Source organism: Amblyomma americanum, chromosome 4 (genome assembly GCF_052857255.1).
Source record: "Amblyomma americanum isolate KBUSLIRL-KWMA chromosome 4, ASM5285725v1, whole genome shotgun sequence".
Taxonomy (NCBI): domain Eukaryota; kingdom Metazoa; phylum Arthropoda; class Arachnida; order Ixodida; family Ixodidae; genus Amblyomma; species Amblyomma americanum.
Window position 1 is genome coordinate 146,159,511 of NC_135500.1, and position 144,179 is coordinate 146,303,689.

At 44.3% G+C, this 144,179-nt stretch overlaps 1 protein-coding gene across 1 annotated transcript; it reads right to left on the bottom strand.

The window, feature by feature from the left end:
• Positions 1-1,519: 1,519 nt before the first annotated feature.
• On the bottom strand, positions 1,520-97,648 carry LOC144130397 (guanylate cyclase soluble subunit beta-1-like). The gene is made up of 12 exons (XM_077664321.1): positions 96,667-97,648; positions 37,942-38,015; positions 37,027-37,130; positions 34,136-34,375; positions 30,025-30,190; positions 24,092-24,347; positions 19,287-19,691; positions 12,587-12,775; positions 10,788-10,934; positions 6,567-6,721; positions 4,411-4,630; positions 1,520-2,685 (listed from the first exon to the last, which is right to left on the bottom strand). The coding sequence occupies exons 1-12, from the start codon at positions 96,667-96,669 to the stop codon at positions 1,978-1,980; spliced, it is 2,667 nt and encodes an 888-aa protein (XP_077520447.1). The 5' UTR covers positions 96,670-97,648; the 3' UTR covers positions 1,520-1,977.
• Between the last annotated feature and the right edge of the window lie 46,531 nt (positions 97,649-144,179).

The following is a 144,179-nucleotide window of genomic DNA, read 5'->3' on the forward strand; positions in this document are numbered from 1 at the left end:
TGCTTGCTTATGGGAGACAGGGAAGAAATTGATGCTTCATAACTGTCTGCAGCTCCAGATGTTCGGCTTTGGTTTTACTCCTTGCCCGTACAGCACAAATATGAAAGAAGACAACTGCCACCACCACCTTGGTTTCAGTGGCTGTTGACTTCTATCATATGTATGTCAAATGATCCTCTCGTTTCCCTTCCCTTCTCTGCTGGTGAAGCACAAAGCACACTTAAAACTCAGTAATCACAAAGTTTACAAGTGTCTAGTAAAAAAAGTAATTTGAATCCTCATGTTTTGCGTCATCGGAAATGTATCGGTTACTTAAGTATTAAAAACGCCTTATATCAATACTAGATCAAATGAGGTTTGAGAATACGGAGCCTCGGGCGGCTTAAGCCGGTTTGTTTGTTAAGACTTTTTAAAGCAAAAGTATTTCCTCGTCGGAGGCAAAAAACTTGATACTTCAATGCGACAAAATAGAACCAATTTTACATGCGCAATATTCGGCTTCTCATTTTCTCCTGACCGTACATTATTATTCAAAATAATTATTATTCAGAGCCGTTGCATTGGGCATATTCAGTGGGTAGACAGTGTTTAGCGGCTTATGGCCAGTACGGAGATTTTTTGATATTTGGCCAAGGAAACGATTTCGATGAATCCGAAGTAGATTAACAGCAGCGTTCTTAGTCGCTAGATAAAAGTCATTTTATCGCGTTCTTTCAGGTCATTTTCTTTGTTGCGTTTGGCAACTATCTTGTAAGTAAAAAAAAGTCTGATTACTACACTAAAATTTATGCACACATGGAAAAAATTGGTGTGGAGACCACTGCCATTGACATTTAAGGAGTTCGATGCGGCAACAGGATGCTGACGTAGTCATGCTGCACATGAATTGGTTTTCTCCGTGCGTTACATTAGGACGCCATGAATACAAAAACATCATCTTCGGTTAAGGTAGCTTTTAGCATTATTCACTAAATAAACCACGTCTTCTGCGGCGTTACACTGATTCAAGCAAACATAAAATTGCGCATGTCTCTGACCATGCTATTAATTAAGAACAAAGTAATGTTATTACAGTTGTTACTATTTATGTTTTCCTAAAACCGACGACTATATTGAGAATAAACCGTCGACTTGGGCTAGTTGGTTATAGCATTTTTCTGGTATAGGGTTCATTCTGTTCTGTTCTCTGTCCCTGTTGCAAGTCGTTTCGTCAAGCTTAGCGTTACGCCATGCAAAAATAAACTGACAGCCTGCGTTTCCTATTTCATTAGTGATATCAAAGGCGTTATATTCATCTAATACAAAGACATGACCTTATCGTAGCGTACTGCCAAGGTAATCAACGTGTGCACTTGTTAACCCATTAGGACAGTGTTGGGCCAAATGCATACATGGCGTCTGACAGGTTCAAAACCATGCCTGTCACCTTCTTTTAGTCAGAGGCAGCGCTATATTGAGGGTCCCACAAAGTAACACTCATTCTTCCCATCACAGGTCTGAAAAAGAGGGCGTTCCACGTAATCTCCACAATCTCTTTGGATTTATTTCGGCGTAAGCTGAGGAAAACGAAAATGGCGAGGGCTGTGGAAGCCACTTCTCCGGCAGGCTTCGAGGTGGCAGGTGGCTTCGAAGCGGAACCTGTGAAAGTAACAGAAATGCGAGGAACGAAGGAGGCAGGGACGACGCCTTCGTCGCCTGCCGCGTCTTTTTTGAAACCGTCGGTGCTCATGCGTGGTGGGCCCTTATCGCAAGGAACTGGGGCCCCGGATTCGGTCCTGCTACAGTGTCGACTATAGAAAACCCAAAATAGTGCGTTCCCTTTTCGTGTGTCTGTGTGTATCTTGCAGAGAGGCCGGTGCTCGATGGGGCTGGCTGAGGCTAGGGTTTCACGAGCGCAGGGGACGCCATGTGGTCTTGCTGTTTTTTTTTCTCTCCGAAGGACAGAGGACTCTAGCCGTTCCGAGGCTCGACAGGCCTTCAGGAAGGAAAGATGACCCGCGACCAGAACTTGTCCTTCTTGCGTGCATCTGTTCTCCGAGCTGGTGTCGCCTCCTGCTGGCCCGCACCAATCCCTGCTCCGGCTCCAGTTGGAGCCAGCGCTACTGGAACAGCCTTACCGCTGCTGGCCTGCGAAAAAGTTTCGTCGATTCCGACATTCTTAGCCCGGAACCGGAAGAATGGGCATTGCAGACGGCCTGCTTTCGGCTCAGGGCTTTCCAAGAAGCGTACAGCTCCAGTGCTTTCGCCACTGCAATTGTCGTTGTCATCTTGCTGTGGTGAAGGCTGAGCTGGGTCGTTCTTGTGTTTCTTCCCCTTGTGTGGCTGCGACAGCTTCCATCTAAGGCCAAGGAACGAAGTCTTTCCTCCCGTTGCCGCCTTGCTCATGTCCTGCTCGCCTTTGTATGCGGATGGCTCATTGCCATCAGTGCTGTTGCCCAAGAAATCTGTAGACGTGTCCTCTTTGGGGTCTTCGATGGCAATCCTTGCCGCTGGTGGGGCAGCAGCCGAGCCATGTGCGATTACAGCAGATGTTTTGTCTGCACTGTCTGGACGAAATGGACAGGACATGACGTTGTTGCGAACCTTAAAGACTGGTTCTCCGCCCTTCTTTTTCATGTCTTCAGGCGTCGTTGCATCACCCTCGACGTTTTTGTTAGGCATTCTGCTGTTGATGAACATGCCGATCTGCGAAAGAAAGCATGAAAGAATATGATTTCTTCCACAAGTGAATACTTCGGATGTCGCTTTCCTAAAATTCTGCGGTAACTGACGAGGTACTAAGATATCTACGGTCTAGGCTTATTAATGAGCGAAGTTGCTTCCGCTTTGCACGCTGCTACAGAATGCAGATGGAAAGTGACACCACCCATCCAGACATGAAAGTATATCTCACCGCAAGGCCAAGCACTTACTGTCGCCTGAATTCGGTTGGTTCTCTTTTAGGTACGCATCCTATGCTTCCTGCCGAGAGAATAAATTATTTCGTCTTCTGTGCGACGCTTTCGGACATTTTTCATTCGGGAAGTATTGATACATGATCTATGCTGCCCTCATAAAGCAATGCAAATCACTGAGGTCAGATGAGAGCCACTCGCTCTGGTGAGCTGAAGACGAATGGAAAAATCACTCTTGTATAAGTTTCCGAACACACCTTTTAACGGCCGATCTATCCTCTCTCATTCTGACATCCTTGAAACAAAATTGGTCTTTCTATGCGAGTCACATTATTTGACACTCCAGGGTGGATTTTTTATATCTGCCTAGTCATCTTCATAACTGCTAACCTAAAGTGTACATCTCAGCTACGCAAAGAAAAACGGCAATAGGTAGAAGCAACCTGGTAGTGCACTACAGACTGTAAACCGCAATTACTGATGCTTCTAAGCACATTACAAAGTTGCACTGCTGCATGCTTTTGGGTCTTATATGTGAATCATGCAAATTTTTGTCAACGCCACCTTATTCAAAATAAAACGCAAAAAAAATTTGAAGGCACTTTTATAAAGCTAGGTAACTGCCTCAACGATATTTTTTTTTTGTCATACATGGTCACCCTGCTGGTGTCGCATTTAAGTAGACATTTAAGAAGTGAAATTCATTGCCCGTATGCCTTCTTTGCAGCGTGACCTAGAAAAAGTATCTACCTTGCGCGACCGCTGGTAGATTTTTCTTAATTCGGAAACAATACCATGTGCTATTCACGTAGACAAAGAAATAGTTTCAACGTTCATATAACGTAAATATGAATAATTCAGAGGAGCACTTAAGTCTTACGTGCATCAAGACGAAAGACTTTCTGTGATCCTGTAGAACTCTCTAGCTCAACACGATCGCCTCACGCTTCTCGAAATTGTTTTTTTCAAGTTACGGCATTCTATACTTTCGTTATATCCGATGCGTTCGTTATATTCGGTTTCATGCTACGACACACTACACCTTCATTATATCTAATGTGTTCGCTTTAAGTGCTTTCAGTGCAAGACATACTACACTATGTAATTATCATCACCATTTATTATCACTTCCTAAAATATAATGATATCATAGTGATTACCTGATCATTTGATTATGTCAAATATTGATGATTATTGGTTACCGTGTATGATATTTCGCTTGATTGGCAGGTGGAGCAGTCGCTTTATGTATACGTTTCCTGCAGACAGGTCTTGCACACACTGATGAGGCAAGAATGGCTTTCGCCTTAATATTACGCTCCAAACCAGACAAAAAGCTAAGTGCGTCCGGCTGACGCTTGCTCATGCGATTGACTGACCCAGTCATGTAGACTAATTACCAGGAGCGCTTCTCGTCTGTTTCACATTTTCGAACGAAATTTAAACATTCATCGGCATCACTAAAAGTAAACTTTCATTTGTCTGGCATTGGGCCTATTTTAGAATGTTCGCGTACCTCGTCCGTCTCGAAGGAAGGCGATGGGACGGCCGATGCGCGGCGCACGGGCGAGGAGGAAGGCGAGAGAAGCATGCTGTCGTCGGCCGGCTGCTGGCCTGCCGCGGCTGGCTGCTCTTCGCCGCTGTTCCTCGACGCGATGTCGACCAGGTAGCACCGAAGCGGGAAGTCGCCCACGTCCAGGTTGTCCTCAAACACGTAGTCCTGCTTCGTCAGGTGTCTGCGGGAGAGAGGCACAGCGGGAGGGTTGTCAAAAATCTTGCTAATGCCATCCAGAGGAAATTAAAACACTACATTCCTGACAAAACTGACCCCGGCAGTATGCTGATTTTGTGCCTGATGTACAACTGAGGAAGCCTCTTCTCAAAATGTATAGAGCTACGTGATCTAGAAGTAGTAGTATACCACACGAGTTGCCCGTGAATTAAGACAACTTGGTGAATGGACAAATAACCTAATCCACTAGCTGAACGCTCATTAAGACCTTCAAGCGGCCTTTTAGAAGAAGAAATCTCGCTAGCTAAAACAAAAGGACGACCAATGGAGTCATAAAGAAAAAAATTATCATTTTCTCCAACCAGAAAATCGCAATATTTGTCGCTAGCCATTATTTCTATTCTCGGCCATACTTATCCGCGCCCGGATATTAAAGGCCGTAGTCGGTCAAGTACCCATTCTGATCTTTTGACGTGTGCGACGCACTAAGCATAAATCATTATTCTTTGTCTTCAAGGTACAGTAACTGAGAATAAAGCGCCACCATTTCATAACTAGGATTTCAGAAGAAAGGAGACATATCCGCGCGAGACATTGTTCCCTACTTCCGTGCCCCTGAGCGTATTCCTTCAAAAGACAGTACTGCACGATTCCGTGCTTTCGTCGATGCTTCGTTGTATTTTTACTCCTCTGCAGACAAGGATCTCTTGTTTTCTGCTCGGGGAAGTAAAGCTCTTCAGTTGCTTCTTACTTTTGCGGGGACAACGCGCTGCGAGATTCGACTGTTTGCTCTGGCGATAGGACCCGCGGGAAAGTAAAAACGAGTGGTTATATACCAAGCGCCGCAAGCATAACAAACCACGTCGAGGCCCCTTCCTTTGGAGTACGGAGGCAGTGTTTGTTCGCAGCCTGACGTGCACGGCAGTGAAATCTCGGAGCAGGTTGCCGCCAGCGTCTGTTGACACTGCTAGTGGACGCAAGAGGGTGCGCTGGAGTATGAACAAGTGTGGAGCAGGACTGAGACATCTGGAGCCCTCTCTCTTCTTTCTTGTAGCCAAGGAACACATGTCCTATGTGCTTTGCACGTCAAGGCGCGGTGAGTCTTTTCGGAGTTGCACTTACATAGTACGGTCTGCGACTAGCTTCAGAGGTCACTCTCCCAGTAGGAATGTATGCGCACAAGTGCAGGTGTGGGCCCATGCAACAGTGCGTATGGTTGTGTGCGCTCGCGTAAGTGAACGCTTGTGTGCAGGCGGGCGCACGAAATGTAGTGTTGCTTCTAGGAGCTTTACTTCTTGATGGTTGAAGGGAGGAACAGATTCTGACTACTTTGCTTGCGAGCAGAAATTTATTGCTCATTAAGTTCGTTTTACGAATGATTTCGTTCTTTCTGTCACATACTGCAGCACCGCACTGAATTGTTACAATCCGCCGCAAAATTAAAGCCAGTTACTAAATCCACATCACACCTATCACGGGCAACTGCAGACAAAAAATACTCCAGAGACCTGTAGCTCTTCTGTGAAATCGCAAAACTATCATAGTCTTTGAAAATTACAGAGGCTATTCCTGTAGTAATGGAGCGCTCAATAGAAACGGCTAGTGTGAAAAGACATTGGTCTGCTCAACATTTCCTCGCTGATTCATGCCATCTGTGCACTCTTTTCCTTCTTTCTTTTAGGTCCATCATCCCTGAGCATAAACAAGTACCGTTCCCGGCTCAGAATGCGGACTTCAAAACCCAGCTAACATGTCTTCAAACGAGCTTTCAAGTTAAAGGTAAATTATGAAACAGCCCTCTGTAAGGGCTTTAACTTCGTGTTTCTTTGTAAAAATTGTCAAGATTAGTTTATTTGCCATCGCCCATGCCTAAAGGTTTGTATCAGCGTGGGCTCCTTGAGTAAGAGACAACGGAAGAAAATCACGCCGCCTCTCCTCACCTTCTGGCCACCTCGGTGAGGTTCACCCTGGACGGCTTGGACAGACTCTCAGTCTTGTTTGCGAGGGTGACCGTGTTGCCGAAGAGGCAGTACCGGGGCATTGTCATGCCCACCACGCCGGCCGTCGCGTAGCCCGTATGTACGCCGATGCGCATCTGTAATAAATGAAGTGTAGCGGTTGCATATACACTTCAACTTTATATCATGCGAGTTTCTTAAAGGTCATGAACTATTACGAAACGTAACAAATCTTTGAGCTTGTAGCGATCGAGATAAACTAGAACAGAAAGTCAGGAGTTAAAGAGGCACCTCATCTCAAGAAATAAAGTTCAAAATAAGGAATGAGGCACATTTTAGTTATATGTGTTGAAGCGACACAGGCAAAAAAAAATTAAATCGCACAACTACGCATTCAGAGGCACCGGGGATCGGAAAATTAGTTTCGGTCATTACTTTCAAAGCATGCAGGCGAATATGTAAACCAGAAAAGAGCTCGAACTCTTTTCTCATTTTCGACACATTACTTCTTTTCTGACAGTTGTTACCATTGCGGGCTGGAAAAATATATTGCGCCCTTATCGACTATTTCATTCGGCCACTAGTGGGAAAACCTAAGGAACCACGAAGCTCAGCTAAGTGTACAGATATCCCTTCGGGAACACAACTAGCTTTTTGATGCGAAAAGCTTCGCTACGCTAGGTAAAGCAGTCGTCGCGTAGGCCGGACAATGACCTTGAACGACCTTCAGCCTAACCACGTTAGCCGTTTATGACGATACGTGGTCCAGTTATGGTGTCCAACCCTTCACCCCTGACCTTGGCCCATGAACTTTAGTTGATCTTTGACATTCGGTGATCGTTGGGTTGACCTTTGACATTAAAACATCCGAAGGGGTGATGTGAAACCACTTGATGGCATCCGATGGGGGTGTTATAAGACCATATGATACCACGTCTTAGTCACGTGGTCTTGTGGCTGCATATAAAACGGCGGTCGCGAGCGTGTAGCGGAGCTGCCATGGACGAGCCTCAGACGAGCCTCAGACGGGAAGAGAATTTTCCCCTTTCCTTTCAAGAATGACGCACTGAGTTTGAACTGCGTTTCAGATTGATTGTATTTATTTTCATTGGATCCTTCTTGAAATATATATAGTAGCTGGACGGCGGCCCCGTCCAGACAGATCTACAGGAGGACGCAAGGGACGCAGGAGAAACACGACCGGCCGGCGGTGATTCTTTATCGCTCTCTCGCGCGCTCGCTCCCCGCTCTCCCTCCGCACCTCCTCCTCTTCGTCCATGCAGGGCAAACGCTCTATCCCGTTACAATATATATATATATATATATATATATATATATATATATATATATATATATATATATATATATATATATATATATATATATATATATATATATTATCAGACAAGGCAAAGGAAATGAGGGGCTCGTTTGACAAACACATGAAGGAAGCCAACAGACACCGAAACCAAGCTGCACAAGAAATGTATTTTTTTTTAATTTGTAGCGCTCAGATTAAAACTGATCTTTCTTTGCAATCCTTACGCATACGCTGCGACATCGCTTTACTAACATCGCTTTATTCCCACAACCAGCGCAAACTGGAACGACCTTTTTCCCTCCATCGCTGCCATTTATGACATTAAGAACTTCAAGACCACTGTATTTTCTGCCGCTTTGTAAAATAATATTGTATAATATGCACTGTTTATGTTAAGTACCAATACCACTCCTTTCTGTAATGCCTTCAGGCCTGGAAAGTATTCGAAATTAATAAATAAATAAATAAATTAATAAATAAATTTCACAAGTACGTGCACTCCAATAGATTATGCTCATTTCACCTAGATGTCCCGTCTCGCACATCCAAAAGATTGCATAATCATCTGATTTTTACACGCATCTATGGTGACACATTAGCTTTCATTTCATGAGCACTTCCGAGAGCCATCGGATTATGGAATAACCTCCCAGACAACATCTACCCACTGTAAAATCCTGATACCTTCCATCACCTACTCATTGCACGTTTCACTGATGCCATCTTAACATGTTGATGCAATCTCTTTTACGTTTTCTGTTACGCTTTTCGTTTGTTTTCTCTCTTTTTGCTTGCATTTCTGTTTCCAAATATTGGTAACAGTAGAAAACGCGCCATGTGCTTTTTAATTTTATTTTTTGTGTGGCATACCCTGTGTTCCTCATATTTGGATTTATTTCGGTGTTACTATGTAAACTTTACCTGTATTTATCATGCGTTCCGATTTTTGTGTTCCTATGCCAACTGTTCGGTATTATATTGAGGTGTTTCAAATTTTTACTGATCCTGTATAGCGCCTTGTTTACCTGTTTTTGCTTGTCCTCTTTTAAATTTGATCTTGATGTAATTCCGCCCCCCTTACACAATGCCCTGCGGGCCTGTAAGGTAGTTCAAATAAATAAATTAATCAGTGGGAGAATAACACTTCAATTATTATTTCGCTTAAAGAATATTACTTATGAAGCAGCAGAAAAAACAACGATATCGTCGGTGGCATCTGAACCCACGACCTCCAAATATCGCGTTCGGTGCTCTATTAACTGAGCTACCGCGACGGCTGTCCGATGTGAGCTCTCGTGGGTATTTATGTTTATTGTGGGTAAGCGAACCCTGAGAGTGTTCACCAGTGCCACCCTCGTCCATAGCGGCGAACGTAGCACGTCTTGTAATACCGCGAGTGTGATGTGGAACGTCATCTAACGGCGAGGGCGGAAACTGTGCGAGAGCCCTCTTATGCTACCTATGACATCAAGACTGCCAGAACGGAACCAGCGATGGTGAACACTCTCAAGTTTCACTTACACCCAATAAACATAAATACCCACGAGAGCAGCAGATTGGACAGCCGTCGCCGTAGCTCAGTTTGTAGAGTACCAGACGCGATATTCAAAGGTCGTGAGTTTGGATCCCACCGACGGCATGGTTGTATTTTCTGCTGCTTCATAAGTAATTTTCTTTAAGCGAAAGATTAATTGAAGTATTATTCTCCCATTGATCAGCACTACAAACTAAAAAGAAAGAAACATTCCCCCGTGTAACTTGTTTTCGGTGACTGTTGGCTTCCTTCAAATTATATATATATATATATATATATATATATATATATATATATATATATATATATATATATATATATATATATATATATATATATATGCACACAGAGTTGAGGGTTAAGAGAAGTGGGCACTTCTACAGACACACATTTATTTGTCAACGTTTGGGTCTTCACAACTGCAGTGGTATCGCTGCAGCTGCAGGACACGTCATAATATATATATATATATATATATATATATATATATATATATATATATATATATATATATATATATATATATATATATATATATATATATATATATATATATATATACTAAGGAAGCCAACAGTCACCGAAAACCAGGTGCATAGGGGAATGTTTCTGGTTTTTTTTAATTTGTAGCGCCAATCAATTGGTTTAAAGAAAATTACTTTTAAAGCAGCAGAAAAAACAACCGGAGGTCATGGGTGCGGATCCCACCGGCGGCGTGGTTGTTTTTTCTGCTGCTTTATTAGTAATTTTCTTTAAACCAATTGATTGGCGCTACAAATTAAAAAAAAATTCGGAACGTTCCCCTATGCACCTTATTTTCGGTGACTGTTGGCTTCCTTAGTATGTTTGTCAAACGAGCCAATCATTTCATTTGCGCTGTCTACTATATATATATATATATATATATATATATATATATATATATATATATATATATATATATATATATATATATATATTATGACATGTCCTTGATTAAGGGTTTTTGGCAATCTTCCGCAAGAGCAGCTGTTCGTATTTCAACTCCTCATTACAGGTGTTTTACATGGGACAGATGCAGAACAGCTCAGCTGCTTGCAAAATCCCTCGTAATATTAGCGCATGGACCTCAATATCAGAATTGTGCTCTTTACCACTTCTTTCTTGCATTCAGATCATGCATTCACACAGACCAGTAAATTGTGAAATCTTCAGCAGAATTGAGAAATATTAGGACATTTCGACAAAAACTGAAGTTCTGAATGTTCGCTTGCTTATTTAACACGTTGTTGACTGCAGCCAGATACACCACTTGTCTCCGCTATCGCAGCGCTCTACTCGGCAGCGTGAAAGTGGCAGTAAAACTTGCCTGGATGGGGTCTCCACTGACAGGGTTCACCACGGTCTTTGTGGCAGTGATCATGTCGAGTCCCATAGCAACCAGCCGGTCAGCGTGGTCTTCCACGAAGTCCGGAACACCGGCCACCACAACGTACGCGTCACCGATGGTCTCCACCTGCGCAGGCAGTGTGGTAAACAACTCAGCAGCCCTCATTTCTCTTACCGCCTTAGGTATTGTGTGGCACACAGGCTAGAGGCCGCAATGTCAGTGTCGTCATACTGAACCGTTAAACGTTTCTGCGCTACAAAAAAATGACTAAGAAATAAGAATATGTTGATAATGGTAAGCGATAAAAATGCCTAAAGATTAACTCTGCCCAAGCATTTAAAAAAAGTATTAACGCATATCAGCGCTTTGAAACTTTCAAATAGCCGCACCAGACGTCAGCCAAGAGTTAAGTAGCACAAAATATTCAGTGTTTCTGCCTTCCACTGCGCGTATGCCCCGTATATTCTGTAAAAAACAAAATTGAAACGCTTTAAGAATCCCGCCTTGGTGTTCTCTGTTCGGAGGTTTCGGCGTTTATGAACACAGAGGACACCAATGAATTTTTTTCCTGTCCGCCAACTTATCACGTTCACATTTATTCATAAGCACTAAAGCCTACTAATATTCTGAAGGCATAATCGGTGTTCACATTCAAATCCACTAAAATCTACATTTGGTCGCCGACGTTGATAGCGGCTCACATGCAATCAAATGTTGGAGAAAGTTTTCAGAACTATCGACAAGATAGTCGAACCCTGAGACCGCTGACTCATTGATACAGACTACGGACGAAATATAGCACACGAAATCAATATACTCATTAAGAGTCTCTGAAGGGGCTCGGAAGCTGCAAATGGCTGGTAGGGTCGGTTGTGTTCAGTTGTATTGCATGTGCGGCGTCATAGCGCTCTTTACGATTGCTTTTGTAAGCTCCTTACAACTACAGTTTGTTGTCGAGATCTACGCCAGAGTGGGGAATCTGATAGGAGTCGGAATTCACGGCCACGTACCCTTACAGTCACTGAAGGTCACGTCTTCAGTTTATTCGCCCTCAAGAGGGCCCAGCCCAATTCCATTTCCGCATACTCACAGGGCCTCGCATTCACCCCCCTCACACAGACTTTGACGTCCGCTCAAACACACATGCCCACAACCCGACTCATATCTACTTAGAAACAGTCGCGCCGCGCCACTACGCAGCCTGCGGCTGGTGCTTGAGGTTTACACACTCTGATGCTCATTAACACTAGCGCACATATACGAATGTAAATGAGGTGGAATGAGCCCACTAATGTGCATGCCGACAAACCTCCGGTTACATCTAGCTGGTGCTTGTCTTTTCTTTTTTTCTTCGGGTGTGATTTTGCCAGAAGGCTTCATTACTTGTAGACCGCTTCTATAGGTAGCACGTTTTTGTTTTTCTCTGGCTTTGTCCCCGCACCCTGGCCACCTTCTTGCATAAACAACACTCGCTACTTCAGCCTTCTCCATCCAGAACTCGTTTGTCATTTTATGCTCATGTTTAACGTCTTTTAGGGCACGATGTTGATGCCGTCTAAAAAACATTTCACTCCATTTGTTCTCGAACGCACCTTGCGAAATCTTTAAACACGCGATGTCAGCTCGATGTAGATGAAATATCCTCAAAACCGACAGAGGGTGAACGCATATGCAATGAATTGTTTGTTTTACACTTCTATCCCGCTCATGTTCACTAACGAGGGCCACGGTGTCGTAGTGGAGCCGAAATGTCCTGGCGTTACGCTGGGGATTCTTACCTTGTAGACGCCGTGGATGTTAGAGAGGTTGTCGAATTGAAGGTACAGCTTGTTGAGCAGGCGCACGATGTCCATGGGCGCGCAGCTTCCGCACATGTTCGTGAAGCCCACGATGTCTGAGAAGAGGCAGGAGACCGTCTCGAACTTCTCAGCCTCGACGGGAAGGTTCTGGCACAGGAGCTTGGCCACCTGTTGTCATAGTGAATCTACGTCTGATCATATTTGTTTCGAAGAAAAAACAATGGTTCGTTGATGGAGGGTAAAAGGTAATGCCTATGTATTTTTCTGAACAGCAACCGTTTGTGTCTGGTGTGCTTAACTGCTTATTGTATTCGAATGAGGTATTAGCTTAGAAATATTAGTAAATAAATGCAGGAGCCGTTGGGCGGCTTTCACAAAATAAAAATTATCATTCCCTTAATGTGTTTCAGGGAATTCCTCAGGGAATTTTCGTATATAGGCTGTTTGAGGTAAATAATAATCTATTAGGCTGGCTAACTAGTTTCTCATAACATCCATTAGAGTGATTCGCCTGGTTGGAAATAGAAATTTGCAGCCGGTCGGCAATAACAGGAATATGAGTTTTCATTATTTCAAAAAGCGCGATTACACTCTTCGCTGTGCAGACATGCTTTCAAAAAGAATGCAGGATAAACAACCCTTCCGGTGCATGGAACTTTCCAAAATACCAAACCTTGTCGATTGGCAGCACCGAGGGTAATCAAGTTTCGAAAGTTTAAGAAGTAATATGGACGTCACTAACGGCCAGCTACAAAACTAAATATGCAATCAGGCGCCTTACTCCAATCGTCGAAAACTTATTTCGTAGAAAATAGTTAACCGCTTACTAGTTAAAACGATTTACCGGTTTTCTGGTGGCCGCAACTGCCTTATTTTTTATTCAAAAGCCCTATTTTCTAAAATTACTTAATTCTTCTCTGCAATACCTGGTATTTCTCACCTGCTTCATGCCAGTCAAGTTAAGCAACTACAGAATTGCGGAGAATGATGCGGACTCTGTGTGGGTTTTTAAGCAGCCAGTTGTCTTCCTTGCTGCAAGGAAGCTTTGAAGCGTGATTGTATGCGAAGCACTGGTCACTTTGACGCCTAACAGCAGGCCCTACTTATTTGCTATATCTCAACAGGGTGTGTAGAGGGAAGGGTAACTGCTCACAAGGAAGTACTTCTACAAGCAGCTGCTGCAGTACGGCGTTTTAATATTCGTTGGGAATTGAGGTTTACGAAAGGATCGGGCCACAAGGACCGTCTTCTCATAATGTGTGTTAATGGGTCATGATCAGGATGATCATTATCGTTGGTTACATTCACTCCAAGAGAGGCCTTTACGACCGAACTCCTGTTTACCCAGCCCTATTACATCTGCGGCTACGTTGTCCCAGCGAAAAGTATAGACGCACACTGAACAATATATATGAACACAGAGATTACAGTGAAAAATCAATTTAATCTCACTGAAAGAGTATCAGAACACCTTTACAGCTACCTAATGGACGAGACTTGATGCCAGGCGATATTTACTAGCAATGGAAAAAAAACGATTACTGCTACTCCAACAAGTAGCATTAATATTGAAGTAGAAGCTGAGCTACCCGTGCAGTAGACCAACGTTTTTCTTTTTGTTTCGAAATATGCCTGCAATGTCTCGAGCAGCTATACAAGCGATATGCATTCCACAAAAATGGCGCTTCGCTTCGCAAACAGCATAGAGACTTTCCGGTTTGAGAACCACCGCCATTGGCTTCGTACTGCGAGATCCCTCAACACCACAAAGAAGGCATTTAGAATCCGAAATGCTGAGCTGTGTGCACTGAGCTCTCCCGCGTTTTCCATTCGATTTGTTCACGCATTCAGTCGCAGAAAAACAAACGTGTGCACGCATCGCGTATGCATTGCGGCGCGCAAGATCCATCAGGGATAGATGGCGGTAGGGTAGCATGTGGCGTTTGTTTACGGCCGCGCCTCAAACGAGGCGCGGTTGCGGGAGCAGTCGCGTCGTTCTTTTTAAAGGAGAAGCAACAGTCCAGGGAGAAACCACGCCCGAGCAAATAACACGCTTTAGGTCCGGATACGGAAGCCACCACCCTCTCGAATGCAGCAACAGGTACTCTTTGCGTCGTGGTGTTCTTCTACCTCTGTTGCAAAATGCAGCAAAGATCGGCCTCCCTCAGCGTACACTGGAGTCGTTAGACTCGTGGAGCGCCAATGTGTGCATTCCACTTTCACCTCTCTCTTTCTATCTCTATCTCTTCGCGTAGAGCACACGCCAGAGGGACAGTCTGAGGGAGGCGTCTGTGTGCCGTACTGGAACGGGAGCACTCTATCCAGACGGAATGACGGTCGCATTAGCTCCCTTTGGTACATGTGCTGAGGGCGCTACGAAAACACCGTGCATTATTCCGCGGTCTCCTAAAAAAATGGCTTTCTCGAGAGAGGCATGACATCATGACTTGATACCGAGGCTCAACACGGCAAAACTTACAGGACGTGCCGGGAGTATAGCACTCAAAGTTGCACTCTCCAACACAGGTTATTTTGTTGTGCATCTCCTAGAATGTAATATTTTTAATGTCTTGTCGTTTGCTAGTTGCAGTCAGGCATTAAGCTATAGTGATGAAGGTAATCAAGAGACGTGACTGTAGCAACAATATTTTGTGCACACATTACAGCCGGCCAACGCATGTTGCGGTGTAATTTCTTTATTAACTTACTAATTTACCTAACTCGACTACAGGCCTGAGATTATAGCTTCATGAAGATGTTTTCATAATTTAACCTTTTAATAACGCTAACTTTGATAATATAACCAAACTCTGCCGCTCTGATTTGCAAATAAGGAAGACATATCGTCAGAGATGTAAAAAGGAGCGCGCATTTACCTTGTTGCTTTAAATATAAATAGCGAAAGGTGTTTTGGCAGCAGTAGAATTCCTTTTATAACGGATTATAGCTGAAGTAGTTTTGGGCATAATTTTTGGGCACTTTCTCGCGGACTAGAATTACAGCGTAAATAGGGTAGCATAATTTAATTCTACTCAAGTAGGAAAGAATACCATGTTTGTTGTTAAATTAAAAATACAAGGACTCTATGATTCAATTGTAAAGAAGAATCAGTAAAAACTCGACGCCACTCCACTAGTACACATAGTCATCCAACCATGGCTCACCACTGGCTTCGGTGCAGCCACCCGCCTACCGAAAGGCATTGCCTTAAAGACTGAATTCGCCAGAAGCATTCAGCAAGCAAGTGACCAGAGATCACAGACGTTCAATGTGCGCCCACTCACTATAGGAAATTCATGCTTATTCTGTTATTTTGACAGCCCGGGAGGTTGAAATCTCTTCGGGGCTTCCACGGACGTTAACTGCATTTACCTAGAACGTTTTGATTTTTTTTGCAAGCTGAATGACACCAATGTTTGAACAGTTGCACTGATTGAACACTGATTGTAATATTTCAACAGATATGAAAGATAACTGATTGTGCCAGACACAAACCTCAGTCTTCAACATTCCAAGACTACTGGCAACCTGTGTTTTCGAAGCCTCATCTATGCACTCGTCCCTTGATAATAAGTTATTGCAACTGAACGAAAATTAATTAGGTTTAGGCAGAGTTCGAAATAACGACAACCTTTCTTTTCCTCTTGACGTTGACGACGCTAATTCCAGTGGGAATGAGTAGCTGTTGAAATTAAACGAGTTCAAAAACGCGAGAGCCATCTATAAGCTTTCAGGTTAGTGGAGGGTTCTTAGCGGTAGCCAGGTAGCAATTAATGACAGAGTAGGGCCAGCACGGCTAGCAGAGAACCGCACAGATCTAAGCAGCCCTGAAGTGCACTTAGGCTGGATAGTTCTGACGACTGGCAACGAGTAAAGCAGATTAGCTAAGTGTAATATCAATACTCGCACATTTCGGGAGGTTTACGGGGTACAGGTGATTGTAATAGCTCTACCTGTAATTGCTACAATAGCGTGCATGTTGTCGATGCTAACTTCCTTTGCAGTGCTCGTCGATTCACGTCTGGTAAATGATTGCAATAAGTCTTGATTCTCGCCTGGCAATTTTCTGCTCGTGCATCCTGTATGTGACTAGTGCCCTTTAGTTGGTGCAGCGTCAAACTTTCTCTGTATCTTTAAAGCCGACCACGCCTCAGATTTGTATTGCCAGACTATATTAGTTATGTGTTGCAAATTCAACACTGTCTGTAGCCTGTATTTGCTTCTTGCCAGTGCCTACCAAGCTTATAATTAATATGTTATTGTCAGTTCGGGCAAGACTTTTTGAGCGCATACTAAAAAATTAGCCCGAGTGCTCTGAATGCTTTTTAGGGGCAAGCCGTCAAAAACAATAGAAATATTTTCTATGCTTGGCTGAGGACATAAATAGCACCGATTAGAGTATTACATTTATTACACTCGCAGTGGCTTCCCTGCAATCCCTGAAATCATCGGCATTTTCATACGTGCGTTGTCAGCTCTCAGATTTTAGTCATTCGCCTTAATCCTTATCTTTCAACTGAATAAAATACTTTGTCGCCATACGCAGCGCCGATAATGGATCGTTATTTTGCACAGGTATCCTCTCGCTAATGTTAACCATGGTATGAAAGTTACTTATTGTTTATTAGCCTTGTAGAGAAGGACCTTCCGCAAGTGCACAAGAGAAAAGATGCGCTTTCGTAAATATGAGGGAGTCCATAAGCGCAAAATACATGACTGATCACATGCAGTCACGAATCAATAACGGACAGGTTTTGTAAATCAACCGGCGCCTTCCTCGCACGGATTCTGATTACACCTCTGTAAATATCCTCCAGGCTAGATACTGCCGATTTGCTCTACGCGATATTGTATATATTTAAGCCCTCGGCTGCACATTTTAATACCGGCCACTGCTCGATAGCATATGAACCGCGGGCAGCGCAACCTCCTGCATATAAACCTTATTCTTCGAGATTGCTTTCGGGAGACGCCAGACAGGGCTAAAGAACCGGGAGATTACTGAAAACAATTTAGTAAGCAAAGTTTCATAAAATATTTTACTGTATTTTCCGCCATCGACTTCTCAGTTGGCAAATAACAGATATCGTTTATTTCGTTTGCGAATCAGCGCAGCCTCATGCGTGGGCACCCACCGTGAGTCTATCGGGCGTGTCGCAAAGACTTTGCGCAGACTATGTGGAGGTTAATAAATGCCAGCCCCAATTTGTTTCCCAGGGCTTCTTAAGGTACTAAGCACTAACAAAGATGATACCACAAGTAGGAGAGAAACTAAATATAGCGGAAAGCAATATGGCTTTCCGCAGCAAGTTCTGAAGGCGGCGTCTACTGTTCCTCATAATTCATACCATTCCTCCTTTTCTTCGTTTTCCTGGACTTGACAGAGAGACAGGAAAGTTTATTGCATAGTTAGCCCTGCTGAGGCCTCCATCCAAATATCGGGTCAGTGATTCTGGAGTCAGAGATAGGAATAACTACGTTATCTGCCTGTCCGCAATATGCATCGGTGAAAATACGCGGGTGATTCTTTTGGGTTGATCCCATCACTGGAGCATTGAATGTTCTATATTCATTCTGAATCCATCACTTAGAATAGAAGTTATCTTCGTGCGCTTTTTTACATTTTCGGTAGGCTAAAACAGGCAGTTCAGGACCAAACTGGTTATAACACTTTCTAGTCGCCGAACGATAAGCGTTCAGTGATTCGTTTATCAATATGACATTTGTAACGTATGCTACGTGATCGACGCGTCAGCGAAAAGAAACTCGAGTCCTAAAGGTTCGTTCTGGTCTCCAGCTTGACAGCTTATTGTTAACATTTTTTTTAGGTTGGTCTTTGCGGCGTGACTATTTGGTCCTTTCCTTGGGTATTTGTAAAAGAACTCATGTTTTAACTCAGTTAGCTTATGGGTTGTATCCCTTCGTTTATTTTGTATGCACAAGAATTTAGCGCTTTGGCTTACGCGGACAAATTGTCGACAGTGAGCGCGCAACAGAAAAACAAAGAAATTTAATTTAATGCGTACATTGCTTTGTGCCCGTTCAAACTCTGAGGCCAACGATCTATATCTCGCCGGTCGCAAACATATATAGAGAAATAAGTATTGTGAATTAGGCCTCCACGGCCTCAGAAATATCCGTAGATGGCGTACAACGTCAATGACTACGGCATTGGTATTTTTCTCCTATTGGAGAAGGACGCCAGTGCACTGCAACTTTTGCCCAGCCTATAAATAGAAATCACAATGGAAGCGTAGAGAATAGTCACGGCTCAGCTTCAGTTGCACTATAGCTATGGCATGACACGGCATAGAAATAGCACAACAGCCCTCGCCAAACAGGTAGCTAGAGTATACTAGATACTTTCAGATAGGAGTATGCAGCAGTGACCTTGCCTAGCCATTCACTCTGCGGGTAACGAGTGCGCATGCGCAGAATGCGGACGCTCAACTAAAGGTGTGCGCTGATCTAGAACTAGAAGCAGCAAGTTAGAAAGTAATAAAAAAGGTGATTAGTTACTTGGGCGTAGTGAAAAGGGAGTTATTCTTTTATGGCTTTAACAACCGAGAATAGATTAAGTGAACAGCCACGCTGGCAACTGAATTGAATTTAGTTAGAATTGTAACCATGCTCGGAAAGAAAACGACGGTTCATTAAAACCAAAGAGGTATCAGCTTGCCTTAGCGGGCAGGATGCCGTGGAGCAGCTCCTCGGTGCGTTTCTTGTCTTCGTCCAGCTTGGACTGGAGCATGCGCAGTCGGTTGGTGGCCTCGTCCAGCTTCTCAATGAGCTCTCGTTCGCCGCGGTGGTGGTGCGAGCGGAGGATGAGCTCCCTCGCCGGGTCGTGGATGGCCAGGTCGCTGAAGTAGAGCCCCATGCGCTGCATGTCGTCGATGTCCTTGACGCGTGGCGAGCACAGGAACATGATGCTCTGCGTCTCCTCCACCGACACCATCTGCCCCTTGAGCCGAAGCACAGGCGGAGCAGGAGCGTCTGGACTGTTCTTGTCGCCCACATCCTCGGGATTGGAGGGGGCTGTGGCTGCGGGTTTGAGCACGCCTTCCTTGGTCTGCACCACGAACACCTGCAGAACAATTGTGGTTTGGTTCGCTGCCATTAAATACGTGCTGTCGGTGGGAAAATTACACTTCAGGTGCCGGTCAAGGCTTAAGAGAGCTTAAGCGCTGGAATGATGAACGACGTCGTGGAATGCAGTTGAGAGAAAGGGAAGCTAGATGAAGACGCTTTCACACTAAGTATGGCATCAAGATTGCCTCGACAGCGATTGTCGTTATACTTTGGGAAGAGAGGAGTATCCTTACTGTAGCACCTAGGTTCTAAATGGCCGTATCCTGTCCAAACCTAACTCTTGTATGCGGCGCTGCTCAACACTGGAGGTTAGACTGCAATTATCTGCTATCAGTACTTTCACGATAGATGGAGGCGCGACGGGCACCATAGATGAGATGATAGAGCACTGCAAGTGGCACGAATGAGTAATGGCTCCAGGTTCCACCGGTGGCATGTACTATTTTGTTGCATTTCTTCTGCTGGTATCCGCTCTTGAGGACCATAATGACAGCCTTACTAGCGGCATTGAAAGTGGTAACAAAAACTGATGCGTGAAATCAGGCACCGTAGTCGGTGCCTCATATCCCCTTAGAGGCACCGTAGTCGGTGCCTCTGGTTGTGGTATGAGAATTCGTCGTCATCTATGAACGTTAAGTAGAGGATTATCAATTTCTGCATTCATGGGCACTAACTCACTAAAGCTAGAGCATCATACCCTTAAACCGGTTAAGAATCACTAATCGGTATCAATGTCAAGCCCCGCCGCGGTGGCTCAGTGGTTAGGGCGCTCGACTACTGATCCGGAGTTCCCGGGTTCGAACCCGACCGCGGCGGCTGCGTTTTTATGGAGGAAAAACGCTAAGGCGCCCGTGTGCTGTGCGATGTCAGTGCACGTTAAAGATCCCCAGGTGGTCGAAATTATTCCAGAGCCCTCGACTACGGCACCTCTTCTTCCTTTCTTTGTTCACTCCCTCCTTTATCCCTTCCCTTACGGCGCGGTTCAGGTGTCCAACGATATATGAGACAGATACTGCGCCATTTCCTTTCCCCCAAAAACCAATTATTATTATTATATCAATGTCAACAGTCTCGCGAATTCATTTTAAACAGAAGATAAACACTAGTTAAACAATGCCCTAAACCAGTGCTCTCGCTTGGTGTAACCTGTATAAAAATTTAAACATGACTTCTCTTTGGCCGTTGTTACCAGTTTTCTGCATTCTACTGACTTCATTCGTGAAGCATTTGATGTGAAAAGGTATTGTGCTTTTTCAAAGAGCGGTGCAATGATAACTTTCCATGTAGAGCTACTGTACACATCTGCAGGTTAGAACACTTTAGGGTATGTAGCAAGTACACTGAAAAAAAGAAGGGCGAGCGGATTTTAAGTGCCAAAGAGCACCGGCAGCTCTATTTTATGGCAGTTCTCTTTGATGTCCAGGACCTCCAGCAAGCTGTTTATTTGGGCGCCCTCAAAGTTAACGAGCATCATGGGCTTAAGCAAGAGGACTTATCTTGTTTGCCTTTTTTTGCGAACTAAAATCCGAATCCGTGCCTCGGAGAGACAGAAATAGAGCAATGCGGATCAAAGTTCCTTAAGACAGTGTCTTCCAGAAAGAGACACGGCACCATGCGCAAGCCAATGAACCCCGGGTAATTCTAGTGGAAGGAGAGAACAGTGCCGACAGGAGGGAAACAAAACAATACTGTGGTGACATGAAGGAAACAAAGAAAAGGTAGTGGAAACTCTTGCGAGGGAACTAATGAGAGTTGTCGCTAGGAGGCGCAAGTCAAGGATTGCGCCGTGAAGCCCTTAAGGCTGGTGTAAACGAAAGATTCGCCAGAAACAGATAAACAAGTGCAATACCTTGCTTGGTATCTTGAATTCGGTGGTGCGAATGAGTGCTGAGACAACTATAGGGAGGCGGAATGCCCAATTAGCAGCCCCTGCATCTCGAGAGAGGCATGCAAACGGCACTGCATAGTATTAGCATCCCAAGCACAGGTTTTTCGCACTTCCCGGTAGGCGGTCGCGAGTAATCTTGCTGCATACGTAATCTCTGACTTTGCCGTTGTGTCAGCGTCTTGTGCCATGGTTCCGTATCGGTTAATTAAGGCTGTGATTTAGGCCAGCGCTTGTATTGCGTGTTCTTTCATTCATCGTTCCTGCCTTCCGCGCTATTTAACAGTTAATCTGCATCTGTAACAGATATTTTGTAAAATTGGCTCCGGCTTCTGTTTTTCTAGAGTTTTTTTGAAATTAGACGGGCAAACTTGTGCCTTTTGTTCAGAGTTCTACGAAGCAGCTGCAAAACTTGAAGACGAGGAATGTACTCTTTTTTAGCCTTACGATGGCACAAAGACTTCATTGCGCTGTAGTTAGTACTAGAGTTATAAATAAAATATTGTTACGTGACGGCAAGCCGAAGAACAAGACATGACGACAGATCGCGATGGTATGGTTTATAGGCTGGAGGCCTTTCACGAGCGCTCATGCCCGAGTCACTGCCCGCTTCATCGTCTTCTAGTCCCTCACATGACTCGGGGCCACCAGGTGATCGTCTCGATCGCGCGAGCTAGAAGAATAATAGAACGCAGAATAATAGAATAAAAGAAGAATAGCCGAATAATAGAAGAATAAAAGAACTAGAAGAACTGTAAGAGGTAATCTGCTAGAAAGAGGATAGACGGCTTGGGACCGACGAACAGTACTCAAGCGCGCGCCACAGCTTCGTCACCGTTCAAAAGGACTTCGTCACCCTCTCTGTGCCCGTAGCACAGTCTCCCCACCTCCCCTCGCGGCAAAAGCGGAGCCTCGGTGCGCTACACAGGCACGGGAGAATGCGAGTAGTAAGGCTTGTGGCGTGACACATGTACAATGTCGTGCAGTGGGCGGGGACGAAGCGGATTCGGTAGACATAGTGGCGAGGTGGGGGCCACTGCGGAGATCCAACTTGGGTGAGGGATTGAATTTGGCAACCTCCACCAAATTTTACGTGACGGCAAGCCGAAGAATTACACGTGATGACAGATGGCGAAGACAAGTTTTAATTGCTGTGGGCCTAGCAGGAGCGCTCATGCGCGTGCCACTGCCACTTCATCGTTTTCTAGTTCGTCACAATATATTTATTACTTAGAAAGTAGACACCAAAGATGCATTTTTCAGAGAAACAAAGTAAAATAACATGAAATAATATACTGAACCATGCATATCAAGTTGGTTCACGTAATAAACAGGTGAAAGTGAAGCGCCGATATCTAAATATTTAAACTGGAGGCAGCGAGTAAGAGAAATGAGGGGAGATCTTCATGAGGAGGCTAAATGCGTTAGTACAAATAAGAAATGTCGGAGAAATATGTCCCTACCCTGTTGAAAATTAAGTGACTTACCATGTCTTTGCTTCACTTTGACTGCCGACGGAGACCTTTGCACACAAGTTTCCTTGTCTATACGTGACAACAGAATGTCCTGTACTTATCTTTGTGTCTTTTTTAGATTTCTGTTAACCAAAATGCTAGCATCACTTCTAGGCGCTACTACCATCAACATAACATGCGATAGCATAACAGCCCCATGACCCCACACCGACCGACGGCGACACATTTTTCACCTTCAGGGTGGCAAATGGTACCTTAGCAGGTGGCCAGAGCTGCTTGCCAAGATTGGTGCACGACGAACCAGCTGCGACCAGTCTGCCAGATTGGCAGGCCGCGAAGTGGAGAGAGGAAAATCTCCTCTCTATTTTGTATGGCATGCGTGGTCGTGCTTGAATGCTCACCACGATGTTCTTACGTTATCCCATTGTCACAGTTTATGGTAATTTGGCGCCGTACAATTTATTCATTCAAATATTGAGGCGCCCTTTAAATGTCAGCGTGATGACCTAACTCTAATGCTGCTATGAATATGACAAGAAAGAAAGGAAACTCAATCATTCCAAACGTAAACACACAAATAAACTTATATAATTTTCATAAATGCAAATAAAAACGCAAATTTTCAAGTTTTCTGCCCATAGCGAGATTTGGGCTTGTGGGAAGCCGTAGTAGAGGAACTTGGAATAATGTGTGCCACATGTTTATTATATCTAAATGAAACACAGTGAGAATGGCTCGTTGGCGCAGAGAAGTCTTAACAGCGCCTTTGTCTTAAGTAACGTTGAGGAAAGCTACACAAGGGTTCAAGCGCATTATTCAGATTGAAGGTAGAGTACTAATATGGCACCAAAAAAGATTTAAAAGTTGTACGTAGTAAAACTTAAATGACGGCAGCTGCAGATAAAAAATTGAGTTTTCTTCTACACCACATGCGGAAGACATTGGATTGCCGGATTGTCGGAAATTCAGCACTGTCTCAACAATGCATGCCTCGGGATGTAAAACAAGGAAGGAGTTGTTCGGGAAAGCACATACCTGGTTGCAATAGCTGCGTATAGATTCGAATGTGCACTCAATGACAGGCCGGGTGATCTCGAAGATGTCGTCGAACTTCAGATGGTGTCCTCGGTTTTCTTTCCAGCGATGTCCGGTGAGACGCAGCAAGCCTTTGCCCGCCTGCACAATGCCGAAGTCGCGGCCAAACAACACGTGGAACGGGAACGCCGCACACATGGTCCGCACGCCTATGGGAAGGTCTTCGGGGCGATTGCTTAGATTCTCTGCCGCGTTTCTGCGGAGAAAAGTGAGAAAAAACAAAGGTCAATCACAATAGTTATGAAAGAGTGAGAATTAATTAGATGCAAGTAGCCGGCAGTAAAACCCAAATATCTTTTTTTTTGCCTACGGTGTATGGATTTTCAAGCAACGGAAATTTCTAGCAAGTGTTTATTGACCGAAGTAATTATTTCAATGTCCGGTTTTGTGGTGGAAGACGGTAGCTAAATTCCAGGGCGCTGTTTTTATGGCTGGAAAAGCGAGCTGCTTCAAGTTGTTTTCGTTGTTGCACAAAAATATATTTCAGCTAACATAAATAGTGTGATAAATGTAATCTGCTTGTGGTCTAAGGCGCAATCAAAACTACGAGAGAAAATTCTCATTTATGTTTAGACATAACTGACCAGAAAAGGCTTAGCAATAAAAGTCGAATAAGTTTGAGCTTGCTTTTAATCCGTAAAAAAAAACAAAATTCTTTCTACCATTTAAACAGGTTGTTTGAAACAGTGGCTTTATGAGACAGAACTTCGCTAACTGACCGTTGTGATTAACAGCTAACACGCCTTAGTGCTCTGAAAGAAATACTGTCCTGTGCTCCCAGGCGTCGTAATCGGAAAGTGAGTCTTTACGCGGAACACTGGTCGGCTAACGTTATCAGTGTTTACACAAACATACAGCGTAGGCCGCAGCCAAAGCTTCTTTTACACCCTCTGGAACATCGTACTCTGAACCAAATAAGCTGAGTCGCTTTAGGACGCTAAACACAATAAAAGAAAACCAAACGAGCTAACTGTTAGGTGATGTGATGGCCCGTTAATAGTTGAAAAGCTGAAATACTGTTGAAGCTACTATCCCGCTGCATGCGCCCTAAGGTTTATGCGGTCGGCTGAGACGGAGGGTAATGGGAGAAATAGAGAGATGGCTCAGCAGTAAGCACCAAGATTGACAACATAAAAGAAATCTAAGCAACTCCACGCTGAACCCGCACGTATAGTAACGAAGTCGCAGATCCGTGAGGTTTGCAGAAGGCTTTCGTGCTTTTTTTTATTTGCGGTAGCAGTCAGCTAGCCCCCATGCAATTAGCTTTTTGCATATAGTTTTGGGGGTCAAGTTAAAAGCTGCACACCACACTTCAATCAAGGAAATTGTCGCGGTTGTTTCTGTGGCTCTCCCCAATGAACGCAAAAAGTTTTGGTGGAGAAAGTTCCTGCGCTGATGGGCCTTTGGCCGTTCCGCCACATGCTGCGGCGACGAAATGAGAGAGGATGAATGGAAGAAAAGAACTAGCAAAGGAATCACTCGGGTTGCCGCAGCGCTACTGCAGGCATTAGTTCTCGCGCGCTTTAATTATTCCGTTGGGCACCTACATGAACGGAAACTACATAGTGATTTCGCACTGATCAATGCTTAATATTTCAAGACAAAATGGGCGTTCCCTTTGACCTGCTTGGAACTGGGAAGCTTGTGTCACTAGTTTTGGTGCCTGGGTTCTCCGAACGTTTTGCATGGTTTTCTTTTGGGTGCCGCGAAAACGCGAAGGGGCTTGCCGATTATTTATGGAGTTCTCCACGAAGTGTTCTGAAATTGTGGATGTTGTTACTGCTATTAAGATAGGTTTTCCTTTTTTTTTTCGTGAGATGCATACAAGTATTTCTTAAAATCCCGAAAAGAACTTGTTCCGTAGTAGAGATCTTTTTTTTTTCGTAGAACTGGTGAGAATTGCGAAGAAAAACGGGCAAAATGCCTCCAGAGATGCCACCCTCCAGTCCCTCGTTTAGCTTCAGTATGAGATTAAACACCAATTTTTCTTTCCTCAAGAAATTTTGTACTTATTTTCGTGCCGAAGTATAAAATATGGTTGGGTGTTATTTGCTCAGAATAAAACCATTGAGAAAAAAGTTTAATGCGTAATTTAGCGTAATTAAGTTTTAGGCTATATCATATAGACTAATAATTTTCTGAATGCACACTGCATGTTCTCTTTGATACTTCTGCTACATGTATGTGAGAGCCTTCGTAAGCACAACGATCTTTCAGGAGGTCATCGATCGTGCTTGAGAGAGATTCGTGATTTCTTTACGGACGAAATCCTGTCTGACAACTAAGCGTACAATTTAGTTTCTTGAAGTGTTCCGGTGTCTTGTTTCACTACACTCGCCCGCCTTTTTGGAAGTTTTGTAGTGCTTGGAGGAAAATCAGTGATTTATCAAATAAAACAGTCGTTAAATGTGCTTGGTTGTTGCTTTACACGTTCACACTCATACCGATTAACTAAGTTCCCGTGACAACCGAAGCTCTGAAATATGATTCACTGCATTAACAAGGCAGGTATCCAAAGTATTTATTTTTTTGGTCTTGTGTGCGTCCTTTTTTAAAGCTTAATTTGAGCGCTGAATTAGCTCTAAGAACATAGTTGTGCATTGAACGAATATTTATTTAAACAAATATGTTGCTCGTTGATGGTAACAGAGCGTTCAGACTTACTAGAGGAAGAACATGCCAAAATGAAATGATTAGTTTGGGCGAGCTTTTCCCCGGCCATGGTGCGGCCATAAAATCCTGAGCATCGAAGGTGCCAGGACAGCGCAGAGTCATCGAATTTAACAGGCTATGGCGTAACAGTAGTTGCGAATTTATGCACGCGATCGAACAGCGTTTTGTCGGGCTACCATCGCGACAGTTGCACAAAATAATGAATAGAAACATCGAAGCCATGAGCAGCATGAAACCTCGAGCGCACCTTACTCAGGAAGGCAAAGATTATGCTAACATGTGCCTGAGCAATACCTTACAGAAAGAAGCACCTGGAGTGTGCAAATACGCTGCAAGGACATTACTTTCAAGGGTGGCCGACCGGGCTAGTTGGTAGTTCATATTTGATAAAAAAACTGCGCAAATTAAGACAAGGACTGAGGAAGATATAACCGCAAAGCGCTGACTTCAACTTCAGCGCTGTGTCGTAATATCTTTTTCAGTCCTTGTATTAAGGTGCGATGCTTTTTTCCAAATCGAAATTACACTTTCTTAATTTATCGCCTAACGGTGCATCTCGCAATCTGCAGCTTGCGTCGGCGTCCGCACCCGCCGCGGTGGCTCAGTGGGTAGAGTGCTCGGCTACTGATCCGGAGCACCCGGGTTCGAATCCGGCCGCGGCGGCTGCGTTTCTATGGAGGCGAAACGCAAAGGCGCCCATGTTTTGTGCGATGTTAGCGCACGTTAAAGATCCCCAGGTGGTCGAGATTATTCCGGAGCCCTCTACTATAGCACCTCTTTCTTCCTTCCTTCTCTCAGTCCCTCTTTTATCCCTTCCCTTACGGCGCGGTTCAGGCGTCCGCCGATATGTGAGGCAGATACTGCGCCATTTAATTGGTTTGATCATAGAATTGGTTTGATCATAAATAAGCGCAAGGTAGCCGACATAAGGAAGTTTAATATGGAGAGAATTGAGCATGCTCTAAAGAACGAAGGTAGCCTAAAAACAGTGAAGAGGAAACTAGGCATAGGTAAAAACCAGATGTATGCATTAAGAGACAAGCAGGGCAATGTCATTAGCAATACGGATAAGATAGTTAACGTAGCCGAAGAGTTCTACACAGACCTGTACAGTAGCCAATGTAATCAGAACGCTAATGAGAAAGACCGCAGTGCACAGCAATGCGTCATCCCGCCAGTAACGAAAGATGAAGTAAAGAAAGCCTTAGAAGCAATGAAAAGGGGAAAAGCAGCTGGGGAGGATCAGGTAACAGCAGATCTGTTGAAGGATGGAGGGGACATCGTGCTAGAAAAACTAGCCACCCTGTATACGCAATGCCTTGGGACCTCGACTGTACCAGAAGCTTGGAAGAATGCAAACATTATCTTAATTCATAAGAAGGGAGACGCCAAGGACTTGAAAAATTACAGGCCGATCAGCTTACTATCCGTTGCCTACAAAGCATTTACTAAGGTAATCGCTAATAGAGTCAGGGCAACGTTAGACTTTAATCAACCAAATGATCAGGCAGGCTTTCGTAAAGGATATTCTACAATAGATCATATTCACACCATCAATCAGGTGATAGAGAAATGCGCAGAATATAACCAACCTCTATATATAGCTTTCATTGATTACGAGAAAGCATTCGACTCAGTGGAAACCTCAGCAGTCATACAGGCATTGCGTAATCAGGGGGTAGAAGAGCCTTATGTCAAAATACTGGAAGATATATATAGCAACTGCACAGCTACTATAGTCCTCCATAAAGTCAGCAATAAAATTCCAATAAGGAAGGGCGTCAGGCAAGGAGACACGATCTCGCCAATGCTGTTCACCGCATGTTTGCAGGAGGTATTTCGAGGCCTGAATTGGGAACAGTTGGGAATAAGAATAAATGGAGAATACCTAAATAATCTGAGATTTGCTGATGACATTGCCTTGCTGAGTCACTCAGGAGGTGAACTGCAAATCATGATCAACGAGTTAGACAGGCAGAGCAGATCGATGGGTCTAAAAATTAACATGCAGAAAACCAAGGTAATGTGCAACAGCCTAGCAAGGGAACAACAGTTCACAATTGGCAGCGAGAGCCTAGAAATTGTGCCGGAATACGTCTACTTAGGGCAGGTAGTGACAGCTGATCCGGATCATGAGAGGGAGATAACTAGAAGGATAAGAATGGGGTGGAGCGCATATGGCAATTTCTCGCAGATCATTAGTGGCAGTTTACCAATTTCCCTCAAGAGGAAAGTGTACAACAGCATAATCTTACCGGTACTCACCTACGGGGCAGAAACGTGGAGGCTAACGAAAAGAGTTCAGCTTAAGTTAAGGACAACGCAGCGAGCCATGGAAAGAAAAATGATAGGTGTAACGTTAAGAGATCGGAAGCGGGCAGAGTGGGTGAGGGAACAAACACGGGTGAATGACATCCTAGTCGAAATCAAGAGAAAGAAATGGGCTTGGGCAGGGCATGTAATGCGAAGGCAAGATAACCGCTGGTCTTTAAGGGTAACGGAGTGGGTTCCAAGAGAAAGTAAGCGTAGCAGGGGGCGGCAGAAGGTTAGATGGGCGGATGAGATTAAGAAGTTTGCAGGCAAAGGGTGGATGCAGCTGGCAAAGGATAGGGTTAATTGGAGAGACATGGGAGAGGCCTTTGCCCTGCAGTGGGTGTAGTAGGGCTGATGATGATGATGATGACTGCGCCATTTTCTTTCCCCAAGAAAACAATCGTCGTTTAGGCGTCCGCATAACTAGCTGACTGACGCACGTTGAATGCGTGGGCATGTATTGAATGTGCCACGGTAGGTACCAGTTGTGAGAATGTGGTATGATATTTCCAAATAATTCACTAGACGCGGTTGGTCACGGTAGGAGTTTTCCGATTACTCATTGTGAGTGTAAATGTGGTGTGATATTTTCTACGAATTCACTAGATGCTGCTGACATGAAAGGCGCAGGTTCGATCCTGGCCGCTGCGATAGTATTTCGATGAAGGCACAGTTGTAGAGGCTCGCGTACTGTGCGGTGTTAGCGCATGTTAAAGAAACCCATGTGGTCGAACTTTCTGGAGCTCTTCACAACGGCGTCTCTGATATCATGAGTTGCTTTGGGACGTTCAACACCCACAAACCAAACCAGCAAGCCGTGTAAGCACGTATAGTTTGAATTAAGCATTGCATGGGAACGGGTTCGTAGCTGCGTATGCGTTGCTTACCTGGGCAGCAGACAGCTTTTGCCTTCCGTGTTCTGCTCTGTAACTTCGAGGGTCACATGAGCTCTGTCTCCAAACTCCGACACGACGGAGATGTCTGCGCGGACTTCGGTGTTGAAGAACTCTTTGCCGACCACCTTCACGATGCCCAGCACGATTGGATGGAGCCCTGCGTATTGGTAGCCAGGGAACACGTGACCAAAGATTTTGTGGTGATCAGTGTAAGCCGAAGCTGCGATATGTCGTGATGAATTAACAACTTTCGAAACTAACCTTTCAGCACATGATTCCCCTCAGCCTGATTCATGTTCGCAAGAAAAATACTATTCCAAAATCTCTGCTATGCAATAAGCCGCAAGGATATTTGGCGGAGAATATGAAGCGAAACTTCCATCTATTCTGAAGATAGTTGTAGGTGGTTTACTAAATATTGAATAGCCTGGCCACAAGTCTTTGTGATGTGCACAGAAGGAAACAACAAATTCATGCTCAGTGAACCGCTGAAGACATGCGTGCGGCGATCATCTCTGGCTGTCTGCAAACACGCTTTCCAATGTGCCTTCACTGCAAAACAGAAATTTATAAGAGGGGGGGGGGGGGTGTCTATAAAATGGTCTCCCCGTACTCATATAAATTCATTTAAGTAAAAATGCGCTGGACCTCTTACGAATTTTTTCATCGAAATCTTTGCCAGAAAAAAAAGAACCACCTTGTATAACGAAGCCTGTGGGATTGTAACCTTTGAAGATATATTTATAAGCTTAAGAAGACCATTTTGAACTAGAATTCAAGTTTATACTTCCTTTGAATCGCAGCTTTTGAAACAAAATTTAGAAATTTTAAGACTTCCAATTCGTTTTCATGAATCGCGGGTTTGCACTAAGCCGACCAAGTTCATATTATTCCGCTGCAAGATAGCCATCACTATATTCCAGAGCGCTCCTTTGCAAAAACTGCGTGAGAAATTCAACTGTTGGTCTGTATGATGTTATTTGGATGATAGTTTGATAACATCTTGGCGCTGAAAAAAACGTTTTCAAAACATCCCGAAATATATTCCGCGGCCTTTCATTCAGGGCAGGGCATCAGCAGCTTGCAAGGAGCACAAGCCCCCTCTGTTTCGAGTGCGCGTCCAATATAACTATTGACGAAGAGCTTTTTAGGCGTACCTTCAACACGAAGACACATCAAAAATACTGCTCTTGCAGTCAATCAATGCTCACGGGTCAAAATTTAGGAATTGCGGTCCGCATGCAACAATTTGGCACTGAATAGTAGCTAATTAAGTCCAATACGCTGTCAGCGCTGGCCGCAGTAAGTAGTCACTAGCCTTTTTCTACCTGAGGCATATGATGCGCGAAAACCTAAACTTAAATGCGACACATGAGGGCACAACCACTAATAATCAGTGCGGCTATTTGTGTAAATAACAAGGTTTCTAAAACTCATGTAGCATTTAAAATTAGGGACAAAACTTGTGCTATAATTTCTGTACATTATGTGTGCCAGATACATTGAACCTGAGGCGAGAGTAATGATTCATCAAGCTTTCTATGCACTGCGTCTAACCTTAGGTGTTCTTTGCCTTCACAGAGGAAGTAAAGCAACCTACAGGTGACAGGAATAGGACGGTGTAGCTTCTTTGTGGACAGAAGACCTGACCAGAATCAGCAATATCGATAAACGAGGTCGATTTGTTATAAAGGCGAAGGAGTGTGATGAACCAGCGAGATCGAAGCGCTTATATAAGGATGGCTATGATTAAGAGTAGAAGAAATGGGAAAGAAAAAATAAAAAAACAGCAGAAATGAGACCACGTGCTGCTTGCTTAATCACATTTCCTTCCTTTCATCGCCCTGTCGTCGGCCCTAAGGTTGTTATTGTGCCGTTAGATGCTGTAATGGTAGCGTCTGGGTCGAAGACTTGATTCGGTCTGCAGGGGAATCACCATAGTAGCAGAGAATCCTCATCCAGACTGGCAGGCTCTTTCATAACGTAGCGAAGGTGATATATTCGCGAGGCAGAACATTTATGAGGAAAGAGGATAGCGGTACACCGTCTTTACTCTATTGCTTCCAGGAGAGCCATCGTCACTCGGGGACTGCAGAAACGCGTCTTTGGACTTAAGAAGGACATTTTTTTAGATTAAAGAAGAGGCTCACAGACCATTATATTTGAAAGATAAAAGCATAAAGAAGAAAGTACATATGTTACCATCTTCGAGCTGTTGTAGCACCTGATGTTGAGAATAGTTTTATGTTTTATACAAAGATTCACTTCCGAAAAGCGCGCGAAAGTTAGTGTACTGAACTAACTGGGTGAAGAAAAGCAATATCACATACCACACGCTCATATTTTGGCAGACACCATACGTTACTTTTAGTCGTATTGAGTTCAGATTTGTGCAGTGTGACTTCCTTCTAATGCATCATGTTACATTGTACGCATATGTTCACAACCCAACGCTACTGCTTCAAGACTTATGTACTGTTCTGAGGCATAAATGCGAAAGAAATATATATCTATATATTTATATATTAAATTCACAGTGCTGGAAAACTGCAGCGGTGACAATATCGTTGATATTTATACTGTTGCTGAGCAAAAACTTAGTTAATTTCGTTGATTTGCTCAACAAAGTCGGAATTTTTCGCTGAACTTCTCAAAGAAAATAACACATTTTGTTCTTTTACACTCCACATAGGCTGCGAAGAATTAACGGTCCTCTCCTTTTATCAAACCACTCGTCACCGAATTTACTCTTTCGTCCTTCTTGGTAAGCTGCTTCAAGAATCTTATGTTGGTTTATATTTTCTGCTGCATACAAGGCGCACAGTACACATGAAAGAAATTAATTTCATAGAATATGTTCGGAAATTCATAATTTTCGTACATATTTTCTTGGTCGTGTGAACAAGGCCACTAGGCACCGAGCCTGACTGACGTGGTAATGGCCCTATAGCCTCACAACTCGAGTTGAAAATCCACAATGCCCCTTTTGAAAATATGTTCGTCCATATCATGTCTGTTTTTGCCCATGAGGCCTTGACGAATGCCGCGTTAGTGCTTGCAAGCGAAACGTAAATAGCGGTTAGTATGCGTTTCTAGCTGTGGCCATTTTCCCCAATCGCTGATGAGTGCCATTTTTATTGCCGTATTGGTGCATAATAACCAGTGAATGCGCCTAAGCGTTATTCTCGTTAAGTGCGTCCGACTAAAACCAAGCAGCGCAGCTTTCAAACAGTACTTTCCAAAGGCGTTGCCAGGGTGAAATTTTTTTCCAGCGGAATGAACGAGGGACCGTATAAAAATAAGCCCGATGACACAATTAGGCTCACTTTAAGGCTATAACGCGATTGCGTTAATGCGTTAACGGCCATGTATGCGGTCGTTCTTTACATTCATAGATCACTGGCAGTCCTCAAACCACTCTTGGCGCAGTGATGGAGCGATTAAGCAATGCGCCAGTTCGCCGGCAGGTGGCAGTTTCAAACACAGCCACTGGTGGGGCTTGTGAGACCCGGGTTGCTCTTCGTGAGCAACATTTCGCGAACAATGACTAATTAAGTTAACTGCCTCCTGCAACGGTGTCCATTCTGCTGACAATCCTTTTGGCAGGTAGTGATGACGTCACAGGGTCACGCGACCTGGGCGGGCTACTTAGTTGGCCCGCCTAGGTTGCTTCTCTGGGGATATTTCGCTCACGGCTCCACCTCTACCGACGAAGACAACGATGATGCCGGGTTTTCCGCTTTAGGGAACCCTTGCGATATCGCATTGAAAGGTTTCACGGGTTTACGTGCTGATTACGAAATTACGAAAATAAGAAAAAAAAATTTGTTAGACCATACTTTTCAAATTTCTCAATTCGTTAACAGCGGCCAGCTAACTTCCTCAGAGCCAACACATCTGTCTCCTGTGGTTATTGGTAGAGAAAAATTCTGCTCGGAAAGTTATCACGGCTTTGTATGTGCACAGCAAATAGGACGAGTGCAAATAGGACCTTAAACACGTACTTCGTTAGAGCATAACTTCGCGACTCTGCAGTTACTTTCTATATCTTCGAATGCTTCACGCATAAACACACATCGCAACGCTACAAAACCAGCGGTACCTTTCCTGTCGCTGTAGTAGTGCAGCAGGATCTGTCCACTGGGTCCCGGCGTGACGCGGAAGGAGGGCGCCCGCATTCCGGGATAGGTGGAGGCCAGGTGGTCGTGCAGGTTGTCCAGGTTGGTCAGGAAGTCGGCCATGTTGGAGCCCAGCACGCGCAGGATGTGGTCGTAGCCGTGCTGCTGGCAGAAGTACAGGAAGTGCTCGCCGAACGCCTCCAGGCAGGTGTCCAAGTCCAGACCTGAGAGCACGTGGGGCCGTTTCTGTCAGGTTTTCTCCCAATTAGAGCTGCTGTAACTCAGACGCAAAGCCTAGACTGAATGTTTACACATGTGTATTAACGCGAAATTGTACGTGTGCGGCTATAATATACAGAAACGCTACATTACCGCGAAGCGGCCACTCGGGGAAGCGATGTGCGCAGGCGCAAAATCCTGGCGATGAATGATTGAAAAAAAATCTAGATCGGGTTAGCTCCTGAGCTCCTAAAGCAAACGATCAAAAAAAGCACCACCACAGAAAAACCTTCGAGCTCAATTAAAATAAACATATATAGTAGTGACAAGTGGGCTTGAAAAAGAGTTAACGTGTCACCGAATCAATCGCGTTCATTGGGCAACGCCGCGAGTGACGGCGGCTGTATAGCAGACTTCGCGAAATGGAAGTTATTGTGTGGGCTGCAACATTATTACGCCTACCAGTTGTACCGATCATTAGTCATCGCTGTCTGCGCACCGCTACGCCGACAGCGGAGCTGCCAAAACTGTTTCATCTTCTGTACACGCCGCAGGTGCCAATTTTTGCGTCGGCTGATTGCTTTCTTTCATGGTTCATTTCACAAGTACCCCATGTATTAGCGGAAGAAATGTTTAAATGCATCATTTAAGGTTTGAACATCGAACAAGTCAGCGCAAAATTTCCTTTAAAAAGTGGCAGCGATTGTCACAGTATGACTGAACGACTGCTTATTGTTATAACTATCTAGAACAAGTCGGCAATCGTTCTTTATTTTACCCAAGACGCAAGCGGTGCTTTCCTGAGATAAACAATGTCCTGACATAAAAAGCAGCACTTTGGTTTTTGATGTACCGTAACACTGCTAGAACCGCCGATGATTGCGATCTATTCTGCGAAACGTTTGCCAGAGAGCCGGTGCGGTTAGCGGAAGCAGCTTTAGTCCTTTCACTTGTATTTGCCTGTGAGAGCTGTGGTTGTGAGGAGACCATCGCTCAACTTCTCTGTGAGTGCCCTGCATTTGCGAGTGCGAGACATACACTGTGTTGTGCCCTGGACCGCCTCGATCCTCGTCCATTAACAGAGCAAAAGATCCCCGGTCCGTGGCCACAGCAGTCGACTGCCCTCAAGGCATACAAGGCACTCTTTGCCTTCTAGACAGCGACCGGATTGAGTGACAAATTGTGACAGCATTGTGCGTGGGTGTGTTATGCCTTTTTTTCCTTCTCTCTTCCTCCTTTTAGTCCCCTAATCCCTCTTCCCCAGTGCAGGGTAGTCAACCAGAACCCCTTTCTGGTTAACATCCCTGCCTTTCCCTCCTCCTCTTTATTTATCTATGCTCCCTGAAACGCGACCAGTACTTCATTTTCACTGTTTTTACCTAAAGTAATAATCAATGACTGCTTGCCTTGAATGAAAAGATCGAGGTTGCTTTCTACTTCAGATGTTACTTGACGGTTGTTGTCGGCCACTTAAAAAAAAAAAAAAACTGACAGCCGCGAAGTTGACCTCGCATAACATCGGCGCTTCCTGCTCATAGGACGCGGTTATTGCTATGTATAAAACTCTTGATTGTCGCTTACTGTGGCGAAAACTCCGGCCGAGCGCACTTTCCAATTATAAGAATTACTGATTTCGCGCTGCGCAATCACTACATAGGACTCCACAGACTCTTTATGCTCCCTCTTCACGGCACTGGACCGCATTTAAATTAAATATAATGGTTAGGCAAGTGTTTACTGCTGGTCGATATTAAAATGTGAATACATAAATTTTATGTGTTTGTTTCTATAAAAATGAAAGGAGAGTTACACAAAAGTCCTAATATCAACTCTAACTTCGTGTTATGCAGATATTTCGCCGAAAATTGTTCCTGCGACTCTTAAGAACCTTGTTTTCCTGAGTCGGTGGCGTCAACTGTAGTCGCGGTGAAGTGAAATACGGTGTTGAGTTGTTCTGGCATCGGCGCTGGTCTAGTGAGGAAAACCGCTGCGTGAAGAAGTTTGCCGACATTCGCACCGATCGATGATGTTGGTTTGCCGTGGGTGTAATTTCTAAAGAAGAGTTGTGATTCGATCCGTCTTTCTGCAATTCTGTCTTCGAGAATGCAGGAGAAGCAGATACTCACCCGCAACTCTCAGTCGACACGCATATTATTTAGCACCCTGCTCGCTCTACTCCCGCGATCTGGGCATTTATCTGCTTGTTTCTATTTTTTTTCGGGCTGTTAACATTGGGTCTAGTGAAAAAAGATGCTTTAGATAGTAAGCGCTTTTTTGATACACTTGCTCTACACTAGTACGCTAGCAGCGCTAACATGACCTGTCTAGAGGAATGCATGGTCAGTGACCTCTGCTGCGCTGCCGTGTTGTTTTTTGCCTTGCGTCTCTCACTTGGTTGCGCTGCATCTGCGCGAAACGAGTAGATTTTTAAAATATTCTGGTTACCTTTGAATGCTGGGATTCACCGGATGGAGTACACTGATAGAATATGGTGCTGTGAGTTTCAACAGTCGTGCCGTCGCAGGTATAGAGAGCTTTAACGCTTTTCAGGAATAGCATTTTTAAACGGTATGTTTGTCGAGGAAAGAAATCAAGAAAAAAGGAGTTATTTGCTCAACGTTTCGTTTCTAGAGCGAGAAGAAGGCACCTCACTCACCGAGCACCTCACAGGCAGCGGCCACCAGCTTCAGTGTCATGTCGTCTGTGTACACCTTGTGCATCAGGAAAGAGGCCCCATGCATCGCGATGCCAGACTTCTCTCTGTGATGTAGCAGTCGTGCAATAAAAAGTGCGTCTGACAACTGTTGTGTACGTTAAGCAGTGCCTATGTTTGACTGAAACAAATAAAAAAATGTGAATAACATGAACATTTATTCGCAGTTTTCAACACATTCAGCTGCATTCCTGCAATGCAGCGAGAGCCTGATAAATAAACACCTGTGCAACATCGCCCATACCATCCTCTTTATTTTCATTCTGCTTTGAAACTTACTGTGGAGTCTCCCCGGAGGTTAGAAGACAGTTGATGTGTTAATGAATGAATTATGATTGCCAGTTTTTCGCCATTGTTGAGATTAAAGCATACATGAGCTTATGCATGGGAGCGGTTGTTCTGATTTATTTTAATAGATTGTATGTATAGCGCATGCCACCATTGAGAACTCATCAATGCTTCGGGAAATGATTTCGTCATAACAAATCGTCCTCTGTATTTGTCGCAATAATTTTGCCTATGAAATCAGTCTGACGGAAGAAAAGCAAGTATCTGATTCGGCTTATGTCGTTTTCAGAAAAAGCAATCAAGAAAAAATGACGATGAAACGAATAAAGAGAGTTTGGCAATAAATGTTTTTTCAGACTCTAAAAAACAACTAGAAAGCACAGAACGCAAGCCAAATTGACAGCAGGAGCACATCATGCATCGACAAACATTCTTTGCTTTGCATTTTTGGCGACAAAAGATAACGGTAGTCAATAGGCACGCGTGTTTTTTTTATATTAAGCAAATATATTGCCAATAAGAATAGCGGAAAAGAGAGCACGCAACAATAACCATAAGAAAAAAACTTACAGAAGCATCTTCCACGTGTCGGCTCCAAACTTTTTCGTCACGAGGTCCTCCAATGCACAGTGGATAAATCCGTACTGGGAGCACGAGAAATAAGCAGCATTTAGGTTAGTGTATGAGCCCATTTATTTTCCACGCCGCAAATATTAGCGACATAAAAGTCGAATGATCTAGTTTACTGCATATACTCCAACACGAAAGGCAGAAGTTTTAGATCCTTCAGGTTTTAGCTTGTGGTTCTGAAGGAATTTCTTCTCGTGAAGAAAGGCTAGTGCAACAAATGATACTATTAGAAAACTAAGCACACCATGAGTTACACATTCTTTACAATGCGATCATGACGCTGCTTATCAATTTACGAAAAATAATGCGTGATGAAAGCTGTCCAATGCAATGTTAAACTGAGTTTTTGGCCAGTCCATTAATGACGCCAGAATTCAAAAACGTTCGAGAAAGGGAACACATGCATTTATCTATTTCCATCCTCGTGCTGTGCGCATTGAAACGCAGTTGTGAAATATGTACCTGATAGCATAGCAAAGAGTAGAAAATATATTTAAGGCGTTTTGAATAAAGGCCATATAATTATGAGCACCGGAAGAAGCGATGACGGTCATTCTATTAATTTTTATTTATTTATTAGGATACCGCACGGGATCTGACAGGAGTATTATGTGAGGGGGGTTACATAACTGGGGTGCGAAACAGAAGCAAAAAGAAGATGGCTATTTTAACATCGTTATACAATAGTAATCAACCAAGCAGAAAATAGAACTAAATTTAAAAACACACTTCAGAACACACTTCAGAACAAAATTTCACTCGAAATATTAATTCTATTCAATGTTCAATTCAAAGTGATTAGAATCAGTCCTTGTAATTGCAGAGCCTGATGCGCGCTAAGAGCAGTATCTTTATTGTGAGGTGGACATCAAAAAATGCAGAGGAGTGATTTCAAGGCTTCAAAAACAAATTTTAAAGTAATTCAAGGCTCAGATGAGCAGTGACGCATACAGCAAAAATCGAGGGTCGTGCCCGCAGAGATTGTACAAGTTACAATCTTATCGAACAGTAGCGCAGACGATGCTGTAGTCGCATAGTAGTCAACGTGCTTTTCGCATGTTTGTGACAAAATCTTGGTGCTAGTGCGGTGACCACTTGTCACTAGCGTAAAAACAGATCATTTTAGCTTAACTAGAAGTTACGACACAAGAACGCAGCCACAAATCGTTGTGCTAAGTAATCTGTTCCGTTCTCTATAAGCCACGCTTGAGCCGATTTTCAACCACTTCCTGCTTTCTTCATTCTGCATTCCTAACTACAGCGCGAAGAACGAGACGTACAAGAAAAGAACACGCAGAGACACAACACAGCAAAGTTCCTTGCGATTCGTCGCTTTTACAAATTCGGATGAAACACAGAAAAGACGTTGCGTTTTGTCTAATATTTGCGTCGGAGAAAAGGTTGCAGTATACTGCTACAAGAGCACTGTGTAGGCATGCATAAGGAAATGAATTTAACGGCGTCTGATTGCATTGCAAGCATTGCTTTTATGGAATAGTTACTCCTAAGCTTCCACTGAAAAAAGCGCAGTTAATATGAACATTGATATTGTTGTCAATGTTGTTGTTAGATCAAAAGAACTATTGACTTTCTTAAGCTAAAAAAACGCAAAGAAAAACACTAGATTAACTGCTTTGAGGAATCCGGCATCCATAGTTGCTCATACACGATACATACTTTTAGAAACCAAAACGTTAATACTACATATTTTCAGTTCTTTTCAATTTCATCATGACGCACATAATAAATACAAAAGCAAACAAATTTTTATAAATAATAACGTGTCAGCGATTGCATTTGAGGGCGCATTCATCGCATGAAGACTGAAGTAATGCTATGTACTAAGCACATTATTATTATGGGAGCAATACAGTTAAAACGTTCAAAGAGTGACATTTTGAGCACAGAGACGAATACTCCATTAGGAAGTGAGCAGCTTCAACTTATCTCACGAGACGATATGGTCCACAAACATGATGTAAAATAGGTAACAGATACAAATCTCCAGAAAATTCCGGTCGTAACTAGATACCTTGAATGTAGGGCTTTTATTTTTCACGTTGTCTGCTTTCGAACTTTGATATAAGGATGTTCATATGAGGCTTATTAGTATGCTGGCTTCAGTGAATTTCTTGGAATTCACAAGCGATAATGTTAAAGAAAACAAGCAATCGTGGGAAGCAGTTTTTTTGCTGAAATGTCAGCCGACCATCTCCACTATTGCAGCCACAAGAGTAGTCGAGGGAGACAGGCGACAGCACAGGAAGTGAAAAGGGCAGTGGCAATAGCAACTTATGCATTTCACCGGCACAAAAAACAATACCCTGGTTGGTGTCTCTGTAGTCACACCCTTTTTTCCTTGCTTTAATCTCATAGCTTTCCAACTCAGAGACAAAGTTGGCGAGATCGTAGCGACTTTTTTTGCCATGATCGAAAGTGTCTCAAAATAGACGAGGTTGGTGCCCGACGTGAAACGGTCCAAGGACGAAAAACTGAACGACAAAAACTCTTATACGCTCGCAAAGATTGCCGAAGCACTTTACGCCGTCACGTATAAGATTAAAAAAAAGCAATCTAAAAGCCGCAGAGATGCAAAGGATGCCAAAAAAGGTCCGGCTCGCACTTTGAGCTTGTTTTCGAAGCAGTGTGGATGACTCCCTGACCCCGTCACTGCATGGTAACTGCGTAGCGAGGTCCCGTCCTGTCTCCGGCTGGAGCCATTTGACGACAGCGTCACTGATGGATGGAGATGGATGCCCAGTCGAGTGGGCTGCGGCTACCACGATACCAGAGCCTCGACCGTTTGGTCGCACAGCGGCGAACAATTTAGCCATGGCGCCCACTGACTCGCTTGATTTAAGACCGTTACGTTCGTTCCACGGCTTATGCGGTTTCTCAATGCCTCATGAGAGTGAGTTAGCTCTAGCCTGATGCTTTCTTCGCCTTCTTAGTCCGCCGGCTTATGCGTGGGAGGGTCAAGCATATACGCGTTCTTTATGATGCCTTGAGGAGGCTGTACTTCTCAGTTCACGAAACGGAAGATTTCTCATTCGGATGTTTTGCGTTGATTTTCCTGTGTGACTGTTCTGCGGGTCTCCTGTTATCATAAAGAACCTGGTGTAAAACCTGTGATGCTGTTCACACTCGTTAAGAAAACTACCCTGTCCTGAATTCTATGGATGAGATTTCAGTCTTCAGTATAAAGTCTTCCAGAGGAATAGGCTCTTTTTGTAGCATTAACCGGGTCAAGAATGACAGCGCATTTCACTTGTGTTTCCTTTCAGTGGCAGTTGTCACGATAATTTCCATATTTCTGTACAACGAGTGTAAAACTAGACGACTTAGCGGCATCAACATGAGTTAATACATCCCCTATGGCGGGGGACTAGTATGCAGCAGCATGCTGCATCAGTGGCAGCTTATGCTGCAACATAAGAACAGTATTTAGGGAATGGAATGATTGCGTGCAGTGAAGGTAAGTGGGTCTTCCGCCGTGCACATAAGAGTGAGCACTGAAACTTCAATAACGGCTGAGGTGGGCGCAATGCTAAATTGCCTCACATGTAGTGTCGGGAGCTAAAGTGGTGCATGCTACGTTGCGCTTCGTGGCTCGCTTCTATTACGAAATCTTTCGAACGTTCCGCTATGCAAGAGAGTAAAGGTTTAAGAGCAACGAAGCTCGCATACCTCTAAATGTAAACGGTCACCTCTTACACTGTCTGGCAAGGAGGCGCGGCCGCAAAGTGGCCCTGCGACGAAGCCTAATCGCAGCTCTACTGGTGTAGACTAATTTTCCTACTGAAGGGAAGAACGCTGGAGATAGGATTGAGCGGACGCAGCTTGTCTGCGCTCCGTGGATTTCTCGTCCTGTGCGCGCAAGATCCATTCGCAGTTACACATTTTTGTCTGGATCAGACGTATAACGTCGAGGACTACTCGTGGATACGCTTTGATCCCAAGAAGTGACTTTCTTGGCATTATGCGGGACTTTAAAGCCCAAGCCAAAACGTGGGATCGCTAAGCCTCGCAAGCACTTCGGCACCGGGCCCGGCGTCCGTTGCCGCGTTCGGCCTGACCAGCGAGCAGCTACTCCGCTACGGCTTCGACGATGGATGTGGACCACACCCATGGCTACGACCCCGAGTCTGGAGGATTCGGAAGTGTTCCGAGCAGCAGCAAACAAGACGAGGGGAACTTTGATAATTCACAGCCAGCACCTGGATGGAAGACGATATACCTCAGGGCGGGACAGCGTGCACAAGGGCACTGGGCTCCGAAGGCATACGATGACGACCCGAAGTCACCAGCAGCAGATCCCACGAGCCGCAAAAGGCCCCCGAGACTGCCTGACCTCGACAAGTACGAATTTAAAGTGATTATCAAGCCGAAAGACCGTTTCGATCTGAAAATGTGGGGTGGGAGTGTACACCCACTTGACGTCGCGTTCGGAAACGCGTTACGTGGCAAGACGCTACGCGCCAAACCTTACATCAGAGTTATTGAAGAGCAAAACATCATCATCGCGGACACTTCCCATGTCGAAGACGCCACAGTACTTGCGAAGATCGATCACATCAACCTAGACGGGAAAAAGTACCACCACAATGCCTACGTGAGAACACCGCAAGACTAATGCAAAGGGGTGGTGCACGGGATTGACCCCAACGCATCAGACAGAGACCCAGAGAACAACTTTTCCTCAGAAACCCACGAAATATTAGGCGTCCGAAGGCTCGGCAGATCCAACTCGGCGGTGATTCTGTTCAGTGGATACAAAGTCCCTTTCTTTGTTACGTAGGGTTGGATCGAGCGCAAATGTTTTCTTTATAGAAAAACTAGACCGTTTTGCATACTGTGCGGCAGGGAAGGACATAGACCGGACGTCTGCCCCAGCCCAGCTGAATCGAAATGTGACTCGTGCGGCAAGCTGAATCCCGGGGAAGCTCACGATTGCACCCCAACTTGTGCGGCATGCCAGGGGAATCACCACACCTACTCCTGTGCACCTAAGGCGGATCCACCGGCACAGGAGATGCCACGCACCCGAGAACGCGGACCGTCTTCTGAGAAGCAAGAAGACTCAAGACACATCGTAAAGGTGGGCAATGCTGGGTTGCCTCCATCCCTCCCCGGAAACGCGATATCTAAGGAGTTTAACGTCCTGAAAGCAGAAATTATTCAGCTAAAAAAACAGAACGAGGCGTTGCAAGCTGAACTTAAATTGGTCATGCTGCAGTCACAAACAACTCACGACAAAACACCCGAAGCCCGGCCAAACTCACAGTCAGTTTATGAGCGCGTCATTGCAGAGCAGAGGGCTGACAGAGGAGCAGGATAAATAGTTCCTACAAGTTATTCAGATGGTCAAAAATGGGCTCGCAAACGAGTCCGCCAACACTAGGAAATACATAAACTCTGCCATTGCCACAGTCCGAGACGAATTCAAATCGAAACTCAACGAGTGCAACTTCAGAAATAGGAAATCCAAATATGCCGACAGGCACCCCCTTCCAGAAGAGGACGAATAAGGACCATGGCACATAGGGGACAGGAAACAATTATTTGGCAATGGAATTGTCGGGGACTTAAGAAGAAAAAAGCAAGCCTTCAATTTTTCATCGACACGTCGGAGACGCCACCTGCTGTAATAGTACTTCAAGAAGCAAACACGATCATCAGCATGAAGGGGTAAAAAACTTTCCAAGACGAGCATAGCCTAGGAATACTTGTTCACAAGGAGTTTACCGCAACGCTGCAAGAACCGCTAGCCGAAAATATCGAACATGCTTACATTGAAATTCTTTCCAAACATAGGGGAAAACGCAGTTTGCACATACTGAACGTGTACAGTCGCCCCAGGGTCTCATGTCGTCAGATAGTCACGCTATTTAATAATTTTATCAAGAGGGCAGGTAAGGACCCCCTCGTCATAGCCGGTGATTTGAATGCGCCCCACCAAGCATGGGGATATCACTTTAACAGCCCGAAAGGCAGGAGGATCCTTGAGATCGCTAACAGAGAAGGGCTCACAATCTTAACGGATCCCCTGCATCCCACCAGAGCGGGTAATAGCGTCAGCAGAGACACCTGTCCCGATCTCACGCTTGTGAAAAACTGCCTGCTGTCCACCTGGTCTAACACTGGCGAGTCCCTGGGCAGTGATCACTTCATCATCTCCTGCACTGTTCAGGGAGTTAAATGTCGGAAGCCATTTGGCAAGGCTAAGATTGTGAACTGGGACAAGTGGAGAGAGGAACTCGCACGTCTCCCGGACGAAGATATCACAGATATTGAGGCATGGACAGCGCTGCAGATGAAAACCGTCGCCAGGCATTCTGCGACAGTGAACACCACGGAGGAAACTCCGGCAGTTGACCCGCACCTGTTACATCTGTGGGAAACCAGGAGATCTCTGACAAGGAGGTGGAAAAGGCAAAAGTTAAATCGCAAGCTGAAGACCAAGATTGCAAAACTCACCAAAGAAGCGGATGACTACGCACATAACCTCGCTAACCAAAACTGGCTCAAGCTGTGTGATGAGCTCAACGGCAGAATGGGCACGGCTAAAGCATGTGGACTCCTCAGATCCCTTATCGAGCCGAACTCAAACCGGAAAGAGCAAACAGACACGCTCTATAACGCCTTGCACAGCTATAAAGGGGACAACGAAGCCCTCATTGCAGAACTTGAACGGAAATTCCTCGATCTGGGATCCTCGTACCCTCTCCCTGCGTACACCGGTGCACCCAATGAAGAGATGGACCAAGACGTAACGGTTGAGGAACTGAGGGCGGAGCTTGACGTCATGCGTAAGAACACCGCTACTGGACCGGACCAGATAAACACCAAGATGCTCTTTAATATGGATGACATCTCTTTAAGAAAATTAGTGAAATACTTCAACATGCAGTGCTGGCACAAGGGCCAGAACCCCGACTCCTGGAAATTGGCTTTAGTGCGATTTATTCCCAAGCCCAATAAGCGATGCGATATTGATCATTTACGACCGATCTCCCTGACGTCGTGTCTGGGTAAACTGTTCGAGAGGGTCGTGAACGCCCGACTGAAACGACTCCTGAGGAAGACTGATATCCTCCCTGACACGCTGTACGGGTTTAGAGAAAAGCTGTCTACACAGGATATTCTCCTCCGTATCAGAGAGGATATTCTGGACAACCCCGGCAGATGTCAGGTCAAGGCAAACCTTGCGCTCGATTTAAAAGGGGCATTTGACAATGTCAACCACCAGGGAATACTGGATGAGCTTAACAGCATCAACTGTGGTGACCGCACATATAATTACGTGAGGGACTTTCTCTCCAATAGAAAAGCGTCAATAAGTATTGGTGATCGGACCTCCTCTCCGTTCAATCTAGGTTCCAAGGGCACCCCGCAGGGAGCGGTCTTGTATCCGCTTCTCTTCAACCTGGCCATGCGTGGGCTACCAGAGAAGCTAGACCGCATCCAAGGCATTGAGCAAGCTATATACGCCGACGACATTACGATCTGGTGTTGCAGCGGTAATGAAGGGGAAATTCAAGGCCGGCTTCAGGAAGCAGCGAATGTCGTGTGCCAGCATGCGGCGAGGCATGTGTTAACGTGCTCTCCCGAGAAATCAGAGTTACTCCTGATCGACCGTGGCAAGAGGCAGAATACGGGGCTTTTGCCGTCCACTCCCTCTGTCGCCATTACGGTCCAGGGTATGAGCATTCCGATCAAGAGAGAGATCAACATCCTGGGAGCCATCATACCCAGCGGCAACACTAACACCACTACAATCAGACAGCTCCAAGCCTATTCCGAACAAGTCTCTAGAATGCTACGCCGGGTAATCAAAATAAGTAATGGGCTAAGAGAGAAGGAGGCCCTAAGATTAGTTCAGGCTTTCATTCTCTCTAAACTAACATGCGCCACCCCGTACTTACGGCTTAGCAAAAACGGGAAAGACCAACTAGATGTTATTATTCGAAAGGCAGTTAAGACGGCGCTGGGACTCCCTTTATGCACATCCACTAAGCGCTTACTACAGCTGGGGATCCATAACACCATCGACGAACTAATAGAGGCCCACCGTGTAAATCAAATTGTCAGGCTCTCAACATCTAAGCCTGGCAGGAAAATATTACAGAAGCTGAGAATCAGTGCACCCCGGGAAGTCGCTGACAAGATTGACATGCCCATGCAGATGAGATCACACATTACGACTCACCCCATACCAAAACGCATGGATGAGGAATATAACAGAGGACGGAGACTAGCCAGAGCTAGACACCTCTCTAAGCGCTGGGATGGAAACAAGGACACGATCTACGTCGATGCGGCTGGACCCGTTAACGGAGTCGCGGCAATTGCAGCAGTTTCACCCCGGGAGGATATCATTGCAAGCAGCCTTATCCATGCGGTGGATACCACATCGGCTGAAGAAGCAGCTATCGCACTAGCGATATCAAAGAACAGCGAGGCAACGGTTATGTCCGACTCACAAGCAGCGGTACGCAATTACCTCAGAGGCCGCATTGGCGCTCCGTGTTGGGAAATTTTGGAAAGGTCTAATCCTTCCAACATCCAGATCTTCTGGACGCCAGGGCACCTCTCAACGACGGGCAATGAGGCGGCCAACACAGCTGCTCGAGCTCTCCTCCTCCGAGCATCTGGCAGGCAGCCTCTCTCTGACATAGTTGACAACCCCTCACCCTTACTAAGTTACGCAGAAATTACGGAGTACTATAAGATCACAAGAAGGGAATATCGTCTTCCTCACAAAACACTAAGTAAATATCAAGAGCACATAATCAGGCGACTACAAACTAATACTCTGCCCAATCCTTACCTAATGAGTAAATGGTACCCAGAAACCTTCAATTCGTCCTGCCCCTTCTGTGGAGCAGTTGGCAAACTCTTTCACGCGGTTTGGGAATGTCAAGAAAACCCAGATTTGGACAGCAATCCCGATCCGACTCATGAGCGCTGGGAGGCAACCTTTCATAGCCACAGCCCACTCGACCAGAAATTGCTGGTTGAGAGGGGCCGGATTATGATTTCGACCAATGGGTTCTCGTATTGAACCCACCCAGTTTTTGTGCTTTGAATAAATGTTTTTCCTCCTCCTCCTCCTCCTACTGAAAAGAGAAGGCCAGTCGCAAACCTTCAAGCGACAGGCTTTGTTTTTCTGCATGCAGTGAAGCCTTCAATGCACCCGACGATCTGTAAATTTCTGTAATGAGAGAAGATGTCTTCCCATACCCTTGTAACAAACTTTGCGCTTTAAAGGTACCATGAGTGCTTCACAATGCAGCTCAGTAGTAGACAGTGTAGTCTGAATACCACTGACTAAGACAGCATATTGCCTAAAAAATTGTATACGCGTAACTACGCAGCTTGAAAGGGTTAGGGCCTCCAGACAGAGTTTCATTCATAATGCGCGCAAACACAAACCTTATACATTGTATTTGCTCGTCTTCCTTGATGTTTTATGCGGAACAAGCAAGGAAGGCCGGCCGTCAACACCTTTATACAGTGCTCATTCCCTAATGAGCCACAGTTTCGTTAATTTCATTCTGCTTTGCACTTTACTGCTACATTGTTGTTTGTTTTCAGCTCTGCTGTAGACTCTCTGTGTGATGAGACCGGCTATTGAAATGGCTTCAAAGCACTGCCGAGTATAAAATTTTACTGCTTTAAAGAGAGGAGAACAGTATCTACCAAGAAGTCTCTATCTACCCTGCACGTTTCCAGAAACCTTAGCCAAAAAACACGCCTAGCTTCCTTTCCTCGTAACTTATTATACGCTGTGCGGCCGTTCATAACAGGCGGCTCAGTTTCATTATATTTTTTCTTACGACAGTAGATCACGCACATAATGTCAACACGCTCCTATTAGGCCAATAAAATGTTTCACAAAAATTCATTAGTATACTTATAATGACGAGAAAATGAGGCAAGTTGATGACTTTAAATTGCTGCCTTTCGCACAGAACGTGGACATATCGGATGAGGCTGAACCTGCTCTGGAAATATGCGGCCGAGTGTGTCAAGAAGCGTTGTGGGTGCTTTCATGAAGAGGTTTCAGTCACAACTCTTTGTTTATTTACTCACCGCCACTTGTACGGGCTCGTTGAGCTGCGGCAGTAGCAACACATTTGGGTAGCAATGAGTGCATTTGGGTACTCGAGGGTAGCAAGCCCAACTTGCGACTGTTTGTTTACGCCAGTTTTCTTTTTTTTTGTGCGTAGCAACACCGTCATAACATGGCCTGGTATTACACCGGCTTCGTCCTTCCGTAAGCCATTCTTCTGCTCAAGCTCTGTTTATGGCGCAGCGAGAACGTCAGAGGGGCTACTCAGTGTAAACAGTACAGAGTTCACTTTTCTTCACTGTCGTTGTGGCCATTTTGTGCTCAGTTCTGTTGCTACAAATAATTTTGCCATCATCGCAGCTGTGTCGTTTTACACGACGTATTCGGGCAGATATTTTTTCGTCATACTGAATATTCCGCAACATACGCCAAAAGCTCGTAACGATAAAAAGAAGGTAAACTAGGTTAAAATTGTTAATAATATAGACGCTCGTCGGTTTTGCAATGAAGGCTAAACAAATCGCTGAAAAAAAAAGGACGCTGCGAAATACGACACCATATATTATACTCATTTCATGAATTCTTTAGAATAAAATTAACGTGTATTTTGTGACGCTATTTCAACTGTCGTTTACAACTTCTCACATTTGAGTATTTTGAGTTTTGATCGAAAAAACTGCTTTTTCTGAACTTTTATAGTGACTAAATTACACTCTTCACTTTGCTAATATACGCTTTTAGCTTGCCCAAATAATAATAATAATAATAATAATAATAATAATAATAATAATAATAATAATAATAATAATAATAATAATAATAATAATAATAATAATAATAATAATAATAATAATAATAATAATAATAATAATTGGTTTTGGGGGAAAGAAAATGGCGCAGTATCTGTCTCATATATCGTTGGACACCCGAACCGCGCCGTAAGGGAAGGGATAAAGGAGGGAGTGAAAGAACAAAGGGAGAACTAGGTGACATGTGCAGAAATTGCTTCTGCGGTGACGGCCGAAGCGATGAAAAACTCGCTTGATGTAGCGGTTATGAGAAGTTTTTCGTGTTTTTATAGATTGTTCCTACGGTAACATAATGACGGAACTCTCTTGAAGGCTCCGCGTAGAGTTTTTTATTCTGCAGCAAATATGTTCGCCACGAGAATGTGACAATATGCGGGAGGGCAGATATCACCGCAGACAAATCAGTGCAAGATCAGCTCTTGTAAAAAGCTGATGGCCGTCGCGGCGTAGATATTTGGCGCCGAAACCACTGTTGCCGGCCAAGGACATTAGCGCACGGCAATGGGGCTGACCTAAAAGCATCTCTTCGGTCATTAGTTCTCTTTTTTTTGCGAGGTCTTATGTTGACAATGGACAAGCACTGAGCTCTTTTGCAGCCTTTGGCTCCGTGCCCTGTTCACTGTTCTGTGACGAGCACAGTGATCGTTTCTTACAGGCTGCAGCTCAGACCGACAATCTTCACGGGGCGCTTTACTTGTAATCTTTATAAATTGCTCTTATTCAACGACGCCTTTTAATTTCACTTCTTTTCTTTTACGTCGCATTGCTAACGAGTTTCTGAGTTGTTGCCTAGTTTCTCGACTCTCTACTGCGGCCAGTGGCGAAACTTTGCTTTCTTTAAGGCTTCGCCCGCTATAAGCTTGCATTTTTTCAGCTTTTTAGTGGGAATGCTTCACGTTCTAATTTCATTTCAGGTTGCATTTCAAAGCGAAATGTTGAAGTTAGGTAGTAAACAACACTTGTAGCGTTTACACCAAAAGAGTAGCCTTGCTTAAAAGGAAAGAATCTGGCAGAACGTGCGGCCGTCTTGGAGTTTTTAGGGCTTGAGTTTGGTTAATAGTTTATGGAGTTAAGTTTATGAAGCTTAACGTCCCAAAGCGACTGAGGCCATGAGAGACGCCGTAGTGAAGGTCATCGAAAATTTCAACTATATGAGGTTTTTTAACATGCACTGATGTCGAACAGTACACGGGCCTTTAGAATTTCGCCTCCATCGAAGTTCGACCGCAGGTAATGGTATCGAACCCGCGTCGGTCGGGTGAGCACCCGAACGTCATAACCACTGAGCCACCACGGTGGCATTCAGTTTGGTATAAATAGTTCTTTTTTAATGAGTACCTTTGGCTTGGTTAAGCACAATTAACGTCGGGCAGTTTAAATTGGGGCGCTTTATTTTGTATTTCTGGTAACAGGCTACTGTACATCATCGTCCTGTCATGAAGTGCCTGCCACTGAGAAAAGAATATCGGCCCAATCACTTTTCTTGGTGTAACTCATTTTTCGAGTACTTGCAAAAACTTTTATTTACAATCAGATGATTCTACTGCCACTTCTAGTTTAAGGTTTATTGCCGAAAATATTTATGCCATTTATACATTGGCAGTCGTGATGTCCGTACAAATCTTAGCCTGCCAGCGAGAAAAAATTCGGTCATAAATCAACAATGTTTCTACGTGAATCTTATCACTTAAACATGGCAAAACCTTTCACAGACTTTGTTTGTTAGAAACTGCATTTACATTAATTACTAAACAGATCATATCTGGGTTAGTAAAATTACAGAAACGACATTCGGAGTTCTATTAAGACAAAAGATAGTTTACGCTCCGATGCAAACTTCAATACTAATCCATGCAGCTATGACCGCCTCTCTTCTAAAGCTAATATTATGGCAGTGAATCTGCGCACAGCTGAATGGGCAACATACAGGCGGAACCCTCGTTTAAAAAAACATTACGAACAGAGCCCGATTTACTCAAAGACTCATAAGTATAAGTGATATTTTGGGACAGTCAGTTGTGCACAGTATGAGGGTTGATGAGACCCAGCACTTACTCTCCTGCGCGATTGTGTTCTTTTGTGCTATGTTTAGTTTAGCGGTCATCATGCCTTACGCTACGCATCGTGTTTGCCGCATGGCGTGTTTATGTCACGTATGATAATCTTTGCAATTTCTTGGAGCATTGTGAAACAGTACAAAATGTGCAGACGAGTGAGCAAAAGTTTTTTTGTAGTTTATTTCCATACGCACGGCAGAGTTGAGCCGTTGTTTAATTACTGAAAAGGCATCTTTAGGGACGCATATTAGATTGCATAACCCACCAAGCCAACCGGTGAATACGCCAAGAATTAATGGGAATTTCTTAATTTTTATACTCAGAATGAGGGAAAGGTCTGTAACTTACCCGGTAGACATATTGTTTGGCTGTACGTATAGGTGTTCAAAATCGCACAGATTGTATGATCCACTCCAATGAATACATGTACGTATCCGGATTCGCTTTAAGTAAGATGTTTCGCCGATAATGAATGCCGCATTCAGACCAGCCTTCATCGTGTTTTTTTGTGAAAACCTGGCGAAAAGATAACTGTTAGACAAGGTGCTTGTTACCTAGCAATGATATTCTAGCCTGAGAATTTCACTAAATACTACTAACAGGGTTACGGAGTGTCACAAGAATTTGAATTTGTGTCTAGAATGGAAACTGGCTAAAAGCAACCGGGTGCTTCAAGAGCATGTCACTATTCAAGCAAATTACTAGAGAGCGTCTTTTCACAAAAGTGCTTACAGTGGCCCAACGCTTTTGTTGTTACAGAATACGAAAAAAGTTGCAATTACCATTAGCGGGGGGCAAAGTGCAGACGCCACTATTTATTAAAGGGCTCATAATAACGATGTCTTTTGGTGTGACTGCGTAAAACCTTAGGGCAGATATGTTGCGAGTCTGCTGTGTAAGGGTTGTATATAGCTCACAGGCCCCAGTTATTTTATAACTATCGGATCGGCTGTGATAAGACGTAGTTGTTGCTAGCTGCTGCACCGACACGGATTGATGTCGCTCTGGTAGCGAGTAAAGCCGTCTCGCCAACTAACGAACGGGAGGCCGTTAGAGAACGGTGAAAGTACAGCCATGCTGTCAGGGTTACAACTCATTAGGCATGGTAAGGGAACGATCAACTATTCGAACCCGAGAGTTCACGCGTCGACGGGTTAAGAGCCGGCAAATCGATTCTCTCGATGAACTACGGTTATTGCTGAGTCAGAGACAGCAAGGAGTTGGCGTTCACGGCGGACGCTAAGGTTATTTTCGGACCAGGCCAACTAAGACAAGCCGCGCAGCGCAGCCTAGCATAGAGTGCAGAAAAAAAAGGAGAAAAGAAGCAATGTAGGAGCGAAGGATCGCTGCGTTTGCCGGGCAAAGCCCAACTTGCGACTGTTTATTTACGCTAGTTTTTTTTTTTTTTGCTGCGTAGCAACACCGTCATAACCTGACCTGGTAATACACCTGCTTCATCCGTCCGTAAGTCAGCCTTCTGCTCAAGCTCTGTTTATGACGCAGTGAGAACATCAGAGGGCCTACGAAGTGCAAACAGTACAGCGTTTTCCTTTTTTTTTTACAGTCTTAGTGGTCATTTTGTGCTCAGTTCTGTTAGAAATAATTTTGCCATCACCGCAGCTCTGTCGTTTCTCCCAACAGAATGTCGCGCTTAACCGCATCAGTACCATTGTATTCAAATTTTTCGTCATCTTATTCATGACAGGAGGCTAATTTTCACTCGTGGCGGTCAGAATTTCTGACTTCTCTCATTCTTAAGAAGTTTTCTATGATTCCTTTCTTTCATCGTGTCCTCACCTTGGACTTATTGTGGACTGAGCTGATGTTGTTTTCAATCATACTTTACAAGGTCATCGAGTATTCCGAGTCGACTGTGAAGGCGATAAATTAAATAACCGCAAATGAGCTTGTTCGGGGCTGTTACAGCCTACGCTTAGTAAGTAAAAAGAAGGTTTAGCAAATCTTGAGGAATTTGGGTATTCATGCGAAAGCATTATCAAACATTCAGTGAAGTAAAAAAGGAACTACTAAGCAAGTCATGATGCTTTATTAAGGCATAGACACATAAATAATACACATTGATAGAAATCAGCATTATTATTGACCGACACAGGTGTTCGTAGTGTGCAGACGTAAAACCTATACAACAGTATTTGGACACATAGGATTCGCGCACGCCACAAAATATACAGGAATACACTACCAAGCCGGAATGAAAGGGGACCAGCGGCTATAAACAAAAAAGAACAATTTGTATTTATATTTGCAGCTGTAGTATATAAGTTGGGCGATATAAGTTTATGTGAAAAGGAGGCAGCGAAGTACTTATTTTTAGACCACTTAGAAATTATTGTCTCGCTACACTGTAGAAAAAAACGGCCATATTAGTACTCGTGTTTCATTTTGGGTCGCCAATACACACTTGATTTTCCTTCCTTCCCCTTCATTCACCTCCATTTATAGCATTTTATGGGAAGCAGACGTTTGCTTTCTTCCTACCTCCTCGATTTCTGCAGTGTTCACTTCTTAACGCTGTTTTGCCTCTGCCTAGTACAAAAGAGCAGGGTTTTTTTAATGTTCTTGCGGAATACAATGCTATGCTTACTGCCTGCATTCAAGCTCCGTAGGTGTACAATGTGCCAATCTGGGAAATTCGGTGTAAAAAAGATAAAATATTTAGGTGAAGGAACCATCATTTGAGTGGCCACTCAAACTTTATTGTGCTCTAATTTTTTTTGTCACTGCCTACGAACAGTATTCGGTTTAAGAATTAGGTGGCGAACTTTTTTTTATTTTTTACGCATCTCACTGAATGTGGGGGGACACATCATGGAGGCAAGATGTTGAACTAAAACGTTCCAAACCACTTTCTCGATTATATGGTGAATTTTTATTGTTTGAAAGGATTTCTTTCTTGTATTTTGCAACTTTCTGTCATAACAATTTATCTATAGTGCAGCTTTATTCTGCAGGCAAGTTTAAACAAAAACAAATGCGTTTCTTTTTATCTTCCTGCCACCATTTTACTATACCTTATCACACAACAGCAGAATACCGCGACTGCTTTAGAGCAAATGTTGCAACTCTGTTGCAGCGGATATCAGAAAAACGAACACAATTTCCTGTTAGAAAGCACATTATATTTTAGGACGTCAATGCATGAAAGCAGTATGATCTGGACATTGGATTTTATAGGCATACTGCACCCCACATATTTTGACTGGGATGTGTTGGAACATGTGCTGGTTTCACCGGAAGCTCTCTGGGCCACAAGAAAAATTCTTAGATAGCACTGGACAACATGAAATATCGCTCGAACCCTAATAGTTGGCACAATGGCCCTTCTGTAGCCCCCTAGGCCGGTTTGAAATCGCATTTTATTGTGCTGAAACCGCATTGAATCGCACTGTGACCATACTGGGCAGTGTTGTGACTGCACTGGCTTTTGCCGTATTTACGGACTATCGGCGCCGCCATCTCTAGAAGACTGATGTCTCTAGCGCTAGAAAGTTTTCTTTTAACTAGGCTCTACAATGAGCAGGTTACGCAAATTCCCTATCCTAGTTTTTACTTCGTAAGCGAAAGAAACGATCGACTTGTGCTGTTCGCAAAGCGGTCGAGTTTCTGGTGTCTTCCGCGTCACGAGCAAAATAAAAGCACCGCTCTGATTGGTCTCACGGCGTTTTAACGAAGCCTCATGGACTTATATCAAGATCAAGACTCCCACCCAGAATTCCTCGCCATCTGGAAAACCTTTATCACCGACTTCACACCTGAACGCAGCATTTACAAACGGCTTGCGATATCATTTCTGTCAAATGAACAGTCCGCTTTGTGACAACTGTGGCTCGAACGAAATACCTTAACATATCCTGCTTGAGTGCCCCGCGCATGCTGGCGAGCGTGAACACTATGAACATTGCATGCAGAAGCTCTCAGCAGTGCTTCTAACAATTTATATTGTTCTACATCCCTTAGCCTGCGCTAGGCAACATGGGCATGCAATGAACTTTTTATTTGCATATTAAAAAACAACATTGCAAACCTTAACAAGCTGTTATTTCACCTTGAAAGTTATTCTCATACATTCTCTACGCAGTGAACTTTGTTCGCCCATTTATCGGACTATGCACTTCATCCTTTCATATGAAACATAACTACTCACCGAGGCACCTTAGTACGCATTTCATGGCTATATTTTATTTCTCACCTTTTTGTTTGTTTTATTTTACTCTTTCTGCACGGCTCTCCTTCCGCCTTTATCTCCCAATTCCCTTCCCCGCGCAGAGCAGCATGCCAGCGATTTTTTAACGCTGGAAAAATTCTCTGTTTTTTTTTCAATAAACGGCTACTTTATCTCTCTCTCTCTCTCTCTCTACGTGTTCAAAATGCCAACCACGAATAGATATATTATTTTATTATTACGCTACGTAGTGCCCCATGATCACACTTCTGCATCCCAGCCATGTGTTCGGATTACATTTCCCTTGAGTAGTGTTAAGTACTATTTGCTAGATGGTATTTTCGCACGCCCTCCCATGGCTTTCACACTTACGATTTTTTTTGTATTGCTCTTATAAACCCCCACGCGCAAAACAAGCACAAGTGAAAATACATCAGTGGAGATAAAAGATGGCGCGACCTGCGAAAACAATTAGGAGATGTACACTTCTCTGAAGATTTCACAATTGAAACACTGCAGCTGAAAGTGGTGAATGTCTTTAGCACTCTCTGGTAGCACCAGAACAACACTCAGGCATATTCACTGCGTAACGTGACAGCCAACGGCGAAGAATTCAGCCCACACTCCACACAGCGCAAATCCAAGCCAGAACCTTTCCATAGTGATGGTAGCATGGAGGAGCTGGTGAGCACTCGTATTATCCCACAATCATGATGTTTTTTTACACAAGTCTTGTTCTTTCTTCTCTGTGTGTGTGCTGCTTGTGGCGCTTCACCAATGCCAAAACCACCGGCTCTTGGTAGTTTTAGCAAGCATGGTGTGCTTCGGTGATCTGGTGATTAGATAATGGCCTGTTAGCTTGTCCGCTCTGGTGGGTTCTAATTCCCCAGGAGGGCACGCTATGTGCAAAGGCAATTAAAAGAAATGCGAATGGAGCGGCGCATATATGCTCCGTTTTTCAAATTCCTTTTCACCGCTCTTGCATTTCAATGGTACCACAAAGATAATGGAGTGGGGAATAACCCAATCATAGACGAGTCTAGCCTAGTTTTTTTGACATTGAGGTACAAGCGCGATGAAAGGAAATGTAGGCGTTGCTCTGTTCGAATTTAATTTAATCGTGATTGTGCGTTTATGCGGTAAATATGAAGTTCTAGGAGCGTGTTAGGTTAGTTAATAAACCAGTTTTTCCGGCCCAGTATCCCGTGCCCCATTGTCTCGTGTACATATTCCAGCTTACAGTGCCCCAGTATCGCGCTCCGCACTGGTCGGATAATCAAATATGTCGTTGAAACACAGGCCTGCAGTGGCGGTCAGATTTCTGTCGAGAAAAATGCTCAAAAACGTGAAGCCTTAGGACTAAAAGTTATTACTGTATGTCGTGCCTGAATTCTCTTGTCATTTTCTATTGGAAAAATAACGTACCATTGAAGGTTTTACAGGAAACAAAACCTTTCGTGCAAGCTAGATGCCGGTAAACTTTACTCATGCCACTTTCCAGCAGAGAAGTCATTTAATTTTCTGTGATCTTAATTTTGAATCATATTAGTTCTCTACGGCAAAGTAGCAGGTTTGCTGCTTGTGCAACGTCTTTACCCAGTTTTACGATACTGCGCTTCGAATGCATACGGTAGGCGACAAGCCATTCATTCTTGTAGGTTTCCCGTAAAATATTATATAAAGCATAATTTATAAAATATTTTCGCATCATATGCATCAAAAGAAGCTCTCGTCTGAGTCAGAATGCTCGTAGTTTTTCATAAGATAATCTACATTTTATAAGATATTGAATACGACAGTCAACGGTTAAAACATTAAACTGTGCCTCTTGCCCAGCATGACCGCACCTCACGCCGTTTTAGCAACCTTCACAGCTTCCAACAGTTTTCAGGTCGAACGGCTGGATTTATATAATTCGCCTTGCCGCAAGCTATCATTCACTGTAATGGTCTTCTAGAACACATCGTTAACATCCGCGATCCAGCTACTTTAGATCCGAAATAAGAGCCGTTGCGTAAAATTGCGAATGCATTATTAACTGCTTCATAATGATGTTTTTACTTTCAGCGATAGATACTGTCAGTAAGCATTGTATGATCACGTGTTGTTGATATTTCCTCTATTTCTTTAATCCCCTCCCATCACACAATGCTCCGATTCTTCGAGTCTTGAGTAAATACGAATGAATAGATAAAAGAAAACAAAAAGCATAAGTTTAACGTCTTTCACACTCACTAAACAGTGGCCAGCTGCATGCAAGGACATCGGTGCCCGCGCCGCTAGTTTGCATCGAAGAGAGGTTTCGGGCACATTTGTCAGAATTAGGACTTGAGTACTCCCTCAATAAAATACACATATAAGGAGTGTGCAGCACTCCACCATCTCGAACACATTTTATTCATATTAGTACATATTCACTTTTATAAGAGGGATAAATACGCAATGGCTGAATTTTTTTTTTTTGGTATACTCACTTTCCTTCTTTCAATCAGAATCATGACCACCACACCAATACTGTTTTGAGTAGTGGCTCTGACAGTACACTATAATTTTTTTACAGTCGGGAGCTGAGCGCAGGCTGAACTTCGTGAATGAAACTAAAAGAACTACACAGCCTCTACGAGGGTGGCAGCAATCAAGTGGTATTTGAAAACCCTGATGCAAATAGTTCTCGCGCCGCGGAGCGCTGCAGCAGTGGTAACAGAGGTACCGTCGACCCACCTGCCCTACCTCACAGCTTGCAGCTCAGGACGTATGCTCAATTTTTCTTCGACGTCCCGGCTGTCAGCAGCACTCCAACGCACGCATAGCCGCTGAGGGGAGTTATTTAATTAGAGCCTGGTGGTGGAAGTCTTCTAACATCCGGAAATCACAGCGTAGCTCGTTGCGCTCCTGACAGTGCTGCTACTGCTGTTGCAGTTACTGCTTTCAGAAAAACACGCACTTGTTTTTGGCTGCGGACGCTTCAAATGTTTTTTTTTTTCAACTTTACACTTCCGGTAAAAGCTGCACCAGGCGTCACCCATGGCGGTGTGTAAAATTAGAACAGCAGAAAGGATGCGGAGTTAGCAAGTTGAGTGAACTTTTCGTTCGTTCAGCGAGACGTTGTTGACCTGTTCTGGGAAGTTTATATGCAATCTGTCTAACTAAACAGTTGATGGCTAACACGTTGACGTTACTGGTATTTGAAAGGCACATTCATTTTCCAAAATTTTCGGTTCCAGTAAATAATTTTTCGCATAAAAGAACAGTACAAAATATTTTCAAGTTTTCTGCTATAGCTTCACATTGCTGCAGGAACTGATAGTTTTTCAAAACAAAATAGGATAATAAGGCCTGCCAAAATTACTGCTTTATATTCTCTTTATCATCAGTATAAGCAAAGGTAGGTAAAAAAGACGAGATCCAGCAAAGCTTTGATGTATTTTCATTTTGCGGTATACTGCGGCAAAGAAATTGAGAGCGACATGCGCAAGTGAACAATCATGACCGCAACTCTTTATTTTTGTGCTGTGCTTTCTCTTCAGCGTATCCCTTCTTTCCAAGTTCTTGATAGTCATAAGTAAAGGCTACTGATCTGAGAAGTGGCAGGAAATCTGTTCGGGGGGTTGTGCCTGATTCCGAGCGACGAAGTCATTACATCTGTTTCGAGAAGTCGTCACAGTAGTAGGAAAGTGAAGAGGTGATGAAAGACTCTACCATGCGTTACATCACCTGGTTTGAACCACAGAGGGTGGTGCGTTGCTGTACCGTTTTGTAGCGATGTTGATACTGAAGTGAGTGAAGCATGCCACCTTCTCCAGAATATATTGAGAACTCCAGCTGGTTTAAATTAATCTGGAGTTCTTCACCATTCTGTTGCTCATAGTCCATGGGCCACTTGCAGAAGTTAACACCACATATTGTTTGCCGAAACAAATTTATCACAACTTACGTTGAAAGACTCACATCCTGCTCTAAAAGTATCCTTCATTATCCTGTGCAGTAACACATGCGTGGGGCACAAGTCGTTTGCCTTGAGCTGTATCACTGGCGTATATGAGCACATGCTGCTCAAATTTTTAGTGCATTAATTTGAACATCAAAGGCTCTGTACAAAGCGTTATGCGTTAACACACGGATGTATAAAAAGGTTTTCGACTTGGCGCCTAGCGCCATCAAATTGCAGCAAAGGGATGCACGCTTATAGAACTAGCAATGTGGAAAGCCAAATTTTTTCGCCCTGCTAACATTGAGAGTTGTTTAGAAGTTATTTGCAAAGCACGTGTGCGTGGTACATGGCGACAGTATCATCAAGAAAAAATTTGAAGAACTAGCCAAAATAAAACTTTAGTTCAAACTGGGGCAGTCAGCAAAAAACATGTTAGACATGCTTCGGCAAGAGCAAGTAATAGAACAATGAGTCGTACGCAATGTTTCAAATGGCAGAGGGTGCCTAAGATGTCGGAAGAGCAGCCCTAGAAGACGATCAATACCTCAGGCCTTCGACGAGCTACATCCCAAGAAAAGTGAACAGTGTTGAAAACTTGCGCCTCAGGATCGTCGGACGACGTTCAAGGCAATTAATGGCATTATTAATGTTATGTACGGGCCAATTCACACTGTCATTAAGTCAAAACTGGACATGAGCAATGTCGCTGCCAAGCTTTTTTACTAGAGTACTGACCGCTTACCAGGAGAAACAGCGCGTCATAATGTGCATACTATTGCTCAGATCTCCTTCCTTTGCTCCTCGTCCACCAGAAACTGCCATCGCTTGCTCACTTGCTCCATCTTAAAGTCTGTCGACTAGTTTCATCGGCGGAAGAAAGATGTAGCTCAAATAATGCCTTCTGCACACTACTGCCGAGAGGCAGCACGATGTGCAAAACATTTCAGACACGCTTTTGCCAAACGACCTCTAGGCTGCTTGTAGCAGTGCAAGCAACACCCTGATGGGTGCATTTAGCCGAAAGGTTCGAAGGCTATGCTGTTCTAACTGGCCCAAAACCAACTCCTATGTTCCGGAGTAGCGAAGTACTCTACTGTCGGGAATAAAAGTAATGCATATCACTACCGCTTGGCTTAGATTTTACTGCCACACCCCTTTTCAGGAGCACTTATAGTTCAGAGAGACGAGAAGGTGACTGTTTTCATAAAAAGGCATACATTTCGCTCGTTCCCATTCGTGGCGCTCTAGCTTAGTGTAAACACCGAAAGGCTCCACGTGAGCAAGGAGTCGTGCAAGCATGTGTTATATACCATTTTTGCACCCAAAAGTACATTTTTGTTTACGGAGCCAGCCCGAAAACTTTTTACTACGCCCTAGTAATTCGAATGTGAGAGAGTTAGACCACCTCAAGGAGTATCACTTAATTCAGCAGCCACAGCAAGATCTAGTGGCAACAATGATATTTGTTTACGACGGCCATTGCTGGACAACGTTTTTTGCTCTTAGGATCGCTATTCACTGAATACCTTTTGCCCTCACTTGACTTTCAGAAGCTTTACAATCAATGTACATTCGCAATCTACCCTGTAGCAGTGATTTTCATTATCGAAGGCACGGGGTAGTTGAGTGAAGATGCTTTGTTAGCCGTTAAAGCTTCAAAATAAACTGCAATGAACAAAAAGTACTCTGCAGCTGCTCGACGATGACGGGTTTATGCAGCACACAAACCTACGTTACGAAGTGTTTTTGCAGTGCATAGAAAGATAAAAACTGAGGTAACGAGTCAAAAGGGCCACGAATGTGCGAAAAAAGAAGGCAAAAGGAAGCCTGGGGCGGATATATATTCATAGGCCTAAGATTCTCATCATGAACTTAAGAGTATGTGCCCCTTAAGTCTTCAATGCGATCAAAGTAGCTTCTGGGATAAAATTCTTCGCCTATATTTCGGATATATTTCTTGTTTGTAAGCTGTAAGTTGAATTGCTATGAGAAAAAAGTTGATGAAGTGTCAAGATAAACGTGAGAATGAAACATTCTTTGCAAGCCGAACGACTCAGTCTTGGCGGTCTTACAGGTGGCACTGCGCAGGTGGAGTCAGCCCTAGCGTCGCTTTTAGCATATAAATAATTGTATAGCGTTGTGGCGACACACTCGGCGCATATTTCCGCGTAGCCTCCGCCTTGTTATCATCAGGCCCAGCCGTAACACGGCCACACGCTGGACTGCGTTGCCGATAAATCTCAGCGCCATTTCTGCGTCAAATGAGGCAGGCGTCACCGATGGTGCATGTCTACAAAAACAGGCTGCCCGGCTGGGAAGACCAGCTTTCTTCCTTCCGCTACCGAGACGAGCGTAGTGTTGCTATACTCGTACGCTGGCATCTCTAATCGAATAAACAGTTGTTACATTCATGTGTTGGGATTCGTCCTTTAGCAGAAACGACATCCCACCACGTCAATGGTACGCGAAAGCGGCGCGCAGACTTGCTAAAAACGCCGCTGTACTCCCTTTCCGCATCGGCATGTTTTAGTGGAGTGAAAACCTGGGCACTTTCTCCTCTCCGTAAAGTTATTCATTACTTTAGGAAACAATCTGTACATAACTGTGCCATCTTAACTGGACTCTCAGGAGATCTCCGGGCTGAGCTCAATTGCAAAACCAGCACGATTGTTTTTATAATCTGTAGCAGCAACTAATTTGTTCTATTGTTTTTTGCAGTACATCAAAACAAACTGTATGACACCTGCATCATTTCTCGGTAACTGTGAGGCACTGGCATCCATTGGCGAAACGGGATTTGGAGATAAAACTCTACCATTTGAGGCCAAATAGGTTATCAGCCATGTCTAGCAACTCTTCGGCTGGACAATCGCTACCTATAGACACTGCCATACACACGGCTCAGATTCAATGGGGGACAGTAAGCAGAACTATCGGCAGAATGACAAGAGAACTTCTGTCAGCCAGCTGGCGAGCAATGGTGTACTGACGGAGCTTCTGAGCTAAGAGAGGAAGAGCCGCTAAGAACAGCGGCCCACAAGACTCTTTCGATGCCTCGAAACATTGAATTCAGAACGGTGAAATAACGCCAGGCAGAAGGTATTAAATAACACTTATGTTGGGTTTAGTTGGTGCATAATAATATTATTAGATGTTCGTATTCGTATTAGAAGTTAATGATAATAATATATTAAGGTATTAACACTGCTTGGCTCACGGCTCCTTCTCTTCGGGAGTTTTCAAGGCCTAAAATCTGCAAAAGAAACCACGCAATCTAGACAGAAGCGGAAAAATTCTGGGGATTGTTCAGGGGCAAGTAATCTTGGCCTATACCGGTGTGAAGTTGCCACCTTTTTATTGTCTGTTATTCCGATCTTGCAGCGAATCTGCTTTGGTCTAATGGTTTACCGTCCAAAAGGAGCTCAGGCTATGAGGGATGCCGTAGTGAAGGACTCCAGATTATTCTGACCACCTGGAGTTCTTCAACATGCACTGACATCGCACAGCAAATGGGCCTCTAGAATTTCGCGTGCATCAAAATGTGACCACCGCGGCCGGAATCGAACCCGCGTTATTCCGGTCAGCAGCCGAGCGCCATAACCACTGAGCCACCGCTGCGGTCTGCAGTGCATTTTATGCTTACATGGAGTCTCGTCGACAAGGTACACTTCACACTTTTTTTCAGTTCTCTTCATTCATATCAACATCTTAGTATATTAGTAACGCGATATTTTAGCCTCGTTTATCAGGCGCGTCAATATGTCGCGAAAAAAATTTGTGGCCTTGCACTGATGACTTTATAATGCGACTAAGGAGCGCATGTTTTGTAATCTTCTCCACTGTCGCACTGCTTTTACTATGAATGCCAGAAATAATATAAAAAACAATCCGCGTCACTGCTCCGGATACCTCTTTTCTTTTGCGCATAGTGTGATATGGAATTTATAAACAAGCGAGTGATTTTAAAACCCAACACTAGCATTTTAGCGCGATTCGCAAAAAGATGCATTGCGACAGCATTCCTTGGATGGAACAAAACGTGCATTTGCCGGCAGTGCCGTGAAAACATCAATCAAATAAACAAGTTTTTCAACAGTAAAAAAAAAAAACACGAAGGAAGTAAAATATTATTTTAGTTCTGTCTGTCAGTTTCAATCTAGGAAAAGCATCCGGTACCGAGGACAAGGAAATATTCAGAAGATTGGCGAATAGCTGGGAGAGTTGGTAACAGTATAGTTCATCGTGGGTGGTACAGCGCGAAATAGACGAAAGACAATGTACAAGATTACGCGGATGAGCCATGATTCGCAGCTTGTTTTTCTTGAAAAAACATCCATTTCGTGAATCAGATTCATGCGACCCTAAAACTCCTTGAGCACTTGCACACAGCACTTTCAAGAGATATAACATTATTAACTCATCAGCCACGTGGTGAACCCCTGTCAAAATCCGAGCCATTCTCCCAACCTTCTCTATCTACTGCTAGTCATCATCATGAAACATCAAGAAACGAAGCCCTTTTATCAACTAGGAATAAAGATCGCTGGTCTGGGAATAGTTGCTGTTTCTTTCAGATAAAATATTCTTCCATTATTTCTGTGGTGATGTCCAAACCGGCCAGTCAGTCGACCCGAGGTTTTTCGACTCTCATTGTCTTCATTCAGGCTAGCCTTATTTGTTTTGAGGTAAGCGCTTCTTTCCTCAGTTCTAGTTCTTCGTGTTTTCGCTGCTCTCTTTGTCGGTGCTTGCCCCTGTGGTATTTTCGAATATCTAGTATAAGGGCCCGCCACTGATATACATACTGGGCGACCACTACGCGTGATCGGACTCCAAGTCTCGTGGCTTCATTTTCCATGCCTGCTCCGCGCACAATCTGACCTCTGCCCTGCATTTCCTTGACGTTTTGCTCTCGCACGCCCCTTTTCTCCGGGGAACTGCGCTCCAACAGGGGGCCTGTTTTTTCGTTTAATTTTTTTGGTTTGTCGCGGCACATTTGGGCAGGTATTTTATGCTTCACATTTTGTACCTTTGAATTTTCGCAACCCCAACGGCAATAAACATCACATACACCTTTTGTTGGCTCCTGAGCATAGGTCGAAAACTCATACTTCATGGAGAGGAAACAACGAACCTAAAAGGTAATTACGGGCAAATTAATCACGAGCACGGTGGAAACATGTTCGCCATAGCCATGAATTGGCTGCTGTACCAGACTTAATCCGGGCTTGATTATCAAGCGTCAAAATGTTGCTTTAAACTTTTCATGATATGAGGAGCCAACGATATATTACATTTTAGTAAAGGCACGTAAGAGAAGTTACTTTGCCGGCATTCGGACAGTACTACAAGAAATTCTAGAGTAGGACCTTGACAGTGCATTGGAAGGTTATAATCACTGCACCACTAGATGAAAAATTCTTTGCTCGAATCTCACATCCTGGACCACTTGGTAATGTCTATGCCATTTGTTCCTTTTAATACTTGCAGGCCACTTCAGTTTCTTAATAAGCCCTGCAAACAGTTCTTGAGCAAGTGCTCCTGTTAACGCCACTCAAAACAAAAGGGGCGGAGAAAGAGTATCGCATTTGCTGACATAAAATAAGAATGAGTGGTTTGTCAACTCTCTCAACTAATTTTTCAGCACAGGCAAGTTACGAGAAATTATGTAATCTGCTTCAAGTTATTAACGCTGTCTGCCGCAAGGTGTTCCAAGAAATCAGAAGAGTATAGCTTAACATCTAGTCGTTTGCAATGCACAGTGATATAATTTTTGCCCTTTGTGAATGATACGCCTGCTTTGATATAAATAAAGTTTGCCTACAGAGTTTCGCATTGCAGACAAACCATCAGCTACTCATTCATAGACGTTGCTTGGACATAGAAATCCTTTCAAAATATATAAAAAAAAATTAGAATGCATGATCTCTGTCTGGCACAAACGCAGTGTCTGATGTGCTTAAATGATTCATGTTCTAACGGGAACTTCGAGGCCAAAGGTAATCCTCAAGACAGAAATGCGAATAACTTAGAGGATCGACACTCCCGCATGAAATGAAACACGCTCTATTTCGACTGTACAGAATTTTTCTCTAGTAGTATTTGTCACTGTCTGAAGCGACGAAACACCTTTTGAAATTGCTTGGTTTCAACCTTTTTGAAAGAGAGATCACTGGACATGGCGATGCGTCAGTCAGCCACTAAGAGCAAAAACTAATGCAAAACCGCCCGAATACAATCATTTTGCTATACGGGGCATAGAACACCATAAAAGCAGTAAAGCGGTAGTAGTCACAAAACAAGAACAGTTAAAACGCCATTATCATCTAAGGTGCTATAAGCGACACCTAAGACGGTGAAGCTTCCGGTGAATGCACCCTACAGTAATGAAAATCTATTGGCTGTCGCAACTTTGTTGTCGTTTAATTTATTGTCATATTACGCAGAATCTCGAAGCAAAGCAGTCGTATTTCTTCGTTTCACGAATTCTCTAGCTTTACAAAAAAAAATAATAAACAGTGTGGCAAAGCATTCTGCACGCTTTGGGGATTGATGTCAGGCAGCTAACAAGAAAAAGGTGGGATTTCACGAGCGGCAGTATGAAGCAAGAACACCGCGCGGCGCAGTGCAATCAGAAAACGAAAGGTTCACGCGGACTGTCATAGCGCAGAGAGCGGAAATAAACCAGCAGACTTTTTGCTCGTGCTTCAGTTTCCCAAAACTTAGTTTTTGAGCCCCAAGAAAAGCTGTGTTTGGAGAAGTCTCCAGCGCATTTCACGGGCTCGTTATCTCTCGGAGTGACACACTCGAGCAGCGCTCACTGACTGGAGTGAAGAAAGTATTCCCTGACCTGGAAGGAAGAACACGTTCCGCTCAGAGACAAGGCTTTGGCGTTGTGAAGAATAGATGGGTGGGCAGTCATCGTTGTCCTGACGAAGACGGCGATACGCCTCGCCGGCTCGTTTTAGAGAGCGCGGAGTGAGTGCGCGTGACGGTTTCATGATCCAGCATGCGCTCTTTACAAGTGCCGAGCTTGTTCTCAAGAGAAAGCGGAATCAAGACAGAGAAAGAAGGCTATTCAGAGAGCAACTCTTGTGCACTCAAATAAGATAAAAAAATACACTTAGAGAAGTATTCTCTGGCTGCACTGCATCGTTGATGTAGCGCAAATCCTTTTCGCTGTTTGCTTCTGAGCACTCTTATTTCAATTTTTATACGTTTCCTTTCATCCTAGGAATCGCTCTTAACACTCAAAGAGGGCATGCTTGCTGAGCTCAGCAATTCACAGTTTGGTGGGGATTAAAAGAAAGGTTGAAAATACATGGCGCCGATTATGTTTATGAAGCAAGAAACACATCACGCTACTGCACGCGATGTGCAAAACAGCAGTTGTTTGCAGTGATACTGTCACGTGATGAGGGCGCAGAAGTGGAGCAAGAAGGCAGTTGAAGGTTTTGAAAGAAAACATTTTTGGGTGGACCGGTGACCTCAGATCAACTGAACTCGGCGGCAAGAGTGATAGCAACAAGCGTACTAGGCGGTAGTCTATGAACAACATCACCGCTACTATCACCCGTGTTTAGATTTAATGCGGCGAAAAACTTTCGAGAGAAAGCAGAAAAGGCTCGCCTGCGCTTGAAGAAGTCTCGCGTTGGTTCCATCTCGCCCGATAAATGTGGTTGGCTCTCGCTTCTCGAACAAAGCGACAGATGGGTTCTGGTGGCTTCGGACACAAAGGCATACCATGTGTCTACAGCGATTGTCCAAGCTTATTGGAAACTGCGACTTTTAATGCGAAAGCATTACTATCCCCATTACGATAAACGTCGGCGGCTAGTTTGTGAGTGTGTCTGTGTGGGTACTCGCAAATCTAAAGAAAAATCCAGGAACGGGAGGAAAAATAGGGTTACGTCATCAAACGGCCGTATGAGTTACACACCGTCACTACAGACAATCCTGTACTTCTCGCTCCTCAATATATACCCACCACTTGCTGACCTCCGTGGGGCGCCATTCACGAGGTGACATTCGCACCAAAATTGTGACGCAACTATATGTCGTACCGCGTTACAGGTTGTTTCTTATGATTTCTCATTGCGTATGGCTTACATGTGCTAGTCATGTTGAAGGCTAGCTTACGACAGGGATTGATTCAAACCGACGACATATCTATCTTCGATTGTATGCCTTTCTAGATTTTGGGACTAAAACTGTGATGCAATCATTCGTCATGCAGCATTCCGGCTGGTGTCGGACACATAGACACGTAGAAAAGAACGTTAATGTGTGTGCTGATATTACGCGTAAAGAATGCACCCAGGGGCAGTAATGTTTTCGCATTGCCACCCGTAAGTAGTCTTTAAGTGTCTATGCCGGATTTTTTAGTTCTATTCTTTACTCTTGGCATGTCAAATGCATTTAAAGGGCATCCTTATTTACAACCTTTTAGATGGCACACGCTTCCCAATCAGCTTAGTTTGTTTCGTTTAGAGAGTTAAACGTCGCAATATCAATAAAGCTATGAGGGACGTCGTTGTGCGGGGCTGCGGAGAATATAGACGATCACCGCAGCCTTAATGTGCACTGACATTGCGCAGTACACGGACCTCTTCCATTTTTTCTCTGTCGAAAATGCAACCGCCTCGACTGGCACCGAACCGAATCTCTCGAGTCAGCATATCGGCGGCATAACTACTGAGCCACCGTGGTGGATTTTATTTTCAGTCCAAGGAAATGTATTTAACGTCAAAAGAATCCCACAAAGCTTTGCTTTTACTCATTAAAATATTGCTTGCATTCATCCTTAAGTTTTTTTCGTTTTGAATATCCTAAATGATTAATAATTTTATTCTTTCTTTACTGTTTCATTTAAGTAGCGAGGCCCTGTGGAGCAGCGGGAAATGCAGGCAGTTCATGAGACAAGCCAGCTGACGATTCTTTTGTGTGCGTTAGCTTATTTTTTAGTTTACATGACTGCTGTAAAGGATCGATGATGCGCGGGGTCATTAGGACCGGTCGCCCCGTCTCGGCGCCCCACCGCCTGCAGCCTCCCTTTGAAACCCCCACCCCCCCGCGACAGGCGGCGGCGGGACGCGCCGAAAAGAAGCGCTGGTCTGAAGCACCCCGCGCGCTTTTTTCTCTCCCAAACATCCTTCCTCGTACTGACAGATGCCAGACGCGACGCGACATTGCGACAAACGTCTTCTTTGGAAGATTTTGGAAAATGGCAGTCTTGTCAAGGAGGGGGGCAATAAAAATCACGAATGAGCAGCGACGGCCAGATTTGAGATAACCCCACCGATCGGGTATCGATGAGGCATTAGCTAGCCGTTAGGCGTGGGGCAAGCTAAGCCGTGTTGGTATTCCCGCATATGCTCACAAGAACGCTACTCCCCCTGGGAAACTCGGTACCGAGCGGGGAGTCGCGCACAGCCGAAGCACCCCGCCGGAGTCTGATGACAGCTCTAATTGCTGAACGGCGCCAGGGTTGACGAGCTACAACGAAACCGATTGCACGTGCGGGCACGGTTGTGTGGTTGTTTTTGCTTTCCCTTTTTCTGCGGGAAAGAATGTTTTGGTAATGCTGAAAAGGCTTCCGGGCGGGGCAGGCAAACCTGTGGAACAACGGTTGTGGCACCTCCTGAGAAAAAATTAGAGGGCCAGCCATACAATTGTTAACCAATCATGTTAATAGTTTGACGTGATGGGACGCTACCGAATGTGGGCCGGGCCTTTAGGTGGTTAAAACCAGGGCCCGGAGCCCTGGAAAATTGTTCTGGGCTACGGTCAGATGCATTGCATCTTCGACTAGGCGGAGTAGGGGCCTCTCCTTGTGTTAGCTAGTTCCACCCTTTTTTCATTTAACTTTTTTGCCGATTAAATTGTCTCTTGTGCATCAACTTGCCTTCATGTACATTTTTGTATATAAAATGTCAAGTCGTATACTCTCTTAATACCTGCATCCTGATTCGTCGTAAGACCGTCTCTGACGGGCACCCCTGGTGCGAAAAAAGCCTTTGGTCAGTCAAATCAAGCAACCGTCTCAGGCGGTGGGCACCCCTTGTGCAAGAAAGAAGATCACGAACCAAGTAGGCCTTTAAGTCAAGAAGGCCAACTAAGCAAGAACCAATCAACTTTACTACTGCCTTTCGGTTAGAGCCCCGGTCTACCACGAACAACACCACAGGAAACGGAAACTGGGGTGAATACGCTGCCTCTGAGGGGTACTTATGCGCGGGAGAGGCCATTTTCGAATTCAAAATGAAAATTGCTTCCCGGCTTCGAAAACAAAATAAGAGCGAGCCCCAAAGAACTACTCCTGATTTTATCTCTCCCTCGGCTTAGACCGAAAGCAATATCTTCAGGGTACAAGATACTTTGGCGCTGATGAGAGGGCGTAAGAACCTTTTGTTCGTTTGGTATTCGTGTTTTTCTGGAAACCGAATTTGCTTCAGAATACGAATGAAAATACAAAAAAGGAGTATCCCGACTTTAGGAACATTAGGCCGTTAGGAACGAAAACTTTGAAGAGGTGCTTTATTTTAGGCGAGGGCTACTACGATTAAAAGCTATATCTCTCTGTGACATTCCCCAGTGAGGATAAATAAACGAGATGCTTTATAGTTCAGGAAATGGCATTTCAATGCTTAATGTATTCATTTCAGTTGTGGCATAAATAAAGTAGTGGCGTGCCACTTCATCGTCTGGCAAGCTAAGTTAAGGCGCAAAACAACGACATACTTTGTAATTGATGCAGCTAACGCTTGAGAAAATGTAAAATGACTATCTGTGCACCGTTCGGTTCTGCTTAGACATGTACTAAGCTCCAACTGCCCTAAATGTCTACGGGATCAAATCGAATGGTTCAGTTTGTATTTGTATGTTACGCACATGCAGGGCACCCTCCAAGTTTAGGATGCTTGTCAAGGACCCACAGACACGCGCACTTTGTTGTTGTTCTGGCATTTCGGAAATCGTGTGGCATTTCGGATAGCGCAGTGAACATTAAGCGTTCATAATTTTTCTGAAATACGTTAGATACTGTAATTTCTATGGCCGGACAAGTAACTCGCAACTACAGCATATCTGTTTCTCCTTTTGTTGCGTGAGAAACGGCTACAGGAAAAAACGAACTGTGCTTTCAATCTGCTCCGTGCCGTGTCATGAGCGTTCGAAGTGCACGTGCGAATGCAGAAGCACGGTCTTGTAGAAGCATAGCTTGTTTGGCCAGTTGGTGCGCGGTACCAGGTACCAGGAGCACGGTCTTATGCGCACAGTGGCTTTCAGGGCACGCCACGCAAAACCCGGTTTTTTTTATAAGAGTAAAAAATTAAAATCATTTGTTACATCTCGATGCGTTGGAGACTCATCTCTGCCTCTCCAGGTGGTAAGAGTGTGACAGAAGTAAATACCATTTTTTTTTCAGGCATTGCAAACGACATGTAAGCAACTTTCAAAGAGGTGCCTAAAGCCTTTGTTTTGTACATTTAAGTCCTCGGGCACGTCAAGAGGCATGTAACTGAACATGTTAAACACTGTGTCGCTGACAGTTTGTTCTATTTCACGAGGTCGTGTTTCGCAAGCGGGAATAAAAATATTGCAAAAGTTGATAAAAGTAGACTTTATAAAATACTTTTTGCGTGGCAACCATCCTGTAGTTTTAAGCGCTTGATGCGGTGCTGCGTATGATGCAAAGCACCTTCGCATTTCCATGTCTTGCCGATGCATGCATAGTGATCTTTGTAACTGTCTAGACACATTTTATTTGATGGCGAGGTATAAAGATAAAAGGTGAACGTAATTCTTGTTCTTCGCTTTGGGTACAAAAACTTAGCCACAAAATGGAGAGTGCTGAGAGCCATTCAGTGGTGTCGAATTGCCAGGTTACTCAAGATTACGCAGCGCGCTTCGGTGAACTAGCATTCGTCGGTAATCACCTCGCTTTTCTTGACTTGGAGATGTAGATTTCTTCAAAAGAACCTGTCATTTTCTTTACTAAGATTCCATTCTACAGTCTTTAGACACTCTAAAGACAGGCAACACACGGAATAATGATAATTTGCAAAGGGGGACACCTCTTCAGCTGAGTCCTTTCGCGCACGTATCTGGGCCACAAATGCTAAATCGTAGCAAAAGTTCGGGTCACAGTGCTAATAATTGTCAATCACCACGGTCATGAAGACGCAGCCATGCCTCATGCCAAAGAAGCAGCATAACACAAGAATTACTTCTTGAATTGGGTGCCATTTTTTGGTCTTGTTATAGCTAACATTTTTATGCGACGTATGCAGGAGCGTAGTAGACACTTTTCTCATTTCGCTGCCGAAGCACGATTTCGTCCAGGTCAGTCTCCTTCTTTCTTTATATCGAAGGGTGCTACGATAGAAACATGCCTGCTGTATGCCGCAGACTGACTTAGTTTATCATATCAGATTCCCTCCGCACGGAATTCGCGTAATTGACATCGTTCGACACAGACCTTCAAGAGCAGTAATGAGTTGCGCAAATAAATTGTTAGGCAGGTAATTCAACGGGAAAAACCAGTGTATAGCCGAACTGATGCAATAAGGCGAGAGTGTAGAATGTTATCCTTCACCGCGCCCCACAGAACATCCCGCTTCGTCCTTCTTGCGTTGTAATATATCTCTCTGACTGGCCTCTTTTCTCTGAATTATTCATGATGAAATATGCATGTGCGAAAATTCACCTTGATGTCAAGAAATAAAAGTGTCCAATGAAGAAAAAAGCCGTCGATCTGGGTGCTGATGGTTTCGCCGCTATTTGCATTTGTCTTTACTGTGCCGTGCCCTCTTTACTTTGTTTTCGCCCCAGACTGCACTCTTGCTCTTGAGCCGATGGCCTGATATGAACTTGCTGACAAGCTTGTCCGCCAGATTATAGACAGGTGAAGGGCGCGGTTTGTTTTTACTGGCGGCTAAGGACCACGTGGACCCGTTATTTGACACAACTTAATTGCGCTGGCCTTCCTTCTTCAATTTAGATTTGTTTATCATCGCCATTACGCTGTGGTTATGGCGCTCGGCTGCTTACCCGAAAGACGCGGGTTCGACCCCAGCCGCGGCAGTAGAATTTCGATGGAGGCGAAATTCTAGAGGCCCGTGTGTTGTGCAATGTCAGTGCACTTTAAAGAATCCCAGGTGGTCGAAATTTCCGGAGCCCTTCACTAAGGCGTCTCTCGTAGCCTGTGTCGCTTTGGGACGTTAGACCACCATAAACCATGATACCACACATAAGGCGTACAGCCAAAGGGTTCCTGGTTAACTTCCTTGCCTTCTGCGTCTCTTGCTCGCCCAGGTATCCGACCTTATACATTGTGTTTTTTAAGGTACATTCTGAAGGTGAAGGTGAATGCTCTCTTGCATGCTATAAGAATATTCTTGATATTTTCAAATCTTTAATACCCTTATTTTGCCGCGTGCCACAAGAAGATTAGCCTCTTCGTCCAGGAGGGAATCTGTTCCTCTTTCAGGGCGCCATTCACCATCGTGAACACTCCGTCTAACCGCATGCGACACCAACAGCATGATGAGTGTCGAAAGAGCCCTCAGGAAGCTTTTCCTGAGCTTCTGCCGTGTATTAATTTCATCTAAAGATGCGTTTTTACTGCGAGATGTGATATAGCTTTACCACGTTATATACCATGAGGCTAACATGGCACCATCCGTCCTGCTGGCTTACGGAGGGTATACCGAGAAGCAACCGTTACTGCGTATGCGCCGGCCGCACATCACGTTGCTATTATCTCTAAGTAAACTTATTGTCTACAAAAACATGAACCAATGTTTAAAAAAAGCTAGCCAGACCTACAGAAAGCAATGCAGTTATCCGACGTAAAGTGCAAATTGGAGCAATGGTATCTCGTATTTTCAGAACTGCACTGTTGAGCACTGCATTGCATTAATTGCTCCAGCAATAGATACTCCTCATACCATCATGTAAAGAGATTATTTGCTTATGTGCTAGTTAGATTGCAATAAGGGTTAAAATAACAAGTGTTGCTAAAAACTGGCTTGAAGTTTATCATCATCATCAGACTGACTACGCCCACTGCGGGCAAAGCACTCTCCCATATCTCGCCAATTAACCCAGCCCTTACCAGCTGCGGCCATCGCATCCCCGCAAACTTCTTCACCTCATCCGCCCAACAAACTTTCTGCCGCCCCCACACGCTTACCTTCTCGTGGAATGCCCTTCATTAGTAACGTAAAATTTACTCACCAGGTGGCCAAAAACTACAAGCACAACGTTGTCAGGCTACGAGGAACACTTTTTAGCAGTAAAGTTGTGCACTTTCGGGGTCTATTGAGCTACCTATGCTCGCAGGACTGAGGAAGGGACTGCACATCATGCCCGGTTGTTTTCTGTTGCGGATTTGCTGGTAAGTCCAGAATGCAGGACTTAAATACAAGTCTTGTGGCCTGGAGATTTTTGGCCAACTCTGAGCATCTAAAATAGTTCGTATTTAGTGCAATAGTGCTTGTCTATTCCACTCCTATAGTGTTTTGGCCAACTCTGAGCATCTAAAATAGTTCGTATTTAGTGCAATAGTGCTTGTCTATTCCACTCCTACAGTGTATAAGCAACATAGAGGCTGTGTATTGGCTGAGTGCGCTGAAAGCATAGCGCAAAAAGCAGGTTTCCTCCAGAAACAGATTCTTATCGGTCGTGCGGCCGCAGCAATGCAGCCAACAAGCGCAAAATTCACCAATAATCCTGTAAGTGTATTTAATCCCAAAAATTCTGCCATGTTTCGTGTGGTCGCTGCGAACAAATGAGAGCAGCAAGCATTTCTTATTTGAAGATATTGCCGGAAACAGCCAAGAAAGAACTGCCCAGTTGCGAGCTCCATGGAAGGTGCGTTAGCGCACACGTTGACTCGCCGACACCCGCCGCAACGGCGGCGATGCGTGCCGAGGCGTGGAAACTGCCTCCGGCAGGCCATGCCGCCGTGCCGGCGAACGACTGGAAATGGTCCGTGCTCGGACGGTGCGACTGGTGCCCGTGGTAATGGCGCGGCGTTCGCGAACAGCGCCTCTCCCGCTGCTCCCTAACGGCCCCTCCGCGAAGTGGCAGCCGGCACCGCGCTTCCTTCCCTCGGGTTTCCTCCTTCCCCTTTTCCCAACCTAACATCTCCCGACTTCGCTGTGATCGCTTTGAGCGTGCCAGAGCGAGGTGCCCTCGCAGTCGCGTATGCGCGCTGTTGTGACTGCTTCTGAAATCGCCAGTTGAGAAGTGAGCGAAACGCCGTAATCACTTGCCGTAGTTGATCCGGAAAGGCAAACTCTCGGCTGCACGAGCGTGCGACCAAACGACAATGAAAATGCACGCAGTCTGAGCAAGGCGGACGAGGCCAGCTTCAGTGCTGAAACGGTTAAGGTGTCAGGATTGCGAGACATCATTCGTACTCTTTCATATGGAGCATAAAAACAACTGAAGGAAAAAAGCAGAAATGCGCTTACTGTAGGCTATAGTTGTTGGCTACTATAGTTGTGATCAAAGCTCAAGACCACTGAAACGCGTTGTGATGAAAATTATGCACATTTTCTTTCTCTGCGCTCCAGCAAAGTTGGTGAGGATGTAGGCGCGATACCGTGAGTGGCTAGGGACTTGTATTTAATGATAGATACTCGAACATCATAAAAATTTTCACAAAACTTCTCTTCGCCGCGATGGTAGTCATTACAGACTCAGTGAAGTCATTGAGAGAAAGGTAGAATTCGGAAATGTAAATTAACAAAATAGGCTGTTTGAACGGGAGCGGTTTCGAGTTAAACTTCACAAATTGACCTTTCTCGTGATGGCCTGGTAGTAAAGATGAGGCTTCCACTGGAGCCTGCAAAACAGGGACGCAGTTCTCAAAGCTTATAACTTCTTACTGGCCCTGTCACTGGGCGATGTTTGCGCCACAGCTCGCTGAGCTACCACGATGGCAGAAGCCGCAGGCGCGCGTCGTTTGAAAAGTGATTCTCTTTTCTCAATGTTCGCTATTCTTTGCAGTTTGTGTCTAATCAGCCGAAGGAGGTCGCGTTTATTTACTGCAGTTCCAACAATTGTTAAGGCTTAGTCTAAAGAGTTGAGGCTGAGTTTTGCTGTCACTATGCTCGTTTCTGTTTCTGAACATGCGTAGCAAATTAAGGTGCTGTACTTGATTTCTGCAAAACTCGTTTGATGGATCGTACGTATTTTTACAATTAGGCTGATAGGCCCACCCAAGCAAGAACTTCACATCCACGCTTACTTAAGAAACTAGTTGGATTAAGAGAGGGTGTTCCTTTTTTCAAGTGCAACAAACTGCCTTGAAAAATGACTGTCCCTCTCACTACAGGCCACATGGGAATACCAGCAACAGAACTGCAACGTACCTCTAGCCAAGGTCTGGAGGAGGGTTCTAAAAACTGCATAAATTTATTTATTCGGAGTAATTCATTTCTTAGCAGCCGCGGAGGCTTAGTGCTTATGGTGCTCACCTGCTGACTCGAAAGACGCGCGTTCAATTTCTGTCCCAGCGACCGCATTTGATGAAGGCAAAATGCTGGAGGCCGTTGTATTGGGCGTTGTCAGTGCACGTTAAAGAACCCCAGGTGGTCAAAATTGCACGGAACGTTCTACTATGGCATCCCTCATAGCTTGAGTTCTTTTGGGACGTTAAATCTCATGAAACAAAAACCAAATTCATTTCTTGAGCGCTCGATTGCAAATAATGCAACACTTCCCCTGGCGTCCCTAGCACCAGTGGCGGAGAAGAGAGAAAATTTTGCCATTCACCCGAGATTTGTGTGCGTGCTCTCCTGCGTGAGAGCGTATCACTCTACACACATCGGCTTCGCGGATTGCAGCCTGGCTTTGTTTTGGGAAAATAATGGTTCCAAAGATAAGCGCTGCAAACTGAGACATCTTTCTAGCGCAGGCCACCGGGTGCTGGCTAAGCATAAAGAAACAATTTACTCGTCAGTCATAAAGCCCCGAGCGTCATAATTGCTTTTATTCCTGAAACCAGAGATAAGGCAACCACGGCTGAGTTTGTGGCCAGTGAAGGCCGCTATAGCGGTGTTTCGCCATTGCATTAGCGCTAATGACTGATCATAACACAGCGTTGCATGGGTGCGGTGCCGAAACACGTGCAGCGAGCTGCGGGAGTACATATAAGTGGTCTTTTCGGAAAGACCTGCTGCTTTTGTTTTAAGAAGCGGTTCTACCAACGCGTTATCTGAACGATCTGTGCAGGAGGTTTTGAAATAGTAAGTAGTGGGCGCGACTGCTCACATGTATTTTTGCTTTTTTTTCCTTTTTAACTTATCAGGTTTTGTACATGGCTTATGCTAATGGCTCTTTCGTTGGAATATGAATACAGAAGACTTTCGCAACATTTAACGCAGTGCTCTAATGATAGTAACAAGCTAATGTACCTTGCTAAAGACAAGCAATTTATGCGAGTGGATAATTGAAGTGCGCTTCGTATCTAAACAAAGTCGCTGCCCTCCAGTACATGTATCCTACTATCAATTTAGGATATCATTTTTCCAGGGGTTGCACATAGTCCCAAAAGTACGAGATGTTATTGTAGAGGCTCATAAAAAAAATGGAAATCATTTGAAAACACAAAGCTACTGTTGCGGGCATTTCATTTCACTATATTATTTTACGGCCAGTCACACTGGTACACGTGAAGCCAACTTCAAAGCTTTTTCGGTTGTGATTGTTTTTGTGCATTTGAATGGACACATTTTTTAACATCAAATAGGGGAAGCTACCAGTGTTGCTTGTACATTGCTTGCACATATGTAGACAATATTACTCAAATTGTGAGTAGAAGATGGTAAAAGAATGGTGCCTGGAGAAAGTTTGCGGGATCCTAGTATTTTTGGATAATTTTGCTGGTTAGATAACTTACACAAGGATTGCATATTAGTTTCCTTTTGTCCTGAACCAGGCACTTTGTTTTAGTCGTGAGTTAGTGTATCAAAGTGCAAGCTTAGGTGCCTTGAGAAAAGTAGCTGCTCAAAGGGACTATTTTACTTTACAGAGCACATAACATTTTTAACGCCGCCAGTTCACAGTCCCTCTTTGTAGCCGTTCACTTTTATTGCATACGCTAAACAGTGAACATCAGCGATACCTATTAAGTGACAGATAGCGATAGTCTTAACGCTGATAGGCTGACCTTGACGCTCCATATGCTTCACATGTAACCAAGTATGCCGAACGAAAAAAAAATTGTTTTGAGGACGTGAAAGGCGCGGTAACTGTCTCACTTTTCTTTGGACACCTCAACCGCACCATTAGCGAAAGGATAGAGAGTGAGTGAAGTGAGAAACATGTGATACAGTGGAGGGCTCTGGAATCCTTTCCACTAGCTGGGGATCTTTAAGGTGCTTTGTATTCGCTTTGGACGGATGAATGGAAACAACTTTTATTAGACCAAAAAAATGAAATCTTCCAAGGTGGTCTCCTACTGGTCCAGGAGTCCATGAACTTTTGCTTCATATAAAGCCTGATCAACAAGCCATTTTATCGCATAGCTCACGGGGAGGATTTGTTCGTTCTGTCTCCATCAAAACTCGGCCTGCCACGGCTGGGTCTGAATCCAGTTACTGCGGTTCAGTCGTTGAGCGCCCTAACTACTCAGCCACGCCGGGGGGGGGGGGGGGGGGGGGGTTTTGAACTGGCGAAATGAATGTCAAGCCGACCAAACGAAAAAGAGACACTGAGCATCAGAAGAAAGCGGGTTATGAATAGATGAGCACCAGTCAAAGGCACCCGTTAAAAAGAGCAGACAGGAAAAGCAGCCAGACGATGGCAGAGGACATCTGCTTAGCGTATTCCGAAAGGAGCAAATACTAACCGTCCCCTCGTAACAATTAACGCGGAACATCGTGATGTCGCGTGCCTGTTCAGAAAACACGAAATGAAAAAAAGGCGCATCAACGAATGGCGATAACAGAGATCAAAACATTCATTCGTATATATGGGAGAGAGATACAACGATGTCGATATAGAACACAGATACAAGTTTCATGCGAAGTATTTTAGTATAGCACAAATAAGTGGTGCCATGCTTCCGGCAATTTACACGTTGTTCGGTAACGTACACACACCGGCTTCGGCCTGGCACCTATGTTGTGCTCCACAACGTCGCCTTTGCGTCACTGACATAAAGTCGTGCGTCCCTAAACCATCCAGCCAATGCGTCATGTCACCGGGAGCGTCATGAGGTTGGCGGGGCCTCCATCACAACTGCTGTGTCAAGCTCTTGAGGTTCCTGTGGTGCGCCCGAACGGCATTGCATCTTTTTTTGCAAGGAGTCAGCACCTACGCTGAAATCTTAATGCGCCTTGCGATGTGCACGAAACAGGACGGTCGGCAAAGAGCAGGAAGAAGGGAGGAAGGTGATTCATGAAAAACCGCGGTGAGTCAAGGCAAAAGAAACATCTATACCTAAGCGAAAAAAACGCGTTCACTTGAACATGAAAATTCTTGCGACAGATACGTTAGAGAAATGGGTGCAAATATATTCATAAAACAATAAAGCTCGATAAAGCAGCAGAAATTGCATGATGTATTTCTAGATTGCGAAACATTTAGATTAACGAAAAATTTTACATCCCACATTTACATCGCGAAACATGAGGTGCCTCTATAGAGGACGACCAACCTATGCATGCGGACTAAATTGAAAACGCATTTTTTCTAGTTATAAAAACATTCATGAAAAAATGAATAGGTTTTGTCACCTAGCACGAAATAAATTTTAACGAAACTCGTTCATTGTACACAAAATACCTGAAATCAATCGATTATTCACAGCACTGCTGGTGTTCTTTCTCCAGAAACATCACTCTTGTTCTTAGTAACAAGAACAGACACATCATTTTTCTTACATAAGAGTACATGCTGCATAAACCAACATTTCCACCTGCGAACCAAATTCCGCCGGTCCGATGAGCCTGGCATTCGTGCTAGGCGACTTAAAAGGATATACACGCATTTGTTTGGGCACAGTCCGGTTATCGTAGCTATACAGCAACAATATATTCCCGCTCCTGGATTAACTATTCTTATTAAAACGCGTACTACAGCTCGTCCTGTAAAACCAATATATTGTACAAATTTGTACACATTTGAAGAATTCGGTCGGTGCACAGCCAGATGTGGAAGTCCAACCCTCCAAATCCCTAAACCGAGGTAGGTGTCAAGGTATCTTCGCCTCTAGCAGATGGCGTGCGCTGTTCCTTGTAGCTGGCGTTTCGGTACTTCTAGCCACGAAGAGTGGCTGCAACCAATGCCCGAACCTGCGCGCTCATATCAAATACAAAATTACCGTCTCTACACAGACATGTTCACGGGAAGCCACGCGAGGGTTATTCGACCGGCGAGGCACGTGCGATTTGAGCACGTAGACGCCCCGATCAAAGCAACAAATGGAAACAATATTTGCGCTTCGCGTTGGAATATCTTTCTTTGAACCCACTTCCGACTCGTGAGACTTACGTATCACTTTTGGGAGATTTATATAAGCCCTCCCTCACCGTTCCCTGCCAGCATCCCGTCGGCAGCGCACGTGTGTTTATCGACCACTAAGTGGAACCGGTTGCTCCTGTGAAAACGAATTCGCCTCACAACCACGCAAGGATGCAGCCTTCGAGAACAACGAGAACCGCCACCCTGTGTTATCTGAAGCGTTTCGTAAGTAATGAAAGCTTAGATTTCGGCGCACGTATGAACTCTTAAAGAATTTTTCAGAGCGAAGCACTCTGTAATACCGCCCAAGGTGCCAATGCAATGCATTTTTAGGGCTCCTCTTGGCACACTTTCCTGCCGAGAGCAGCACTAGTAAAACGCTGCATATGTGGGCGTAACTTTAGGAACACCGAATGGGTAGCACGTTATTGGCGGAAGAGAAGGTGCTTTGTTTTTAATGGCGAAATGTAAATTAAAACGAAATTAAATTTATTTTCCTTGGAAGTACTCACGTTCCTTTTAAGCTGTTGTATTACTTGTCACAATGTTTTCACGTGTTTAGATAGGTATAAAAAAGAATTCGCGATTAGCGGGTCATTTCAAAACGATCAGAGAAAAGGTACCTGCTCAGACGTATCGTAAACGAACGCGGTTGGACAGTTTGCAAAGAAATATTCTCAATAACACAGTAAGTTATTGCGGAAGATGTATGTCAGGGGGACAATGAAGTTGGAGGCAGAACGATATTCTCGCGCTCAGTGGAGGATACCGCAGCGATGAAGTGAGATCAATCCTTTGCAGACGCATTATATTGACCGAAAGATTTACACAACTTTGGTTGCAAGTAAATCGTTTCGGTCCTTTAAGAGATTGGCGCAAACTCGAGCTGTGGTACTGTATGTTGAACTAAAGTGAGAACGGCTGAAACGCATTGATTAAAACCTACATCCGCAGATTGTTTCATGCATTCAAATAAGTAGCTAGCTTGGTCTGGAAGCAACGAGAAATGAGTATAAAGTTTGCATTTAAATAGTCTATTTGCAGTTTCAAAACCACACTCTGAAAGTTCTTTTCTTTACAGAGCCCCGCCAATATATTTAGAAAAACAGGGAGTTCCAAGCTATGTGAAAGGTGCGGAAAGCGCTCTATATCATACAGAACTGCAAGAATTATGAGCATATATAAGGTTACATTCACTGGTGTACTGCCTCTAACCTGCATTGACCGCTTCAACCCTCTATTAAATTTAGTGCTAGTCTTCCATTTATGTTTTCTCTTCTTAATCGTGCCATTTTTCTTCCGCCGTAACAAATTTTTGTACTTGCAATGTATTGTTGTAATTGCACACGCGCGCATTTAGGCCTTCATTATCCCGCGTTTAAAAGCGTACAGTGCGCAAGGGCGATTATTTTATTGCTGGTTGGCAGGATCCTTCTGCGGGTACAGCTACCCACCGGTGCGCAGTGTTCGCAGTATAGGCGCAGCAGGAGACTGGAAACGCCTCTCGTAGAGGCGCTTCCAATATGTCGGACCATGTTGTCTTTCGGCACTGCGGACACGAGCTCGCAATTCTTGCAACTACCCAGGCACACCGTATATTCTATACGCGGTTTTTAGCATCACTTATTGTATCTTAGCCTCCAACCGCGGTAGCTTAGGGGATACGGCGCACGGCTGCAGGCTTGTAGTACGTTACGGCCTCTTGTCCTGGCGCGGCCTCTATATTTCTATGAAGGTGAGGTGCAAAAATGCTCATATACTGGGTGGTGTCAATGCACGTAAATATTCAGAGGTGGCGAAAATAATTTCGAAGTACTTCTCCACGGCAGCTCTCAAAGCCCGTGTACTGCTTCTGGGCTTTGAACGCGGAATAGCAATCAGCTCTATCAGCCTGTTTCCGCGTGTTTCCCGTCTTCATGACTCTCTCTCCCTGCTCCTCTTTCAGCCGCATAGGTAGCTTCCAAGTACGGCACTCAGATATGCTTGGTAGCCTCCAATATAGAAGTCTCAGCTACTCAAATATTGCAGCGACATTTCTCGGAGCAGGATATTCACGCATGCAGCAAGCATGCATCTTTCGTGGCGTATTGGGCTTCAGCACTTTTGATGTTCTTGCTGCCTAATTCATAAAACCGAGCATACTTGACACGTAACTGGTGCGCAAGAGCCGCATTCACAAAACTAAGCCCAAGCTTTGTGCACAAAACGTTATCACGCCGCTTACTATGGTGTCTACAATCCCACCCCACCATACCTTACATCCGTTTTGTGGCGCCACTACTGTGTCATATCAACATCATCAGCCTGACTACACCCACTGCAGGGTAAAGGCCTCTCCCATGTCTCTCCAATTAACCCTGTCATTTGCCAGTAGCGCCCAACGTATGCCTGCGCACTTCTTAATCTCATCCGCCCACCTAACCTCCTGCCGCACACTGCTACGCTTGCCTTCTCTTGGCATCCACTGCGTTATCCTTAAGGACCAGCGGTTATCTTGCCTTCGCATCACATGCCCTGCCCACGCCCATTTCTTCCTCTTGATATCGACTAGGATGTCATTAACCTGCGTTTGTTCTCTCACCCACTCTGTCCGCTTCCGATCTCTTAACGTTACACCGATCATTTTTCTTTCCATGACTCGCTGCGTTGTTCTTAACTTAAGCTGAATCCTTTTCGTTTGCCTCCACGTTTCTGCCCCGTAGGTGAGTACCGGTAAGATACAGCTGTTGTACACTTTTCTCTTAAGAGATATTGGTAGCCTGCTATTCATGATCTGAGATAACCTGCCATAAGCGCTCCATCCCATTCGTATCCTTCTAATTATTTCCCTCTCATGATCCAGATCAGCTGCCACTACCTGCCCTAAATATTCTTTTACCACTTCCAGCACCTCGCTTCCAAAGTTGTGAACTGCTGTTCCCTTGCTATGCTGTTGAACATTACTTTGGTTTTGTGCATGTTAATTTTTAGGCCCACCGTTTTGCTCTCCCTGTATAAATCATCGATCATACTTTGAAATTCATCTCGTGAGTGATTCAGCACGGCAATGCCATCAGCGAATCGCAGATTATTTAAGTTTTCTTCATTAACTCTTATCCGCAACTGTTCCCAATCCTGGCCTCTGAATGCCTCCTGTAAACAGGCAGTGAATAGCATTGGCGAGATCGTATCTCCTTGCCTGACGCCCTTCCTTATTTGAATTTTATTGCTGGCTTTACGGAAGACTATGGTAGCTGTGCGGTTGCTATAGATATCTTCAGGTGTTTTCACATCAGGCTCTTCTACACCCTGATTACACAATGCCTGTATGACTGCTGAGGTTCCAGAGTCGAATGCGTTCTCGTAATCAATGAAAGCTATATATAGGGGTTGGTCATAATCAGCGCATTTATCTATCACCTGATTGATAGTGTGAATATGATCTATTGTTGGATATCCTTTACGAAATCCTGTTTGGTCATCTGGTTGATTAAAGTCTAAGGCTCCCTTACTCTATTAGCGATTACCTTAGTAAATACCTTGTAGGCAACGGACAGCAAGCTGATTAGTCAGTAATTTTTCAAGTCCTTGGCGTCTCCTTTCTGATGAATTAAGATAATGTTTGCGTTCTTCTAATTTCTGGAACGGCCGAGGTCATAAGGTATTGCGTATACAGGGTGGCTAGTTTTTCTAGCCACCCTGCTTTTCTAGCTGCTTTTCCCCTTTGCATTGCTCTCAAGGCTTTCTTTACTTCTTCTTTCATTACTGGCGGGATGACGAATTGCTGTGCGCTAGTGTCTCTCTCATTAACGTTCTGATTACACTGGCTACTGTACAGATTTCTGTAGAACTCTTCAGCTACTTTAACTATCTTATCCATATTGCAAATGAGAGTGCCCTCCTTGTGTCTTAACGTATGCATCTGATTTTTACCAATGCCTAGTTTCCTCTACACCGCTTTCAGACTACCTCCGTTCTTTAGAGCATGCTTGATCCTTTCCATATTTAACTTCCTTATGTTCGCTAACTTGTGCTTATTTATTAACTTCGACAGTTTTGCTGGTTCTATCCTTTCAGTAGGGTTAGACACTCTCATGCTTTGGTATTTCTTAATAAGATATTTCGTCCCCTGAGATAGCTAGCCGGTATCTTTTCAAACCGTCCTACCGCCTACTTCTACTGCGCACTCCGTAATGATAGCGGTCAGATTTTCATTCATAGTATGGGCATTAAAATCGTCTTCCTCAGTTAAGGCTGAATATTTGTTCTGCAGCGATATTCTTAGTTCCTCTATTTTCCCTCTTATCGCTAACTCGTTAATAGACTTTCTCTTCACTAGTTTTTCCGTTCCCTCCTGAAGTTTAAGCTAATTCGATACCTTAAAATTCTGTGGTTTCTGCAGCGCACCTTTCCGAGGACAGCCACATCCTGAACGATGCTAGGTTGAGCGCATAGTATAAAATCGATTTCATTTTTAGTCTCACCCTTGGGGCTCTTCCAGGTCCATTTCCTGTTCTTTTGTTTGCAGAAGAAAGTATTCATGATGCGTAAGTTATTTCTATTTGCGAATTCTACTAATAACTCTCCCCTGCTATTCCTAAAGCCAATCTCATAGTCGCCTACCGCCTGTTCGCCAGCCTGCTTCTTTCACACCTTCGCATTGAAGTCGCCCATCAGTACAGTGTACAGTGATTTTACTTTGTTCATTGCTGATTCCACGTCTTCATAGAAGCTTGCAACGGTCTGATCATCATAGCTGGATGTAAGCGCGTAGGACTGCACCACTTTCAGCTTGTACCTCCTATTGAGCCTAATTACGATAGCTGCCACCCTCTCGTTAATACTACAGAGCTTATCTACGTTGCCAGCTATATCCTGATTAATGAGGAATCCCACACCTAGTTCTCGCCTATTCGTTTATCCGTGATAGCACAGTATGTGTCCGTCCTTTAGTGCTGTATACGCCTCACCTGTCCCCCTAACTTCATTAAGCCCTATGACATCCCATTTTATGCCCGCAAGTTCCTCGAACAGCACTGCTAGGGCAGCCTCACTAGATATGGTTCTAACGTTGAACGTTGTTAGGTTCAGATTCCAGTGGGCGCGTGTCCGGAGCCAGAAATTATAAGCACCCTCTGCTGCGTGAAAGGTCTGACCGCCGCCTTGTACGGTTGCTCCGCACAGCTGGGGACTGAGGGCCGAGGGTTAATTCGTCTGATTATAGAAGGTTGTCGCCAAGTACTACACCAGGGCGGTCAAATCGTGTTCTGGTGAGGATGTGCGTTGGTCGGTTCTGGTTGGAGAGCTCAGGCCGAGCCCCAGGCCTGCTTATGTAATTCCATCGACACGCGGAGCTTTTTTTTTAATCCGGTGGAGAATTCCGCGGCACCGGGTTTCGAGCCCCGGCCGTCTTGCACGCGAGGCGAATGCTCAACCTCTACGCCATCGCTGCTACCATATACACGTCCTATACAGGTCGCTAAGTTCATGCAGGGAAGACATTTGCCTTTACTCTAATGAAAAAGCCTCCTCGTCTTATTCCATATAAATGTATCACTTTAATATGATGTGGGGACCAGTATCAAGCTCACTGGTACACAAAGCGCTGGTGCAAAAGAGGTTCAAACGACCGTTCCCCTTGCAGCACCACAGTCTCAGCAATGCGCGAGCGGTGCCAAGCATGCGCATTAACACCTCTTGTGCCCGCTTGTGCTCCTGTGCTCGTCATCCTCATCCTTTCACTTGACTCCATCTACCTTTGGACTGTGAACATTGGTGAAGAGCGCAAAATTTGGGGCGGAGTGTGTGTGTTGAGAAAAAGTTTACTTTAACATATTACATGAAGGAAATGAATACACTAAACTGGTCAGATAGAAAACACAGGATACTGCAGACATGCAAACAGAAAGTAACGAACCGTTTATTGTCGGTACGAAAGGAACTGATCGGCTCCTTGCACTGAGAAGGACATGCCATATGAGACATATCAAAATGAACTAGGTTCACAGTTCAGCTTTGCACAAAAACTTCGGTTATATCTTAAAGACCGCTTCGCGTATAAATAACGTCATGATAGATAGGATAGGATAACTTTATTGAGCTCTAGCGCAAGTGCTTTTATATGGTTCAGATGAGTCCATATCCGCAACGGTCGGCTGCCTTTATTCCAAGGCTGCGCTGGATGCTGCCGTCAGCTGAGCTCGCCGTATCAGACAGATCTGGTCATCGCGGCAGTCGCTGGAGAGCATTCGCTCCCATTGCTCCGCACTTGGGTTTAGTATAATTAGAACGACGTCGACTTTTTGACGTGTCCATGTTATGTGATATAGTGTAGGTATTTCATGGCACCATGGACACTTGTGTTCGTAAAGTGTGGGGTTAATTTTACTTAGTGTGTTTAGGTTTGGATATGACCCCGTTTGTAGTTGTCTCCATGTGACAGCCTCTTCTTTGTTTAAGTATTTTTTCGTAGGTGGGTACCGCATCCTGCTGCCTTTGTAGTTGTTTAGTATGGCCGAGTATTCCTGAGGTACTGGCAGGGACTCTTCAAGGTCGTTGACGTTGGATGCTCGGTAGTTATAGTATCCTCCAGCTATCCTGTCCGCCTCTTAGTTTCCTGCCACCTCCGTGTGCCCCGGTACCCATATGATCTTATGTTTGATCGGTTCTGCACCTCTCTATTGTGTCTTTCGGTCTACAGAACGAAGTATGCGGAGCGCTCTGTGACCGACTCTGCCGCCAAGATAGTTGCGACAGGCTGCTTGTGAGTCAGTAAGAATTGTCAGTGACCGCCCAATCCAATAGCCTTCCGCTGCCGCTGGAGGGACGGCCGCCTCTTCAGCCTCGGCTATCGTGCAGTCTTGCAATGAGGCGCTAGTAATCTCGTGTAATTCTGAGTTGACTACAGTTGCCACTGCGTTGTTGGTGCCTTGTCCCCTGGTCATGGCGTATGTGGCAGCGTCCACGTACACTGCCGTATCCTGAGATGCGTTTGTTTTCTTTAAGCGGTCGGTGCTTGCCTCTCTGTGGTATTTGTGGAGGTTGGGGTCCATATTTTTGGTATAGGTGCCACCGTGATCGTGCTGCGGTACTCATCGAGTACTGTTTCGGTTCTCAACATTTTCCGAATTTGCTCGGTGTAGCCTAGACTTTTTAAAGGAACTCTGCCGGTGGGCGTCTGCTGCAGTCTCCGCATTTGGGCGACGTGCTGCGCTTCCCGTAGTTCTTGGAACGTGCTGTGCAGTCCCAAGGCTAAGGGCTTTTCAGGTGAGGTGTTATGGGGTAGTCGAAGCGCGATTTTATACGCTTTGCGTAAAATCGCGTCCGCCTGTTGTATTTCACTCTTGATATGGTTGTAGTACGGGAGACTGTACGTTGCCTGCTGACCGCTAGGCTCTTGACCAGCTTAAGTGTGTCTTCTTCGCGCATGCCATGACGTCATGAACAATGCGATAGTTTGGGGACCTTTTATTTTAAACAGCAGATGAATGAACTGATTCTTTTTGCAAATGACACGTGTGAAACTGTCACGCTGATTTCTGCGAGATGCCTCCCATTAAGAGGTTTCCCTCTAAGCTTTTAATTTGCTTTCTCAAGGAAAAAGAAAAAAAAAGCAGGCGTCATTATGAGCGGTTACGGCCAGATATATTACTCTTTTTTTAATCTCTACATACCGGTCCTCTTTGTAGGCAGACGTGCGAAGTGCGAATGACAAGCACATGAGTTATAATCTGCAAGGTACAGAAACTAAATCGGCCGAGAAAAAAAAATCCTAATATTAAATACCCTCTGCTAAGGCATTCAATTTCAGGAATTATTTCTTTTGATTATAATGTAGAAGAACTAGTTTATGTTCTGAATCGGTGAGCGAATGGCCGCATCACTGTTTAGAAGAAGGAAGGCACATAAGCCAGCCGCGTCCCAAACACTTGGTCCTAGGCTGACCATGTGGCGTATGGTTCCAACCACTAACCACGCTCGCCTTTCGCCTCGCCTCCTGTTCTCTTCATTCTTTGCCTCAAGCACCAGGCGACAATTACCAAAAAATTGTTAAACGTTTGGACGCTATTCGAGTCTGGAAAGCACGGTGCCCACCACCACTCTGTAGCTAAGAGAAAGTGACTCCGAAATTTCTTTTGCAATTTTATTTGCTACCACGCGATAGGCAGCAGCGAAACGCAGAATCAGCACTTTGACTAGTGTTCTTTTCCTGGGTAAAGCACACGCGCCCAAGAAAATACATGCAACGCTACCCGAAACAAGGATCACGTTCGTTCGCGGCGCCACGTAACCGAAAACCCAGGCCCATTTTTTTTTTCACGCCGTGTCAGAAAGAGCTAACATACCCGCGTTTGCTTGCTCCGGGAAATATGTCCGTCGCCCTCGATGAGCTCAGTGTGCTGACTAATAACTGTAATCAGACCCCTAAGCCGGCCCGGATGGCGGCGCGGGTCGTGCCACAAGCCACGGCTCGCTTAATCAAGGCAGTCTGCAGCAAGTTCTCGGGGCTGCGAGTCAAGTTCCGCTTGAGTTGAGGTTGAGTTTGAGAGCTCGGACGGGAGGGGCATTCTCTTCTCTATGCTACCTGAATTGCAGCAGCAGCCATGGAAATGCGGTGTCTCTAAGCTTCTCGGTTCGCTAAGCACAGAACACAGCATAGCATCCTCCACCTGTGAACTGCTGCCGTGACGCATAGAATGCAAATGAAGAAGGGGCCTCGACTGAGAGCCTGTGCCATGTGTCCTAAACTAGTTTTTCGGGCACAGTTCCACCTCTGGTTCTGTTGTAATTGCGTGTGCGCCTGGTTTTTCTCCATACCTTTTCTGCTCCTTGATATTTCGAAAGGAACATAGAATGGAAGGAACAAAATTTACGAACCTCGCTTGGAATGCGGCAACTTCTGAAAACTTGTTCCCAGTTTTAGCTCATTTGTGGTAATTTTAACCTAACGCGAATACATTAGGGATTTGTTTAGAAAATGAGCGGCAAGCATTTGCAGCTTGCCGAGGACATTTCGTTGTAAATACCAGGCCATTATTCAGCACGTAGAGTTAGAGCATTTGCAAGATTTTATTTTGCAGCTGCTGTAAAAACAAAAGAACTCGGAAGCTAGCATACCGTGTCTTTGATTTCTGGAAATAAAATAAACATCATGATAAAGAACGAGCAAATTATTGAACCGTCGAAAAGGATGCGGAACTGTGCCGAAAGTGAAATCTTTGTTGAGCGAAAAGCGCATGTATTTTCTGATTGGCGGCGTTTCTACTCAATGCATGTTTAAAGCTCATGCTTAATACTTTTAGAATTCTGGACTATATTGAATGTAATGGTCCAATCTTCTGATATGTAGCAAAATCTTCCTTTTAATGTGTTTCAATCAATCGCACCGAAAAATTATTTCTGACATAGAAAACCAATGAGGAACGCTTTAGGCGATAGCAAAGACGATAATAGAAAAAAATTCAGCACTACCGTCTGAATCTGACTATGAACACTGAGTCTTTATATGATGAGAAAAAATTGCGTTCAGCAACGGTTTCCCGCTCAAAAATGCTTTTGTCCAGAATTGTTGGGTATGCACGATCTTTTTTTTTTTGCTTGCAGAAATTTTAATTCTGGGTGTCCAGCACTACCAAACACACACATGGGCGCACACGCATGCACGAACACAAGAACGGCTGCACAGTTTTTTCATGGTGTAGACCAAAATGATGTCGACATTTTTTTTTTTTGTACCAAAGAAACCCCAGATGTCCGGCAAATCAAGTGTATAGAGACAAGCACCAAAAATGTACTTCATGAATGGCACAATCTTACGACAGAATATTACAGAAACCACACAACGAAGCGAGAAAAAAAAAACGTTTCGCCAGAATCCGAAAACACCCTAAAATGCCACCTGCGGAGCGATGTTGAGCGTTTGCCAGAGAGAGAGAGTGTATTTTGCTGACAATGTGAGATAAAAAGCGTGAAAGGTAGAACCCCGCGACACTCTCTGGGGTCTTGCGTCTCCTTGCATCGCAGAAGTCTTATCCAGAGACACGCCAAAGTCCTTGTCACCTCGGCTGACAGCGGTTGCTCTCCCGAGGATGCTCTCTCGGAACCAAGGTATTTACCTCGCGGAGTACTAAAAAGCAAAAAAAAAAACGAGGAATATGCCACGCTTCCCTTTCAGTATCGGCGGCGACGTCACCCGAGAAAATTCAAGTCGTGAGAATGTCTCCAGACGTCGTACCTCGTTCCCCATCTCTCAATCCCCCTGCACCGCCCATGTCTCAGCCAGGGTGGTACGCTCTAGATCGTAAAGATTTATGCCAAGAAACTACAAACATACTCGTAAATAAAGGAAGATGAAAAACTGATGGAGCTGTGTGTCCTCTAGAGATAGAAACTGCTTTTTTTTTCTTGGCTCCCGACTAGCCGTAGAACCTACGAAAGGCTTCTTTTTTAACAGCATCTTCTCGCTTCGTTCTATAGCTGTTCCTCTTCGAGCTTCTTTTCTTGTGTGTCCTGATGCACGCTGAGCCGTACGTTACGTTCTGCGATGACGTGTGGAATCCGTGAACGGTGATTCAGCGCTTTACTTTTTGTCGTTTTGGTTCATCAAAAATAAAAACTATCTGTGCCGAGCTTTTGTGCTCCAGTAATTCTAAGCGTGTTCAGCTCACAGCTTAAATAAACTTTGTCAATGTCGCGCTATTCAGACCCGGCTTCTGTTGACTCTGCCGTCAATTTAGTGTCGATAGCTCCAGGCGGGTAGCAACTCTCAGCAAGTGCTCATGTCTTTCTGAGAGTCTTTTTGCTGTGTTGCGTTTCCGTAAGTGCCGTTCTTGGCAGACACTTCGGAGTGTAAATACTCGGGCCCTTCGAAGCGATGCGATGTTGCCGCTTCGCGGTAGGTGTTTGTACAGCATTACACTCTGTACACATAAGACATGCGTTAAGCGGAATTACGCAGCAGATACTGCCTGATGAAACCAAGCGCTCACAACGCTGAAAATCAGCCTAGTGTAGCAAATACGGGGCGGACGATGTACTCGGAAAACGCGAACTTCAGCTCCGCGAAAAAGAAAAACACGCTCGAACCACGTTCAGGGTAAATATCAGGCTGCTTACTTGCTAGCAGCATGGCTTGAAACCAGCACGCACAGGAAGTTTGCAATCCTTAAGAAAAGTACGACGCTTTAAACGAAACAAGTAGCGGCTTGAGTTAAGCTTAGGCTCCTGGGCTGCTGGTTGCAAAGAAGGTTTGTTGAAGGGCCAATATGATTAGCAGTGGTTACAAGTACCCAAGCAGCGCATAGCTGATATTCCTGTCATCGCCACTACTGGCTTTCAAGCCACGTCATAGGATACACCTTCAATGTTTCTCGTCAAATTGGCTTCTTGATCTTCTGCAGACAAGAGCCGGACTGAATAAAGTTCAGTTCATACTAAGAAACTCATTCAGAGCCTTGCGCATGATCTCTACTCTCTGCAGCCCCTCTCAGAGGAAAAATAGAGCAAAAAGTTCAAGTATCTTAGAACGCAGCAGTTGGCAAGCTGAAGAATTCTGCTCAGTCTGGAAGCCATTCACACACCGCTTATAGTTTTTACAGCTGCGCTGTTACAAGCCCGTTCCTTTTGTTGGGTGTCGGATTGTAATAGTCCGTGGGTGTAACCGGTAGATCGAGTGCAGGAGCACAGCCGTGCAAAGATATGTTTCTATTGCTAGTTTTTTCTTCACACAAAAAAATTATGGGAACGTGCAGCTCTCTTTTCCTGTTTTCGCCCCTCATTGAAAACTGATCTTTTCACTGTGAACAAAAATTAAAATAAAAAAAACAGGCCAGAGTTTTGTTCCTCAATATATTTTGTCCAAGAGGGCTCCAGCATACATATTTCTCGCCTAACATGGTAGCGATAGTTTTACAGACAAGGCAAATTGAACTGGAAGCGGAGAATAAAATCTCGAAAACTGGAATGGAAGACTTTACAGCAGCCAAGATTATTTTTTGTGCTCTAGTCTTCAATCAAAGCCCGTCAGTCATAAATAAAATTCTGCACTTATTCGACGCAGTCCATCAACAATGGCTTCTAGCTTCTTTCCCTTCTGGCCATTTTCGCACCGCCAAGGGCTCATGCATACGAAAAATTCTTTGCAGAGAGTGTGCCACAAGTAATTCCTACCATTCTGAAGAGCGTTTCAAAATTCTTTGTGCCGGCATTCAAGCCAATAACACCCGAGGCTGCCGTTATTTCCACACCCCTCAAGCATGCAAACTCAGCTTTCGGACACCTCTTCCTAACCAGTGCACTGAAGGGCGCACTCGTGTTCTCAGTCTGCATCCTGGGGCACCGTAAAACCTAAGTCTGCGTTCGCATGTCTCTCGAGCGCACTCAAGAGCTCGTCATCGACTCCTGCACTGAATGAAGACTGAGAAGAACGGGGCGTTGATGAATTTCAGGCGGCAAGAAGTGCCATATGCAAGGCTCGAAAAAATGTGAATTTCTCGTGTGCTAGGGGATTGATCCGTAAAATACTTTCAGAATATATTCTTATATAGCGCTGGAATAAAAATGTATCAAAATCTGAAAAGAGAAGTTTTGCCCAATATATGTCGCTTTTGCCCGTGTGCCCCCAGATACGGAAGACGGTACATAATCATCATTCACCGTGAAAGTGACGTCATGCACCATTAGATTTGCGTGTTCAAGTTCGTTTGAATAAAAATCTGTTGAATATCCTCCAGAGGAGAGCAGACGAGATAACCGCCGGTAGTAATGATCCTTTATGCGGCACTCTTGTGCCTTGCGCAGCCGAAAGGCATGTACGCTTTTGTCTTGAGGAACTGGACGCTCCTCTTGCAGTGTTTGTGAGTTCCTGCTCGTCAAGCCAAGGCCGCATCACTTCCGCGAACTTTTATCGCTGAGGCGGACAAACAAGCAATAAGCTCTGCAGCTCTTACAACCAGACATGGCACAACAGTATAGTGGAGAGATGGTCAGCAATTACCGAGAACACTAATCCTTGGCCTAGCGTTATTTGATCTGAGAGATTCAAATGTGCTTTATATTTCTTAACTCATGAAGCCAGCTTTTTTACGATACATGCTCTGGGTTGAAGTGCCCTATGTCTATGTAAATAGCCAGCTATTTGTTCCGCAGAGCGTATTTTGTGTGGTTCTGCTACTGGGTAAAAATCTGGCTACTAAGCATTACGCCACCCAGGGTGGTGTTCTTGGCCTTGTTTTGCTCAATTCACCGCTCATCGGTTATTTTTAACTTCGATCCTTGAAACTAGAGTATTCGTCTTCGCCGATGACCTATAGGTTTGGCCTCACAGTGACGCGACACAAAGTAAGTTCAGGATTCCGGCGGGCGGAACTCCTGATGTCTGCGTACCTTCACTCCGAAACAATCAGCTTATCAGGGAAACGTGGGCGTCGTTGGCGTTTTACGCAAGACACTGCCACCGTATCACATGTCTCTTGATGACCTATCAGTGCCTCATTTGAAACCTATGCGCCTCTTAGCGGTTCTCATTTACTGATATCTGTTGTGCAGCTCTCAATGATCATATACTGGGAGAAGCTGACCGCTGTATCGCACATTGCTCTTATTATAAGAGGAAAATCTTAGGAGGCGACATTCAGGTCTATGCATGTGCTATAATGACAAGATTCTTCTTCACCCAACGTCGCTTTTAGGTAAAAAGGCACTTCTCAATTTTCTCGCCTGTTTTAGATTTCTCATGAGAGCGGATCTTTCAATCTCACTATATATTTAAAAAGTTTTAGGCAATTTAACACAACAAACACAATAGTTGAGCCTCATGTTTGACGCGTGACAGCCCTAGCTACGCATGCGACATAAAAGCCATTTTAACTAGAATTGTAACTAGTGAGGTCTATGCTGGAAGTTTGGAGGTAACATATCACGGAACTTCATGGCTACAGTGCGCCTGTCCTCTCGGACGCCTCGAGTAGCGGCCGTAAAGCTCTCACGAACATGCAACGCTACATACTTCACGCATTCAAAGGATCCTGTTTAGACGGCTCAACAGCTGCAGCATTGCAACTGAGAAGCGCCAACCGCTTTCGGTGCACGTAGCCGTCGACTTGCATGTTCTATTACCTTCTAGGAAATCTAAATATTACGTTGCTTATTTGCCAGCATAGAGACTACACACGGCAATTTGAAATCATCGCTGCTAATTATTTTCTGATCCTTCAAAATATAAACCAGCGAAAAAGGTTTTTGTCGGTCATTTGATTTCTACTAAAGCCTTAGCGCGTCTCGCGATACAGGGCATGGCGAAAGTCGACATCTCGTCACGCGACCTGAAGCGTATCACACTCTCGTGCGTACGTGCATATTACGCAGTTGTCTCCAAAGATGGATGTTACGTGATGCCGAAGGCATTTAATTGCTGATATTCCCTCTTGGCTGAAGGCATGAAACTGAAACTTCGCGAACTTAAAATAGACGCACGGGATCTGGTATAATTGTACCTTATTTCTGTGCTTCTAAAATCAGAAATTAAAAAAAAATATCTAGTCCAGTTGATATCGGGTCACCTTAGGAGCAGTCCGCGAAAGATGAAAGCGTAACACGGGAAGGAGAGCTATTCTTGTTATTTCTTGATATTTCGGTCTTTCGCGCTTTTTTTTTAGAGTGTGCTGTCACAAAATCAATACTTTTTCTTTCCTTTTACTGGAAAGAAAGTTTAAAACGTACTAGTTTAGTAATTTTGCGGAATGTAGTGCGACAGTAGAGTAGCATACAAATATTATTACAAGAACCACGGATGATTTTATTATCTCAAGAAAAGTGCAACGTGTTTCTACCAACGATTAAATCAGTTGCACTCTTCATGCGCTGCTCAAAGTAAGAAATATTTCAGATGAGGGTTGTATAGTTAGAAAAAAGAAACTAAACGGGCATGAGAACTAGTTGTTTTGAGGTAACCAATTTCAAATTTCTAGTTTACAACACTTCCAACTTGTACGTGAATCTGTTGTTATTGGCTACTTAAGGAAACTATTAGTACTGCAGCTTCCGTTTTTAATTAGTGCCGTATAATTTCAAGCACATATAGGTATGTTTCGTCTAAAAATTGAACATCGAAAAGAAGTTTCAATAGACCCTTTTCTCTAGATACTATCTAAAAGAGTGATATCCAGGAGAAAACAGAAAATTTGTCTTCGGGCAAATATTACGGTTTTGATGTGGCTTAGACGGGGAACCAGGTGCTTATAGTGCATTTGACATTGGTTTCTTGAATCTGAGCAGCAGTCAACTAAGTGAAGTTGTGTGTGCGACCGTGTGTGTCCGTGTCTATTTCTGTTCGTACTAAGCCAATGTGCTTACATCGAATAAACAGTTAGGTTTTGAACACTGGAGATACAAAACAACGCAGCCTGCCGAAACCTTTCTCAGTGTCGGTGATAGTGAGCACGAATATCCGGCCCCCTTTTTTTGTAGATGACATTCGTTATTATATAAATCGCACAAACTACGCATGTTTTCAGCCTCTTTCTTCGCATTGCTCTACTTTCCCCTCCAGTATATACGCAGTTTATTTTTTCTGACAAGAAAAGAACAGAAAACAGCAAATAATAGCAATACATCCCCGTTCCTTGCTTCAATGTGTCATGCGTAGGGGCAAGATTCCTGCACGCGAGATCATTTTACACTGACTTCGTTTTTATTTACAACAAAAAACGAAAGATTTTAGCAGGTAATCTATCACCTAAGAGGCGAAGATGTCAGTCACTGCGCTGAGGGTAATGGAATTTTTCGCACGTCGCGCTGAGCGAGGCCTCTTGCTCGTCACACTGCGGGTCTGAATCTTCAATCATGGAAAAGTGACAGTCGTGTAATTGTGCGTGGCGTTACGTTGCTTTTTAATGTGCTGCCAGGTTCATGTTTATTTTTTGCGAGGCATTAAACGAGATATTCATTATACTTCTCAGAGAAAAAAAACTTAATTTCCTGCTGTTTTCTATTCTGTAGTGTATCAACCAGTAATGGTAACAAAGTTTTTTTAACCTTTGGTATGTTTATGTAGAAATTTTGGGTGCATGAGTGCTTGCATGAAGAGCCGTCAACTAAGTAAAAGATTCTGCAAAGAGTGAGCGTTTTACTTCAAAAAGTCTGCACAGTGGAAGCACCGGGATACTAAATTGTATAGCGCAAATGCTATTCTATTACTTTAAATAAGGGAAGGCGGCATAGCTTTTTAAACTGTATCATTATACCAAATAAATTGCACAGCTATATGCGGCGACTGAGGGAAGCTAGCGGTAATTTAGACTGAAGTGGTTATACAAGCCACTTCATTTTTGCGTATTGATCACTGGCAGAGTTATTTACTACCTCGTGTAGTGTAGGAGTACGCTGCGATTCTTAATAGTAAAAAATCAGCAGACAGGCGGCCAACAGAAAAACCTAAACATCTTATTGTTAAAAGTGCGGAAACTTTCAGTATCCTTCACGGCAGATTCGTGCATTCATTTTTAAAAAGTTAGTTCAGCCATTCAGGTGTGTAGATTTTGTTCATATAAATTTTGTGAACGTCTTGTTCGAAATGTTCACTGGAGAACTGTTAGCACTGGCATGCTTGTTTGAGTGTTTTTGAATCTCGGACGCTCACTTTCCTGCGTGCTTTTTCTATAAAATCGCGTTTCCAAGTGAAATTGCGAAGTTTTTTTCATAAAAAGGCCTTAAATTAGTGTCGCAGAAGGTTGCTTCCTCAAAAAATTGAGCTTTAAACTAAAAACACCAGCACAAACATTTCCTTAGCCTGCCTAGCTGACAAGTTTGCGCAAAATAATCAACTTGAAAGAATTCGCCTAAGTATAAGGAAAAAAAAGACTCGAGAAGAGTAGCTTGGGTTACTTGGCGTCCCCTCATACTTAACCTACTGTGCAGTATACCGTTTCCAATTGGTAAGCCTTGGTTACAATTTTTAATGGATTGAGTTCGAGACTACAAAATATAGAACTGTTGGCGTACTATTGTACTTTTGTGTCTTTTCAACTCTCAATCCTGTTCCATTCAAGGCTAAAATAACCATAGGATAGTTTATCAGTTTAACAGCACATCAGACGCAACGAAATAATCTAAGGTAATTGGCACTACTTAAACTGGAGATATGAGAGAAGTCATCTTACCATGGTGTTTACGCGTTGTTCTCTGCAGTCAAGCGAGAAATCCTATCTTCACGTTGTGCAGTAGAGGTAGCAAACCAGACAATTCTTGATTCACACGGTAAGAGTAGTATTCCAGGCGCTCAAAACAGTTTTGGATCTTTGTTACATTAACTTCTCAATGTTATAACTCTTCCCTTGGCGAAATCGAGCACCCTTTACGCTTGTCCTTTTTCCGCACGCTCCTCAATAATGCCAGCAGTAAACAATCTTGAGACAACTGTCACCATCAACACTGTCTTCTCAGTGCCAAAGCGAAGAATTCACTCCGTGCCCGGCCGGTAGCTTCTGTCTTGAGTGACGAAGCACCGTGCATTTCAGGCTTAAACTTCTTTCTGGAAACGTTGAGTTCTTGGCGATAAGTGGAGTCGTGTTTTAGAAAAACTCCAAAAACAAGGCGAGTGATCCTCTGGTCAGTAAGTTGTTTAGTTCTTTACAGTTTTCACTCGAAACTTCTGTGTTTCCACACGCGTTATATTTTGTATGAAAGGAACAGCTAATATAAACAACAGATGCACTTGATGGTTCACTTCAGGGAGGTGAAGGGACAAACGCTGAGTCCTACATGCACCGCCATGCACTTTAAAAGGCGCAGTATCGAAGGGACGAAACTGAACCACAGCGCAACACTTCACAAAACTGAGTTGTCCAGCGTCGTCAAAGCTCGTCGTCGTATCGTGACGTCGTGGGCAGCAGAGCCGCCGTTCGCTTGGGAGTACCACCACTGGCCAGCTACATGCCGTGGTTAGCAGGAGGCCAACCACACCAACACGGAGAGAGGTTGTCCCAGGCGCAGGCGCTCCTTTCGGGCGCCGCTCGAAGTCTGAGCCCTGGTTCGCAGCGAGGCGGGCACGCGCTGGGACCCGAGCTCGCCGCGGCCGCCGAGGGCGCGGGTGTCGAGCTGCTCCCTTTCCCTCCGCCATCAGACACGCGTTTCGGCTCGGTTGCTTGGACGCCGTGCGTGAGCGAGGGTGTATCGAATGGCATCGGGCTTTTTTACCGCTGCGAGCGGCCAACACAAACACAGAGCTTCACCGCGTTCCGTTCCGGCTGCGGCTCCTGAACGCGTGTAATAAATTCCGGCTTGCGACGAGCGTGAGAAGACTGTTTTGGCGAGCCGAGCTTTCTTTGCTACACTCTCTGGTGCGCTGGATATTTTTATGAAGCGAGAGAGCGATGAAAAGCGGAAGCTGATGGCATGCATGAACTGTCGCCTTCCCATTTTTTCTCCATAAACTCTACTCATTCGAACCTTCTTGCTTCATCCTGGAATAGGTGCATCATGCAAGCTTTATTTATGATCCGGATATGGCGGCTGTCAGTTTTCGCAGTGAATTTCGTATTCTTCCACGAGAAATAAAAAATACCTGTATGTAGCTTGAATTTTGCTAGGATGAGAGGAATATACCGCTACCTAACGAAAAACTTTCTACTTCTAAACTTTCTGTCCCACAAATACAATACCTATACCAAAGTTGACATTTTCTATATAAATTCTTTTTCTCTAGGGTTTACCGCAGCTGAGGCATCTCCTGAAAATAGCACCCTACTCTAATCGCCATCACTGTTTCCAGTGCCCTTTTATTTGCGAGTACTGTTCAGAATGAAATAAGACTGACAATCGGCGGGTGCCACAGTCGCATCTCAACTTTTCTGTTTTTTCGTCTCTGGATTGGTGACAGGTAGTGCGACCGCTTAATATTTTATTTTTATTTGTATGTTTATTCCATCACGTGCTTGTTGTTGAAATTTGTTTTCTTTCTACTTTTTTCTTTCCAATCAGCATTTAAAAATGAAACCAAAAAAGCTAAGCTGTATTATCAGTCTAAACTGGCTCAAACCCGTGAGCTGTGTTATGTGGTTGCTCCATTTACGCCTTTAAAGTCAGAAATTCCTAACCGCTTCTATTGTCGTCATATGCAACTGCGCTGTAACAAATACGTCTCATGTTGCGCGATTCAGCAATGCCCTCTGGCACTGCTTTCTTTGTCCCACTCACTTGGCTACCGCCTGTTTCCTGTGGCTCACACTGTGACCTGCCTTACGGAAGGCATTACCCTTCCTGAATGATTTCCCCCTCCTCACCTTTTTCAAGGCGTTACTGGACCTTCTAAATAAATGGCCTATTGGACCCTGTTTCCACTCACATGTCCAACTTGAACTAATCAATGCATGCCTTCTTTGCATATGTTGGCAAGGTTTCAGTTTTCTTCTGATCCATTCCCAAGAATTTATGAGGTTTTGAGCGCATTATCCGGACTGACCGGATAGCGATTGGTCGCAGTTATGATGGCTCTGAGCGAGTAAATTCTAAGCGCTTAGAAATTTAGATGAAGCGCTGTCATGGAGGTCAGAAGCAGTCGAGAGGGGACAAGGCTCAACGGTTGCGAAATGCAACAAAAGGACCAGACGGAACACTAAATAAACTTATATTTACTAATTATGCCTCGCGCGCTCATTCATCGACTGTCGGCTGAATGTCGGCGGTTGAATGTCAGCCAGGCATTTAGTCTTCTTACGCATAATATTCTGAAACTCAATTGAGATTTCTCAAGCTTCTTGTAAACATTCCATGAAAACTGGCATGGTTAATAAGATGCTCAGCCATGATACGCGCTCCGGCCAGTACCCAGATAATCTGAGGTACCTATATACATAGATGAATCTGCGCTGGCTTAGTTAACAGTGCTTCGATACCATAAATTATTCTTAACTACTAGAGAGACCAAGCTTGAAGAAATAAAGCTAGAAACGAAGGAATGGTATTCCTGAGTCTACGATGGCTTTTTTTTTCTCGCATAAATTGCTATACCACAATGAGCATTGCGAGATCAAAATATTGGCATTATCGTACCATTCGTAGAAGTACTAGCATATGGGTACTTATCCTACGCGTAATAATACTTATAGCTATTCTGCTGCAGCAAAAAGAGGTGTTCTAGAATAATGCCTCACTTTATGACAAATGAGAACAGAACTTTTTCGTGTTCCGCTGTCCATCCATGAGAATGTTACCGACATGGTTATGACTCTGCACCGTGCGGGTAGGATTAGGGCTCTTTAAGGGAGAGGCGGGCATGAACGGTCATGTTATCGATTCCTGTTGTTTGGGCGAGAAAAGTGCTAGAAATGCTGCTCTTTCTTCCTTCTTTTCCAACAGTGGAGTGAGCAAGCTTTATGAATAAAAAAAACTGAACACACAAGCAAACATTACATAGCATTAAGCTAGGCCAAAGTTTCACAGTTTTGTACAGTTGCAGTTGAAGCTAAAATATTTATAACTCTAATTTCCGTCCTCTGTCAACAAACATGTATTCAATAACTTAAATATTTTCCTATTATTCTCAGTTGTAACGTAGGATTAGACGTTGACAATAGCAAGCCTTGTCAGAAATTTGACGAGCACCTAACTTCTATAATCAAGGGAGGACAGATGGGAGAACAAAAACTTTGTGACAGGAAGCCTCAGAAAAGATGGCTTACAACTACACCATTGTTTTAAATCTGATGCGCATCTCGCACCACCAGAGCAAGATAGACTGCATAAAAGTTTTTAGAACCTAAAACAAGGCCTACGTTACATTGCGCTTCGCTTTCTGACAAAAGAGCAAAAGTTACTGATTCTAAAGGCCGGTTGCTGATGGGGTAGAGTGAGCATTCTTGTCACGTACTACAACTGGAACTTACAGAAAAGGCAAAATAGCTGCATCCTCATTCCGAGCTTATTTGCTCCTTTAAACGGCCTCTCAAGAAATTGTGTTCGGAATTAAAGCACTTCAGAGTAGAGAAAAATATCATCTTAGTGAGAAGTAAAGAAAACTTATGCTCCATTGAAAGTTATTATTTGTTGATACTTGAGTGTTTGTCATTCAACATATAGGCTCGGGAAAATCTTTTATAAAATGCTTTGCAGTCGAAAAAAGATATGTTGCCCCTCACCAATTTCAATTATTTTTGCTGAGTTTTTGTCAAACCTCTCAGTGGCTTTATTGAAAGCTCTCTAAGAAGTTTGTTTTGCTGACTTCGCAGTAAATAATGCAACTATTCGTTAATGCAGCGCAATTAGTAACGTTTAAGTTTTGCGTTTTTTTAATTGTCGGGGTCCTTGAGGACGTTTACTGATAATTACTAATGCATGAAGGGCACACAGCGGAGTTTTGTGAAATTTCTTTTTCCGTTTTAATTGGCAGCCTTGGCAGTCGTAACTAAAGCAACAAAAGGTGCGGAATGAAGCAGCTAATCCTAGACACGGTCAATTTAGTCGCGGCGCCGCGCCTGGCCGTCATACTGCAGCCGGATTAAGCTCGGCTGAGTCACATATTCTACGCTGCGCCAATTCTCCGAACCGCCGTCGATTGTCTTTGCAGAGACTGGGTAGCAGCCGATAAAGCTCATTGTCCGTGTCAAAAACTTCATTGCGCTCCGTCATTCCTCGGCGTCTGTGCCGGTTCGCCAGTGCGACAATCGGCCTCAGTGGCTTACATACAGGTATGCGGCACCATGGTCGTGCGCGCTTCAGCCGTAACCGGTGTGACGTCTTCTCCGATGGTCTACTTCAATTGGAGCAACGACCAATAACACGATGCGAAATGAAATATAAATAATATACGTCCCCCGATACCCCAACAATAGCCAATGACTGCTCTCCCGAAGGAGCAGTGGTTTAAAGGACCACAACAATAATTAAACCTTAATTAAACAATAATTAAAATTTTTCCTCGAAGATTTCATGCAAATTTATTTAAGCGAAAAATGCGAGAAATCACAATAAACTGTATTACTCTGCTATTATTAGCGGAAAGAACGTGAATGCTGTATTATTATATACAGTATCGCAATGTAACCCGAAAGAGCTCGCGATTTTCGGTGACCGTATGGCTTTGTTGGCGCAAGGCTCTTGAACATGTCTGCCAGCCCAGTTTTGGAACAACCTTTAGTTGCCTGTAGTTTCGTACGCCCCGTACAAACAAAACGAAGTGAGAAACAAAAGCAACGATAAAGAGGAAGAAACGAACCAAGGCTGCAGGCCACACTGATCACATCGACATTTTCGCGCCTTTGTGATTCCTTGGAAGCAGTCTCAGGTCTCTGTATTTCGCATATGCGCTTTTGCCTAGGCTCGAACTTACGCCTTCCCGCCTGGAAAGAATTTCAGGGTGCTCATGTCGACGTCTTTCGAGACCACTACCCGCAGTGGAGGTATGGCCTCCATGGGAGGTCAAGCATGCCCCACCAGGCCACGAAACCGCGTTATCTATTTCTACGTTTGTTATTTTTCGTCTTTTTTTGCTTCTTGGTGCTTCGGCCTCAATGCCGCAATTCTTATCCCAACCTTGTCCTTTGTCCTTGGGCCTTGTCGCTGCGGGTGGTGCGTGAAAAGTCACGCTTGCCCTCGGGGTCAGAACTCTTTCCCCCCCGCTGCAGGCTTAATCCGGTGCACCGAAATGCGGGACGAGTTCTGTGCCCCGGGGCAGCGCCGCGATTCGCTGCTTCTTTGCGCTAGGCAGCCACTCCTTTTCCTCCTCCGCCCCCTCTTCCAGCTTCTGCAACTCCGAAGCGTTCGGGCGGAATCTTCTGGCTCGCCGGTTGGCCGAACCGGTTCTTGCCTCTCTTAGGCTGCATCCGAGGGCTTCAGCCTTCCATCAAAGCCTTTGCCCCATCCACGCGCACTCTCCCGCGCGAACACTAACACACACACACACAAAGCACGTGGCAACCCAGCTAGAGGCGCACGGTCACGCTCCTAGCAGGGGTCGGTGAGGAAAAAAAGTACCATTCGCATACTGGCTCTCCAACTTGGGGCAAACAACCGTAGCCTTAGTCCACGCTTGTCACCAGATGGATAGCGTAGTGAAGCCATTTATGTCATTGTGTTCTTTATTTCAGGTATTCATTTTTTCTCTTCAGCTGTCTTTCGCAAACAGATGACAGCTTTGACGGGTCTGCGCGCGCCGTCTTCATGGGCGTCGCCTAATAAATGCATTCGAATGCCGCTACAAATCTGGAGCTCTTCGTTTTTAACAGGCGAGGCACTTTGCGAGAATGTTTGCAGAGGCTGCAATAAATGTAGTGACCCTCATAACCAGCGGGAAAAGTTTGTGCGCGGCGTTTTCGTATGTTGGTGCAACTGAACGACGCTGAGGGATCCTTGCCAAATGCACTATTTTACAATCACGCACATTGCCTGCTCCTCGCCCTTGGACATTCCACTGAAGCATTATATTGACGCGACTGCTCATGACCCTTGCCTAAATGTGGCTCTTAAATGCTGCCGGCAGCAAAACTATTACGAGTAAATGGAGAAGTTGCATTGTAGCCAGACAATGTGTGTGGTTTCTTACAGGAGTGGAAAGAGGAAAAGGGCGGAGGAACAGGCGTTCACACGGGCACTGACATATCAGGATTTATTGCGCAGGGGAGCCGCTTATAGAGCCTAACAACATAATCAAAAAGCAAAAATGCGAAAACGACAGACACAAAAAAAGACAGACATCAGGTAATTAATGAAATTTTGTCGTGTTCAAAGTTGCATTTTTCGGCAGCGCGTGTATGTACGTCTGTTTCTGAGTCCTTGTGTTGAAAGCGTCAAGAATTTAATGCCACGAATTGATCCAAGCATCCGCACTTTTTTTGCGCTGTGCGGGTACCCAACATGGAACGTATCACCTATGTTTTAGGGTGTTTTCGAGCAATCCTACTGAAGTCGTTGGCAATGAAACAGCTCTGACCCAAGAGCGCGTGTTTTGTTTTGATTTTTGGGCGTAGGAATCGGCGCGAAGGAACGAAACGCAGAGAGCAATAAAGCACACAGACGAGCGCTTACTGGCAAATACATTTTTTGTTAAAAAAAACATTTTAACTAACAATCACATTACCTCATGGCTCCAGCGCACACGCCCAGAGCACAATCGTAGGACCACATAATAGGTCAATGGCTAAAAACCTCTACACCCCAATAGCAGGACATCTGAGACAACAAAAACCAAAACACTAAAACACATAACCTGTTGTCCAGAAAAGCAATCTGTTTAATGACCAGCAATTAATAACGAGGGCTGACTAACGCACTCATCCTGTCGTTTTCGAATAGGGTATGCTTCCATTAACTCTCTTGTATTATCTCTGCTTTGTTGTCTCTATCTGGTTTGTTATCGTGATTTGTTTTAGGGTTTTTGGTTTTAGTGTTTTGGTTGTCTCGTCTGACCTGCTATCGGGGAGTAGGGGTTTTCAGCCATTGTCCCAAGATGTGGTCCTAAGATTATACTCTGGGCATGCGCGCTGCAGCTATTAGGTGATGTGATTGTTAGTTATAAATATGTTTTTTTTTTTCTGAATAAACATGTAGTTGCGAGTCAACGCTCTTCTGTGTGCTTTTAGTTCTTGGTTTTTCATGTATTCGCACTGTTTTACATCCAAAATGAATGCATACTAATTAGCCCAACCATCCATTCTAGAACAGTGCTTTCACTATAGAATATATGCTAAATTCGAACTCGAATGCCGCAATATTTCTTTCTAAGCAATGGTGCTGCCTATGAGCGATATAGTGGACATTCGATCAAATGAAATAATCACTGGCGGCAAAAGATCTGCACATGGGATATAATTTGGACGCCTGCAAAGAAAGCGGAATGTTACGACTTGAACTCAAATTGTGAATCAACATGCAATGAAGCATAATGTGAGAATGTGGACGTTATTACGTGATACTTTTCAAACTATAGGATAAAAGCCTTTCAATGAGCAAAACTAAGGCTATAACTCAAGCCCTTAAGTTACACTTACAAGATTATGAGCTTTGTGGCCCTCCCAGGAACCATGCCAGGACTCGTGTGCATAGGCGCATGGTACTGCACTACCGACTGTAAACATAAAAAAACATGATATTCGATGTACAAACTCCGTTTTTATCTATGTGACTAAGCGCACACCGAACGGTTCTAAAAATTCGGTACTTGTGCTAAGAGCGGACATCACACGCCTTACCAGTGTTCTTCTTGCCTTCTCAACACAGCGGGCCGTCAAAGTTCACTGCAGTAAACTTTAGTGAAGTGGCATAAAGACAGCAGTCAAGAGAAAAATAATAATTAGGCTTTTTTCTTGTTGTAAAGAAGAAAATTAGTACAAGAATACGGCACAGTTGTGCTACTGATTAATAAAAACAGATGCAGGTGTTAATTCTCGGTGTGATGCTCAACGTTTCTGGCTAGCGAAAATATTATGTACAACATAAAAGTGTTAATTGGCAATTTTTTCTGTTTAGGAAAGCTTACTTTTCCCTCCAATTTTGGTCTATAACTGAAGCGTATTTTCCCAGCTCCTTGCAACATTTATTATTTCGTATTTGCTGAATTGTAATACTTCTTTAGGGAATAAGATTTAATTTTAATACAGTGTAAGGAGCCTCAACAACGATGATGCCAATGTAGGACTGTGCGCGCGTACTCACGCAAATGGAAAATAAACATCCCAATAGGCAATAACGTCGTCCCTGCAAATGAGTACTGGAGTAGCATGCCAGGCCAACAACCAGGCAGACAACGTCTGTTTTATTAAACCACTTCTCCTTCTCCTGGAAATGTGTACGCTTCTGTTCCTCTTAAAATGTGCGCGACCTACGGTGCCACTAAGGAGATTTCAAAATTGCATTAAGCCATTTAAATTTAGACCTTCCTATTAGGAGCTTTTGATGCAGAATCTTCCTTGCCAGCCATGAGATTCACAAACTGCATTCTATCACGGTGCTTACTTGTTCGCAGTTTCGAGCGCGTTCTCATTTCTCCGGCCGACTATTAAAAAAAAAATAGCTTAACAGTAACTCAGCCTGCTTTGCTTTTAATGCTACATGAGTTAGTTCAAAATTTTCACAGTTGTAACACTAATAAGATATAATGATACGTGAAGGCACTAATGAATGATGCATTTTAGCGTTCAACGCGAAGATCAGACTTCAATTTCCTTCTTTAAATAATCAATATCCCGGACCCTCTCTTTTTCACTTGTGTTCTTTCCTGAGCCGTATACATATTCGGGACCGGTTCACTGCTGCCGTGCATGTTCACAGAATGCGATCCTTTCTTTAATAATCAACAGCGTCCAATCTATTTCTTATTTGCGGATAATTTTAAACTGGAAACGCTGATTTTTTTATTCTGAAATCTTCATGATTCTTTACCATTTGTATCAGATTAAAATAGAGAGATTACAATGAGGAGGTGTTGAAAAAAAAATGAAATCGAATAGTATTGCTATTTTTTATTTTTAACGCGAGTTTGTTTTTAACTAGGAACAAGTGAAAAAACTACACTGAAATGACAAATATTCACTCACACGCTACACAGAGGACGATACGCAGGAGAGAATAAGCAGATAAGGATGTAGAGACGCAGGGCCATCTGAACGCGTGACTAGCTTGCGCAGAGCGTGAGCCTTCGAAAAGTTTATACCTTAATTCTTTTGAAAAAAGTTTTTGTGGATCTGTGCGGAATCAGAAAGTTGGACATGCGTGGAGTTAAATGACTCTAATCACCGCCACTTAAATCGTGGAGATACTGGTGTCTCTCGCTCTGGAGTACTGGTCGTTAGAAAGACGTTTACTTGTGCACAGTGACTGAAATCACCTTGAGAAAACCATTGCGCTTCTCCGAAGGTGAGCTAGCGTCTGCTAATATCTTTTACAAAGCACGCAGGGGCGTGGCAATGGATTGAAACTTAGTTGCCTTAACTTTTCTGCAAACGCTTACCGCCTGTTTTCTCGTACCGCTTCAATTCACTAATGGCCCTTTACCGGAGTCACCAGTAAGACGTTTCTGTCGAATCGATTGCAGGCTGCAGAGGTTTAAGTTGCAGGAAGTTTGTGCACCTTTGGAACATTTCTTTTAGCCGAAGTTTGAGCGTGTCAAAAAAGTTCTTTGCCTGCTCCATTAAGTATTCCCAGAATTGAGTTGCTGTGACTGCAGGGTCGCAGAGAGTTTCCCATTGCTTTGATCGATATCTGAAGCCCCACTGCAGGCCAGCAGGCCTCCTCTCGTGGTCTGAGCGCCGACCAATACGAAGAGGTTTTGCTTTATTTTTTTGATTTCAGGAGCCGCAATTATTTTGAGCAGAAAGCTGTTTCTTGTTAGCTTTTTTTATAACTCGGAATATTATATCGAATGCTGTTCAAAAGTCGTCTCATTAATTTGCTGTTCCTGAGTAGTTTATCTAATATTGCAGAGAGGATTATCTGTGCAGTACCTTTAATTTCAGCAAACGGTGATCTATATATTAGGGGACATTTCAATGAATGTATATTGCACGCAAATCCGTAAGGCAGTGAGAGGCCGTCATCTATGCCCTTAACCAGCACATAATATCTTGCCTTCGCAGTACACGCACTGCCCAAGCCCATTTATTCCTCTTGATTTCGACTAGGATGTAATTAACCCGTGGGTGTTTCTCTACGCACTCTGCCCTCTTCCTGTTGCTTTACGTTGCACCTATCGTTTTCCTTTCTATAGCTTGCTGCGTTGTCCTCCATTTCGTTTTAATGGTTTTCGTTTGACCCAACCTCGGTGGCTCAGTGGTTTGGGCGCTCGGCTACTGAGCCAGAGTTCCCGAGCTCTAACACGGCTTCGGCGGCCCCGTTTCAATTGAGGCGAAACGCAAAAGGCGCCCGTGTGCTGTGCGTTGTCAGTGGACGTTCAAGACCCCCCGGTAATCGAAATTATTCCGGAGTCTTACACTAAGGCTCCTCTTTCTTCATTTCTTCTTTCACCCCCTTCTCTAAGCCTTCCCTTACGGAGCGTTTCAGATGTCCTCCGGGTTCAGCCAGCTACTGCGTCATTTGGTTTCACCAAAAACCAATTTTCCTAGTTTTCTTTTTTTTGCGCCGACCTTTTTTTCTCTATAGGTAGGTACCGGTAAGGTACATCTGGTATATACTTGTCTCTTGAAGAATATTGCTAAACTTCCATTCATGACGTGAGATAACCACTGATGACAGACAAGACTCCTTTTATACGTTTTTTTGCATTAGGATGCGGAGATGAACAGATGATTTAACGTAATGTTTAGCTTGTAGAGTAACTCACAGAAATTGCATGTATTGCCACGACCATATCTTTATAGCGCTCATTTCCTCGCCAGAGAGTTCCGTGTTGAATTTTAAACAGTGCCCCTTATTTCTGTGTTTCAAAAATTACTCAGGAATGTTAAGGTGAATTTTCGTTCTGTGTTGTTCAGTCTCGAATGGACTGGTGTACGTTGTCGCGGCTCTAAGTATAATAGGAAGCTGAAGTTATTGTAATAAAGAGTCACTCCTCTTCGCCTTCGCACGACGTATGGCAATTTTTTTTAATTGTAGACAGAGTTAACCAATTAAACATATCTTTTCAAATCAGCCTACTTTTCGATCCTTTGAATTATCCTTAAATTATCATAAACTATTGAGAAAATAACAAGCCGTTTTTATAAAGTGACTCTGCAGTCTACCACAGGTTCACAAGCACGGAGCAGAAGTTTTGACAAATGCCATTCGTTCGCAGTTGCTGAATTAATTGCAGAGGAGAAACCTTTGCGTTGTTGAATATGATGTGAAAATATTGTAAATGACTGCGATTTTTCCTTCGAGTCTGTTTTGTGAGAAAACAAATGTTCTTTACAAATCAAGTCTAGGAGTCCTGTGTGCGCTCGTATTTTTGAGTAGATATTACAGTGAACTAAACAACTAATCCTTCGGCTTTATTAAAGCAGAAAAATGACTAGGATATTGTTTCGGTGTTGGCTTTTTTCTTTGTATTTTTCTACCCACGGCATATATTACCTCTTAAAAGTATTTCTGCCTACGTCACTGTACATACATACATCAAGTCCTCATTGGAGTACAATCCATGTATCCCATATTCACGAGGCTCTTTGACAGAGGTCGATTTTTCAAACCTTCGCTTGATAATCGTCCAAATAGTTGGTAACCCTTGCTGTAAATCCTTTTAGGTTTTTAGGTTTCTGCGTCGCAGTTGGCAACAGAAAGTTGGGTGGGTGTATGACATCAGGCAGTTTGCGGCATACGCTGGGCGCAGCTGGCAAAGGACAAGGTTAACTTGTGAGACATGGGAGAGTACTTTGCCCTGCAGTGGGCGTAGTGAGGCTGATGATGGTGATGATGAATATGGTTGGCTAAAGTGGTTTTCAATACCTCTTCTTAATAATCGGTTTCTAAATTGTGCGTTTGGCGTTTCTTCCTTTTGTACACCATTATGGCCCGCTGCGTCCTTATCCTCAAGAAATAGTGGGCGGCCAGAAAACGTGTGATCGAGCAAACCTTCTTAGAACGCTCCCCTCGGAAGGGCATCATTCGCAGAGAAGGCATTGTTCGCGGCACTTCCTCTCCAGACTGTTAACCGCATCCGTCCCTGTTGCTTGCTGCGCTGCCGCTTCTTGGACGCTTGATTCTTTCTTTTGCGTGCTTAGCCTGCCTATGGTACTTGCGTTTCTTCAGCTTTTTTTCGTTAGTTGGAAACTGCTTGCGGTAATTTCATGTCCATGTTTGCATATGTGCAAGGCCTATTATGAGTACAGGCCGTTGATGACACCGAAAGAAAATTTCGCGCAGATTTGCTTCCCTCTTGTCAATTGATTTTTAATACCTTCTTCAGCACACTGAAACATTTAGCACTACAAAGAGCTTCTATTTAAAGAGACTTCATCGAGAGATGTGGTTGAATGGCATGAAATGTATCCAAGAGAGGGTTTTGCGAGTAAAACAGAACTCTAAGCGAAACCATGAAACCGAGCTAGCACTGAGCCCTCAGTAGAGTGTGTTTGATGTGGCTCTTTTGTGATGTTTTCCCAGCTTTTTTCTATGAAACGGAAACAAAAGACAAACTAAATAATGGCGTGTATAATTAAAGCATACTTTCCTCGCACCTGCGAGCTGCGGCTAAAGGCATTTGTTACCAGGACTGCATGGTTTCACGAAGAAAAAAATTAAGAGCTAATGCACTCACTACAAATATGAAATGCGCTTTTTATTTTAAAGGTTAAGTTTTAAAAAGTTTAATTTTTTAATTAAAGTAAAAAGTGACTGACAAATCGTGACCTTGGAGAAGTGTCTACATGTTCTCGTAGGGTAATGAGGGCAGCTTTAGGATTGTTCACATACTGATTGGCCTGAATAAAGAGAAAGAATTCTGGTGGCGCAGGGTGAACGCAGGCAGATTGAACGCGTTCTTGGTGAGATATTATCCCCTTATTCTGCTTTACGCGTAAGTGTGGATACATCGCCAGTACCAAGCTAATTTTGAAAAGCTTGCTTTCCAACGGGCCCCATTCATTGACAACCTGCAGTTATAAATATTTTGTCATACATAAGGGGCTGCTGAACACGCTGACGCCTGACACCATAGCACTGACAAAAATTTCTAAAACCTACGGCCTGCGAAAATTGAGTTGCATCCAATGCTGAGAGCTAAAATAATCATTACATTTTGCTGTAGCGGGGGAGAAGAATTTAACCATGGAAGTTTCGCTCAAATTTCTCCTCATGTGTCAGTGAGATTTCTCTTCCGCCACAGTATTAGTTGTGCCCACTGAAATGAGTTAAAATGAGGTTTGGCTTTTTTTCTTCTGAAGAAAAGAAAACAAAAAACAAGAAAGGAGGCTACTGATAATAAATGAAGTATTGCATAAATTCCTAGTTACAAACTTTTACAAACTCTTCACTATCTTGTACCATTCCTCATGCTCTTTCAGAAATTGACCCTTGGCTCATTAAAAAGCACAGCAGAAGAAATGATATCATTGCCACGCAAGTCTTTGCCCTTAGGGTGAACATTTTCGTTGCACATGACAAAGCATTAAAATGCTTTTCAGTGTCAGTGTTCATGTAACTAACAACAGCTTCGTCTTCAAAAGAATGAAATCGTTTACTTCGCTTTCACGGACCGAATTTGTTTTAATGAAGCACATTTTGTGTGGTCAATATACCTGCTTGTTCACCTATGCACGGAATGAAACAGAAGTACGTTCTCCACAGAATTGAACAGAGGTAGGATGCAAAAAGATACCAGTGGGCATCGCCCTAAGCCTGCCTCGAAACGCTTTCTTCCGCTCCTCAAGGAGGGAGAGGCGGCAGGAGCCTGAACCATTAATCTGTCTGACGCGCAGGGGGCCTTGCATTAACAGATTTTCGCTAGACGAACGGTCGCTTTCGCGGCGCGTGGCCATTTGTCGAAGATTGTCGGTATCACTTTCCGTTCAGGATCCAGCGGCACTTCTTGACCACCCAGCGCTCTTATCAACTTCTTCGGCGCCTTTTATCGGATAGTGTTGGTTCCGATTTCTGATAGGGCGCCTAATATAAAAGCGCCGCAATTCATGAAGAAGCGCAATGACGCATCCCACGGGCCCAGGTACTCTCTACAAACACAAATACGCTCATGTGGGAGTAAACTGAGAGTAATGTGTCCTCTAGTGAACTCTTTTTTATAAAAGAGTGAGCGCTGGAGTACAAAGTATTCCCTTTTTACTCATTCCTGTTTAGACTGAAGCGTCAGTGAACACAGTCAGTTGTGATCCGGCTTTATAAACTCAGCACTTTCAGTCGTATAACAACAAGAAAAAATTGCACGGTCGTTCAGACAATTTGACGCAGCTTTAAGAGCGAGCTCTATGTTTAAGCGGAACAAGAAATACTTTACGGCAAGAGAATGTTTTGGTGCAGAATGAAGAGAAGAAAAGAGAGAGGAAGTTAATTAAAATTAATTACCGCTGAAGGTAAGGGAGGAGGAGGGTATAACTGTAAAAAAGAAAGAAAGCGAAAGATAGGGTTAAGAGCAAGGTATCCACCGTGGGAGGTGGCAGGTAAATTAAAGATTGGTCGCTCGGGAAGAGCAACCTGGGTCGCACAAGGCCCACCGCTGGGAGCACTTGCCACCAGTGGGCAGTGGCGCATCGCTTAACTGCTGCACTACTGCGCCAGGAGGAGTATGAGGACTCCCAATGATCTATGAATGTGAAGTGGGCAATGATCTTCTGCATATATGGGAATTAAGTCATTGTGCTATTGTGTCACACTCTTAAGGCAGAGGTTAAGTGTCTCCTCCAATTTTTTTCTGCTACTTCTTAGAAAAATAACTTGTACATTCGTTAAATGATATTCAAGGTAATAGTACACTATTCAGCATTTACTGCGCATGCGCAAAGTTCGCCCAGGAATGTTCTGGTTACGACGACTGCAGCCCCACGCTTAAGTTGTGTTCATAACTGTGCGCAAAGAGTACTGCTCATTTGCATGGTATAAAGCGCAAAGTGGCCCTGACCTGCCTCAAACATTATGCTCTTTCACGCACAAATTGAAGTTTTACTCGTATGCACTCTACGATGACTGCGATAAGCGCATGATGCGACCGTCTGCTTATATGGGAAGTGCTTCAAGCCGGACCGGCGCTTTCCGCTAATTGCGTCTTCCTCAGATGTCACGAATACATCATTTCAAATCGCTTTATACAGAAGTGACTTCGGTGACCATTCTCATCAAATAAAAAAGCCAAATTTGTTGTCCACAGTGGACGCTGGCGACTGCTGCTGACTGCCTGGTGCACGTACATCGCGTATGTCACCTTGTCTTGCATGAGGTTCTTTCTAACCTCACTCTTTCGAGTTCTTGATCGTGCTGGTGTCGTCGTCGGTGAAGTGTTACAGACCAGTGCATCAGCGACGGCATCGGCATAGCAACCAGCCCAACGGCTGTCTATCGGCATCACACCAGCCTAGTGTGACCGGACCCTAACTATACCGACGCAGACCTAAGTTATAGTTATCGCTTTTGAGCAACCAGTCACTCATACACCAGGGACAACCGCTACTTCGATCGGTTGCGAAAGCATAAGGGACAGGAGGCCTTTTTGTGCGCATTGGCGCAAACGATAGGAGACTACGCTGCTCCGTGTATGCCCTTGTGACGTCGGGCGAGCATTTAATATGGCAGTCGCCGTCAGTGGAAGCAGAGTCCCGGTTCGAATTTTAATCCCTTTTTTGAAATGAACAGCGTGGTCAGGGCCCTGAGATTTTTAAATATAATCATAGGGTCTTATATTATTTACTACAGTACAAAACAGCAACCTGTTGAACAACCTTGTTATGGACCAATTAAGGGGTGTCAGCTTGTAGAGAGGGAGCAGGAAGGAGGGATTTTCGAAAACTCAAAACAAAGTGCACGGGGGTCGAGGGGAGCCTCACTACGCTTATCCAACGTTACAACAAAGGACTCGTCTTCATCTGTGGCTAAGGCTAGAGGACTTAATTCTCCGTTAGAAGGCTGGAATTGAAGTTTTGGTGGTCGTGGTTTAGACTGCCCTTCGCCAATAGGACGGGGGGTGCAAGCTGACATGACCTTTTTCGGTGCAAACGTCATTTTATGGGCGCAACGACCATGAGATCTAAGGAGATTGCGACAGCATGGCTATAACAGCTGACACTCTAAAAACAATTACGGCGTGCCTAAGGCGGTGCGTGACGGGTTTAACAGCTACATACTCGGCAATCACCGAGCCACCATCGTCACAAGAAATTGTCGTTATCGTTACACAAATTAGTTGCGGGATTACCAGGCTCCTCGAACGGCAGCGCAGATCACGAAAAAAGGTGGCTCTGCATCGACAGTCTTCGATGTTTACGCTAAGAGACAAGTGCGGATGTAAATGAAATGACTCTGGTGTGTCTGGATGTGTCAAATCTAGTTTAGGTTGTGTACTCCGCAGCTGCAATGAGTGTAAAGGTAGCCTCCTAAGGACAGGAAAATGGCTTCATGCACCCTGTTTTCAGATCGCTCAAGCTTATTTTTCTTCGTTGCGCATATTTGTGCATGTCATCCCACGATCGCTGATACAGTTAAGAGATGAATAGCAAAAATAAAACCAGTCGTAGATCGACAAGCACTGTCAGGAACTGTGAACAAAGCAATAATAAAAGCATATATATCACTCATTTTTCAGCGTTCTTACGATTGACGACTCTCGTTTGCAGCACTTTATTTGAGCAGGGAAGAGTAAAAACAAGCAGATTAGTAGCACCCTGATCGGCCAGTCCAATCATGTATAAACATCATTTATAAATTTACAGGCTTTTTGCCTAGTGCCTAAGCTGTACCGGAATGTCCGCAGAGACCTCCTTTATTAATTCTATATACATTAAAAAAATTTCTATCGACCACGCTCGGTTCCTGTTTCTTCCATATTATCTTACGCCGAACCGAGTAGCGGCGACGCTGACGTCACGTTCACTCTCCTGTAATCCGCTTCTCCGCAGTGCGCTTGCAGGGTTTGTCGCCTCCTTGCATTTCGCCCATCGCCGACTGATGACTAGGCCCCGTGGGAGTGGATACGAGAAGTTCGTTATAAGAAGTAGGCAATTGTAGAGACTGGGAATATATTTTTTAAAGATTAAATTGTTACATGCTTATGATCCCAGTAGGCAGTGCTGTGTTATGTCCCTGCGTGTTTCCTTCTATGTCCCGCTTGTCACGCTGTAGTCATAGAATGTCGTCACCAACTCACCCAACAACTTACCTTTTCTATCCTTTGAGAAGCATATAAGGGGTTCCTGCGAAGTTACCATGATTTGTGCGCTCGCTTATGCGAAGCTATTGGTCTTTCTATGCTCTCCTAGCAAGCTTGTCAGAAATATAAAGTAAAGGGCACGATATCTGGGAATCAAGGGAAAACAAACAAAACCAACCAAATGATAAGACCTCCTTCGTCCGCTCTGCAGCTGACCACTACCAAGTTCTGGCGCCCACGTGGATGCCGCACACAATGTGTATTTCTCTCTCTTCCTATTTCTTTCGTCGGAAACCTTGGTCGTGATACGATGCAGCCTCATTCTTGCATACTAGGAATTCTTTCATCGTTCCCGCAGGAATCAAATCACCGCACCGTCACGATCGCTTCGCGTTGCAGAACCTCTCGACGTCGAGCCTTTCTCGGAAGAAAGGGAAAAAAATAACGACGAAGACCATTGAGAACATGCTGTGTCATTCAGAGAAATCTCCTACCGGTGCAGTCGGTTGCATCAACGGCAACCCCACCCCACTCTTGTCTCGAATTGATCAAGTTCCGCTTGATTATTTTGAAGCGCAAGCCAAAAGCGACCATACACAAAGTTCGTCTATCTTAAAAACGTTCAAGACGAAAGAATAGAAAATGGGAGCGGAAGAAAATAAATAATCACCAAAATGCGATAATATTGCGAGGTAACGTTTCTTTTCTTTCCTGCACTCGGCATTCAAAGGGTGTCGTCAATCTTAATTGCATTATTGCTCTTTTCATTTCAATTATCCTGTACGTTCTTTGTTAACTGAATATACTGAATACTTTGCGACACTGAAATATATGGTTTTGAGGTTCGATCAAGGAAAGAAATTTGTTTTAAGAGCCAAAAGAAAGTACGCTAAGGCGCTAGCTTTTTAGCAGTGCTCTAAAATACATAAGGTCAGGACGTCCGAGCACACGCAATTGCGTTTACCAACAAGAAGCATATTTTAGTCTGACAGCCGTAGCAGGACCAGTCCGAAAAATTCTGGCGTCGATCTGTGAGAGCAAAGGAGCGAAGTCGCCACCCTCCACCCTAGACCCCACCCAACTTTCACCTTCCATCGACCTCTCAACTTCTCTTTCCCCTACCGACCATCATTAACTTCCCGAAGCTCCACCTTCCATCGCCCACCTACCATCCACAATTACAGTCCTGAAACTTCTACCTTCTAGTAAAGTCCCCCCACCAGAAGCATATGAGACAAGTTCACCACCCTCACGCCGACCTTCACGCGCTAGTAGCAGCGCTCATTTCCATTCTCCACAAGACTGCACTCACCAGAGTAAAGGCTTCACTCCAGTAAAGGCATAAACGCACTGTTGTCGCAGGTTCGCCGCACAAATGGACGACGTACTGCAGAGCGCAACACAAAGCACACATCACATAAAGCTAAGACGGTACAACTAGCCCTTAAGCAAACGCTACAAAAATTTGTTGCTTGAGTTCGTATCAACTGTCAATTTTTAATCGGTTAACATTAGTACACGAATTATCACAAAAGTGCACCGGCGTTGGCGTTAGCTTGTGAAGCCTCACAGGAAGGAGGCATAATAGTGACAGGAAAATGCGCGTCTACATTTCCAGGGGAGATAAAAAAGGAGTTGGAAAGTGAGAGACAGAAAGAGGTAGAGAAGCTACGGGTGGAGAAATGGTATGTGGTGTCACACTGTGAAAGCTGGATTGATTCGGGAGAGAGGAAAGGTGTTACGGCGTGCCATATGGTGATCATTGGACCGAATCGCGCCTCCTGCTTGCGTGGTCTCAGCACGTCAGCCGCAGCGGCTGCTACGCCCATGGGATGCACTGATGCTAACGCATACTATGTCATATATGAATTGCACTGATTGTGTGTGAATTCTGTACTCAATCCGGACGCTTTGTTGGCGACACCTAACCCTCAGTCTGTGCGGCTCGCTTATGTCGATGAATGGTCTAGGTGTTTGAAATATGACTTAGGACATGATTTTGGTTGCTCTGTACCCGCGTATATAGGTAAAAAAAGCCAATATCAGCTTCGCAATCGTTGAATAGCGTTGGAGAAATTAATTTTCAATATTCGTCTTCCGTTAAGCATTTTTTAAGTTTGTGTTAATTTCAGTAAATTAAAATAGACCAGTTTTTCAAATGATTTCCAAACACTGCAGTGGATTATTTACGGAATGAGAGCATGTGCTCAATTTGCTTGCGTGCTTGCGAGAAAGCACTTTTCACTGTCGTTGTGGGCGTTGCAATGCCGACTGGCTTTTCGTCTTTCAAAGGGTGCATTATCTTTGTACGAGTTTTGGGCCTTAGAAAAAGAATACATATTTGAAGAGTATATTTGCTGCTTCTCTTTCTTTCATATTGCTCACGATAGGTTTCTCTGCTGAAAAAAGATGGCACGTTATCTCAGTGGTTTCGGCCACACGATATTAAAATCTTTGAATGCTTGAGCATTAGAAGAGACAAGCCGCATATTAAGTAGTGCAAGAGAGTGAAGCCATAGTAGGCCATGTGAGCGGGCGGCGTGATGCAGTCAACAATCGCCATATGGCACGCTGGACTACGAGCAAACTGCGTACCGTCGAAAGTAGCAGTTAATTTAATGATTGATCGCAAGAGGTACCCCTGGAAGAGCAGCATTGGTCGCACAGGCCCCATCGATGCCAGCCCCTGCCTTGGCAGGGCAGTAGCGTATCGCTTAACCCCTGCACAACTTCGCCACCAGGGGTATGAGGACTACCAGACAGGTATAAATGTAAAGCAGAGAATGATCGATGTCGGGGCATTAAAAGAAGGTGACGAGAATGAAAACGCCAAGAACGGAAAAAGAAAGAAATTAAAATAAATCGGTGTGTGGTCTCTCAGCGTAGTTCGTAACGGCAACTGCTGACGCATTTCCGTCGTGTCGCCCAAGTGAGCGCTACTGATGGTGTCTTCGACTGGTCGCTTTAGATCGCTCTAGAGCGCTCTGAGAGGCGACCGCACATTCGACTGGTCGAAATCGGGCGCTCTGACTACATTCGGCTGGTTCTTTCTGAGCGCTCGCCTCCAGCTCAGAGCGCTCTGACGCGTTCCGAGAAAAAAGTCGGAGCGGCTCCAAGATGTGTTCACGTGACAGAGCCACTTCCGCGTCGTCGCGAAAGCGGTGTGAGTTAACCACGGCGTCCCCTACTCGTAGGCAGAAGCAAATGTCGGCTTTTGGTGTAGTCAAGCAGTTGTAGCGTCCTTGCTGTGTTGTGTTCTGCGTGCGCCGCGCTGTGTGAAACAAAAAATGTCCAATAGGCGCCGGTTAACTACGCTTGGAATGCCGTCTGTGTTGCGGTCGCACGACAACAGTGATTCCAGCAGCAGCTCAGACGAGGACGACAGTGCTATCCACAAGGCTATGTTCGAAAAATGAGCGTCCCGTGGGACGGAAACCCGGGATAGCGATCGATACAGGCTAAGCGGCGACCGCGATGCAAACTGTGTGCGGCCACGTGCGGCTAAAGGTAGTCAAGGGACATTACGTGAGGCTACTGTTGACATCAGCAGCGGTGCCGCGTATTGGTTCCGGAAGTTACGTCCCCCTTCTGCCTCCTGCGTTTCCACTCTAAAAACTCGCTCAACATTCGGCTTGACTAGTCTGGCTATGCTATGGTGGCTAGACACCATAGCTATGCGCTCAGAGCGAGAGCGGCTCCCACTCTGACAGATCCTTACCGGATCGCGGGAGCGACCAGTCGAAGACACCATGAGTCTTTTTCTTGCGGCGGTAGTTGGTTACTTTAGCGGTAACATGACTGCCTAGGATAAACGGCCCTGCCCGATAGCGGAGCGCATGTACTTCCTTCAGATTGTTGCACAAATTAACAAATGTAATGCGTTTTTCAGTTTGTTGGTGAAATAATAGACACCTTCAGCATACCGTATAGAGTGCTGCCGTTACCGGAGTACCGGGAGCCCGCGCGTCGTCAGTGCGCATGCTCAGGTCACCTTGAGGGAGCCAGATGGCGCCAGGTACCCACCAGCTTAACACGCACCTGCCGCATCAGGACCAATCAGAGCAGGCGCGCTGGCGATGGGCGGACTCCCGGTATTCCGGTAATGGTAACACGGTACATGGTATACTAAAGGAGTATGTTCAGGTTTGAATCACGTGTGTACTGAGAGCGAGGAAGTGTGACATATTCACGACAGCTGGACATCATCTAGAACAATTCTGCATATCGGATCGACTCAAATTCCATCGAAATGTCGAAGTCGATGTGAAGCAAACTAATCTAATTCGAAATGAAATAAAATTAATTCAGTGCATTAGTAATGAACTAAAATGTTCGAGCACCAGTGTTTTGTTCCCGAAGGAAAGCGAATAACAGCGTAAGATAAGCGACCTGTAGCGCTGCAGCCTTGTTCGAAATGAAGCTTTGATTGTTCCATTACGTAGCCGATTAGAACAACTAGGTACATCCTATAGTTCCTTTTATACCCAGGCATAGTAAAAAAAAAAAATCTTCTTCTGAGCAATGATGTCTTCTTTTTACTAAATCAGAATGCTGATTTTGTGGAGAATATTCATTGGTTAAATGAAAATCTCTTGGATGAAAATCTACGGTGTACATGTGTGCCATTTTAGTTCAGCAGCTTTGCATCTCTCAAAATAATCAAGCTTTTGTATTTTGGCGTGCTTTTAATAACAGGTCAAGTGATACAAAAGAACTAGTTGAAATATATAAGGTCGCAGCAAAAACATATGTAACGCCGTGTTTCTGCCCAAAAACTATGCACGGAAAACCTTTCAGTTGCCGTTAGATATATAATAAACACCATTGTAAAATGTACGCTTCTTTGCTTCTCAGTTTAAGTCTGTGGCCTCCTTTGCGATCTGTTCACCATCTTTTTCAGTAAGGTACGTCTAGTAAATTTCTCGCTTACACCGCCATGCCATGATGTATTACGCCGGAGACACCTAAACTTCCTAGAAACATCACGGCAGATATCGCAGGACGTTGTCTTTGACCACGCTAACTTTATTCAGTGTGAACGGTGGGTATAAGATGGAAATTAAGAGATCACTATTGCATGGAAAGCATTCTTTCCTGCTGGTTCCCTGACGCTGTGGTTAAAGGACTAGATTTCACTTTAGGCTTGCCTGTAGAGGCACTTCTTCAGAATCTTTTGGTTTAGCTAGTTGCTGTAAAACAATCTTTGGCTTCGGAATTCGAATATTCGATATTCATACAACTTTAACCTACCGTTAACTCATAACCATTTTGTTGCACTATCCATAGTTCGCAACGTGGCCTCATTTCCGGTCGCGAGATCACATTATTAACTACGGCACACGCGTGCATGACTGATATATATATATATTATTACTTTCGTGCGCCCGACACAACTATGTCACGCCAACGCAATCTGTGTGTCTCTTCGCAGAGTTCAGACTATCTCTTCTTGAGATAAGCTCGAGCAGCCACGCTGTAAAAGCACGGCGAGTGCGGATCCGAGCTTTTTTGTCCGCAAACAAAGCTGTGCATCACGCCTCTTTGATCGGTACCGAACACTTCAGAGCAGTTTCCATATAGTAACTGGAGAAATAGGGCTAGAAAAAGGAGGATACGTTGGCAGGTATTTAGCGCTAAACCGAGTTTTCAAGTTGATAAGAATGCAGACAATGCGTTTTATTTCAGACTGAAGTTTTGTCTCGGCTCACGAAAAAAACGTGGTGGAGGTTTGCACAAAATGCGTGCTACAATCGATTGGCAAGTAGGCAATTTATGAGCAGTGCGGCGAGAAATAGGCTCGGTTGATGGCAGTGCACAGAATGAAGGAGTATCTAGCCCTTTTTTGTCTCTCGCATTGTCTTCCGTGCCAACAGCCTCGCATCCGCAAAGACATCGGAGAGCCACGCGTGTACGGAAGGCATATCTCGTCCTCCCAGGAGGCCTGTCCCGCGAATAATGAGGCTCGCGCCAATGCAGCAACCACTTTCCTCGAGAAGACGACGTGGACTGTTTGTGCTTTAGTTGCTCGCGTCTCGCTATAGCCGTCATCAGTTCTTCTTTCTCGGTTTGCTGAGTCCATTATATTCCGCGCCACCGAATTCTAAGATATTTCATGTTGTGAAAAAATGCTTCTGAATTTCAGCAGCTAAATGATTCAAGAATAAATACCGTTTAGAGGTACAAGACACGTACGGCCGATGTGAATACTATGAGAATTATAAATTTCTCAAGGTACCAGAATTCTATGAAAGTTTGAAAGCCGAAAGGGAGAGATTATTGTTCGAAGTCACGGGATAGGCGCCGATACCTTTTGTGTTTTTTTGGCGTCGAATACAAATGACCTGAATTTTTCATCGAACTCGAAATAAATCTCTTCTTTGCGGAAGCGAAAACATCAAGCGGGTTATTCAAGAATGGTGCCTTGTCGCCGACTGGCTGAATGCAGAGCAGCATGTGGAGGCCGAACGCGAATGCACCTCTAAATGGGGGCGACGCAAGGTGACAAGCGCATTCTTCTAGCGCTTCAGTAAACGTTTCATATTTCTGCACTGGCGAAAGAGAATACAGGCTGTATGGTGGAGGGAAGGGGACGAGAGCGATGCATTATGACAACAAGGACGTGATGTGAGAGCTTGCATGCGGCAGCCTCCCTGGCAAGAACGACTTGATCTGGTAGGACTTCAAACCTGATGGTTGCTGTGACTACCATGCAAGGATTTTAATCTCTGCTAGGGGGTGAGCATCAGGAGGCTACATTGCGCCGCCTAACGATAACATCTCAAAACTAAACGTTGGATGCGCACGAGGTACCGGTTGCTGCGATATCAAGCGAAACTCTTCGTTTTTCTTTCCTTTTTTTTTGGTGGGGGGGGGGGGGAGCAGCGGCAAGCCTCATCAGCGTTGCGGGTTGCTCTGATGCTTCAGAGTTTTGGCAGCCATTGTCAAAGTATTTGTTAATTTCTTATTTTATTTGCATATACTACCGGCTTGTCTTGGGTCCATGCAAGAATGCGGAGTGTGCTGAAAAAAAAAAACTAATTTAAATGACATGACACAATGTATCGTGTCCCCAGCATTTACTCTTAAATATAACGAAAAAAACCAGGTGCACAGCGAGTTACACAGAAAATAAGCCAAAAGTTAGAGAATCAATGAAAGACGCAATGTTGGTGTGCTGCCGATAAAACATGATCGCCAGTTCGAGAAATCGCATCAAGCACTCAGCCTGCTTCTCAAACTTTAAAAGGCATCTATATCCAACAATGCCAGGTTTTTATTATCCCATCACTGATGTGGTTGCGGCTAATCTGCAATTTCGTTTCGTCATATATAACTGAGAGAGAGGCATTCATGCTTACAATTTACTGCCGCTTTCCAAAGACACAAGCTTCCTTCAACCGGTCAACCAGAAACTGCACACAAGAGAAGAAAACTGGATGTCAGGTACAGAAAAGCTATTGATAGAGCGTGCAGTCTCTATTTTTCATACTTTTCTTAAGAAATCATGGGACAGGACATTTCTAGCAATTGGGTTTTGAGATCTTACGATGAGATAAAGTTCCTCGAAGCACACAAATACAATTGTTTATGGATGACAGGATACATTGCATATAACACACAGCACCTTCTAGTAGTTGAACTCCTGCGACCAGTTACACAAGGAGAATAAAGGTCAGAAATAGTTCTTTATTCTGCACAAAAACAGGAGCCAAATTGAAAGCACTACATTGAAGTGATTCTGGCAGTATTAAAAAGAACAGCAGCTTAATAGTGCGCCGCCACCCAAGGTAGCAAGTACTTTGCGTCTGGCAGAATCACGTCGTTTCACCTACTGTCTATGACACCATGGTTTCTGTAGGAGTGTTGCTATAGGCTCCGCACAGTGGCCAGAGGGCGCTGCGGAGCAGCACCGCTTTCAGCGCCGCCGTGGCAGGTATGATGATACGGGGTAGGCGAACACGCTCGCCGCACTACCCGCTCCCAAGTCCTCGCTGCGTTTTGTATAGGACCGCCGGCCATGTTCTTGCGTTGCATCATGCGCTGTGCTTTCTAATGTCTCTAGTGTTCTTTTCTGGTTTTATGGCCAATAAAGACTTATACCAATGCGTTGTTCCCGCCGCTCTGAAGGGCCTAATTCAGTTGCGTTTTATTTTATTGATCAAATTCATTCTTTGCCATCAGTGGAACGTAGGACTCCAATGAGTAGTGTATACCATGGTTGTTATATGGAATGGCTATGGTGCATGAAACACGTCACATGCATTTCATCTCTTAAAGGCCTGTTGGTTGCTTAGACTAGGGTAACAAAAGCAATTGGCATGCGTTTCAAGTGCGCTTTTTTGCATATGTTCGCGAAGTGCTTAGTGTAGTTGCTTGTTGACTAATATGGCACAAATCCGCAGTAATCGTTCTGAATATAAAATAAGTTAAATTAAATTGACAACGGCTAATTCACACTAGGTGAGGTATGCGCCCAAGCGCGGCACAGGCGAACACAAAAGTTTATGGACATAGAGATCGTAAAAAAAGCCTGATTGTTTTCACCCGATCTAAGCATGCATCCTCATACTGGAGCGTGTTCTTTGCACTTCCCTGCGCGACCTACACATTGAACCACTCAATGTCTGGCCGCGCCTCCAGCAGGCGAGAAAATCTAGCTTTTTTGTGATTTCGATGCTCAGAAAACTCTTGTGGGCGACAGTGATATTGGCAGCAAAGCATATTGGATGCGAGTTTGCGGATTAATAACATATAGCGCTGCCTCTCAGCCCAGTCGCTAGGTAATATTACCAGTGGAAGTACACACCCCGTCATGCATTCGTACATTTCGGGCGATATGCTTGCGTGACAATGCCTAAATAATATCCCCCTCCCCCCTCCTAATATTCCGTTAACTTCTGATTCCGACCGTACGTTAGTGTTTCAGATTATCACTAACGTCAAAGAAACTAAAGCGCGGTGAAAAGTCGCACAAACGCCAAAAGTGCGGTTACACGCCCGCATTTAGAAAGTTCGTTTAGCGCTATCAAAATTCTAAATGAATGCCGCAGGAGTTTTAACGTGTACGTAATTTGAAAATGTAGTTTTAAATGCATGGCACTACGACTGACGTTGAACGAGACAGAGGTTGTCGACTTGAATGTCCGGTCTGCTACAATTCAATTCTCGGTCGTGCAGCCTACCCGAAAACTTGCACATTTTGATGCTAAGCTTCCCGCCCAGTTGTGATAATTGTGGACGCAGCATAACCGGCAGTTGTGTATTTTGCTTCCTGGATTTTCATAGGTCATTTTCTCTTCTACTCGCTATCGTTGCAGTGCCATGAAAGCATCTGAACGCGTGCTGCAGCGACCCAGAGTTTCGTGAAAGCTGCGATAGGTGGCGCAAGGCTCGTGACAAAACTTCACTGTATGGAGCCCATAGAAAGAGTAAGAGCGAGCCCCACCGGCTGCTCAGTCCGAAGCAGCCACCTGCCGGGACAGTAGCACATTACTTAAACGCTGCACCACTGCGCCATGAATGGTATGAAGACTCCTCGCGATCAACGAATGTAAAGTAGAGAACGACCATTTCCGCATATATGGTCGTGTAGGCAGAGCCTTGGCGCCAGAGCTGGAGTACTTGCTCACGTGGGATCTCTAATGATATCGCATTGTTCTCTTAAGGCCAGGTTAAGCGTTAAGTGATGGTGAGAACAGCACAGTGTTCGTTTCTGCGAGGATCCAGGCCGCCGAAGGATCCATTAAAGCTATCACTTCATGCCACTAATGCGGAGTTGATGTGCTCTCTCAAGTTATTTGTTTGCATGACACTTCGCTTCATTTGGATTTGGCAAACGAAGTGTTTTCCATTTTGTACTTTTCTGTCATGTGGTATATCTGTTGGGTTGTACCCAGCCATTCAGAGGGCAATCCGTCTCTGCTTGGCTCCGATTACGGACTCGAAAACAAAACTTAAACCTTTACTTGCTGAATCTATTTACGCGCCAAAGAAAGTTGAAGCATGACACAGAAAATGCAACTTGGCGAATAACGACGCACAAGAGGCAGAATAAAAAACAACAAAAAACAACATGCGAACTAATGACGAAAATCAGCTAACGAATCAGCGCTGTTTTGAGAGCGCAATGTTGCCACAGTTTAAATGAAAGAACAAAATAATGCACTTTGAAAAAAGACTAAATAAAGAGTCGTGGTCGTTGCGGCAGAGATTGCATTGCGCTCCGGTGATGTAATTTCTTGTAGGTTTGACGTTATCGAATCTGCCGTCGTGGAAGTATGCGAACTTTTGTTCAGGCCAGTTTTTAGCCGCGTGCCTCAGGCAATGATGCGATTGCGGCACCAATTGAATCACCTTTCTCTGTTTGTGGCAAACGACAGCTTGCAATTTTTTGTACGCCCTACGTTTTGAATATGCATATTCTAAACTTTATATTTTTGTGCTCTTTCATACTGTCAGGGCAGCACTGAGCTTCTATCTCGTTTCATCTTTCTCCTCAGCAAGAGACTCAAAAGATGACCATATTTATCAAACATATATTAGTAATTGTTTCAGGTGTAGCTTGTCTCACTCTTGGAAGCGCATCTTGTCAAACGGTGCACCTCCGTAAACTGGTTTTCTGATAAATAGTATATAATGGATACAATTAACAAGAAAGAGGCAAGATTAGAAAAAAACGATATTTTGATGTAAGCAAATTAGATAAAAAACATGGCTTTAATTATCATAAAGAACTGAAGCATTTTTAATGATAAAAAGAAAATGACATCAATTTATTACTATTTTACAAAGCTGTTTAAACGCTCCTTCGCATAGAGCACGAAGCAGAAATTTTAAAGAGACTTAAGGGGAAATTCGGTAGAGCCAAGTAAAGAATCAAGGCAAGTGTTACGGGTCAAGAACACAGCTCTAAAGCACAGTTCAGCAATTACTGTTTAACAACTGCCAGATTGTATACCGGCTGTGTGCAAAAGGACCGTATTTTCTTCTAGGTGAAGAGTGAGCTTGAAGCAAAGAAATGCTGAATTTAGCGCAGAAAAAGAAATAACCCTGGAAACAACGGCGGAAGAAATGCTTGCGTTTCTCCCCGGAGTTACGTTCGTGCTCTGTTTGCGGTCTCCGAGAGTCCTTCCAACATCAGTACGATATACGCCTGGACGCACCCCTTTTGAGGATTAAGGGCACCGCTGGTATCCAAGCCGGGTCTTATCTATAGCCCAAGGCATTCTTTCTGCTTGCTCTTAGGATTCTAGGACGTCCTCCTTTCTCTTTGTGCGCAGTCTCCACATAGCATCGCGAAGCCTTCATAGCGTGCTGACCTGCTCCCTTGAGCCTATATGGCGACCATAGTCTGGTCGTCGCCCTCCTTTTAACCTTATCTCCGCAGCTGCGCCTCGAACGATATAGCGTATTCGCCCTTTCTGCTTGTCTTCATTTGCCTTTGTTTATGCGGCTCCCTTTCGCCATCTGTGGCTTTTGGAGCCAATGTGCTAAACCCGATCGCATTTCAGCCGATTCTTCATTGTTTGGCGTTGGACGGCGAGGTAGAGGGAAGAGGGGGGGGTGCATAACTTTTCTTTCGTAGAGCCTCTTCCAAATCTTGATAAACTGGAAGGAAGCGAAAGTATTCCGGAGGAGATATGGTGAGTCTGCTTTAAATTTAAGGAAAAACATTTTTCTTGCTTTTCTCAAAACCGGTTTCTTGATCTTAAACCTTTTTTCGCGAGGATGCTGTTTTTCTATTAACAAGGAATAGCAAATTTCTTTTTTACACCGATAACTGCATATATAAAAGAAAAAAGAAGAGAAGAAGCGGTTGATGGTGAGCTCAAGTCCTTGGATGCTTAAGGGTATAATGGCGCCGCATCAAGTGACTAGGACAGCCGGGGAGCTCTCCTGCTGTCCTAGTCACTTGATGCTGCGCCATTATTCCCTTAAGCATGTCTGACAAACTTGTCCAATCTTATACGCTGCTCAAGTCCTTGGAGTTTTGCGGATGCGCTGTTCAAGGCAATGTGGCGTGTCCATGACCCTCGTGCGCGGCAGAATGCCTCGACTACATCTCTATCTATGTCGACCTCGGTTATCTCTGACCAACCTCTGTGAGTCTTGTGGCGAAATTGAGTCCATAGATTACTTTTTGCTCTTTTGCCGGTGTTTCAATTCTCTCCGTAGAACCCACTCGGAGATCCTCCTCACTCGATTGGGGCTTCCTCTATTTCGATTTCTTCACTGCTTTTTCATATCTGTTTTTAATAGCCATTTTTATTCCAAATTCGAGTCTAGGTCACAAAATTATGCAATTACTCCACTCCTTGCCCATAACTGCGTTTGTATCAGCAATGCACCCTGGCCAATATGTGCCATCAAGCCTGATGTGATCATCATCATCATCAATAGCCAACGCGCGCTGGCCGAGACAAGTCCTCTTGTTCAAATGTTGGCAAGCGGACAGAGGCTCTGCATCAGCGTTTGTTAACTTTGCTTTATGTTGTCAAGAATCCTATCTTTCTGCCCTCTCCTACTATTCGTATCTCACACATGTTCAGAAGAAAACAGCCTCGCTTTCGGGCAAGAATCCTGCGTTCACCTGCTGCCACTTGATTTTGATTCAAAAATTTCTATCCAGGGCATCGAGCAATAGTCATCCTTATCTTGCCACATGATCATGGTGGGCTTCAAACAATTGTTTTCTCGGTTGACAACTACTGCTCGTCGTACTATATAGCACCCATCCAAGAGCTGATATGGTGTCCTGATTGCTTTATCTCACAGAAAAAGCAGATGTTCATGGCTTACTCTCACATGTGTACTCACTCTCTGACATCCCCGAAGGCAATAAAAGTTCCACCACGATCCTTTAAAGTGTTACAGTTTTTAAATGCTGATTTATGTACTATGAACAGTGAACATAGCAGCGTGCGCTACTGACTTTGGCAACGGCGATATGGAGTCTCTCTTAATGCAATCAAATACGGCACATTCGACCACATTTAGAGGTAGGGCTGGAACTTCAAAAAGTGACATTATGCACCACTGAGAAAAAAGTACTTTCCGCGAGATTTCTTTCGTACTTGATAATGGCCTAAGATTTCTTATCCGTGCTCTTATTAACGCAGTAAGGGCGCTTTTTCTTAAAGCCAGGACACTTCGTATCACCCTCCATTCGTGCGCATGCAGCAGAAAGCGGACTTTCACGAATTTCATAAGAGCGCCTTGAACTGCCTGGCTCTCCTTAGCATGGAAATAGACAAAACAGACCCAGTGGCATAGCAGCTAATACAGGAAGTAGTATTTTAACAAATGAGCATAAAGACCTGTAAATCAATGGCGCCGTGCCAGGAAGATATACAAGCACTGTTCGTGTCCTTGCCACCTGGACCTGGCGTGGTTCTTCTCAATAGCGCTGAAGCAATACTTTATTGCCAGATGTCCAACTGTCTGTGTGCCACATCGAATGGTTTGTTAAGCGAAGAAAAGGGAATGAAAAAGAACTAGTTTCCAAACCTGTAAAAAAATGCCGCCGCGCTGTATATCGTCCCAATTTTCAAAGTAACAGTTGTAGCTGAAGTGTATCATAAAGTCTTTTAGCCAACACTACTCTCCCCGGCTTAAGATGACCTAGACCACCTTCTTATTGACTACGAAGTGAACGTAGTAATTTTCGAGTTTTAGATTACGAGTAGCTTAATGGATGCCGACAAGGGCATTTGCACCAGTGAATATCTGCCGCAAGAAAAAAGGGACGAAAAAACTATGAAAAGCCCCGTAGGAAGCAACGGCGCGTGCCGCCATCTCCTGGAGCCAGAAAAGCCTCCCGCCAACTCCGCCGACGCGTGGCCTGTTTCTTCGATTGCTACAAAAGTTTTCCGCCTTCTTGCTTCGAGGCACTGGGAAATGGAAAACAGCACTGGCGGATGTGTGGGAGCCTCCGGCGCAACGGCGGTGCAATTTACGGCCTCGATGGGAACCGCGTGACGGGGCCGCCATGCTTGCACTCGGCTCAGGACGGAAGAATGCTGCTTGCAGGCTCGCGGCCCCTTGGGACTACAGCAACGCCAGTGCCCCTTTCTCGTGTTATTCCAGCTGCACAGAAAGAGGTACAGCTATATGTCGATGGCTGTTGTTGGTTGCAGACTGCACAGCGACGGTACGCTTGGTTGTAGCCCCTGGCATCCCCGTCACAGGCAAATATTAGCTCATAAACACGGTTTTACAAGGATCATCTGCACACTGCGCGAGAGAAAGGCTGCCCAAAGCAGTTCCCGCATGTTATGCAGGTTTTTTTTCGCAAGATTTGGCAGTCTATTTACCGCCCAGTTTATGTGTCTATGTTCGTATCTAGCACCGCTATGTTACCATAATTATCATTTCAGCTCCTGGTGCACATGAAAGCACGCATGCACCCACGCAGAAAGGAACTGCCAGAGGCGTTTATTGGCTTTGCGCTGTCCGCCGAAGAAGCAAATAATAGCCAACGCTCTAATCAATAATCAACTATCTAGGAAGCAAAATGCCTTGCAAAGGGGAAGAAATTTTTTTTCCGAACACTGCAAAAAGCGCGAAAACAGCTTGCATGACAACTACTAAAATCATGTATGTGTTAGCTTCTACGTTTGTAAGCATACGTTAGGGATATTTATTGACTTCTTTGGCAGCTTAAACCGGATTCAAACATTGCGCACTGATGCTATTATCATACCGATCTGAAAGTATAAGGCCAGACCATGAAATGCCCCTGAAAAAAACTTTCCTCTTCAAATGTTAAGAAGCTTGCCCATAAACTATGCCCCAGCTGAAGGCCACAGACTTTTGTTTGGATGATATTCTGCTTCAGGCCAAAAATATTAACTCCATTTCATACGAGTAAAATTCGGAAGACGGGGATTGTACATATTCTTTTTGCACAACATAATTAAAAACGATGTCATATTCGGATAACAATGGTAATTTATGGATTAAAAATTTGTCGAGTTACAAATTGCTCTAATAGCAATTTTATAATTTTAGCACATGTTGCTAAGCACTTCATGTCATTTTGTAATTCGCTTAAAGTAAATAACTCAATCCTTCAGTGCTACAGCAGTGGCTGTCTGGCGAAAATAAATACGCACTTCAAACTTAAACACGTTAAAAAAACAAGAACGTGGCCAGTCGGACAACGGTTCGAACTTTATTTAGGCGGAGATTTCAAGACTAGAAGTTATCTGCTTAAAATTCAAAACATGCCAAGAATATCACGAACATACTACTGTGTGGCGTGAAAATCCAGCTGTCTCAAGCAAAGTTAGAAACATATTCAGTATCAACAACTCGCGCAGCATTGTTCGAACGCTACTGGAAAATCACTAATAGCTCTCTCTGTCGCTCTGATCAACCCCAATTTCAATGACTTTTTGAGAAGGCTAACTTAGTGGACATGGTGGCTGTGCCACAACACTGCTTGCTGCACGCCTTGCTTTTTTCATTGAGCGTAGTAGGCCGTACAGTCTTTTTGCTAAAGGACCAAGCAATTATTGTTTCGTACAACTTCCGAGCCTTAAATCTTGTTTCGCGATTGTGACAGATTGTTTCCACGCCACTTATTCACAGTTACTTAAGTCAGGAGAAATGGAAATAAATCCTTAACTGAAAAGACTGAAGCCGTTCTTGCAGAGCTTAAGTAACTGCTGGGCAAACTAATATTATTATTGATGTACAGGACTTGAAAGAACAGATGCATTCTTGTGATTCAAATTTATCTGACATGCGTGAAGGACTAAACGTGCTGGAGGGACAGTGCCAGCGGATCGCCAATGTTAAAACTAGGATTGAAATTTTTGTGTTGCCTGCCACTGAAACCTCTCAGTCGGTCACTGCGGTAGAGGCTCGAATGGACGATTTGAAAAAGCGCTTTCGGGGCAACAGTTTAACATTTAATGGCCTACCCGATTCTACTTCAAAGGAGACGCTTACTCAGACAAAAAAAAATTAATGTTCACCATCTCCTTGATTCCTTGCCAATTACCGTTGACACTAACCAAATTGAACAGGTTCATCACCTTGACCGTCATTCATACACCCACGATCGAAGGTCAAATAATTGTGCAATTCTCTTCGTCTAAAGGTAAAGAATTTTTTTTGCATTGACGAAAGCTAAATCGAACTGATAATAGGAATGGCGAATATTTCACCTGCCCTGTTTCTCTTTGAATGTTGCTCTTTGCAGCCTCCGCCAACTAGCTTCTTGGCGGAGGCTGCAAACGCGAACATTCTTTAACCTACATATACTGTAGTACCGAACGATTGCTTCAAGTCTGAATGGTGAGGTGACGACGACCATGGCCAGAAGGATAGAAGAAGTTGAAAGGCTTGCCACCAAGATTATGGACATGATCTTATCAACGGTGACCCCGGAGCTACTGGTCCAGCGTTCGGTCGCCCACAGTCGAAGATCAAGGCTTAAGGAATCGCCGGACAGCTTGGGCGGGGGTGCCGTCTTGGTTCGGGTCGTCGTTAGGTCATGGTACGTCTGGTCCTGATCGTCATGTCTTGTGGTCGGGGCTGGGGACGGGGCGGGGGAATGCGGCTGGTCGGTTCTGGTCAGGTCGAGCCGGGGTTGAGCCGGGCGGTGGAGTCCAGGTCACCTCGGCCGACGACGAAGGCGAGTAGAAGGCGCCGATGCTTCAGGGACCAGGATGGCGATGCGGAACACGCACCTCACACCGAATGTTACGAGGTGGCAAGCCAAGGAGCGGGACGACATGATGACAGATGAAAATACTATGATTTAATGGCTCATGGTCTAGCGCGGGCGCTCCGTCCCGCGTCACTTCCCTTTTCATCGTCTTCGTAACAAATAAACCTTTCACAGCTCATAACCCAACCCACGCGTATGACTGTGCTAACATTCTTGGCCTAATTGAAACCACGCACTCTGAACTTTTGGCTTCGATTTCGTGTCTGAAAAAGAAAACAGTAGCCATAAAGTTATTCGTGTCGTTTTCAGCTCCCACCATTAAATAAAACGTGCTTTAAAGAAACAGTCACTCTTTAAAGTGATTACAATTACTCGGCCATAAATAGCGAACTAAATACTTATTTCTACTTTTTGAATCCTCTTTAACTGACCACTAGATGTTTGAAAACTGGTCACTTTTTAAACAAAAGAATATTAAACCATTGAATAGATTCAAGCGTAACTACAGTTTCTCTTCTAGTCAACAAAAACTTTGGTACATTAATGACCTTAAAATGATTCGTAACAAGAAAAAATGTCGTTACCGAGCAGCGAAACGCACATCTAACCATAATTTGTGGGAAAGTACTATGAAGCTGAACGGGCGCACGTATCTACTACTAAGAAAGCGAAACACGCCTTTTTTCATACTGATCTACCAAAGGCGTAAACTGCAAACCCTACTAAATTATGGAAGTGATAAATCCACAATCCACCCGGACTATTTTTTTATCAATCATAACGGCGAACTGATAACTGATATCGAATGCGCTAACATATTTAATTCAGCCTTCTGTTCTGTTCCCCATTGAAACCGACGCATCAAATCTCATTATAAGCCCTTTCCCATTTTCTGCTATGTAATCTTAATGAATTTTAGTGGACGAAATGAACCCAAAGACCCTGAAGAACACAATCTATCATTGGCAATTACTTACGTTTGCTGTTCCCACAGTCACTTGATATAGGCTGGCTGCCAGACGACTGGAAGATGGGGAAGACTGTTTACATAAAGAAATAAGGTAACAAAAGTTCTCCTTTAAATTACCGCTAAAAATTTCTGACCAATGTTCTCTGAAAACTCATGGAACACGCCATTTATTCTCAAATCAAACAATTCTTGAAGTGAAATGATTTTTTTTTCTCCATCGCAACATCGTTTTCTTAAAGGGATGCGAATAGAAACTCAGCTAGCTATTTCTTTAGAATATAAGCTCAACAACCTCGGTATTAATATGCTAACTGACGCCTTTCTTGACTTTTCGTGAGCATTCGATAGGAGGTTAACCCAAAACCTTTTGTTCCTGAAACATTGTAACTTACATTTGCTCCCAAACGTACTTGGATGGATCAAATCATTGTTTACAAAACATTTCCACTTCGTTTTAGCTAACAATGTCATCGCAAACACACTACCGGTCAAATTATGTAATCCGGAAAGGTTGATCTTGGACCCTTGCTGTTCTTAATTTATATCGACTTACCCCTCCAAGTTTTATGCTGATGACTGCGTTATATACCAACATATAACTAGTTATTGCGATCAATATTTAATACACATTGTCCTAAACAACAAACAAACATGGTGTAATCAATGGTTGGCTCAACTCTGATAACTGCAAAACAATGTCGTTTTACCACCGCCTGAAACATTCCTACTTTTCATATAGAATTTCTTGTGTCCCTATAGATCTTGTGCCGTCATATAAATAGAAAGTTAAAAAAATCTTGTTCTGTAAATCAGGAACTCAGGACGTCACAAACTTGGTTGAAGGTTTTTCGTTTGAGGTGTTCGAGATCAGCCGCAAGAAAAATTGAAGCTCAAGGTTTCAGGCTTGAAAAGACGAAATTTTTGCAGCTCGCGCGCATGCACGCGCTTCCATCAACAAACGCTCGGAGAGCATTGCGCTGGCGCGTGTTTTAATAACGTTGATGGCGAGCCTCGCAGATGAACTGCTTAATGATTTAGGCTGGGCGGGTGTTTTCCATGGCATCTCTTGAGGCTCATTTTGCCTAACAGCCTTTCCCAGAGGGCTCGTTCCGAGGCGTTGCCGTAAATGATGCAAACAGCGGGCGCGAGCGCTGCCTCTCGTAACGTGTTTGCGTACTACGTGGACATTCGCAATTTTCCACTATCGTTTACTTTGTTTTTCTAAGGCGTGATACCCTTCCTCTCTGGTGCGCCCGGATGGCACATCAGTCTGCCATTAACCAACGTTAGGGCGGCTTATGCGCGGGATTGGATGCGTTGGCGAATGCGACCTCCTGGTGGGCACGTTCGCTCTAATAACTCGAAGGCCCATGCTTGATCAAATGTGCCCCGCTGCTATTTCGTGGTGGTGGCTGGCTTTCCGTCATGCACGTGCTTGCGATGTGATGTTTTTTTTTCGCTTGGAAGCCTTTTTTTAGCGGTTGGAAACAAATATTTTTACTTGCTTCTCGCTTTGCCCGAAATAGCTAGCTACTGTATTGACAGCTTGCAAACGCAGCTCCGCAGACAGAGCCATTGCTGCCAACAGGCGCTCACTGAGCTCCGCAGTGAGGCTCAAATCGATTTCGAGGCTGGCTTTCTGAGATTTTATGGCATGCTTGCAGCAGCCACTCGCTCGTCTGATAGCTTCAAGATCGCTCCTTTAGTCCATCGAACATGTTCATAATCGAAACCTGCCCCGGGCCCTTCACCTGATAGAGAAAGTCAGTTGTTAAATGAAAGAGATACTGAGACGAAATGTTAAAAGAACTTAGATAATATACAAGCGAAAGCATTTGCGGAAGCTCCTCGCCTAATTTCTTCAGAACCGTCTTTGGAAGCGTGGGTAAAGGGTCTAAGGCCATCTGTAATGGGATTGAAACTATATATCACCAAGCAAGTTGAAGTGGGGAGAAAAGGAGGCACAGAAAAAAGATTATTGATTTCCTTTTTAGTAACAATCCACGCGACCATGCGAATCCTACAAGAACGATGAGGTGGCTCCACACGCTTCGGTGTCATCATATGCCCAGATGAGCCCACCAAAGCGCGCAGTGGCTCGGCTAAAACGTGATGAGTGTCTTAGTGAAAAACAGAAAAAAAATGCTAAGGCAAGCGAGGGATGAAAGATGTAATTTTACGCTGTGATGAACATGAAGGCGGCTGAACTGTGTTTGACCGTCTTCTTGAGTTCGAGCTTTTCCAGGCTCCTGCCCATCTTGTGCCGTCTTCCGTGGGGTGTTTTCAGATTTTTTGAATCCTTCATTTCTCTTTAGCTATATCACAGATACTACTTCTAACATAATACTCATGTGTAACCTTCATAAGGAAAGTTAGAAATCATCACTATGCAAGCTACAAAAAGTTTCGGTGACTATTCTCAGCTTGAAGCTAGTGGACAGGAAAAGGCGATATCAAAGATTGTTTGCTGAAGCGAAATTGATCTTTATTTACGTCAGCCTATCATAAAAGCAAAATTACTCATCTTCATTAATAAACGAATTTATACCCGTAGCGTGGCAGGCGGCAGTACTTTTTATCAAGTTATTAACCTGCCGCAGAATCGGAACATTTCCACGCACTTTCAGAGGCTTTGGCGCCCACGTTTGGGGCTCCGTAATATGGGAACGCTCCTGCCTAGAACTTGAGCCACTGTTCGGAAACATTTCTCGTCATTCGGCGACTTCTAACCACAGATCTATACTCGTGGTGGTAGAGAAGAATGACGTAAGAATACAGTTAACAACGTTATTTAACAGTATTTCGATTCTCTCTAGAATTCCTCTGGTGTTCAAGCTGTACTTAACATGTTCGCAGGATCCCATTCGAGGCACACTGCGGCACTTGCATTAGGCCAGTAATCTCTCCATAACCGAGATAAACAAAGCTTGCCTAGCTTTTCTGGGGATAAGGTTTGTTTATGGAGAAGTATCTGGGAATCGGCTTTAGCCAGCAGATCCTGCTTCAACACAGTACTCATGATTTGCTCTCACTGTTACTGAAGAACTACCGAAAGCAAATTGCATATTTGTAACATTTTTCTTCCGGTGAATGTTTCTCACAGCCAGTATTGCCACTCAATATTAATGCGTATATTGCTTTCGGCGCCACGAGTAAAACACTGGAGCTGCACAGGAAGTTTTGCGAAGGTCTTTGGGGAAATATTTATGTAAATAACTGCTTGCTGGTGCTTACAGGGTGAAATTTCATATGGTGCGTGCCCGCTGGCTGGTTTGGAGGAGGACACACTTTACCTTGTTGGCAGCCTCGTTTGCCCTGTCAGCCTCCCGGCAAGATTCTTCGATTGTTAATATATTTGTCAAGGTGACAAATCAATTCGCGAGATTTAAGTGTTTGTCGCATTCAATGTTACATTCGCAATCCACGCCCCGCGTGTACTGGGCGAAGCAAGGAGGAATTTTTGCGCGGAAGAGAATGAACCACCTGGACGGTTAAAAAGCGCAATGAAAATAATGATTTCGGGACTTATATTTCACTGCACTAGTTTAATCCACTGGTGTGACGTTGTTAAAATAATTCTTCCTTTCAGATGCGCCTAAATTTTGTATGCTACTAACCGCAGTCAGCTTATAAAAAAAAAATAAACATGCAGGCAGAGGGAGCGTCGGCATAATGGACGCCGGCTACTTCCGGTTCACTAGCGTTGACGTGAGAGGTAAAATTTAGGTGCGAAGTCGATATGGACATATGAAGCAAGAAGAAATGTCGGCATTGCTAAAAAAATTAGGGCGAAAGCCACAACAACAGAAACAAGTTAAGAGGTACAGTGAAGTAGACGAAATATTTGCGAATAATGCTTTGAACAGGTGACTAGCCAAAGAGTCAAATAAAATGGTGGCAAATAATGTCGGAAATGACGTTGAAAATAACTGAAGAGAATATGTGGAAATGCTGGCGGAGGTTCTGAAAGGGAGTCCGCAGTAAGGTTTTACAGATCAGGCTTTACAGAGTACATTTATGAAGGTTTATTGAATATCGAATAGGTTAATCGAATAGTTGAATAGGCTAGTTGAGCGCTAAAAAGATATGAAGTATATATTGAATTGTTTCTTCGGAAGAACTATGCCTTAGTGGTATCAGTTTTTCAAACCCAATAACTTTGTACGAAACCATCTTTGAACGGGAAAGAGTTTATGAACCCATTTTTTTCGTATACTATAAGAAATCTCTGTAACAATCAATATATTCGGAGATCTGCCGTCGACAGACTTGCACTGTTTTGCTATTAAAGTTTTCACTATCATCAAAAGTGTTCCCTATTGCTTTTCTATGGCAGTCATGACTACACGATGAGAGCGATGGGGAAGAAAAATTAAAAGAAACATTTTGCTACACATCGGAGGAAAGGATTATTACCTTAAATATTCTCATAACAGTAGCTTACAATTTTTCAATAGTTCAAACTTTTGTTCAAGAATGTTGGACATGTACCTGGATATGAAGGTCGGATAATGCTTAGTTTGTTCTCCTAGATTTGTACCAGTCTAATAATTGGAGCTTCTTCCACTGCTTTATTGCGAACAATGATGTCACAAGAATCCACAGTACTTCGTCCGGGTCATTTGCAGAATGCGGCTTGGCGGAACGGCTCAGAATAAAAAGCCCATCCTGATAGCACCGTCTGGATTTGTGTTTATATTCCTTCTTTCTTCCCAATACGTCGCGCTTCATTCGGCAATGAATCTAATGAGCAATAATGACAGGAAAAAGTGCGTTTGCTTGCAGAACTAGCAAGACAGTAATGAGCACGAATTCTTGAGTGTTCCGGCAATTAGTGCGACGTTTGAGGTTAAGGCAATTGTTCTTTCTGCACACGTTGCTTTGCTTCCATTGTTAGATGTACGCAATTCTTCAAACGCGCAGTTCATACAAGAGGAATGCCGACAAAAATACAGAGGTAATAATTTTAGGCTTTTGATCGCAATGCCCGTGGCTAACGCAAACGAATTCTGAACTTTTGTGCTGCGTCTATATTGGTTCAAGGTGTGGACAGACTTGGCTGACGAAATCATATTTGATCAAAATAAAACGTTTTTTTGCCATCGTTATCATATATCCGTTCAATTTTCAGATTTATGATGCAAAACTTATCTATTTAGTATTAACGGTTATACCAGTGTTACAGCCGATAATATTCACTTGTCTTTAAGTGTGAACTTCTTTCATAAATATCGAAGCGGAAACTACTCCTTTGAGGGAATTTTCTTAATAAAATGTAATGCGTGCATCACTGCTCTCTTCCTTGTTTTTGGCGCTCATTTCTTGACTGAAATTTTTGCGTCCTCGAGCATTTTTGGTGGTCTGGCTTTGCGCTTACATCCTTCACATTAGAATGTTGCTACGCAAAAGTTGGCTTTTTGAGTACTCTTGAAATCTTCTCCCATTTTTGCTCATTCTCTAAGGAGATTATTCTGTTATCTAAATGGGCGAGCTCACATCCGCAAGCCTCGCTTAGAGCTTAGGAACTACCTTACGAGCATTAGGAACGAGGGGCAGGTTCGCGCTAGAACTGCGTCTAACGAACACACAGGTACCATAGAGGGGCGTTGCACGCAACACTCGAAAACAACTCTAGGTTACTCGCAGTAAACTTTTTTCTGTCTCTGCTTATTAGCAGTATTTTCTTCGGTAAGGTTGCTGAGAGACGGCACCATAAATTTGACAAGAAACAAAGATGACGTGTGTGAGCGAACTTCCGCAAAAAGAGTAAACAGAGCTAGATTTTTATCTGGGGTGTTCATTCTCTCTTTCAAACATAAGCCTCATAGTTTCTTATTATAGATTTCTCTTCCAACAAACGTCAACAGCAACCAATATTGCAAAATGCAGAAGCATGGCTTCATGTTAATTTGGAGGCGCAATAGCTTAAACCAATTTTTTTTTGTCCTGTCATAAATTCTGATCCTCAACCTCGCATGGTCCATGTTGTTATGATGGCACAGCAGATCATCCCTTTTCTGAGTGCCTTGTGCTGAGGGCTAAAGACAACGCTGTGTTGTGCTGTGCTCTAGAAAGCCTCAATTCGCCACTTGTGACGGCGAGTATTAGCCTCGTAGTGTGGCGCTGACGATCGGCAGCCCTCAAGGCATACAAACCATAGTTTCGATTTCTGAGGACTTCGTGGTTGAGCGACAGATTGAGACTTTCCAGCACGCTTGTTTTTACGTGAAGACGTTGCTGATTACGTTATACTACTCTTGCATCATTTCCTTCGTCATCTCCTCTACACTTCCCTCCCCCCACCCAGTGGAAGGCAGCCAACCTGAGCATGCTTCTGGGTAATCTCCCTGCTTTTGCTCTTTGTGCCTCTCTCGTGCGTTCCGAACGTGTTCTCGGAAAGCCGACAATCCACTTTCAATATTTCAAATATACATTTCATCAAATATACACAGCAAATGTTGCTTCCGCGCCTTGAGATGCCTACAGACCTGAAATTTTCTTTTTTTCAATTAGCTCCTTCAATAATTGCAGCCTGTGAGTGAACTTGGAAAGGGAGTTTTTATGTTTAGACGTAGAGCAATAATCTTATTTCACGATTTCGAAAGACGGCTGCATCGAAAGTCAAGCAGTGCTTGTAAAACTTGTAAAATAGCAAATTGCTTGCCGTCCTTTTTTATGTCATGGAGTGAGATCCTGAACTTCTTCGTGTGTCATTTTGAGGGGTACTAGAATCAGGACAGGACCGTGCTATGCGCAGAACAGGATTTGCTCGCAAATCCGGTTTCTACCCCAGAGAGGTAAAAGTGAGGCGAATAGGCAGAACACCAATCCTTTGTAGGTATTACGCAATTAGCCTCTTAGACGTGATTAGCCCTGATGATTTAAACACAGATAGAGAACACACAAAACCACACTCTCTTGTGAACGTTTGCAGCGCTTTCACGAATATTTCAAATCGGCACTTCTCAAACTCAGAAGCTTACAAGCACCAGGTTTTCATTTCATTTTTCTGGCTCGGACTGACTCTGCTATGTCAGACTCGCCATCTAATTGTTATTATATTGTGCGCTAGTAGGCCTAACAAGCATGTTAAAAAATAATCTCAACAGTTCTACCATTCATATTTGACACGTTTATGCAAGGAAAGGACAATGTACAAGAATGTAGCTGCCCTTTGAAGGAACCTAAAAGAAGAAAATAGGGTTAACCAACTTACTAAAGTGACGAAGGCACACAACAAGATTTGAGATTACTCTTGTCCAACCAGACAATCCACTTTTTACAATCTTTTTGACAGAGGCCTAAGCGGCTGTTTATTAATTTTCTGAACAACATCTTCTAATATACTCGAATCTTAATCTTCACTTGCGCACCCCGGAGACTGGAAACTCGGAGAACAAGCAATGAACTTCTAAAGTAATATGTAATACTGCTTTCAAACAGCATCAGTAGAAATTGTTTTCTCCTCTATGTTTGCTACACGTTTTGCATTTTACTATAAAGAGAGACGGTTTTTGCGTCCTAGTACTTTACGATCCCAGCGAAAAATATGTCACGCAGCCGTGCGCGAAGCGGCTCTCTTACATTCTCGATGTGTTTGGAGAGCGGCCCCTCCTTACGGCAAAAGTTCTTCAACTTCATTTTGGGCGGCTTCGGTGACCACCCACTCTTCTATAGGATACCTCGACAAGGTTAAATGATCGGTTAAGATTCGAACAGTCAGAGGCCAAGCGTCTTTAGGCCCATATATAACCCCTCACGCTCTGCTGTTGCTCCGCTCGAGCTAACTGTTCTAGAACTATCGTTTTTTTTTTCGTGTACTCGGGGTCCACAGAAAAGTTTACGAGCTCCGCGTGTGCGACTGAAACTTAAACTCCTCCGTGCAGTTCAGCGAATGTTATCTTTCATTCATTAGGCCTTAAGTGGTGCTCGCTACGATGTCTCCATACCGACCACTTTGTCGGGAACGCCCTAAACAACGAAGCAGCTGAAACAATGAAAGAACCGGCAGTTCTCAAATAGTACTTTGCGCCATGTGTCAGGATCAATGATCTCAAATTCTACAGCTGCATTGCCGGCTAAGTAGCACAGCAGGTGTGTAAAAAGCTTTGATCCCCACACTATGGAAGATTTTCTCTCTATAGTTGAAGGTATGTATGCATGATCAAAGCATTACGTCATATTCTCTTATGAAGGCCATATTTCTACGCACGTTGCCGAAATTTTCTCCAGTCGTACTTGCATGAAATATTGTACGGTGCTCAATATGCTAATCGCTAAAATAACGCTTAGTGTCACTTTAGTAAGCCTTCGTCAGCAAAAGTTCATCGATGATTTCAACGAAATCCTTATATAGCAAAACATTTATAGATGAAATATCAATTTTCACACCGTATTTCGGATTGTATATACTGTCTTACGATCTGCCACTCGCAAGAGGGGTTTCCGTATGCACTCCGCTAATGGCAGTTCATAGCAAGCATGTGTAAATATATAGACATTGAGATTATTGCTTGTACTACAGTGCAGCTGCTGAGACTGCTTCACACTTTGTATGTAACTTTATAATCTCATTAAAGATTGTCTATTACTATGTGCTGGTAAATAATGCGAAAACAGAGTATATTTTTAATTCACTCTAGTTATCAGAAATGGCACAATGGCACGTTACTTTCCTTGCTCACAAAGAATTGCTGCTAAACCTTATAGAAAAATGGGCTGGTAGTTTGTGCGTTGTAAGTTTCAAAGACACACGGAATTGATTCATGGTAATCATGCTTTTTGCTGCAACAAATTGCAATTTTTTATTATTTGATAACAATTTGCTATTCCGGCTTCTCTCACAGACTGTCGAATTTTCACATAAAACCCAAGATACCAAAATGCACCAACCCTTGTGGAATTACAAGCACGCGAGTCATATACGGCCTTTTGCTAATATCAGTAATCTCAAGCTTGTAGTAAGTACGATTGCTCGTATTCATTCGGAAGACAAAAAGTATGGTGGAGCTGCCATAAAAAAAACGTAAACCAATAAGCTCCTGCCTGTGACTCATTCGGAAGACCGACGGAAAATACATTTCAAGGCGAGTTCTGGCCCGTCTAAGTTTGTTTCAGCTGACAATTGAAATAATTCTGAAGGCTGCAAAACACGAGTATAATTTTAACTCTACGGCTCCCTGCCGATATTTTCAGAACTAATGATCCTATAAGTAAAGTTTACGACCGTAAATTTGAACAAAAAGAGAGAATAAAGCGTCTGTCCTTAAACGTCAAGACTAAGCAAAGACAAATCCTCTTGTCAAAACGTTGATCAGAGTGCAAAAACGTTTTCAAAATCAGCACTTTTATAGTTACCGTTCAATCCACGCAGCGCGCAGTCATCTTTACGCTGCGAGTATTTTATTATTGATGTTTCTTTTGCACTCAAAAATGGTCGCCGTATATAAAAAAGGTGATAGAAGTGCAAACTACAGGGTTAAATTTGAGTAAAGATCTTGTTCACTAAAGTTTATTCAATATTATATTGCATGCATACCGGCGTTTGCGACCGTTTGAAGCCTCGCAGCAGGAGTGGCCGGAGGAACCAGCAGCTCAGGCAACCTAAATGGGCCACCTAGTCACGTGACCTTTTGGCCTTACCACAACCTGCCAAGAGGATTATGAGCTAACTGACCACCGTGGCAGGTGGAGGTTAAAGAGATAATTGGCCGGGAGATGGTGCTCGGGGAGAGGAACCGGGTTCGCACAAGCCCCACTGGTGGCACCACCTACCATCGCAGGGCACTGGCGCGTCGCTTAACCACTGCACCACTGCGCCAAGAGGGGAATGAGGACTCCCAGGGTTGTATGAAAGTTAAGTTGATAATGACCTTTTGCATAATGGGAACTAACCCATGACGCTATCGCGTTATCCCTCAAGGCGGAGCTTAAATGTCCCGTCTAGTTTTTGTTTCGCGGGTATTTTTTGCGGGTATATCTCGCGGGTATATTTAACGAGCCCTGTTTCCGAGTGTCGCACTTCCGAAATTCAGGGGTTAAACATGAGGCGGTATGTTATTATCTGAAACCCGGGGAAAAATCGGGTTATTCAGCAAATCCAGGTTTAATTATGTTATTGTTTCTTGCAAAACGCAGTATTCTTCTACAATTGCTCATTTTGTACGGGAGAGAAAATTTTCCATTCGTTTGCTCATTATTTCGTAAACGATGTAGAAGTGCAGGTTTGAATGAAAACTTGCTTAAAATTCAGATACTTTTTCACATTGAAAGCAATGAATTTGCCTCGTACATTACCACATACTCTGCAAATCTACCGCGTCTGTGCAGAGAACTAAACTTCTTCAATAGAAATAACTGGGTTTGGATAAAAAAATAGGTGCAGTAATTGTGTCACTCTCGGTGTACACCGGAGACGCGTGCGGAAAGGGGGTAAAGGGGGGAGTGAAATGTGGAAGGGAGAGGAAGAGGCCTCAGTAGAGGTTTTCGGAATAATTTAGGCAATGTGAGGTTCATCACACAGCACCGACATCGCACAACTAATGGATGTCATGCATTTCACCTCCATCAAAAGCGCGGTGGCCACAGCCGGGACCTACGCCCGCGTCGTCTTACTCTTCAGCCTTTCGTGCACTGAAATCGCACAGCTCATGGGCGCCTTTTGTGAAACGCAAAGGCACCCATGTGCTGTGCGATGTCAGTGCACGTTAAAGATCCCCAGGTGGTCGAAATTATTCCGGAGCCCTCCACTACGGCACCTCTTTCTTCCTTTCTTCTCTTAGTCCCTCCTTTATCCCTTTCCTTACGGCGCGGTTTTATGGCGTAATTTCCTTTCCTCAAAACCAATTTTCATTTTAATTTTTAAGCACTCAGCTACAACGGGGGTTAGCTGCCTGTTTATGTTAGCACATTGCGAACTCATCATTTAACAAGACGCAATGGTGTCAGATACATAACAGGCTTGGAGCTAGACGTCGTTTGTCCTGGGTAGCGTTTGATACAGTTATGCTAATAAGACATCTGGCCAGCATCAGTTTTACGGATTCTTCCTGCTAAAATGGTCTCCGAGCTTAGTGTCAAATTAAGCCGCGCCATGAATTGACTGCATTAAACGTTGGCATGGTGTGGTATTTGTGGTTTAGCGTCCCAAAGTAACATACTGTATACGCTATGAAGTACGTAGTATTAGAGAATTCAGCCCTTGTCCTGTTGTCTACGTTTCTTCGATGTCATGCCTGTTTATCTTTCGCTGCCATTTTCTACGACTCAGGTGATTTTCTCAAAAGGGGATCTTTAACTAATGCTTACATCGAAGAGGACAAGGGCACTTTGCATTCCGGCTCCATTGAAGCGCACCGCCGCGACCAGAAGGCGTTAAGACAAATTTAAAATCACCAGGCAACTGCTATAAGCCCTCTAAAATTAGCGCAATATATTCGCTGATTTTTATACTCTGTCTTCAGCTTTGTGCGCTGAAAACTGTGTTCTCTACTAGCCGCATTTCGGGAAAGAAATCTGGTTCAACGTTATTTTTAAGAAATCCGTTCAGAGAACAAGAAGCATGGAAAATCGTGTTATACCCTAATGCGAACGTTCTGCTATATCTTATACACACTTGCTTAAAGGAACCTGGGTATTTTGTTCAGACCTTTCACCATTACATCTGGTTCTGGGCACCACAAAACCGGCGAGCTTCCACAAGGACACCTCTTTCACAAGTACTTTATTCCCAATAGCGCATTTCTTCAACACGAAATCAAAAACGAATTGCGAAAGCACTTCGGGTGAAACCCTTATTCAACTCTGATTACGCTTTGAAGGAAAAACGACTGTATGCCGCCCAATTTCCTGTCCTCCAGCGACCACCCGAATCCGAAAAATACAACAACAGGAGAACGACTGCGGTGTCAATATTCACCGGTGCCTACGCGTCGGCCCTCTAATGGGGCGCCAGGCGCCAGAAAGACAAGCGATTGCCTTGAAGAGAGCCGGGCCTTTTCTTGCAGACCGCGCTGGCGTTGCCTCTTAGCGTAGGTGTTAAGGTTCAGAACTGCCCGGCGACGCCACTTAGCGGTCGTCGACGGATGTCCGTTTGTGGATAGAAAGAGAAATAAACGTGAGTAATGCGTATAAGGCTGACAATGGCCCCGCGTTTCTGTCTTCCGCCTGGGTAGCCCTTGTCCCGTTAGTAGGGATGCGTGTGCCGCTCGCTTCTCCGAGAACCGCATTGTGGTGAAACACAACTGTCGGGGCGTGCGCTCGATGATTCCCTCCTGCCGCAGTCTGGTGAGTA

Bases quoted from the DNA above. Each gene is read 5' to 3' on its own strand.
- LOC144130397 (XM_077664321.1), bottom strand. The intron at 4,631-6,566 runs GTGAGGAGAGGC...TCTCTCCCGCAG, and splicing joins CTCACCGAGGTGGCCAGAAG to ACACCTGACGAAGCAGGACT. The intron at 2,686-4,410 runs GTACGCGAACAT...TTTCTTTCGCAG, and splicing joins CTTCCTTCGAGACGGACGAG to ATCGGCATGTTCATCAACAG.